This window comes from Esox lucius, chromosome 5, assembly GCF_011004845.1.
Source record: "Esox lucius isolate fEsoLuc1 chromosome 5, fEsoLuc1.pri, whole genome shotgun sequence".
NCBI classification, from domain to species: domain Eukaryota; kingdom Metazoa; phylum Chordata; class Actinopteri; order Esociformes; family Esocidae; genus Esox; species Esox lucius.
The window spans coordinates 32,219,728-32,357,891 of NC_047573.1; the positions used below are offsets into that span (position 1 = coordinate 32,219,728).

General features: G+C 39.7%; 1 protein-coding gene across 1 annotated transcript; it reads left to right on the top strand.

The window, feature by feature from the left end:
* The first annotated feature begins 42,045 nt into the window (after window positions 1-42,045).
* Window positions 42,046-111,328, top strand: ngfrb (nerve growth factor receptor b). Its single transcript, XM_010864812.3, has 6 exons — window positions 42,046-42,509; window positions 67,199-67,340; window positions 81,230-81,592; window positions 97,767-98,016; window positions 103,338-103,504; window positions 106,386-111,328. The coding sequence occupies exons 1-6, from the start codon at window positions 42,474-42,476 to the stop codon at window positions 106,727-106,729; spliced, it is 1,302 nt and encodes a 433-aa protein (XP_010863114.1). The 5' UTR covers window positions 42,046-42,473; the 3' UTR covers window positions 106,730-111,328.
* Window positions 111,329-138,164: the final 26,836 nt, after the last annotated feature.

A 138,164-nucleotide genomic window follows, 5' to 3' on the forward strand; every position in this document is an offset into this window, starting at 1 on the left:
AGAATTTTCTCTGCTTATTTTACTGAAGATTAATATGTATTAGGCTAAATACGTATTCACAAAATGAAATTCCAATGATATCTCCTCTTTATCTAATAACTCCTATCGGTTTTTCTATAACTTATTCATGTCACCTATAGAAAAATATTATATGACAGTAATATATGAGACTAGAGCTATGCAATGGCACTCGATAGCCCCACTACAACCCGCGCAAGAAACCTGAACGTTCACAACCTATTAATTTTGGACCTCATCTTTTTCTAATAGCTCTTCTCGCTTTTTCAATAACTTGTTCTTGTCACTTATAGAGGACTCTTATATACCAATACTCTATAAAATTTGAGCTATGCTTTGGCATTGAAATAATTTCAGACCTTGTCTTTTTCTATGTATTCTTTTTTAAGTTGTTTTTAGTATGATACGAGACCTTCAATGCAAACACATTCTTGTGTTTTTCTAATTCATTGACCATTTAAAACAGACAAATTCTTTAATTCATAATTTTTTAGACTTTGTTTGATGAAAACCTAGTAGATGAACTGATGCTCTGGCTGGATGGTGATGCCGCGGAGGAGAATGTCCATGCTAATAGGGACGATTCTTATCCTAATGACGCCAAACGGCATTCGGCTCTGGCGGTTATAGGGAGTAAAAAAGGCCTTGCTGTTCTAGTGCTAACATGTGGCCTGTTTTCCGTTACTTTCATCGTGTAACCGCAAGGTCAGGTGGAGGACCAGGGAAGTGTGTGTGTGTCTTGAAATAGAGGGCCCAATAACCTTACCATTGGCCTGCTACATTTTGGCCTAGGCTATATATATTTGGCGGGGAGTCAGGAGTAATGGGTTATTATTAACTTTAGATCTGATTATAACAGGGAACTGGTGAACATGTTTTTTCCAGGCTTCCTGACCTGGCCCAACTCCCTCTGCTTAACACTTTGCCTCTATGTATTTTATCGGCAACTAAAGAAAACATGCTATGGAGAAATCTGTATCTTTTTGGAGCATCTCTAAGACATAACTTGCAAAGGCTTACGCCTACTATTGAACACTTCTCTGGTCCCCCACCTGATGGTGCAGTTACCGCAATGAAAGTAACTGAAAACAGGCCATATGCAAACTAAATAAATTCTCTGGTTAAAGAGTTCTCAAAGCGTCCCAATTGTGTATCCATAATGGACAAGGAAACAATGGAACTTGTGCTATTTGATTGACAGCGCTCACCGGATAGTTTGCACTCAAGTGTCCAATCACAGTGTTCCAACGCTGCAGTCCAATTAGGACACTTCTATCAAATGGTTTAGGTCCCGCCCCATTGCATTTGGACAATGTATAACTTCAGACCATACAAATTAAATGTCTATTGCATTTGGACAACACAATTTTACAGAATCTAAATTAAATGTCTATTGCATTTGGACTACGCAAAACTTTCACAGCATCCAAATAAAATGTCTATTTCATTTGGATGATGCATGAGCGTACAATGCAAATGCAATGTGTATATATTTCTTTATAGTTTTAATAATGTAATTATAATTACATTTTTTAATTATTATTTGCTTGAATGGTACATTCAGTATGATTGAGGTGTTCCCATTCCATTATGTTCACGCACACTGAAAACACTGTTAGTGGAAACTTGACACTCCACTCCTTGAACAACCTGTATTAACCCAGATAAATCTAGCAAGTATTTGCTGGTTAACAGATACGGGTCTTCTACATGTTTTAGGTACAATGTGTAGGCATCATAAACTTGTATGAAAATGTATTAAATACTGTTCAATTATATCCTACTCGATATTATGCCATGATACATTTGATTGATATAAAAAGTGTAAAGCAGTTTTCCAAAATCACAAAGCATCCATCCATCCATCTTCTTTCCGCTTATCCGGGGCCGGGTCACGGGGGCAGCAGCCTAAGCAGAGATGCTCAGACTTCCCTCTCCCTAGACACTTCCTCCGGCTCTTCCGGGGGGACACCGAGGCGTTCCCAGGCCAGCCGGGAAACATAGTCCCTCCAGCGTGTCCTAGGTCTTCCCCGGCGTTCCGGAGGCATCCGAAACAGATGCCCAAGCCACCTCAGCTGACCCCTCTCGATGTGGAGGAGCAGCGGCTCTACTCTGAGCTCCTCCCGGGTGACCAAGCTTCTCACCCTATCTCTAAGGGATCGCCCAGCCACCCTGCGGAGAAAGCTCATTTCGGCCACCTGTATCCGGGATCTTGTCCTTTCGGTCATGACCCAAAGCTCATGACCATATGTGAGAGTAGGAACGTAGATTGACTGGTAAATCAAGAGTTTCGCCTTGCGGCTCAGCTCTTTCTTCACCACAACAGACCGATACATCGACCGCATTACTGCAGAAGCTGCACCGATCCGTCTGTCAATCTCCCATTCCATCCTTCCCTCACTCGTGAACAACACCCCTAGATACTTAAACTCCTCCCCTTGAGGCAAGAACTCTCCACCAACCTGAAGTGGGCAAGCCACTCTTTTCCGACTGAGGACCATGGCCTCGAATTTGAAGGTACTGATTTTCATCCCCACCGCTTCACACTCGGCTGCAAACCCAGTGCAGGCTGAAGGTCCTAGTTTGAGGTGGCCAACACGACAACATCATCCGCAAAGAGCAGAGACGAAATCGTGTGGTCCCCAAACCTGACACCCTCCGGCCCCTGGCTGCGCCTAGAAATTCGGTCCATAAAATTTACGAACAGAACCGGCGACAAAGCATGACATGTTCTTTTTCTAAACAAATTGATGTTCTAAATTGGCCTAGTTTTGGTATTAAAATTTTTTTTACATTTGTAGTATTAAGTCCATTCAAATGTATTGTTTCTAGTAGGCTACACAAGTAGAGAAAGATATTGAGAAAACATTGACCACTGACCAACAGTAGCAACCAGGCAATAGATGTTAATGAACTTTCAGTTGCACTCAGTTGCACTCCAATGTGGACAGCTCTATCAAATGGGTGAGGTCCTGCTCCATTAGATTTGGATGACGCACAACATCACACCATCCAAATGAAAAGTCTATTTCATTTGGATGATGCATAAGTGTACACAATATATATTTAAGTATTTAATTATTTATATATTTAATTTATTATTTATATATTTATTAATTTCTTATTATGGCACATTTAGTCTATCATGATATTACCAATTCTCCAAGTGTATGCAATCTTTTCGAGCACATCTGTATATAAACTTCTGAACTGCTTCTACACAAAGACTACTAGTTCAGGATTATAAACACATACATTTTGAATGAAAATGATAGCACTTGGCCTATATCTTGTTTGGGGTCCATAGGACATTCATTGTTGATAAAAGCGTAAGTGCACTCCCCTGCTAGAACCTCCAAAGAAACTGAACGCCAAACATTGACTAATCAAATTCCAAGACATCAAACATCCATATGAGGCACTGCACGTTGAGGTGGAGGGATATATCAAAACGTATTAACTGGTTCTACACTATGACAAATGATTCAGGACTGTAAACATGTCTTAGTGACAATGTAGTTACATTTGCCCTAAAGCTTCCTTTGGGTTAATAGGACAAGCATCGTTGGTATAAGCATAGTTGCACTCCTCTGTTAGAACTTACAAAGAATCTGAAGGAAAACATTGATTAGACAAGCTCCGAGACTTAAAACACATCCTAATGAGGGACTACACATTGAGCCGGAGAGATATATCAAAACTTCTGAACTGGTTTTACACTATGACAAATTATTCAGGACAGTAAACACATTAAATATTAGTAGCAATATAGTTGCATTTGCCCTAAAGCTTGCTTGGGGTTCATAGGACAAGCATCGTTCATATAAGTGTAGCTGCACTCCCCTGCTAGAACCTCCAAAGAAACTGAAGGCCAAACATTGTCTAGTCAAGCTCCAAGACTTCAAACACGTCCATATGAGGCACTGCACGCTGAGCAGGAGGGATATACAGTTGAGCAAAACAGTATTTAGTATTTAGTCTTTGCCAATCTTTTCCAAGTCTTCAGCTCCCTCCACAGATTTTCTATGGGATTAACCCTAAGTGGTTGGTGGGAATTTCGGCCGGATTTCACTACATTTTGGGTCCTAGATTCATTTCTGTAAGAGATACAACCTATTATGATGTATCCTGTTAATCACAACCCCCTTGGCTACAATAAAAACACATAAAAACAGACTTCTGGGTGACCATTTAGAAAACTCATCTATTGGAAAGGCAAAAAAATATTTTTCGGAAAACATTTCTGCCATTCAGCATAATGATTAGAAAGAATTGTGTCAATGGTATTCCCTCATATTTTCATGCCTTTACTATCAAATTACACTGTATTGGGTTGAAAATAATGACAACATTTAATAATAGTAGGTAAAAAATATAGGCACCCCAAAAAAAATGTTTTCTTCTACCTAGACATAAAACACAATAAAATCAAAAAAAGCTCTAGATCGCTAGTTACGTTTGGACTTATATAATTTATAAATTCAGAAAAATGACCAACTTCTTCACAAAAACTCAAGAACACCCCCATACTATGTTGACAAAATATATTTTTTTATATCATATTTATTATACAAACTATTTATTTTGGTTCAAAACATCATTATAGTGATGTACACCCTTGTTACCCCTATTCTTGTCTACACATTAGCCTTTCTAAGATGCATGGTCAATGTTGTTGCCTGATGAAAAGTTCCCATAGCAACCCAAACTATACACAGACAACCCAAATTATACACGGAACGCTTTACGAAAGTGGCTACAAATAATATACTATTGAAACCGGACGATTATGGCGATTCTATTTTCATCAATATTTTTGCAAATGAGCACTGTCCGCGGATTTCGACCTGGGAGGGTTGTCTGGAGACTGGCTAGGTCACTCCTGGGCCTTAATGGGCTTCTTCTTGAGCCACTCCTTTGTTGCCTTGGCTGTGTGTTTTGGGTCATTGTCATGCTGGAATACCCATCCACGAACCATTTTCAATGCCCTGGCTGAGGGAAGGGAAGGTAGGAGGTTCTCACCCAAGATTTGACTGTACATGGCCCTGTCCATCGTCCCTTTGATGTGGTGAAGTTGTCCTGTCCCCTTAGCAGAAAAACACTCCCAAAGCATAATGTTTCCACCTCTATGTTTGACGGTGGGGATGGTGTTCTTGGGGTCATAGGCAGCATTTCTCCTCCTCCGGCCACGGCGAGTTGAGTTGATGCCAAATAGCTCAATTTTGGTCTCATCTGACCACAACACTTCCACCCAGTTCTCCTCTGAATCATTCCGATGTTCATTGACAAATTTCAGACGGGCCTGTACATGTGCTTTTTTGAGGAAGAGGACCTTGCGGGCGCTGCAGGATTTCAGTCCTTTATGGCGTAGTGTGTTACCAATTGTTTTCTTGGTGACTATGGTCCCAGCTGCCTTGAGAACATTGACAATATCCTCCCGTGTAGTTCTGGGCTGATTCCTCATCGTTCTCATGACCATTGGAACTCCACAAGGTGGAGGCATGGAGCCCCAGAATGAGGGAGATTGACAGTTCTTTTGTTTCTTCCATTTGCGAATTATCGCAAACTATTGTCAAAATTACAGACTGATAATTTCTTTGTCAGTGGGAAAATGTATAAAATCAGCAGGGGATCAAATACTTTTTACCCTCACTGTAACGTCCCAGAGGTTCTCAATTGCATTCAGGTCTGGGGAACGAGAGGGCTAGTCAATAGATGGGCTGCAGGTACTGCCTCATGTTACCAGTAGTGACAAGGACACTAGTAAAACCCAATACCAGAAAAGAACCAGTCAGGATGGATAGGGGGAGAGTTATTGTCTGTGGCAACCACCTGCAAAACCATTCCCTTTTTGAGGGTTGTCTTGCTGTTGCGTCTCCAGTTCACCTGTTGTTACTTTCATTTGCACCAAAACAGGTAACAGTGATTCACAATCGCTTATCCTTCCTGACTGGACAGATCAATATCCCTGAAATGGAATTGACTTGACGTTATACTGTGATGATTGTGTTTCCTAAATTTTTTGGAGCAGTATATATTTGTGATTCACAGTATTCATTTGTCACTCCCTATATGGAAGTAAAAAAAATCTCCATAGATTTGCACCAGCTTGTTCAGGTTGGTTAAACCTAAACAATGCCCTGCAGACTGGTTCTTTCGAATAGTGTCAAATATACCCAGTGGGATTGAGATCAGGACATTGGTCCACTGTAGGACATTCACCTTATTGTTCTTGACCTACTCCAATGTGGCTTTGGCCTTGTGCTAGGGTCAATTGTCCTGGTTCAAAGTACCTGTGTCCTTGTTTCTTTCATCTGTTGAACTCTATGAAAGCAACATGTGTCTTTTTTAATTTCACAAAAATATTTTCCAATATAGAATTATATTTTCCTTACAATTATTGACATAACATAACTAAGTAAATGTAAGATTTGTAATTCAAAAGGTCTGAATAATTCTGCAAGGCACTGTTTATTCTAACAGGCCAGGTTTACAAAAGGTTATTTACAAGACATTATTCTTCCTAACATAATGTTAATCACATAAATCACTTGTACTAAACTTAGATGTTGCAAAATATTTCAAGTGGTTTATGAGTGTGCTTAATTTAGTGCACAGAGGTGAGTAAGCATAAAGATTTAGAATTATGCATATAACACAGTTGACCTGGATTAACTGAATCTGTTTCTACATAACTTAATTTGCTGGCATGTATGCTTTTTATGGATTATGTATATCTCATATCCTGTGCTATTCTATTTTCTTTTCTATTTTCTATTAATATAGATTTTTTTTCTCTATCTTCATATGTTAGGTTTTATAACCAAACAAGGGGTAATTACATTTTTGCAATACAGATACATGATCTTAAAAAAATACAGCTCTGGAAAAAAGTAAGAGACCACTGCACCTTTTTCTTTCCTTTCCAAAAAAGTCAAAAAGGAAAGTTTTGAGTAAGGAACAGAAGAGTTTAAATTAAGAGACTACTTGAAATTGAACGCTTGTGTTCCTTACTCAAAACTTCCCTTTTCAACTTTTTTGGAAAGGAAAAAAAAAGGTGCAATGGTCTTTACATTTTTTCCGGAGCTATATCTATTACAACTTCATCAATGAAGAGAAACATATTGTGGAATGATGGGTAGTGATTTTTACTGAAGTTCTGAGGTGTCTGCACAAAATCAGTAACAAACAAAGGCCTCGCTTTCAGTAGAACCATGAGATTGGTTTGTTAGTTTTGGGTTGTTGAAACTCCTCTTACTTTGAGTTATTGTTGGAAAGAAAGGGTTGAGAGTTGGTAATAATTTAGACTGAGAGTTGAAGTTTTGAGTTCTTCAGGAGTTGTCTTCCTGTTTTCCTGACAACAGTCACTCTGGCAAATTATTTTCTTATAAATTTAAAGTTAGTTTGTCCGTCCACCAAATTGAAGAACGTGGGATCGAGACACTACCCTGCCAAAATCTACAAGTGTTTTATAGTGCCCTCCATAAGTATTGGGGCAGTCAAATGAGCTACTTTCACTGGACAATCAAGACACATGAAAGCACGATTAAATAATGAATGAGGCAAAAATACAGACTGTTATTTCTGTTTCAGCAGAGACACAGAGTAAATTATGTATTTCAGTAGTAAATGAGACTATAATGCCATCTTGTGGAAAACTAAAGTTAATCATCTTCAACCTGAAATTTGGCACATGCCTCCAGTAGCTAGCAAGCTGCATTGCAATGCAGATGTTGTTTGATGTGTATATGACAATCAATGAATAAGTTATTGATTTACAAATCTGTAATTGCACTATTACAAATTTCAGGAATTTCTACTAAATCCTCAGTAGAATCTTTACTGAAATCAAAGGTTTTAAAAGTATGGCAGTTATTTATAGAATAAATCAGACATTGTTTGATATTTTGTAATTTGGGCCAAAATGAGTGGTACTTTCCAGGAATAACATCTCTCCTTCAGTCTGGGATCTTTGGATTATATATTTCATTAGATGTTATTGGATTCCCACAATACTCAAAATTTTGGAATGTTTGAGGTCTAGGCCTACCTGGAATCCACCTGCAGGTGTACAGCTCTTAAAGGGAACAGAACAGTACTCTATAGGTTCTTCAAATGGTTCAGTGATTGCCAGATTTGTATTTTTCTGACATTTCACTGCAGATCTACAATAACAGTGGAATACTTGCTTCAATTTAAACCTGAACGAGGGACTTGCTCCTGCTGTTGGATTTTTGGATTATGTGCCCTAGTAGTACACTGACTGTCATAGCTGTGGAGGGTGGGTGAGGTAGAGTGACTGCGCTTTTTCTGGTCTGCAGATCAGCCTCCTTAACAAAACTGCATATAGGTTGGCATCAAATATTCCTGATGCTCATTCATTGCATTCCGGGATTAAATTAACTAAGTAGGCTCAACAGGAAAGTGAATACTTATTGTGCTTGTTATATTCCAGACAACTCGTAACTTCGACTATGAGAATGTATATGTCATATCATCAGTCAATCAGTCCACTTCATCAACTGAAGATTTACTTCTCTGAAGTGCAAGTAAACGAGATCTTGTAACTTCAGAATTTAATGCTGTTAACTGACTATTTTATGACAAATCAAAGAGGACTCCTTCTCACAGTCTGAAGCTAACGGTTGTTCAGACAAATCATCTGTCAAACTAAAATAGCAATTTGTGGTGATGCTTTTATAGATCATTTCTGGAAATGTTCATCCAAATCCTGGGCCTTCTACCTCTATGCATTGTTTACCCACTCCCTCAGATTTTAAAAGTAGAACATGCCTTGGTTTTATACATTTAAATCTTAGAGGTCTGGTTCCTAAAATGGATGTGATAAAAATTTGGGCAAATACGACAGACGCTGACATAATGGTTCTATCGGAAACCGGGCTTAGGAAATCGGTAACTGATTACTTAATTTTTTGTTGATGGTTACAAAGTATTTAGAACTGATCGGGTGTGTAAAGGAGGTGGGGTTGCCATATATGTAAAATCCAAGTTCATTAGCCCTGTAACCCACTCAATTACTAAAGCTAAAAAGTTTGAGGTTTTGTCAATAAAACTGGGTGTGTCAAAAGACTTCTATGTCACTGTGACTTGCTGCTACAGACCCCCATCTGTCACAAAGTGTGCTTTCAAATCTATTTCAGATATTCTACAGTGGGGCAAAAAAGTATTTAGTCAGCCACCAATTGTGCATGTTCTCCCACTTAAAAAGATGACAGAGGCCTGTAATTTTCATCATAGGTACACTTTAACTATGAGAGACAAAATGAGGAAAAAAAATCCAGAAAATCACATTGTAATTTATTGGTAAATTATGGTGGAAAATAAGTATTTGGTCAATAACAAAGGTTCATCTCAATACTTTGTTATATACCCTTTGTTGGCAATGACAGAGGTCAAATGTTTTCTGTAAGTCTTCACAAGGTTTTCACACACTGTTGCTGGTATTTTGTACCTTTCCTCCATGCAGATCTCCTCTAGAGCAGTGATGTTTTGGGGCCGTCGCTGGGCAACACAGACTTTCAACTCCCTCCAAAGATTTTCTATGGGGTTGAGATCTGGTGACTGGCTAGGCCACTCCAGGACCTTGAAATGCTTCTTACCAAGCCACTCCTTCATTGCCCGGGCAGTGTGTTTGGGATCATGGTCATGCTGAAAGACCCAGCCACGTTTCATCTTCAATGCCCTTGCTGATGGAAGGAGGTTTTCACTCCAAATCTCACGATACATGGTCCCCTTCATTCTTTCCTTTACATGGATCAGTCGTCCTGGTCCCTTTGCAGAAAAACAGCTCCAAAGCATGATGTTTCCACCCCCATGCTTCACAGTAGGTATTGTGTTTTTTGGATGGAACTCAGCATTCTTTCTCCTCCAAACACGACGAGTTGAGTTTTTAGTAAAAAGTTCTATTTTGGTTTCATCTGACTATATGACATTCTCCCAATCCTCTTCTTGACCATCCAAATGCTCTCTAGCAAACCTCAGACGGGCCTGGACATGTACTGGCTTTACTGGCTTAAGCAGGGCGACACGTCTGGCACTGCCTCTCTGCAGGTCATTCACTAGGTCCCTCCGTGTGGTTCTGGGATTTTTGCTCACCGTTCTTGTGATCATTTTGACGCCACAGAGTGAGATCTTGCGTGGAGCCCCGGATCGAGGTAGATTATCAGTGGTCTTGTATGTCTTCCATTTTCTTATAATTGCTCCCATATGATTTCTTCACACCAAGCTGCTTACCTATTGCAGATTCAGTCTTCCCAGCCTGGTGCAGGTCTACAATTTTGTTTCTGGTGTCTTTTGACAGCTCTTTGGTCTTGGCCATAGTGGAGTTTGAAGTGTGACTGTTTGAGGTTGTGGACAGGTGTCTTTTATACTGATAACAAGTTCAAACAGGTGCCATTAATACAGGTAACAAGTGGAGGACAGAGGAGCCTCTTAAAGAAGAAGTTACAGGTCTGTGAGAGCCAGAAATTTTGCTTGTTTGTAGGTGACCAAATACTTATTTTACTGAGTAATTTAACAATAAATTCATTAAAAATCCTACAATATGATTTTTTGGATTTTATTTTCTCATTTTGTCTCTCATAGTTGAAGTGTACCTATGATGAAAATTACAGGCCTCTGTCATCTTTTTAAGTAGGAGAACTTGCACAATTGGTGGCTGACTACATACTTTTTTACCCAAGTATCTGTTTTGTCCAGCCTGCCTGGACCTGGTCCCTATGTTTAATACCTTGCGTCTATTTATTCTATCGGCAACTAAAAACATTGCTAGGGTGAAATCTGTATTTTTCATACCTTGTAAAGGCTTACGCCTAGTATTGACCTATAGATAGGTGCTGGCAGCCTGGCACAAACAAGACACACCCACTTTACCAGTCCTCCACCTGATTACGCACATGCCACAATGAAAGTATCCGAACTGAAAACAGGCCACATGCTAACAACATAAATTCTATGGGTAAATAGTTTTCAAAGTGACCCAATTCTGTATCCATAATTACAAGGGCGCACTGAAACTCGTTCATGTGCTACATGATTGACAGCCTCATCTGATGTTTTCTTCTCAAGTGTCCAATCAGAGTGTTCCAAGCATAAAACACACAGTCCAGTGTGGACAGCTCTATCAAATGGGTGAGGTCCCGCCCCATTGCATTTGGATGACGCACAACTTCACACCATCCAAATAAAATTTCTATTTCATTTAGACAATGGATAAGTGTACACAATGCAAATGCAATGTGTATTTATTTATGTATTTATATATTTAAGTATTTCATTATTTATATATTTTTAATATATATACATGTATTTAATTGTTTATTTATTTATATATTTATAAACATTTATTCATTTATATATTTTTTTATTTCATATTATGGCACATCTAGTCCTCCATATATTTGAACAGTGAGAGTTTAAAAATTTATTGATTAACCCTCTGCAAAACATGACTTAAACAGGGTTTTGCCCCTCTGGCATTCACAGAGGTAAGACGTGCCTTTTAGTTGGCCACCAGGTTTGCACACATTTCAGGAGGGATTTTGTCCCACTCCTCTTTGCAGATCTTCTCCAAGTCATGAAGTTTTTGAAGCTGACGTTTGGCAATTCAAACCTTCAGCTCCTTCCACAAAATTTCTATGGGAATAAGGTCTGGAGACTGGCTAGGCCACTCCAGGATCTTAATGTGCTTCTTCTTGAGCCATTCCTTTGTTGCCTTGGCCGTGTGTTTTGGGTCATTGTCTTGCTGGAATACCCATCCACGAACCATTTTCAATGCCCTGGCTGAGGGAAGGAGGTTCTCACCCAAGATTTGACCGTACATGGCCCCGCCCATCGTCCTTTTGATGCAGTGAAGTTGTCCTGTCCCCTAAGCAGAAAAGCACCCCCAAAGCACAATGTTTCCACCTCCATGTTTAATGGTGAGGATGGTGTTCTTGGGGTCATAGGCAGCATTTCTCCTCTTCCAAACACAGCGGGTTGAATTGATGCCAAAGAGCTCGATTTTGGTCTCATCTGATCAGAACACTTTCACCCAGTTCTCCTCTGGATCTTTCAGATGTTCATTTGCAAACTGCAGACCGGCCTGTAGATGTGTTTTCTTGGGGACTATGGTCCCAGTTGCCTCGAGATCATTGACAAGATCCTCCTGTGTAGTTTTGGGCTGATTCCTCACTGTTCTCATGATCATTGCAACTCCATGAGGTGAGATCTTGCATGGAGCCCCAGACCAAGGGAGAATGACAGTTTTTTTATGTTTCTTCTATTTGCGAATAATCGCACTAACTGTTGTCAACTCTTCACCAAGCTGCTTGGCGATGGTCCTGTAGCCCATTCCAGCCTTGTGTAGGTCTACAATCTTGTCCCTGACATCCTTGGACAGCTCTTTGGTCTACAAAATCAGTAGGGGATCAAATACTTTTTTCCCTCGCTGTACCTCTCCTGACAAGGTCTTGATTGGATGACCCTGCTGGGTGCCTCCAGAATGTTTCGGAATCAGACAGATTTCTCCCTTGGGGGACTTGATGCAATGCTGATGCAGAAACACTCTAATGTTGAGAGCATTTCAAGAAGGATTAGGCTCTGTCTACACCCTTGGTCAAGACTGCTGCTCTTTGTTGGTGCTACAGTATATACTGTACTCATGCATACAGTACACCAATGAACCTACCTTGATTCTTGTCTTCCAGAGTACACAACAACCCACTTGATGTAAATCTCACTGTGTACAGAACATTGAATGTACATCCAGTTGTATATATACCAATCTGATGGCTTTGATCACTTGTTACTTCTTCAGTTGTCATTGTTTTTGGACATTTTACTGTGCTAAGGGAGCTGGCAATACAAACAATTTGCTATAATAACACCAATAATCTGTGTACAGTGTGCAACATGGGCCTCATTTATCAACTGTGTATAGACTTTACACACTCATTTGCTGTATGATGTGGATTTCTGATTATCCATGTTGAATGCTAGTAAACCAGATTATATATGCATTTACTGTATTTTAAAGGCATTTATTTTGGAAAGTAGGATTAAGTGAAGGGAGTCTGATGAGGAAACAGATCTGGACTAGAGATGGGTGTTGTTCATGGAAAGATGTTGTCATCAGAGACAGCGAGTGATGACACTGGCCTAGAGCGAATCATATGCAGCAGGTCCACCATCCATAGAATTGATGCACGTCATACCGACGAGGATGTTGACCACCCATTGGTGGTACTGACATACGTCTACATACAAACAAAGAGCACGCTTAAGTAGTTGTCAAACTATTAAAGAAATACATTCCTTCTAAAATGGCCAGGGTTGGCTCTAGCCTTTTTTGGGCCAAAGCAACATTTTATTTGTTATTTGCAATTTTTCGAATGTACAATAATTAACTTAACTAAGTGTACCTGGCCTTTAAAACAAGTACATTAATTTAAAATCTCTCCTCCATTGTTACTTTACATTGCTATTTTCGTTTTCTCTTGATTTTATATTTACATGAACATTATACAAAGGTTCTTGCTTTTTTAGTAATGAAGCACGTTGGAATGCAGTTTATTGTCAGAATTGTGTTATTTAAAGTTTGATCTTGACCTACATGACTGTAGGTGCTCAACATAGAAGTGGGTCATGGTTTAATCCATGACAAATTATGAAAATGAATTAACAGCAGAGGGCAGTGTTGTATTTCCAATAACCAGTACTTGACTAACTGCCAACTGAATTGGTGGTAGGCAATCCCCTGAACTGGACTCACTGAACTGATCAATATACTGTAAATCTCAGTGTGGTGCAGGGTCGTCTGCTTCAGAAATGAACAGAAACATACCTATGACACCTTCGTTGTTGTCATGACAGAAACAAAAAAGTAAGCCTCCATGTTACATGTTATCAGTTTTAGCCATAATTAAAAGTCGAACATGAAGGTATCACTTGTGTATTCCCTCCTTCTTTGTCATGCTGAACTCAGACTTCAGTTACATATAAAAAGTGTCTTGGACCATTCCATTAGACAAAACTCATATTGAATATTAAGAGAGCTCGAACTAGTTTTGATCGTTCTGGATGCTTCAGCGGAATAGCATTGGTTTACAAAGACAAATACTTACTGTATCTACAAATTAGAATTGGTCAGGGAGAGACTTCTTAAAAAAATATATTGGCCCTACTGTTTGTTCTGTGGTTCACAGTTGTTTGTTGTACTTCATGATTTGGTGTGTTTTGAAGCATCAACCCATTAAATTCCTATTTCCATTAGATATAAGAACAGATTGTTATTTGTGCACATTCATATTTTCTATTAACCTGTAATGTCCCCTTTGGAAGGGAAATGCCTAACTTACATTGTAACATATCACAGGTTCATCCCATATTTCACAGAAATTAATTAACAATCAAAATGTTGAAACAATAACAACAAAACGTTCTTTATAAAAGACAATTGTATTAAATGTGTCTTAGGAGGCATAGTAGGCAACGGCACTTTTTCTAACCACCACTCTGACTAGCACAGTTTAAGTTTGAGCCTTGACTGTGCTATTAGCTGGTGAATGTCTGGGATCACCCTAGTCACCATCCCTGCTCATGGAGCAAGAAGGCATCTTCAGATGATTTCCTGGTTTCATCATCCTCTAGTTACATCTCAGGTGGAAAAGCAAGTGATGACTCTGCAAAATGTAACTTTTTCAATGAAAATTGAAATATACATTTTCTTTATTATGAACAAAACATGAAAAGATTTTACTATAAGCAATTTTGTCTGTTTTAAACTTTAAGATGTCATATTTCCAAACACCCAGTGGCATAAATATAGATGGATGTTTGGAAGATCATGCTGTTTGTTGGACGTTTTTACATTTTTTATTTCCTCTCTTGCCTAAGGAAAAAAGAGATATTTACAGTTTATGTTCATGACTATGTTGACCTAAATTTCTATTGTGAAGCTTTCAGCAATCAAACACCAGCAGTAAGTTAAGAAGGAAGGAAGTGACTAATTTAAAAATAAGTAGATCTGCCCAAACAAAATGCTGCTGTTAGAATACATGATTGATTTTGAGAAAATTAATGGAAAGCTATTAGAAATAATGACATATATCTTTCCAGAATAATCTGTTTATGGTAAAACAGGGGTTTCCAACCACAGAGCCCTGGACTGGTTCTGGACCATGGAGATTTTTGCTACAGACTCATATGGCATTAACAAACACATGCTGATTACCTTGACTGAACAGCCATCCCAGTCAAAAGCCTTCTGCCCTCACCCAGACTCTGCAATGCACAAAAGTGTCTTGGAACCAGATGTTCTGAAAATCTGACAAAGAACAGTGAGAACTAAACAGCCCAAGTAACAATCTCACATAAACATCACTGAAATACAACAAGCAATTGTCTCACATTTACAAAACACAATTTGCATGAAAAGTGTAAACTGAGAAGTTAGAATTTAACAGTTAAAAACAAAAGCTAAATTTTTTTGCAAGTTAACCACAGGAAAACACATTTAGTGTTTTCCTAAGTAAATCTTGCTTGCCGGGAGCTTGGATATTACTTGGCAGGACATGTGAAAAGAAGTGTTTTTCAGTCCCTATTGTGCTGGATGCTGGACCGGTCCACACAAATATTTCTCAACCAGAAAGAAGTTGATAGTACATCCACACATACCACCGGAATAGGAAATGAAAAAAAAGAAAGCCAAGATTACATAGAATGAATATTGCCTAATGGAAGAAGGCTGGATAAAACAGTAGATGAAAAAGTAGAGAACAAAAATAGGTGGTTTGGGGAACTCCAAGTCCAAAATGAATGGGGGAACCGGAGGAAGCTGAAATGCAAATCTAACAATTTTTTTGTAGCTGCAGCCAAGTTTCCATTTTATTGTTTAATGTCAGGCGGGAAGAAACAGTTACACATTGCCTTGCAGCGCAACGGTCTTTCCTGTAAGAAGTGTGTGAAAATAATGAGGAGAAACACTGTTTAAGGACAGAATGTTAGTCTTCTGACAAGGGAAAAATACATTCAAACACAGCAATCAAAAGTGTTTTATTGTGTATACATATGAACATCATATACAAGTGTGTGTATAAATATTAATAGTAATATTTATATATATTTAATGGTTTGGTTTTGGAACAACACCGCATTAATAGCCCAGTGACGAATAAGGTTTTCAACTGACCAAAAGTTAAAATGAACTTAAAACTGAACATCAAAGTATTTTTTGCCTTTATGAGGATATTATTTCCTTATTTCTAAAATCCTATTTTCAGACAATGTATTTTAAGTGTTTTAAAACTTTTCAAATCCCCAGATCATCACCGATCCTACACCAAGTTTCACAGTAGGTGTGAGACACTGTGGCTTGTAGGCCTCTCCAGGTCTCCGTCTAACCATTAGACAACCAGGTGTTGGGCAAAATCTGGAAAGTTTGGCTCATCAGAGAAGATTCCATTTTCCATATTCCTCTACGGTCCAATCCTTATGGTCTTTTTCAAACTTCACCCTGGCTCTTCTTTGCTTCTCATTGATGAGATAGCTTTGCACGACTTCAGCCCTGCCCCTAGGAGCCTGTTTCAAATGTGCACTTCACCCCAGCTGCTGCGTTTTGTAGGTCACTTGATGTCATCCTACGGTTCTTGAGTGACATTTGAATGAGTTGATGGTCATCTTGGTCAGTGGACCGTCGTTTTCGTCCTCTGCCAGTCTGTAGCTTTGTTGTCCCCAATGTCTGTTGCTAGACCTTGTTCTTATGAACCGTCCATCTTTGAAATTTTCAGGAAGGAAGCAACCTGATGCTCACTGTATCCCCCTGACAGTAAAGCCAGAACTGAACCCTTCTTTTGCTCACTCAAAGCTTTTCTTTTCAACTCTTTTGTCATGGTGAATAGTTTTTATTTTTAATTCAAATTACCGTTGAGGTACTACTTGCACTGTTTTTGCCATCCAGGTTGTCCTATTGCAAAAGGATAGTGATGACCACAGCAGTGTTTTTTTATACTTTTCCTTGTTAAATTAGATTCGTTTCAGGTGAACACCTAATCAGTACCTCATTAAGCAAAATCTGGTATGATAAAACTCAGTTTGAACCTTAATCAGGCATTTGTTTTGGCTACCTAAAGAATTCTGCAACGTTGTCCTTCAACTTCCAAGTATGTAAATTCATATTAAATAAACATTTTGCATATAATCTAAATTATATGTTTTTGTAGCGTTAACACAAATGACACAGGATTTTACTTTATAATGTACCAGTGAGCAAAAAGCTAATTAAACACATTTTATGAGAGATACTAACATTTCACCATTGTTTGGGGGGTCCTTCAGGGTCTTCCTGTTTGTGTAACATCCTGTCTGATAACATGTCAAAATAAAATTCCACATAAAATTGCTCCAGATTGCTTGTTATCCCGGATTACATTTGGCTAACTGACAGTTTTGGGAGAGAATGCTACAAAGCATAACAATCAACTGGATGTCAGATTCTTTGTAATATTTAAATATATTGTTGTTAAGACTCATACGTATGCCTGTGGCAGAGATTTTAGTGTTTATTAGAATTTTGTTATTTATTTTTTTGCTTTTTTGCATTTCATCATGAGATCCGGACAATTATCCGGTATGACATTTTGTGACTATAATGTCTAATAATTCTTAAACTGTGTAATACCTTAAATCAGAGGTCTCCAACCGGTTCCACGGAGGGCCGAGTGTCTGCAGGTTTTCTCTCTCACCTTGTACCTAACTGACTAATTAGGTCACTAATTGGTTCGTTTCTACCCCCACCTGGTTGTGTAGGTCTGAACTGGGAACCAATTTAAAGGAAAACCCAAAAACCTGCAGACACATGGCCCTCAGTGGAACCGGTTTGAGACCTCTGCCTTAAAAAGATGTTCATATGTTCATATCTTTTAATAATAATAGAGTAATAGATTCAATAAAATCTTTTTTTTTTTACATTAAAATTGCATGTCACATAATTTGGCCAAATGTCAGGACTCAGCCCTCCTAAGCTGTTTGTCTGTCTGTTTGTCTGTCATTACATCTCCCCGAGTACCAGTCTCCTTGTTCCCGGCACTCCACGAAGGGACCCGTAATCACCACTGATCCTGAGCACCTGCACCAGTCTACACACCTGGGGGCTGCTTGCCACTCTCCCTATAAATAGGAGAGTTCTGCTTTCAGTCCCTGCCGTACAGCCACGTAATTATTACAGTGTTCTCTACCTAATTAAGCAAGCTATCCGAATACCCAGAGTATCCTGTTATCTTCTGCTCACCGTGTTTTTCCCCCCGTTCGTTTCCAGACCCGTCCTGTACCTCCCTCCCAACTACCTGGATCACCTATATGCCTTCCCGTTATCGACCTTCGCCTGGACTGACTCCCCGCTCTGTTGACCGAACGCTGCCGGACCTTCTGACCATTCTTGCCTCCCGGACTTCGTACCTCTGCTACCCACTATCCACCCTCCAACAATACATTCATACCCGCCTACGTAATTCTTACGTATATCCACTATCATCTCAGACTACTACAATAACCATCATCATTGTCCTTTTACCCTGGTGTCTGTATCTGCTTCTGGATGCTACCTCTGTCCTGAGTCCCGGAAATCGTGACACCAAATGCAATTTATTTTGGCTAAAATGGTATGAATGGTATCATATAGGCAATATTTAATATCTTTCCAGCCTTTTATATTGTTGGATTATAGGTAGGTCTTAACCCACAATTACACCTATTCTTTATATAGTGCATTACATAGTGTATAGATAAAACAAAATTGTCACACATGTATCACCTGTACAGTAAAGATAAATTATATTGTGTCCAGGCAGATTCACTTTTTTCAATATACTTTTCATAAATTTTCTTTGATTACCTATTATGGATGAAGAAGTTATCAGATTGATGTAATTCTTCACCATCTAATCATCTAAAATCAATAATCTGATATCTATTTATGCTGAAAATATAACTAGAAAGTGCAGGGTAGGTTCAAATATATAGTGTGCAATTTCAAATTTTAATAACTGAGAAGGTGCTTTTATTTAGTACTCCTAACAGTGCTGTTAAGAAATTCTTCCTTCCCCCATTATGACATCAGAAAACATCCCATCATAACCCCTTCCTCCCCCATTATGACATCACAAAACATCCCATCATAACCCCTTCCTCCCCCATTATGACATCCCAAAACATCCCATCATAAACCCTTCCTCCCCCATTATGACATCACAAAACATCCCATCATAAACCCTTCCTCCCCCATTATGACATCACAAAACATCCCATCATAAAACCTTCCTCCCCCATTGACATCCCAAAACATTCCATCATAAATTGCCATCGACGTATGTCAAGTAGACCTTTTTTGAAAGCTGGTTCTTTACTCCACCCATCCCAGTGACCACAATGTAACTCAATGGATATGAAATACATATTGCCCTGTACAGTAAAAACTATACACCACAGTGAATGTATTGTAGGAAATGTCAAGGACAGTCTATAGAGTGATTATATGCACACAAAAAATCAAGGGGCACTGTGTATTTGCAATTGTTGCTGGCATTTTACTCCGTCCATGTCCTGAACACATGCCGGCTGAGTCTCCAACCACTTACACCTGCTGCGATCTGCACACCCGGTCCTGATTACCATTTCCTGCACCATATAAGCCTCGGTCTACAGTTACTCACCTGGATTGTCACTCACATCTGCCTGGCTGTCTACTTCACTACAGCACATTTGGATCAGCACAAAAACCTCCAGTCTTCCAGCTTCACTCCCTGCCGACCAACTGGACCTAATCGTTTTCCACATTCAGATTCCAAATAAATACTCACCTTTTATTTCCTACTTACCTCGTCCTGGTCTGCTTTTGGGTTCCTGCACAAGACATATCGTGACAGTCCATCCCATTGGCCACAATGTAACACAGTGGTTATGAAATACATATTGCCCTTTACAGAAAAAAACTGTTCTATACGCATTGTAGGAAATGTTCAGGAGACTCTATAGAGTGATTATATGCAAAGAAATCAAGAGGCACTGTGTATTTGCAATTGTTGCTGGCATTTTACACCACCCATACCATTGTCCCCATTCCAAATTGCTGAATAGCCTTCAATTTATTCCTTTCGTTAATAGAGGTGATAATCACCACTTGGTGATTACTTAACAATTCAGCCAACGATCGAATGTAGTTGTCAGTTACTTATATTACCTGGTCATTAGCCTGTTGTACCACCTTTAGAGATGTGAGTCCAAAAGACCGTTTACAGTTTTATACCTTTTAGATTAGCAAAATAATGTTTACAACAAAATCACATCATAACCAATTTCCAACTAGTACATGCTAGAATCAGTTCAAGTTCATCAACTCAATTAGAAGGATATATTTTATTACAACTACATTCCAGCCAAATTTGAGAAAAAAAAAATATATTTGTCCTCATATGAAAAAAGATACATGTTTTAATTGAGACCTATGAAGACCTGTATTGTACAGTGAGGGAAGAAAATATTTGATCCTCTGCTGATTTTGTACATCTGTCCACAGAAGCAATCAATCAGATTCCAAACTCTCCACCATGGCCAAGACCAAAGAGCTGTCCAAGGATGTCAGGGACAAGATTGTAGACCTACACAAGGCTGGAATGGGCTACAAGACCATCGCCAAGCAGCTTGGTGAGAAGGTGACAACAGTTGGTGTGATTATTCGCAAATGGAAGAAACACAAAAGAACTGTCAATCTCCCTCGGTCTGGGGCTTCATGCAAGATCTCATCCCGTGGAGTTGCAATGATCATGAGAACGGTAAAGAATCAGCCCAGAACTACACAGGATGATCTTGTAAATGATCTCAAGGCAGCTGGGACAATAGTCACCAAGAAAACAATTGGTAACACACACTAAGTTTGCCAATGAACTTCTGAATGATTTAGAGGAGAACTGGGTGAAAGTGTTGTGGTCAGATGAGACCAAAAGCGAGCACTTTGGCATCAACTCAACTTGCCGTGTTTGGAGGAGGAATGCTGCCTATGACCCCAAGAACACCATCCCCACCGTCAAACATGGATGTGGAAACATTATGCTTTGGGGGTGTTTTTCTGCCAAGGGGACAGGACAAATTCACTGCATCAAAGGGACGATGGACAGGGCCATACACCATCAAATCTTGGGTGAGAACCTCCTTCCCCCAGCCAGGGCAAAGAATATGGGTTGTGGATGGGTTTTCCAGCATGACAATGACCCAAAACACACGGCCAAGGCAACAAAGGAATGGCTCAAGAACAAGCACTTAGAATGGTTAAGGTCCTGGGGTGGCCTAGCCAGTCTCCAGACCTTAATCCCATAGAAAATCTGTGGAGGGAGCTGAAGGTTCAAGTTGCCAAACGTCAGCCTCAAAACCGCAATGACTTGAAGAAGATCTGCAAAGAGGAGTGGGACAAAATCCCTCCTGAGATGTGTGCAAACCTGGTGGCCAACTATATGAAACGTCTGGCCTTTGTGATTGTCAACAAGAGTTTTGCCACCAAGTACTGAGTAATGTTTTGCAGAGGGGTCGAATACTTATTTCACTCATTAAAATGCAAATCAATTAATAACATTTTTGACATGTGTTTTTTTCTGGATGTTTTTGTTGTCTCTCACTGTTCAAATAAACCTACCATTAAAATGATAGATTGATAATTTCTTTCAGTGGGAAAACCAACTCTAATTTGGAAATGTTTCCATGTTGGCTTTTTTTCCTCTTTCTGTGATTTAGTTTATGCCCGAGAAAAAAAATCCTATTTCAGTCCAGGGTTCCTTTCAATCACTGTAGGTGTAATTGTGGGTGGCATTTTCAGGTGAGAGGACATGATGTTTGTGAGTCACAAAATAGTTCAGAGACCTGAAAATTCCTATGTATAATTACAAGGGAAGCTAGTACATTTGTAATCTAGTCAGAAAAACTCTTTCAATTGTATCATTATGCAACAGCCTAAGAAAATATGTAGAGAATCATCAAAGTGGTCCAGCAATCTAAGGCGCTGTCTCTGGTGCACATACACTCACCTTAAGGATTATTAGGAACACCTGTTCAATTTCTCATTAATGCAATTATCTAATCAACCAATCACGTGGCAGTTGCTTCAATGCATTTAGGGGTGTGGTCCTGGTCAAGACAATCTCCTGAACTCCAAACTGAATGTCAGAATGGGAAAGAAAGGTGATTTAAGCAATTTTGAGCGTGGCATGGTTGTTGGTGCCAGGCGGGCCGGTCTGAGTATTTCACAATCTGCTCAGTTACTGGGATTTTCACGCACAACCATTTCTAGGGTTTACAAAGAATGGTGTGGAAAAGGAAAATCATCCAGTATGCGGCAGTCCTGTGGGCAAAAATGCCTTGTTGATGCTAGAGGTCAGAGGAGAATGGGCCACTCGTTACAACCAAGGTATGCAGCAAAGCATTTGTGAAGCCACAACACGCACAACCTTGAGGCGGATGGGCTACAACAGCAGAATAACCCACTGGGTACCACTCATCTCCACTACAAATAGGAGGCTACAATTTGCACGAGCTCACCAAAATTGGACAGTTGAAGACTGGAAGAATGTTGCCTGGTCTGATGAGTCTCGATTTCTGTTGAGACATTCAGATGGCAGAGTCAGAATTTGGCGTAAACAGAATGAGAACATGGATACATCATGCCTTGTTACCACTGTGCAGGCTGGTGGTGGTGGTGTAATGGTGTGGGGGATGTTTTCTTGGCACACTTTAGGCCCCTTAGTGCCAATTGGGCATCGTTTAAATGCCACGGCCTACCTGAGCATTGTTTCTGACCATGTCCATCCCTTTACGACCACCATGTACCCATCCTCTGATGGCTACTTCCTGCAGGATAATGCACCATGTCACAAAGCTCGAATCATTTCAAATTGGTTTCTTGAACATGACAATGAGTTCACTGTACTGAAATGGCCCCCACAGTCACCAGATCTCAACCCAATAGAGCATCTTTGGGATGTGGTAGAACGGGAGCTTTGTGCCCTGGATGTGCATCCCACAAATCTCCATCAACTGCAAGATGCTATCCTATCAATATGGGCCAACATTTGTAAAGAATGCTTTCAGCACCTTGTTGAATCAATGCCACGTAGAATTAAGGCAGTTCTGAAGGCGAAAGGGGGTCAAACACAGTATTAGTATGGTGTTCCTAATAATCCTTTAGGTGAGTGTATACTGCTTTAGGTGAGTGTATACTGCTGTGATAACGTGATTCCGTTAAAACGATTGCATTTGTCTTTTGTTACGTGACCCTGCATTTTTCTCTCAATTAATTTTTTGCGGTTGTGAGTTTTTGACACAAATTTCACGGTGGGCATGATCAAGAGAGGAAATGCATCTCCATTGGTTAAGACAGACTGGGCAACATCATTAGCTCCAGTTCATTTACACTGTAGGCTTGTTACATTAATAAGTATATTGTTTATTGAACTTAATTTGGGTTTCCGCGAGTAAAGCAAACCCAATCGTGCTTTCTGATACAAATTGCTAGTCTGTTATTTGTTACTCTATGCATACTATGAAGTTGCTTTGTCAAATTCCATAAATAACGCAGGTCGAATCATCTCGTGCACCAATGTTAGATATCTAACAGGCTAAGGTGAAGCTGGCTAGAAAGCTGATAGACAAATGACAGAGTGTTATAATTTAACTAGTTAGCTGTGGAACAGAATTAACCCTAAATCATAATGTACAGTGGGGCAAAAAAGTATTTAGTCAGCCACCAATTGTGCAAGTTCTCCCACTTAAAAAGATGAGACAGATCTGTAACTTCTTCTTTAAGAGGCTCCTCTGTCCTCCACTCGTTACCTATATTAATGGCACCTGTTTGAACTTGTTATCAGTAACACACTACGCCGCCAGGGACTCAAATCCTGCAGTGCCAGACGTGTCCCCCTGCTTAAGCCAGTACATGTCCAGGCCTGTCTGAGATTTGCTAGAGAGCATTTGGATGGTCCAGAAGAGGATTGGGAGAATGTCATATGGTCAGATGAAACCAAAATAAAACTCTTGGGTAAAAACTCAACTTGATGTGTTTGGAGGAGAAAGAATGCTGAGTTGCATCCAAAAACACCATACCTACTGTGAAGCATGGGGGTGGAAACATCATGCTTTGGAGCAGTTTTTTTGCAAAGGGACCAGGACGACTGATCCGTGTAAAGGAAAGAATGAATGGGACCATGTATCGTGAGATTTTGAGTGAAAACCTCCTTCCATCAGCAAGGGCATTGAAGATGAAACATGGCTGGGTCTTTCAGCATGACAATGATCCCAAACACACCGCCCGGGCAACGAAGGAGTGGCTTGGTAAGAAGCATTTCAAGGTCCTGGAGTGGCCTATTCCAGGACAGACTTCTGGGTAACCATTTAGAAAACTCAGTTGGAAAGGCAAAATAATATATTTTGGAAAATATTTCTGCCATTCAGCATGATAAAATTTGATTGAAAGCATTATGAAGTTTTGTCTCAATGGTATTCCCTGATAGTTCCATGCCTTTACTGTCATATTACATTGCATTGGGTTGAAACTATTGAACAAAATAAATAACAGGTCAAAAATATAGGCACCCCAAAACAAATTTGTTCTTCTACCTAGAAATAAAACATTATAAAAGAAATTAGAAAGAAGATAAATAATTTCTGTTTTCTGAGTAATGACAAGATCGGTAGAGCAGTTTGGACTCCAACTTTTCCCCAAAAACCCCAAAACATCCTCATACTATGTGACAGAAAAACATTTTTGTATCATATTTATAATACAAACGATGTATTACGATTCAATACATCATTAACAGCGATGTACACCTTTGTAATCCCTATAGTCTTTACACATTAGCCTTTCTAAGATGCATGGTCAATGTCGTTGCCTGGTGACGTTTTCCTCCTGCAGGCTGTGGTCCCCATAGCAACCCAAACAATACATGGAATGCTTCAGGAAGGTGGCTACATACAATATGCATTGAAACCGGACGATTATAGCGATTAGATTTTCATTAATATTTATGCAAATGAGCACAGAGTGATGCATCCACGGATCCGCAGATTGAGACCTGGAGGGGTACAATGAAAGTGGAAACCTAAAACAGAGGGTCAATGTAAAACTAATACTGTTTCACTTTTCACATGAACAGTATGCCACAATTTGTAGTCATTTTGAGTAGTTGAATGTCATAACACAGGAACAGATGTCCATTTGCTGTCCATCAAAACGAGTCCACACGTTGACAGGGTGATGAATCAGGACACAACTCATAATCCTAAACCAAAGTATGCATTCATACAATCCCTCTCTGAATGTAGTAATACAGACCATTTGAAAAAGGGGGCTCAGGGCAACACATATTTGTTTTTGCCATTTTTTTGCAAATCTAGCCCTCGCTTCTTCACATACGAGAGCATCTTCACCTGACTGATGGAGGGCAGCTTGTCCAGCAGCATCTCAAATACAGGAAGGTATCTGATGGAGAAATTGCTGGGGTTGCCTTCACATAGCAATGGCGTTATTTAGCTGTCCCACTCACCTCTGAGTGTTTGGATATCAAATAGATGCACAATGTCTGGTACGGATCAAATAATAAAATAAATGTGGTGTTTTTCCCCTCCCAAAATAACTACAGTTATTTCAGTCCATACTGTAGATCACCAACCCCCTAAGTAACTTGTGTCATTGGGGAAGGATATGAATAAATATAAATGTAATAGATGTTAACTCTACCATGCTGCTTGTACAGGTGCTGGTCATAAAATTAGAATATCATCAAAAAGTTGATTTATTTCAGTAATTCCATTCAAAGAGTGAAACTTGTATAATGTATACATTCATTCCGCACAGACTGATATATTTCAAGTGTTTATTTCTTTTATTTTGATGATTATAACTGACAACTAATGAAAAACCCAAATTCAATTTGAATATTGTGAAAAGGTTCAATATTGAAGACACCTGGTGCCACACTCTAATCAGCTAATTAACCCAAAACACCTGCAAAGGCCTTTACATGGTCTCTCAGTCTAGTTCTGTAGGCAACACAATCATGGGGAAGACTGCTGACTTGACAGCTGTCCAAAAGACAACCATTGACACCATGCACAAGGAGGGCAAGACACAAAAGGTCATAGCTAAAGAGGCCGGCTGTTCACAGAGCTATGTGTCCAAGCACATTAATAGAGAGGCGAAGGGAAGGAAAAGATGTGGTAGAAAAAAGTGTACAAGCAATAGGGATAACCACACCCTGGAGAGGATTGTGAAACAAAACCCATTCAAAAATGTGGGGGAAACCCATTGACAAAGAGTGGACTGCAGCTGGAGTCAGTGCTTCAAGAACCACCACGCACAGACGTATGCAAGACAGGGGTTTCAGCTGTCGCATTCCTTGTGTCAAGCCACTCTTGAACAAGACACAGCATCAGAAGCGTCTCGCCTGGGCTAAAGACAAAAAGGACTGGACTGCTGCTGAGTTACAGAATCCACGTTGCTTGAAGTCCAGTGTAAAATGTCCACTGTCAGTGATGGTTTGGGGTGCCATGTCATCTGCTGGTGTTGGTCCACAATGTTTTCTGAGGTCCAAGGTCAACCCAGCCGTCTACCAGGAAGTTTTAGAGCACTTCATGCTTCCTGCTGCTGACCAACTTTATGGAGATGCAGATTTCATTTTCCAACAGGACTTGGCACCTGCACACAGTGCCAAAGCTACCAGTACCATGGTATCCCTGTTCTTGGCCAGCAAACTCACCTGACCTTAACCCTATAGAAAATATATGGGGTATTGTGAAGAGAAGGATGCAATATGCCAGACCCAACAATGCAGACGAGCTGAAGGCCACTAGCAGAGCAACCTGGTCTCTCATAACACCTTTTTTTGTATTGGTCTTAAGTAATATTCAAATTTTCAGAGATACTGAATTTGGGATTGTCACTAGTTGTCAGTTATAATCATCACAATTAAAATAAATAAACATTTGAAATGTATCAGTCTGTGTGTAATGAATGAATATAAAAGTTTCACTTTTTGAATGGAATGACTGAAATAAATCAACTTTTTGATGATATTCAAATTTTATGACCAGCACCTGTATATCACTTTTGACTTTAACTACTGGGCTAGACATAGAGTTGGTTGAGAGAGCACAAATCCAATTTGGCTATTTCTTCTCCAAGGTGTGTTCCTGCAACCTCCTAATGTATAAAATGATATGTGTTTAAGCAGTGACAGGAGGGACTTCCTATTATATTGCAAAATGAATGCAAAGAAGTGTACAAGAGCAGTTTGTTTTGGAATAAGGGTGAAGAATTGGTACACAACAAACACATTAATATTACTTAATATTATGTTGCCTATGATAAACTAGACACAATCCACAATGATGCTGGCACCTCAACTTCCTACCTATCCAAGTAATTATAGGCTTAACTAATAGGAAATATCTAGGCCACTTGTATCATCTGTTTTAGATAAACTCAGTGAGGATGATATACATGTGGTATGTGAACATTACTTCCACTGTTGTCTGTCACCACTCTCCTCCACTCCAGCCACCTGTTTAGGTCACCTGGACCTCCTAAACAGGCAAACAGAAACCCTAAATAGCTAGTTACAACTGTTACAAGGAACAAAACAATTTACCATAGCTTTTTCTTCTTCTGTGAGATACTGCATCCGGGCTAAGTTGTTTAGTCAGCATACTGTTGCGCTTATTTCACGTAAGTCCACTCAAACATAGTTCCATGCATGATAGCCTGTCTACCTATTACTGTAGCAAGCCTACAACATAAACCGACTGGAGGTGTTGGTGTTGCCCAGTCTGGTTGACCAATGGAGATGCATTTCCTCTCTTAAACCCTCCCACCGTAAAATTTGTGTCAAAAACTCCCAACCGCAAATAAAGAAAACAAGAGGAAAATCCAGGGTAACGTAACCAAAGATAGAAAAAAACATGCAGCCAAAAACACATTTGTTTTAACCCAATCGCATTATCAAGAAAAAATATTCCCTCTCAAGGATTTATTTGCATTCATTTTCATTCAATTTGTTTTCACATTTCAAAAGATTTAATTTGCAATATATATATTTTTGATCTTAATACTTTTTAGTTGTTGTTTTACTTTCAATATTAATTATTTTGTTTGCAATACTAATACTTATTGAAACAAAAGTAACTCCATAGATGTCCCCTATTGGCTTTGAGCTAAGCCCCCATTTCCATATCAGCCATATCTAAGCTGGCTTGTGAGTGGCACAACAACTGTCTGGGACAGTCAGACTGTGGAGGAAGAGATCCTCGTTAAGAAGTGTGATGTCCATTACACGTGCACAAACACAAGCGCAGACACATATATTACCGTGATTAGCCACACCTGGAGAAAACCCCTGTTCACCGGCAACCAGATTCAAGGATAGTGGTTAACTCCAGGACCACCCCTCTGCTGTCCACTTACGTAAAACAGACAGATGGGATATCAGTGGGTGGCGGTTAGCTGCCACTTTGTCTTACTAAGTAAGATTACAGGGTATCCATTACAAGCCCACTGACCATTGAAACACAGTGGTCAACAAGGTTGACGGGTCAGGCAGCAGCAATTCTAGGATTACAAGCCACTCAAGGCTTAGCCCAGACTGGGACTGGATGTGGGGAAGGGGTGGAGCAAGATCAATGCGCAGTTGAAACAAAGCGCACACTATTAAAATGTTGTCTCCTGCTGAGCGCATTTGTTAACACCATTGCAGCTGTGTTAACATCACACACATCTTCATCTCCATTTTTTGGAATTGGATCAAAAACCCAGGGACTCTCAAAAGATCCCCAGAAACCCAGGCCTAACAACGCCACTGGGGTCAGATGGATTACATAGTGCAAGCTAGTGTTAGCCCATAGCTTAGCTTGGGCCTGTAGAATGAAGGAGAGGGCAGTCATTATCTCTCTCTCTGTTTCTGACTATCTCTCTTCCTCTTTCAGAATGTAAATCCATGCATCCTCAAAAAAAATAAAAATGAATCAAAACCTACATCAACATTCAGAAACCTTGGCAGAAGACAATTAGTGTGATGGGGGTGAGACCAAAATTATTTGGGCATCTTTGAGGCCCTTGCTTGCTAGCCAAACAGTGGAGTACTTGGATGCATGTGATGGAGCATTGTCCTGCATAAAGAACATGGCCTTCTTGAATGCTAAGGACTTCTTCCTGTACCACGGCTTGAAGATAGTATCTTCCAGAAACTGCCAGTAGGTATGGAAGTTGAGTTTCAGTCCATCTTCAACCTGAAAAGGTCCAACTATCTCATCCTTAATGATAGCAGCCAATATCAGTACCCCTCCTCCACCTTGCTGGTGCCTGACTCGAAGTGGTGCCCTGTGTCCATTAGTGATCCAGCCACTGGCCCATCCATCTGGTCCATCAAGAGTCACTCTCATTTCATCTGTCCATAAAATAATCATGAATAATCTGTCTACAGGTATTTCTTTGCCCAATCTATACGCTTCAACGGGTGAATCTTATTCAGTGGTGGTCTTCTTTCCGCCTCCTTGACCTAGGGCATGTTTCTGAGCACTTGACAGCTTGTACTTCTGGACACTCCAGGTAGGTTGCAGTTCTGGAATATGGTGGCACTGGAGGATAATGGCTTCCTGGTAGCTTCATGTTTAATTCTTAAGTCTTTTGCAGTTAATTTGCGTCTTTTCTTCTCAATGCATTTTTTGCGCCCCAGTTGACTGTCCGGTAGTCACGCCTCAATAGTTCATCTATTTCAGGAGTGTTGCATCCGTCTGAAAGGCATTTTACAATTCATGACTTTTCAGTGTCAGTTCAATCTCTTTTTTGGCCCATTTTACCTGAGGTCATGAACCTGCCTAATAATTATGCACACCTTGATATAAAGTGTTATTCACTGTTACCACACCCTCCCTCTCTCTGGTTTGGAGTTGGATAATGTGCATAGAAATAATAATACGATCAAAATACTCACTTGCCTAATAATTGTGTATACAGTGTAGCATGTGTGTGGTTTCTGGAATAGAAACAATACAGTATTATTATACTATTATTATTATATGCTTAGGCTGTTACTGAACATTCAACAGGTAACTGAAAGACATAACAAGAGGATTGGAGCAGGTGATCTCCTTTTCACTCCTATATGGTATATCACTCCAAAAGTGTGTCAAGCTGCCATAGTTTTTTCATATTGCGATGGAGCTCTTTAATCTGGGGTAGGAAGGTTCTGTGCAGACATGTACCCTCACCTGAAGGTTGCTAGAAGAAAGTTGTTGGTTCCTGCATGGCCCAGCCCAACTGTGTACACACAGCTACAGGGCCCCCTCTTGGTCCCATTCGAACTGAACGGGAAGGTGTTATCAGGTGAGGGTGGTCTGACCCTATGAGTAGCATCGGTTGTACTCTGCTCAAGGCTGGAGTGGATCTTCTCCTCCAGTCAAGAAATCCGCCATTGCGGAGCTGTTTGGAGAAACGTTCCACAGCTAGAGCAGGAACAAGCCCATACTAAAAGCCCCTTCCATTGGTTTTGAAATGTGATGCACAGACACAATGCAAATACAAATCAGAATATTTAATTATATGGCACGTTTGGTCCTCCATAATTTCTCATTGCTTTTACACACAAAGTTATTGCAAACAATTATTTTACCAAAATAATAATCAAAACTCTACAAAAAACACACAAAAACCCCTTGAATGTGAACTATTGTTTTAGATTAAATTCATGCCACAATTATTCACCATGTTGTCAGCCAACAAGACAACATGCTGGAAATCCTGGAATGCATGTTTAAGGTAGGAAACATGAGCCTCTAAAAATAACAAGCAGAAGTAAGATTTGGTTATTTCTCAACGTAATCCTTAATTTGCTTCTAGATACAGAGTATGCTGTGCGTAGTTATATTGTGATTAGACAGTGAATTCTCCAGACTGACAGAGAATCATCTGTAGAAAATGGATGGCAATGTTATTATAAGCCAGTTGGACATGATGGCACGAATGTTAGCTTAGTGCAGCAAACTGTAAATTACCTTTGATGACCTTTTGTCAGATGTGAATGACAGATAGAGAGTTGTATTTTATGGATCAGGGTTTTAAAAAGGTATCTCAGTTAAGGAGTAATGGCTCAGTTTTACAAATGACCATAAAACAGTGGATGTTGCAAAATAACAGTTTTGTAAATAAATAATTTAACCTAGCAGTTGCAGAAATGTTTGACAATAGTTAATGCCTTTTTGAGAATGTATATCAAAATCATCTTCTTTTAATGGCAAATGTATCATTGATAATTTAGAGTCCAGTGAAATGCAGCTGGGCAATTATACATTTTCCCAAAAAACTCCCCTAAATGTGCAATAGGCTAAAGAACGTGACCTTTTAATTTGACCACTCAGGAAACAACCTCTCAGGGTGCTGACCTTGTCTGAACCCCATCTTAGTGTCCCACTTCACTTGAGTTCCACATTGGCTATGTCATAGTAGGAGGGGGGTGAGATGAGCAGGATACCCAAGTATACGTATCAGATGAGAGAAGACCTCTTTCTTTCTCTCCTGTTGAAAACAATAGAGGACGTGTTGTTAACAATAGAGGACGTGTTGTTTTGAGCTTGTGGTGTCTACTGTCTTCACATGTGGGCCAAATGGCACTCTACTCCCTAGTGCATTTTTAATTTATCATTAACAGCATTTGGCCTAAAGGAGTGTGCGAAATAGGGAACAGATTGACATTTAGGAAGTAAAGTCTGCATAGTCAGAAGCTTTATGAGATTAGCAGGGTTCTTGACTTTTAGCCTTGTCAATGCGGGAACTTATTTGTGGTGTTTTGGGGGGACAGCCGCGAGCATGGATCAGATATCATTATCAGACACTGTGCAATTGAACACATTGCCCAACAATGACCCCTCAGGCTTCGGAGAAGGCTGCTGCAGAGTCAGAAAGTCAATGGAGCCCTTTATACAGAAGCAGTGACATAGACTGAATCACAAGGAGAATTCACACTCACACACACGTTCACACACATACAGACAAGGTCCAACATGTATGAGACACAATTATTGTGCAACTAGTATCACACCCCCAAAAACACGCATGTACAACACATACACACGGATGCACAAACACACAAACACTCACTTCTTATATGCACATACCCATGTCTTTATATAAAAAAATAGCATTACAGACTCCTGACCTCTTTAGTTGGAGTGAAATCCAGAAAGTTTTTAAGCTGACATTCCATTTATTGGGATTCATGTCATGCCCAACATGGAATAAAAAACAGACGTTGTACACATGCTACTGTTTCGTTGGTGGGTAATTTAACAGGAAGCCTTTAATGTTACATCCCTTTACAGGAAATAGAGCCAAATGGCACCAGGTGCTCTTTGCTTTATGACTCAACAAAAATACCTCTACTTCTCCTCTCAGTTCTTTAAAATCTTTAAAATTACAGGTGCTGAGTACAGTTGTCATTGTTACTGTAATTTTTTAAACCACACACATCCGTTTTGATACTCTGTATTTCATTTTTAATTTACAAACTTTTACAGGTACTCTTGTTCAGAGCAATTTACAGTAGAGAATGCATGCATGTTCATATGTTTTTATACTGATCCCATGTGGGAATTAAACCAAAAATTCTGGTATTTATTTTCATTTTGTTATTTCAGGCAGTTCAGTGATAAGGAATATCCATGATGTTTCACCATTTTTATTGATTTTACCTTGATTTTACCAGCCAAGTCAATTAAGAATTAATTCTTATTTACAATAACAGCCTTGTAAATTTGCTAAATTTAATGCTGCTTTTGTTGTGTGCTTTCCAGGTAGACAGATTTTTTGACAAGACACCAGTTGACCAAAATCCTAATAATAGAAAGTAAATCAAAGTTATAGACAGCATAAATTGTGACCATTAGACTGCTTCAGGTTTATAAGGACTGCAGTGATTGGCTTGTCAACGAAGTTAAAGGAACATCCACATATCCTAAACTGATTTACAATCGTTTACTCAGGATAGTAGGAATGTTGTTCACTTGTTTAAAACCTGAGCTTGGGAAAGGGAACCGTGTCATGCCAAGATTAAATAATTTGGCAATAAAATGTTCATCAAAAATAGCATTGGACATCTCCACCCTGTGATGAAGTAAAAATGGCCGGTTTTCTTGATGCCTAACATAACTTATGTTTCCAAATAGTTCATAAAAGACAATGTGAACCACTAGGTCTGCCATTTGCAACCTTACGCTGTTCTTGAAAACTCTGGGTTTTGCTCAGTGTGGCACACAGTGTATTAGATTTTTCATTTAATAAATAGTTATTTACATCGTTTGACTTTACAAATATGGTTTTATTATAATAACCTGCCGTTTGCTATTGCATGAGCGAAATGCTTGAACGTTGCAAGTTAATGTGATACATACTTTTTGCTACTTATCAATGTAATTGCCTCCATTTATGAGCTTGTGCTTGTGAGGTAGGCTATTGAACTACTGGTGGATCCTTCTGCATTAATTTCAACTGTCTGCTTCTCTACTATTTCCTAGGGTGTTTTTCTCTTTATATCGAACCCTGCCTCCATCCTCTCAATATTCAGATTTCTTTATGTTGACTATACAATCGATTAAGTTAGCTGTACTATAATATAGTTTTAACGTATTTTAACAGAGAAAAATAATATAAATGTAAGAATATTAGTAATTAGTAATCTTAGTAATATTAGTAATGTACAGAAAATTCCAATTACCAGTAACTAATTTACACAATTCCCGTTCAAAACGCTACAGTGCTCCGTAGCTGCTTTGCTGCACCTTTTACGGTCACTGCACGACTCCGTGTCTGTCTCCATTGCCTCAACTTCAATTACTTTTGATGTAAATAAGAACATACATTACAAATCACATACTGTAGACTATTTTATTTGACAAAATATGAATTAGAAAATAGTATAAAATGAAAGGTTGTTTTCTTTCATTATAGAAAGCAAGTTTATTTATATAGCATACATTTATAATTCATACATCAAAGCGATTCAATGTGCTTTACAAAGAAAAATATATGAAAGTACAATAACATAAAAACAAATCCTCAAATTAAAAAATCAAAACAAATGAATACATCATAATAAGATCGTCTAAGACCTTCTGGTAGTTTTGTACAGAATAAGTGCTAAACGCAGCTTCTCCATGTTTAGTTTGAACTCTGGGCTCTACTAGCTGACCTGTGTTCATGGATCTAAGAGCCCTACTCGGTTTATATTCTGCAACCATATCAGAAATAATTTCGGGTCCTAAACCATTCAGAGATTTATAAACTAAAAGCACCACTTTGAAATCTATTCTGTAACTGATTGGAAGCCAATGCAAAGATTTAAGAACCGGAGTGATGTGCTCTGTTCTCTTGGACCTGGTTAACATTCTAGCAGCAGCATTCTGAATGAGCTGCAGTTGTTTTACCGTCTTTTTCGGGAGTCCAGTTAAGAGGCCATTACAGCAGTCAACCCTACTAGAGATAAAAGCATGGATGAGCTTCTCTTGGTCTTTTTGGGACACCAAGCCTTTGATTCTGGCTATATTTTTTAGATGATTTTAGATGAATGCTGTTTTGGTGACTGCTTTGATATGACTGTTAAATGTGAGGTCTGAGTATATCAAAACACCAAGATTACGGACTTGATCCCTGGTTTTAAGGGCCAGAGAATCCAGCTCTTTACTAATACTTGTTCTTTTATTTTTGTTGCCAAACACAATAATCTCTTATCTTGGTTTAATTGTCATAGCCAGTATGCAAAATATTTGGCTAGACACCATTACGCAGTGTGTTAAACTGACTAACATTTCTTATTAAGTTTACCTCCACCAAAAATAGCATCTATGAACTGTATTGCTTTTGCCACTGGCCATTATAACAGCTAATTAGCCATCCGTGAATGACATTGATACAGTAACAACTGTATCAATATAGGTGACAATAATATACTTTTTCGTTGAGTGAAAAGACAAGAGAATCGTGTAGTAAGCTAAGTTTTGTCTATCCTGAACACATCACTGAAGACATCATTCGAAAATCCACCAGAAATAGTCGCAATATAACTGTAAACAGTTTAATTTTAGGCTTCCTATAACATAGCTACTGAAGGTTGTAGCCAAGAGGCCCATGATCACTCTGAATGAACTCAGAGATCTACAGCTGAGGTGGGAGACTCTGTCCATAGGACAACAATCAGTCGTATACTGCACAAATATGGCCTTTATGGAAGAGTGGCAAGAAGAAAGCCATTTCTTAAAGATATCCATAAAAAGTGTTGTTTAAAGTTTGCCACAAGCCACCTGGGAGACACACCAAACATGTGGAAGAAGGTGCTCTGGTCACATGAAACCAAAACCAAACTTTTTGGCAACAATGCAAAACCTTATGTTTGGCGTAAAAGCAACACAGCTCATCACCCTGAACACACCATCCCCACTGTCAAACATGGTGGTGGCAGCATCATGGTTTGGGCCTGCTTTTCTTTAGCAGGGACAGGGAAGATGGTTAAAATTGATGGGAAGATGGATGGAGCCAAATACAGGACCATTCTGGAAGAAAACCTGATGGAGTCTGCAAAAGACCTGAGACTGGGACGGAGATTTGTCTTCCAACAAGACAATGATCCAAAACATAAAGCAAAATCTACAATGGAATGGTTCACAAATAAACACATCCAGCTGTTAGAATGGCCAAGTCAAAGTCCAGACCTGAATCCAATTGAGAATCTGTGGAAAGAACTGAAAACTGCTGTTCACAAACGCTCTCCATCCAACCTCACTGAGTTCGAGCTGTTTTGCAAGGAGGCATGGGCAAAGATTTCAGTCTCTCGATGTGCAAAACTGATAGAGACCCCAAGCGACTTACAGCTGTAATCGCAGGAAAAGGTGGCGCTACAAAGAGGAGGAACAGTGTGGTTTTCGTCCGGGCCATGGAACACTGGACCAGTTCTATACCCTCTACGGGGTGTTGGAGGGTTCATGCGAGTTTGCCCAACCAATCCACAAATGTTTTGTGGATTTTGAGAAGACATTCGACTGTGTCCCTCGTGGCATCCTGTGGAGAGTGCTTCGGGAATATGGGGTCCTGGGTCCTTTGCTAAGGGCTGTCAGGTCCCTGTACAACCGAAGCAGGAGCTTGGTCCGCATTGCCGGCAGTAAGTCAGACTTGTTCCCAGTGCATGTTGGACTCCGGCAGGGCTGCCCTTTGTCGCCGGTTCTGTTCGTAATTTTTATGGACAGAATTTCTAGGCGCAGCCAGGGGCCGGAGGGTGTCAGGTTTGGGGACCAAACAATTTCGTCTCTGCTCTTTGCAGATGATGTTGTCGTGTTGGCCCCTTCTAACCAGTACCTTCAGCATGCACTGGGACGGTTTGCAGCCGAGTGTGAAGCGGTGGGGATGAAAATCAGTACCTCCAAATCCGAGGCCATGGTCCTCAGTCGGAAAAGGGTGGCTTGCCCACTTCAGGTTGGTGGAGAGTGCCTGCCTCAAGTGGAGGAGTTTAAGTATCTAGGGGTCTTGTTCACGAGTGAGGGAAGGATGGAACGGGAGATTGACAGATGGATCGGTGCAGCTTCTGCAGTAATGCGGTCGATGTATCGGTCTGTCGTGGTGAAGAAAGAGCTGAGCCGCAAGGCGAAGCTCTCGATTTACCGATCAATCTACGTTCCTGCTCTCACCAATGGTCATGAGCTTTGGGTCATGACCGAAAGGACAAGATCCCCGATACAGGGGGCCGAAATGAGCTTCTCCGCAGGGTGGCCGGGCGATCCCTTAGAGATAGGGTGAGAAGCTCGGTCACCCGGGAGGAGCTCAGAGTAGAGCCGCTGCTCCTCCACATCGAGAGGGGTCAGCTGAGGTGGCTTGGGCATCTGTTTCGGATGCCCCCGGAACGCCTTCCTGGGAAGGTGTTCCGGTCCTGTCCCACCGGGAGGAGACCCCGGGGAAGACCTAGGACACGCTGGAGGGACTATGTCTCCCGGCTGGCCTGGGAACTCCTCGGTGTCCCCCCGGAAGAGCTAGAGGAAGTGTCTGGGGAGAGGGAAGTCTGGGCACCCCTGCTTAGACTGCTGCCCCCGCGACCTGGCCCCGGATAAGCGGAAGATGATGGATGGATGGATGGATGTTTGAAGCCTGAAATGTGGCAAAAGGTCGAAATGTTCAAGGGGGCCGAATACTTTCGCAAGGCACTGTAGGTGACGAAAACAGACCTTTTCATTAAGTGAAAAGGCGAGAGAATCGTGTAGCCAGCAAAGTATTTGTCTATCCTAATATCCACCAGAACGGTTTTATTTTAAGCTTCCTATAACATGGCTACTGAAGGTTTTACTCAGCAAACTCTATGCCTGACCTGAACAAACCCTAAGGCATGAGGTTTTATGACTGTGACAGGAGTTGAACACAGGACCTATTGATCTGTAGGCGGCGTCTCTAACCACTATGCTATTTTACAAGGATAGTCAGACAGTCAGACAGTATAAGACATTGGGCCTAATTCACGTTCTTAAGAAGTAATGTGTTCTTAAACCCCACTTACGCACTGTTTACGGAGAATCTGACATTAACTAATGTTTTCTTATCTTGGATTTGTTCTTAGCCAAGAACAGAATCTATGCACACTCAAGAACACTCTTACGCGCATTTGAGTGATGACAGTTTGTTTCAAATATTTTTTATTTATTCTACAGTCGTTTGGAATGGTAGGATTTTACTGTAATGTATTTCTGATCATTTGTTGAAAAATAAATCTTAGTCAATCTTAATCTTATCACTCATTGTACAAGTCATCTGTGACTCCAACAACCAACTATTGAACGTGGTGTCCCGCTTCCCAGGAGGTGCACATGACTCTTATATTTTGCAGAACAGTTTTGTGGGAATGCCCCTGAAACAAGGAGCTGCTGGAGATGCATGGCTCATTGCTAAGCATCATTGAGTAATTTCTAATTCCAATTGTTGGTTTCAAATAGTAGGTTTCTTTATTAATGACTTGTTTCATTAGGAGATTGGGGGTATGCCCTTGCGCCCTGGCTAATGACACCACTAACAAACCCTCAGATGCACCAAGAGGCCTCTTATAACCAGAGGCACGCACGCACCCGCTCCACCATTGAGCGAACCATCAGTATTCTGAAGGGACGCTGGATGTGTTTGGACACAGCAGGTGGTAAGCTACTTTACAAGCCAGAGAAGGTGAGTAGGTCTACTTGTTTTATTCAGGTTTGAAAAATGGAGAACATGTTGTAGAATAATCTATTTCGAACAATTTATTTTATTTAGTTTTTCTACCTTTTGATCATCTTTACACCGTTTTTAGGTTTGCAGAATAATCATGGCCTGTTGTGTGTTACACAACATTGCTATGAAGTGTGGTGTTCCACTTCCACTTCAGCCACCACACCAGGATGTACGTCCTGACCCAATGCTGGGTCCAGACAACCGACTTGCCGTGGAAGTCAGACAACAAATAATTTCTCGTTTTTTATTTGTCCTTTAAATACCACAAATTAAACACATGAAATGACACAGGTTTCAGTGCGCATTCTTTATATTTTTAAATGTGTGTTTATGTCTTAAAGTGTTTCTGATATTGTGGCCAGTGCAGAAGCGATTTCACAGAGCCTTTGCGCAATCCGCTCCTGGTTATCCAAGACCGCATCGGAGATGACACGTACAGTTGGACGGGACCTGGGGGCACGTACAGAGGCAGGCCTACTGCAGGAAGGCCGAATGGTGTCAGGTTCCTCTTCACAGAGGGGTTGCCTGGATTGGAGATCTATAAAAAACCAAAACAATACTGAAAGTAAAACAGTCACAGTGCACTGATGTTTCAGTTTGTTCAATATAGGCCTACTGCAAAGGCAATAGGATTTCAAACTTAATAAACTAAGAATTCAGGTGAGGACTCATTCATAGTCACATAGGCCCACATTTGGTTTGACAAACTGGTGTAAAATTCCTTTCCAATGGTTTCACCGTTGCTTTCGGTTAAATTATGACATAAAATTGTAAAAATTCAGAAAGACTTGCTTATCGTCTGATTCACTGGTGGGAGATGGCCTTGGAGGATATGAAGCTGTTGGTCAGTGTCCAGTTGCTCCGCTGATGACACACCTGAGAGTGCCGTCTCACCAATAATGGCCCCGATGCGCTGGTCAATCTCAGATAACTCAGGGCCTGCATATTTGGTCAGCATATGTCTCTTATGTTTGGCAATGGATTTTTTGGACTTACATTGAGCGACGTTGTCCAGAAACATTGCCTCTGTTTTGTTGGTGGATATAGAACCACTGGAAAGACTACTAAATGTTATGCCTCGTTTGGCATTTACCTTTTGCAGAAGAAATCATATTTCAGAATTACTAAAGTTATTTTTTTCATTTGGTAATCGGTGGACCACCACCGTCTGTGTGTCTTTTGGACATTCTCCAACTTGTCTTGCACACAGCCCTGAAGTATCATATGGGAATTTGCAGGGCGTTTTCTAATGCTAATTAGGAACAACTGGCACACACTTTCACTTACGAAGACGTGGGATTCATCAATCCTAAGAACACAGGTGCAAACAATTCTGTTGTTTAAGAACATGTCATGAATCCAACGTAGACTTTTCTTAGGGAGTTTATTAAGAACAAGGTTAAGACATTTCTTAGGAAGATTTTGGTGAATGAGGCACATTCATTCTTCTAGGCCGGCTCCGCTTATGCAGTCCAGCAAAAACTTCGGCCCAGCCCACCGGGAAAGGTTCCCGAACCTCCCGATGGCCAGTTCGCCCCTGCACCCAACAGACAACCACGACAGTGCAACCAGTAATCGAGTCTGCATAAAAGCCCACAACACACAAGCAAATAATCCCAAGACACACATCACAAATGAATTGCCAACAGCACGCTACGACCACGCAACCTGTGCATATGTACATCGTATCCCAAACCCCAATGACAGTCACTCATCCACGAGCTGTGGAATGCACTCCACCACCACCACCAGCGAAAGATAACGCAAATGGAACGCACGTTCTAAGACAGATGTCGTAAAGCGAAGCAAGCACATGGGATTTACCGGGAGTTGCCCGCAGATTCCACAAAAAAATGCCCAAATGCTATTTTTGCTATACAACCCTATCTGTAAATTGACCCGCCCGAGCCTATGTTTGCCTGCAGGCTGTCATTAAAAATGTGCCCAACGTGCCAGCTAAGGAACACTAAATACATTGCATTGCAAGCCTCTCTCATTTACTCAAATTCAAAAAGCTGCAAACACTGGTTGGTATTACTGTAGCTTTCTAGCAAATGTCAGCTAACTGCTTACTAACATAAAGTGTGACCTGTAATTCAATGCAGCAAAAATGAAGGCTGATTACGGTTTGAAATGTGTTTTCATGTACTGAGTGGTGGAAGTAAAGAAATGTCTAACATATCCTTTGTTTGAACTACTACTAAGTGCTTTCACTGTGTCTTATTAATATTATTGAAATGACATGGTTAATTGTGTCCTCGTCTCCCCCGGCGTTTCCGCCTATGCTCTCCAGTGCACTTCTTATGCTTCCTAACTGAACAGATTTATATATCTGAATTTTAATTGACTTGGTGTTGTACTGTGATGATTACTTCTTCCTTTCATTTTTTTGAGCAGTGTATATTCCAATAGCTAACAAAAGATCAACAGAATCTTATTGTTAATAAATGGTATTGATCAGGAAAGGGATATGGAAGAACATTTACCATGAGACAATATGAAGACCATCATTAATAAGAAGTGAAAGCAGTATAGCACAACCAGGACAATGCATAGATCAGGACATACCTCCAAAATATATAACATAATATATAATATATAAAAGGAGAAAGACCATCAGGAATATTACCAAGAGGCCAACTCCAACCTTAAAGTAGCTGCAGGAATTAGCTAGGGTAATAAATGTCATTCATTGGATGTAACCTGCTGTGTGCAGTATTTGAAATGTAACATTGTACCTTGGGTGTACTGTAAATAATTTGAAATTGTGATGACTGTCTCTGGTGTTTTATTGACACCTTGCATATAGCAACCATTTTGCATATTCTCTTACCTGTGGGGAAGGATGGCAAGACAGAAGACTGTCTGACCTAAAAACATCCAAACCTGTATACATTTTGCAAGAAGACAAGTTGAATCTCTGAAGTCAATTTGGGAACGTTTCGTCCAATGAGAAACTTTTGGCCTTAATTCTAGAAGATATGTTTGTGCAAAGCCAACATGGCTCATCACCTAAAGTACAAAGTTGCTTCCTTCAAGCATGGTCAGCCTCATGCTATTGGACAGCCTTCATCAGCAAAGACAAGGGTCAGGATGGTGGGGACAATGAAGGGCCCCAAACATAAAGTTTTTTGGCACTATTTCCATATGAAATGTATATGGATAAAACACCCTGAAATTCAAGCTGACAGTCATGCACTTCCATCATTTTACTTCAAATCAATAAAATGTATCATTGGCCAAATACCTTTTCTAAAAAGTATGCCAAACAACCTCATATTTGGTTTAGTTTTGTTAGCCAAGTCGCAAATTCGAAACAAATGCCAGACCATAACAAGGCGATCATACTAAAAGCAGAAAAATAATGTTGAAACTGGTAAACCGACACTTCTGTATAACACAGATGCTACTGGGAATACCCTTTTATGTCAATTTTCCTATGATAAAGTTGTCTCTGCAGTCTGCACTGGACGGCCAACTGTTAATTTGTTAAGCAGTTGCATTGAATTATTCGGTAAACAGATCCCTTTTTGTCTGTATTTCATTCTGCTTATGGTCGGTAATGTAATCATAAAATGTATCAAATTAAAGTCCAAATGGTCTGACTGTCCGCAAAGATGCAGAGAGACCGTGGAAGGGAAAGGGGAGTAAAAAGTATAATATTTGTTTTGTAAAAGAAAAAAACAGAACATGAATGTTGGGAGTGGTGGGCGGTTGATCGTCTTCCGAGTCCACGAAAGAGACTCAGCTGTCATTTGAGTCGGAGCAGTGAAGCGAGAAAAGACTATCAGTGCATCTCTCATTCCGCGCTAGGCTGCTTTTCGCAAGTGCGCTCCATATTGTCCGTAACATAGGCTATATGAATAAATCTCTGCAGGTTGTTTCCCGAAGAGTTTAATGCAAGCTCAGACTGATTTCTGTTAGAGATGTTTAAGAGATTCTGTTGGAAAAATAAAAAATAATACGTCAGACAATCCGCATGAAGATTACAGAGAAGCCTACTTTATACGCGTGGGATAAGCAGAAGGGATCAAAAGCACCTATGCTTATTATTTGTCGCTATATTAACTTCGAAATAAGTTATGTTTTAAAGTTCTAGTGGTTTGTAATCAGAAAAAAAAAACGACTAAATCTGGAGTTGAGAATGGATACTCTGTTGATAACAATTCTACTCGGCGCGGTGAGTGTGAATACTTAAATATTTATTTGGTGTTTTGAATGTGTATTTTTGTTTTTAGATTAACTTGCTTGTGAATGGCTTCGAAGTTTTTTTCCGACCTTTTATGTGCAACAGTATTGTCACTTGCGCGTATATAGCCGGCTGTTTCGCCAAGTCGAGTCATTGGTTTTACTCTCTTATTTCGTTTAGAAATGTTACAATGTTTCTGTTCATTCTAAACTTTCTTCATTTTTTTTACGTTAGGAAAAACGTATCCACGTTCTGCCAAAGCTACAACTAAACAGTCTAATATTAGGCTGTTGGGGACAACACTCCTCTCCGTGCCTTTTGCGGGCACAACGCTCCAGTCCGTTCCAAAGCTTGCGTGAAGTAACCTGTATCAAATTATCTAAATGTTCTATATAACAGGTAGCAGCTCCGTCTATCCGCAGTTGAATATCTATATACAGGTTAATGCTGCATATATATTCATCCTTTGCATTTACGCACAAACTATAGCTGCACGCATGGATCCGCAATGAGCTACACCCTTCTCGATTACATTAGAGACATCAAGCCAATGTCAATAACAACGTCGCAGTGGGTCATAGAGTTCAAACAAATGCTACCAAGATTATCCCATCCTTGCCCAATTCTTTCCACAGACCAGATCTATTTCGTAAATAATTTGACCAAACCATCAATTTGAACAGGTGTCCCATCGTTAATTACCGTGTGCCTGGTATGCCTTCCTGTGCTCGTGCGGCTGTGTATCATCCTCTGCTATCTCAGCGCGTGATATTAATATTGAGCTCATATCCACTCCTCTTTACCCCTCTCTCCAAATCTTTCTCTTTTATGACTCAACATATCGGTTGGAAATTGCACGAACACTATCATCATGAATGGCATATTTTACATAAAAGTAAACTGAAAAGTATGTATTAGATAAAATCTTTAGCTCTCATGTAAATTGCAGATAAGGTGCAGCCCATACATAACCCGCACCAACATGTCCAAACCGCTCTGAAAACAAAGAAAGGATTTATCTGACTGTTAACGTTTCTTGGCTTTCTTCATTTTATGAAGACTATTGAGTACCGTAGCTAACCTTAAGAACGTAGTAGTACATTTTCAGAACTCTTATTGCAAAACCAAACATCAAGGAAACATATTTAAATTCCTGACTAATTCTCTACTCTTACTGAATTGCAGAAATGTCATTCTGTTTGATATGTTATATTGAAACACTAATACTGAAAAAAAAATGTGTCTGTTTTATTTTATGTTAGATAATATTTGTGCGGAAAAAAAACTGAAATATGTTGAAATACAGGCATAGATTACGAAAATGGTACAAAATAAATAAGCGTTTTGATATCTTAGTAAGGACCCCTGGATCAATCATCAGGAAGTGGAGGCTGTATCACATCATCTAGGCACTGCAAAGAACTGGAAAGAAAGTCCCAGAAAAGCCAACAATCTGTTTGGAGGAGCTACACAGTGACTGGGAATGTAGTTAAGGTGCCAGTTTTAAAGCACTGCATAAAAATGGCTTGTATTGGAGAATGGCATGAAATGAGCTGTTATGTAAAAAGTACCAATTGAAAGAAATACATTGACCTTGCTCTAATGTGGAAAATGGTTTAGTGATCAGATGTGCCATAGACAGAACTCAAAGTGATATGTGTGGCGTAATCCTAACACGGCCCATGCGTCAAGACAGACCATCCATACAGATATGTACAGTGCTGGCAGCATGCTGTGGGGATGCTTTTCATTTGCTTGTCAAAACAGAATACTGGGAAACCTACAGTCCACTAAAAAAAATAAGCCTGGGAGGAAATTCAGAATGCAACAGGTCAATTATCCGAAGTACTAGGCCAAAGCAACCATGGAGTGTCTTGAGAACAAAAAGTTATTGTCCTACAGTGGTTCAGTCAAAATCCAAATATCAATCCATTTGAGAATCTGTAGCATTTATTTTATTTTGTTACATACAGTGGGGAGAACAAGTATTTGATACACTGCCGAGGTCTGTAATTTTTTATCATAGGTACACTTCAACTGTGAGAGACGGAATCTAAAACAAAAATCCAGAAAATCACATTGTATGATTTTTAAATCATTAATTTCAATTTTATTTCATGACATAAGTATTTGATCACCTACCAACCACTAAGAATTCCAGCTCTCACAGACCTGTTAGTTTCTCTTTAATAAGCCCTCCTGTTCTCCACTCATTACCTGTATTAACTGCACCTGTTTGAACTCGTTACCTGTGTAAATGACACCTGTCCACACACTCAATCAAACAGACTCCAACCTCTCCACAATGGCCAAGACCAGAGAGCTGTGTAAGGACATCAGGGATAAAATTGTAGACCTGCACAAGGCTGGGATGGGCTACAGGACAATAGGCAAGCAGCTTGGTGAGAAGGCAACAACTGTTGGTGCAATTATTAGACAATGGAAGAAGTTCAAGATGAGGGGCAATCTCCCTTGGTCTGGGGCTCCATGCAATATCTCATCTCGTGGGGCATCAATGATCATGAGGAAGGTGAGGGATCAGCCCAGAACTACACGGCAGGACCTGGTCAATGACCTGAAGAGAGCTGGGACCACAGTCTCAAAGAAAACCATTAGTAACAGCATGATACTAATGGATTAAAATCCTGCAGCGCACGCAAGGTCCCCCTGCTCAAGCCAGCGCATATCCAGGCCCATCTGAAGTTTGCCAATGACCATCTGGATGATCCAGAGAAGGAATGGGAGAAGGCCATGTGGTCTGATGAGACAAAAATAGAGCTTTTTGATCTAAACTCCACTCGCCGTGTTTGGAGGAAGAAGAAGGATGAGTACAACCCCAAGAACACCATCCCAACCGTGAAGCATGGAGGTGGAAACATCATTCTTTGGGGATGCTTTTCTGCAAAGGGGACAGGACGACTGTACCATATTGAGGGGAGGATGAATGGGGCCATGTATCACGAGATCTTGGCCAACCTCCTTGCCTCAGTAAGTGAATTGAAGAAGGGTCGTGGCTGTGTCTTCCAGCATGACAATGACCCGGAACACACAGCCATGGCAACTAAGGAGTGGCTCCGTAAGAAGCATCTCAAGGTCCTGGAGTGGCCTAGCCAGTCTCCAGACCTGACCCCAATAGAAAATCTTTGGAAGGAGCTGAAAGTCCGTATTGCCCAGCGACAGACCCGAAACCTGAATGATCTGGAGAAGGTCTGTATGGAGGGGTGGGCCAAAATCCCTCCTGCAGTGTGTGCAAACCTGGTCAAGAACTACAGGAAACGTATGATCTCTGTAATGGCAAACAAAGGTTTCTGTACCAAATATTAAGTTCTGCTTTTCTGATGTATCAAATACTAATGTCATGCAATAAAATGCAAATTAATTACTTAAAAATCATACAGTGTGATCTTCTGGATTTTATTTTTAGATTCCATCACTCACAGTTGAAGAGTACCTATGATAAAAATTCCAGGTATTCTACATGCTTTATAAGTGGGAAAACCTGCAAAATCAGCAGTGTATCAAATACTTGTTCTCCCCACTGTATATTTTCCAGTATGAAACCAAAGTCACCTTAATAATTGGTTTAGTGTCAGCGTCAAACAGAACCAAATGTCAGTGTACCATTTGTTATTCAGTTCAGAAAGAGAACTGGTCAGGTTTCTGAATACTTTTGCAAGACACTTTGAAAAGTATTCAGACACCTTCACTTTTTCCACATTTTCTGAGTTAGTCTTAGTTTATAATTGATATTTTTAAACAAAATACAAAATAATGCATTATCAAAAAATATGTTATTAGAAATTGTTTGCAAAATCAAGATTACATTTCTCATTAACTTTATTCAATGGTTTGTGGAAACAAATTAGAAAGTGATTACAGCATCAAGTCTTGATTAGGTACACCTGCTTTGCGCACCTGGATTTGGGAAGTTTCTCCTGTTCTCCTATTCAAGGATGATCAGAGGACTTAGAATGTATTCAAGCATAATTCGAAGGGGCATAAGAAATGGCCCTTGAAGTTTTTCACATTTTATCATGCTGTCATGAATGCATGGACAAGGGAGTGGATCAAAGCACAGAGTGCTATGTTTTAATAAAAACCCAAATCCAGAATCCAAAATCCAGAAAAACAGGGAAAGCAAAAGGTTGGTACACAGGCAGGTCAGATCAGGTAGAGGTCCAGGTACAGAAGGACTGAAGTAAAATCAAGGTAAACATACAAAACGGACAGGCATTGATCTGGTACACTGGTTAACACTGGAATCGACAAGAAAAGAAAGGCTCAGTAGAGTGGCAAAAAACCCAATACCTCACAAAGAAGCTCCAAATACAGTGAGAGAAACAAATATTTTATCCCCTGCTGTTATAAATTGATTTGCATTTTAATGAATGAAATAAGTATTTGACCCCTCTGTTTTCTTGGTGACTATGGTCCCAGCTGCCTTGAAATCATTGACAAGATCCTCACGTGTAATTCTGGGCTGATTCCTCATCGTTCTCATGATCATTGCACCTCCACGAGGTGAGATCTTGTATGGGGCCCCAGACCCAGGGAGATTGACAGTTATTTTGTGTTTCTTCCATTTGCGAATAATCACACCAACTGTTGTCACCTTCTCACCAAGCTGCTTGGCGATGTTCTTGTAGCCCATTCCAGCCTTGTGTCTACAATCTTGTTCCTGACATCCGTGGACAGCTCTTTGGTCTTGGCCATGGTGGAGAGTTTGGAATCTGATTGATTGATTGTGGACAGGTGTCTTTTTATACAGGTAACAAGCTGAAATTAGGAGCACTCCCTTTACGAATGTGCTCCTAATCTCAGCTCGTTACCTGTATAAAAGACACCTGGGTGCCAGAAATCCTTCTGATTGATAGGCGATCAATTATGAGCGTGTCATGGTTGTTGGTGCCAGACGGGCCGGTCTGAGTATTTCACAATCTGCTCAGTTACTGGGATTTTCACGCACAACCATTTCTAGGGTTTACAAAGAATGGTGTGAAAAGGGAAAAACATCCAGTATGCGGCAGTCCTGTGGGCAAAAATGCCTTGTTGATGCTAGAGGTCAGAGGAGAATGGACTGACTGATTCAAGCTGATAGAAGAGCAACTTTGACTGAAATAACCACTTGTTACAACCGAGGTATTCAGCAAAGCATTTGTGAAGCCACAACACGCACAACCTTGAGGCGGATGGGCTACAACAGCAGAATACCCCACTGGGTACCACTCATCTCCACTACAAATAGGAGGCTACAATTTGCATGAGTTCACCAAAATTGGACAGTTGAAGACTGGAAGAATGTTGCCTGGTCTGATGAGTCTCGATTTCTGTTGAGACATTCAGATGGCAGAGTCAGAATTTGGTGTAAACAGAATGAGAACATGGATCCATCATGCCTTGTTACCACTGTGCAGGCTGGTGGTGGTGGTGTAATGGTGTGGGGAATGTTTTCTTAGCACACTTTAGGCACCTTAGTGCCAATTGGGCATCGTTTAAATGCCACGGCCTACCTGAGCATTGTTTCTGACCATGTTCATCCCTTTATGACCACCATGTACCCATCCTCTGATGGCTACCTCCAGCAGGACAATGCATCATGTCACAAAGCTCGAATCATTTCAAATTGGTTTCTTGAACATGACAATGAGTTCACTGTACTGAAATGGCCCCCACAGTCACCAGATCTCAACCCAATAGAGCGTCTTTGGGATGTGGTGGAACGGGAGCTTTGTGCCCTGGATGTGCATCCCACAAATCTCCATCAACTGCAAGATGCTATCCTATCAATATGGGCCAACATTTGTAAAGAATGCTTTCAGCACCTTGTTGAATCAATGCCACGTAGAATTAAGGCCGTTCTGAAGGCGAAAGGGGGTCAAACACAGTATTAGAATGGTGTTCCTAATAATAAGTGAGTGTATAGAGGAACTGATAGAGAGCAGGTGAACAGAGACACAGGTGAAACTCATTAGGACTAATACAGGGAAGAAGGCTACATTTAAAACAATACTGAAACAACGTTACAAAATAAAAATCAAAACCACATAGGCAAACCCAGCCCTCACACATGTTACTCATGACATGATTAAATCAGGGGTTTTGCAACTGATCTACACAACAAGTTAAAAAGTCAAACTGAAAAATAAAATCAGGAAATTGTTATAAATCAATTTTGAATCTAAAACAGAAAGTCATTAATTACATTTGTATTCATCCCCTTTCTTCGTCTTTTAATAAAGAAGAAGAAACATTAAAGTAAACCTCCAATAAAGTTATTTATAGCACAAGCGAGATAGGCACTGTCACGGTCAAAGGCAGGTAGGACACAATGCGCAGAGTGAGTAACGGGAAACATCCTTTTATTACTTCTTCTCATAAAGACAAATAACAAAATCAGAGGCATACTGCGAGGTACAAGACAACTGACACAAACAATGATCTACAAAACATGGAGAAACAACAGAACTTAAATAGGGTCCCCAATTAGAGGCAATGGAGTGCAGCTGCCTCTAATTGGGGAAAACCAAAACTCAAACATATAGATGCCTAGAGGCATCCCCACACTCAGGCCCTGGCTGTGGCCCCCTAGTGAGTAGAGATGCCTAACAACACCCCAGCAAGGACCTGACAAGCACTAGTCAGGGAGGCCAACAAAAGGCCTACAGCTACTCTAAAGGAATTACAGACTTCCACAGCTGAGCTGGCATATTGCAACAATAGGCTGGGTGCTTCACAAAGCATGTGTGAGACTCTGAGACAAATTCAATTGTCTGATGACACCAAAATAAAGCTTTTCAGGAATGATTTGCTAAACACTGTTTGGCACATGCCTACCACCGCAATTCATCTTCAGAACCCCATTCCTACCCTGAAGCATGGTGGTGGCAGCATCATGCTATGGGCATGCTTCTCTGTGTCAGGGCCTGGACAGCTAGTGTAGATAGAGGGCAAAAGAAAATGCAGCAGATTACGGAGAACTCCTGGAAAGAAAAAACTGTGAGAGACCTGGGAATTCCTGCCAGAAAATGACCCCAAAGCCCCACTGGAGTGGCTTAAAACAAGAAGTCTAAATGAGAGTATGTGGAAAAAGTTTAACAATTAGCAAAGAAGAGTGGGCAAACAATGAAGAAACAAGTGTCCATATTTCTAAAGCAGGTAGAAACGTATCCAATTAGACTCTTGGCTGCAAATGCTGCCAAAGGATACCTCCACCAAATTTTTACTAAAGGGAGTAAATATTTATGCAATTAATTATTTTCTGTGTGGCATTTGTAATTCATTTAATTTGTAGATTTTCCACATTGACATTATAGATTTTTTTTCAATCAGTGGCAAATCCATATAATTTCAGTGTGGAAAACTCCACCGAGGGTAAAGATCTTTAAGAGCCACTGAGCCATTGACATATTTCCATACATTTCCCAAATTGTGTTTTCATTCTTTCATTATGGGGTAGTGTGCACAGACGTCAACTAATTGTAGTGTGGCAGCTTCACTAAATAGTACCCGCAAAACACCAGTCTCAACATCAACAGTGAAGAGGCTACTCTGGGATGCTGGCCTTCTAAGCAGAGTCATATCTTAGATATATAAAGAAAAGATTAGGATGGGCAAAAGAACACAGACAGTATACCAAGGAAGAACTCTGCCTCTTTAAACAGCACAACAATTTTCAGCAGTGCTAACATAATCGCAAACAGGTTTTCTAGAGATCAATTAGCCTTCTAAAATGATTAAATTATTAAAACTCACAGCGTGCCATTTGAACACAGGAGTGATGGTTGTTCATAATGGGCCTCTGTACGCCTATGTCGATATTCCATTGAAAATCATCGGTTTCCAGCTACTGAATTAGCTACCAGCTAATTTAAAACATTAACAATGTCTACACTGCATTTCGGATGAATTAGATGTTATTTTAATGGACAAAGAATTTGACAAATACAAGGAAATTTCTAAGTGACCCTAAACCTTTAAATGGTAGTGTAGGTAGAAAGATCGGACCATATTACATTTCTTCATTTCTCTATTTCCTTACACAATGTCTTTGTGTGTTGGCCCGGAATATAAGTGATTTCCGAATGGTCATTTTGTTCTTATTTCAGGCTTTGTGAAGCTTACGATGTACAGTTTTTGAGACTTGGTCACATAGGTGCTGATTCAATTTTGTAGCAATTTTTTAGTCTGTATATTTGGGGTATTGAGAAACTATCCTGTTAAGGATCTATCCCTGTTTGTCAGCTTCAATCTGTGAACACTGTTCCTGTGAATAATTTAGCAGTTTTTGTGAACGAAACACCTGCAGGTTTTCAGCGACTATTTATTCTCTTTGGAACTCCATTAGTTGCCTCATGTTGCTTTGAAAATGCAAATATTATAAAGGCTAATTGTTAGACGTCTTTTATAGCTGACACAAGTGTGCTGCTAATTGGCAATTAACCTAATGTGACATCTGCTGCTGCATTTGTAATTGGTTGTTCAATAGCTTAGTGGTTGGAGACACAGACTGCCATGTAGGTTCGATCCTCACCACGGACAAAACAAATTATGTCTTAAGATTTGTTCACGCAGCCAACTTTGCTGGCTACATGCTTCAGTAGCTATGTTATAGTAAGCCTAAAATAAAACTGTTTATGGATATATTGCGATGGACAAGCTGCACCGACAACCAGAACATATTGGCTGAATCGCATAGTTGCATACTATATAGTATGCGAGAAGATTAGTATGTTGAAACAAGTAGGCCAAAAGTTCCCAAATGTTCTACTATTTCTGGTGGATTTTCGAAGTACGCATCTGTGCATGCTTTTTGGGTTAATATACAACACAACCCCTTGCATAGTAAAAAAGGAGGGATGTCCATGATTGTCTTGTTTTTTAACACAACGAAAAAGTCAGTTATCATCACCTATATTGATAGTTATTGAATCAATGTCATTCACGAATGAAAGAAAAACTAACATTGTTGTGCAATGAAATGAAATAACTTTGGCAGTGTAAAGTTCATCTTCAGTCACTAATAAGCTGTTAAAACGGACAATGGCAAAAGCTATACAGCTCATAGATGCTATTTGTTGTGGAAGTAAACTTAATAAGAAACGTTAGTCAGTTCAACACAATGCTTAATTTTGTCTAGCTAAATATTCGAACTTGGCGTGATGTTAACCCATGACAAAATGATCTAATGTCGAGACGCAATTTTATGATGATGTAGTATGTCCCAACCTGCCCCAATATTGGCATACTAGCTTACTATATACAAAACAGTACATACTTCACCATCATCCGCAAAAGGAGATGCTTGTAGTACGTAGTATGCAATTTGAGATTCAGCTATTCCTTTTGATTTACATAGTAGTTCACGTAGCGTAGTGGTTGGCTACTCAACTGTCTTTGTTTTCTAGGGAAATTAAACAGCCATGGAGTGATTGGTGTCATTGTTTTCATTACAGGTACTGTATAGCTTGACTAAAACTTTGCTGGCTAGAAGCTTCAGTAGTTACATTATAGTACGCCTAAAGTAAAACTGTTTAAGGTTATATTGTGATGGATGAACTGCACCAACAACAAACACATTCCTCTTGATTATAGTTTACATAGTGTAGTTCACATAGTGTAGTGGAACCAGCCATGGAGTGATTGGAGTGATTGATTTAATTACTGTATAGCTATTAGCTAGTCATCTACAGTAATTTCTTTTTAATTTAACACGTTGAATGTAATCTAGTGACCCTGTTATACCTGCTGTTGGTTTGAATGTTAGCTAATGTAGATAATTAGTTTCAAGATCTGTGGAGTTTTGACTATTTGGTTTAACAATGCAGAAGTAAACAGATACCACATCTCTACACATGTTTCACATGCAACAACACCCACTGTTTAAATAGCGTAATGGTTAAAGACACAGTCTGCAACATAAGAAACCGTAGATCGAATCCAGCCAGGGGTATCAACATTCATCCCTACTAATGGTGGGCCGGCAGACCTAGGCTTGCCTGGTTCTTGTTTCATCTAGTGTTTCTGTCCACCCCATGTAAATTAAGTCTATTACACAACAAAAGCACTGTGTGTGTGTATGGTTGGTTATTTGTGTATGGTTAACAGGCTTTGCTGGGCATCAGCGTGCATGCTTGTGTTTGCTTGCATGCATCTGTGCGTCTGTTAAAGAGAGATAGAAAACAACCATGTGTCCACACTTCCCCTTATGATCAACCTATGCTCTTCAGTCATGCCCCAGGGATAAAATACTTGATATGAATCAAAACTATTTAATATAGACCAATAGGAGTACATCACATGTGAAACAATAACTTGCTTGTGTCAAGGACCAGGTAAAGAAGTCGTCATGAACCATAATAATGTTATCAAAATGATTGTATTATCTCTGACCGCAATAGCTCTATCCTCTATCTTTTCAATCAATGTAATACCTGACAATACGCATATTTGCATCATAACAATGTCTTAAATGGAATAACATGCAAAATTCTATAGTTATCAAATTATGTTTTTTTCTTCAAGAAACTTAACCTAGTCTAACTATCATTTGGTCTACTTCAAAAGTCCTCCCATAATTTCTGTACTGTACATTCTTGAAATCTGTAGAACATAAACTTGAGATGGGCTTAAATGGGACTAGCTTAGACTTGGACAATGTAGTAGAGTAGAAACCAGGGCAAAAGGGAAAGCAATGATGGGAAGAAGGTGTGTCAGACAACCTTTTTGCAAAAGGGGGAAGTTAGGGGGTATGTTAATTGATGTGGACGCAGCACCACCTGACAGCTGACATAGAGACCCTGAAGGGACATTTGCTGTCTGCGTGGAGCAGCTCTTGTCAGTTACATTCCACATCTGAGTATGCTGGATTTATGTTGACTGCACTCCACACCCACCCCAGCATAATGTAGTGTCCAGGCCAGTTTAGCATTTCTAGCTTAACATGGTTAAAGAGAGTCCATCATAAAACACTATTTTGGAAGTTTTTTCAGTCTGCCGACATAATTGTGATTGAATGTGTTCCTGATATAATTAGGCACCATTACAGTATTCTAAATCACATGGCTGGGAAATCTCAGCCAATGATGTCGTTGATTGATTGAGCCTGTTGTCTGATCTAAATGAATGCAGTCATGTTTTGTGGCAATTTCTGTGTCCTTTATGCTTCGCAGATTGCTCGATCACACTAGGGGGGGTTAAAAATGTTGTCCTAATTTCAACAGAGCAGTGTTCTTTTTAGCCGAACAATTTGAGGAAGTTGAAAATTTTCTCTGCCTTCACGGAAGCCTTAATCCCATCCGTGAAGGCAGAGCCACCAGCAAATATGTGTCGAGCTAGCATTCACCCCAGTACTTTCCAAAGTGGTGTTGCGCCGGTCATTTCCACTGACCTTTTAACAAAGTCAGTGGAAATGTTATTAGTAAAAAAACAAGGTATATGTCAAACTGCTATTGTTACATTTAGTAGGCTGCATTTGAAGCAACTACATGTTAACTAGAGAGCTAGCTTATATTACATTATTAGTTATTATTTACTTATTACATTTGTTTGCCACAGGAAAAAGACAAGTACAAATGAAACGACCTCCTGCTGCTACCCAAAGCCAAGGGACAATAATTAAATTCCTTAAAAGGATAGCTTGCTGGTCAATTTCTTAAATTAAGACTGATGACGTGGTGTTGTTACGTAGACATTTGTAAAACTTTTCAAAAGCTAGCTAGCTAAAAGTTCCAGTAATCTACATGGAAAATATAAATAGTTTTGTCCATAACAAATAGCTAATGAATTCTAGCGCCAACAAAACTTTCTTTCGCAGACAGCAATCGTGGTGTAATTGCATGGTGACACCTAACGATAGAAACTGGTATAGAGTAAGAGTGCAAGACATTATGACATGATTCAATAGAATTTTGATGTATGGAATGGGAATATGATTTTATAAACAACTTTTTTTAAATTGTTACATGCCTTGTCCATCTGGATAAGTGTCTACTAAGTTACTCAAATATATGTGAATATTTTCAATTATCTTTTATCAACAAAGCATACAAGTAACTCACAGAAGTTTACCTCACAAGTCCAGGAAAAGTTCAGACTGGTCCCCAAGATAAGCCCCTGATGTATCCCGTATTTTGCCCCACAACTTTTGGACCTGTGGTGCAAACTCTGCTCGAAGGTAAGCTTTTCAAAAGAGGTGGGACTAGTTTTTAGAGATTCTCAGGAGCTTGCTACACAGTCTTTTTGAAATGATGAAACAATGCCTGCTTCTGATGATTCATCATCACAAAAAAAGCTAGAGGAAGCCATTAATTCAGTTTTTTATGATTTGCTTACAACTATATTAGGGCACAGTTAATCAAATTAATTAATCAGTTAATTAAATTCGATATCCGTTAATCAGTTAAAACGGAGGTTTGCGATAAAAGTTAACATTCATTTGTATTATTATATATTTTTTGCTCTGAACACTTAAAAACATCCATTGGATTTTTTCCTGTGGATTCCTGACTTCCTGACTAAGTCAAACATTACATTCGTCCTTTTCCGTCAAGGCGAGGCAAAGTGAAGTGACATTGAAGTTACTCCATTTTTGGAAGGATGAAGCCCCACCTAGAGTGATTTGCAGTAATCCAGACATGAGATGACAAGTGCCTTGACAAGTACCAGTGCTGGTTCCTTAGTTAGTTAAAGGAAAGGTTTGTTGTTTTTTATCCTGGAGCATTTTTTTCAGATTATCTATCCTAATCCTGGACTGTGGAGATATAATTTTTTTAAATTAATACAGTTTTGAGAGTTTACATTATTTTAAAGGAAGCCTTTCCTGGATACAATGAAAGTAAATGGGGCAACGGATATAGTGTGCAAATGGGAAGGCCACAGTGTATTGATATAGGTACCCATATATTCTCCTGACAAAATTGAAAGTTTAACATGTTCTGGTGACTGCAGTTAGACAGGGGTAATCATCATTTGCTCTAAAGACTAGGGGCTTAGAAACATCACAGCAAATAAATCCAATGAATGTATTGCATTTGAATTTAGTTATTTTTGCCCCGATAAGAACATTTTTCACGTTAAGAACAACTGTATATTAAATGAGCATCGATGGTACTTAAGTAGTTAAAGAAACCATAGTACACACTAGACTGTGCGCTGATATGTCTGAAAAGCCGTGAGTCTGCCTTGTTTTTATGTACTCCTGTTACCCTGGTCACCCTTAACCTGGGTGGAGATTTTGTTAAATGGAGTACATAGTGCCGCCCTAAGCAGAACATGTTATACTTTCATCAATATCTGTGACCATGGCAGCGGTGCAACCTGGGAATAACTGTTTGTTATTCTGCAAAAATGTACACATTGAGCCTAGCTTATGCAATTCTTAAACTTCTCTCCACATGTTGCAATGGGAAAGCAGGGCATGGAAAGGCTAATATCGATAATAAAATGCCCTGATAAAGCCCCGCCTCCACGCAAATAGAGGCTCAAAACTTGGTTTTGAGAAAAGATGATTCGAGCGAAGGTGGGAAGAAATTGTAATTACAAGAGGAGAACATGAGGAAAAAACGTGAAGAAATGTTAAGATGAGATGTGAAAATATATTTAATGAGTAAAGCATACACTTTTACTACGTTTAAATCTATTTTCTTCATACGATTGAAATATTTTTGTTAACCTCTATTTTTCTTTTCTTTTCTTACAAACAATAAATTTGAGCTCAATTTGGCTCCATAGGATTTGGACATATACAGGTGCTGGTCATATAATTAGAATATCATCAAAAAGTTGATTTATTTCACTAATTCCTTTCAAAAAGTGAAACTTGTATATTATATTCATTCATTACACACAGACTGATATACACTCACCTAAAGGATTATTAGGAACACCTGTTCAATTTCTCATTAATTCAATTATCTAATCAATCACATGGCAGTTGCTTCAATGCATTTAGGGGTGTGGTCCTGGTCAAGACAATCTCCTGAACTCCAAACTGAATGTCAGAATGGGAAAGAAAAGTGATTTAAGCAATTTTGAGCGTGGCATGGTTGTTGGTGCCAGAAGGGCTGGTCTGAGTCTTTCACAATCTGCTCAGTTACTTGGATTTTCACGCACAACCATTTCTAGGGTTTACAAAGAATGGTGTGAAAAGGGAAAAACATCCAGTATGTCCTGTGGGCAAAAATGCCTTGTTGATGCTAGAGGTCCGAGGAGAATGGGCCGACTGATTCAAGCTGATAGAAGAGCAACTTTGACTGAAATAACCACTCGTTACCACCGAGGTATGCAGCAAAGCATTTGTGAAGCCACAACACGCACAACCTTGAGGCGGATGGGCTACAACAGCAGAAGACCCCACTGGGTACCACTCATCTCCACTACAAATAGGAAAAAGAGGCTACAATTTGCACGAGCTCACCAAAATTGGACAGTTGAAGACTGGAAGAATGTTGCCTGGTCTGATGAGTCTCGATTTCTGTTGAGACATTCAGATGGTAGAGTCAGAATTTGGCGTAAACAGAATGAGAACATGGATCCATCATGCCTTGTTACCACTGTGCCGGCTGGTGGTGGTGGTGTAATGGTGTGGGGGATGTTTTCTTAGCACACTTTAGGCCCCTTAGTGCCAATAGGGGCATCGTTTTACGGCCTACCTGAGCATTGTTTCTGACCATGTCCATCTTTTTATGACCACCATGTACCCATAATCTGATGGCTACTTCCAGCAGGACAATGCATCAAGTCACAAAGCTCGAATCATTTCAAATTGGTTTCTTGAACATGACAATGAGTTCACTGTACTGAAATGGCCCCCACAGTCACCAGATCTCAACCCAATAGAGCATCTTTGGGATGTGGTGGAACGGGAGCTTTGTGCCCTGGATGTGCATCCCATCAACTGCAAGATGCTATCCTATCAATATGGGCCAACATTTCTAAAGAATGCTTTCAGCACCTTGTTGAATCAATGCCACGTAGAATTAAGGCAGTTCTGAGGGCGAAAGGGGGTCAAACACAGTATTAGTACAGTGTTCCTAATAATCCTTTAGGTGAGTGTATTTCAATTGTTTATTTCTTTTATAAACACAAGGCTACACAATCATGGGGAAGACTGCTGACTTGACAGCTGTCCAAAAGACGACCATTGACACCTTGCACAAGGAGGAGAAGACACAAAAGGTCATTGCTAAAGAGGCTGGCTGTTCACAGAGCTCTGTGTCCAAGCACATTAATAGAGAGGTGAAGGGAAGGAAAAGATGTGGTAGAAAAAAGTGTACTAGCAATAGGGATAACCGCACCCTGGAGAGGATTGTGAAACAAAACCCATTCAAAAATGTGAGGGAGATTCACAAAGAGTGGACTGCAGCTGGAGTCACGGCTTAAAGTACCACCACGCACAGATGTATGCAATACATGGGTTTCAGCTGTCGCATTCCTTGTGTCAAGCCACTCCTGAACAAGACACAGCGTCAGAAGCTTCTCGCTAAAGACAAAAAGGACTGGACTGCTGCTGAGTGGTCCAAAGTTATGTTCTCTGATGAAAGTAAATTTTGCATTTCCTTTGGAAATCAAGGTCCCAGAATCTGGAGGAAGAGAGGAGAGGCACAGAATCCACATTGCTTGAAGTCCAGTGTAAAGTGTCCACAGTAAGTGATGGTTTGGGGTGCCATGTCATCTGCTGGTGTTGGTCCACTGTGTTTTCTGAGGTCCAAGGTCAACGCAGCCGTTTACCAGGAAGTTTTAGAGCACTTCATGCTTCCTGCTGCTGACCAACTTTATGGGGATGCAGATTTCATTTTCCAACAGGACTTGGCACCTGCACACAGTGCCAAAGCTACCAGTACCTGGTTTAAGGACCATGGTATCCCTGTTCTTAATTGGCCAGCAAACTCGCCTGACCTTAACTCTATAGAAAATATGTGGGGTATTGTGAAGAGGAACATGCAATATGCCAGACCCAACAATGCAGATGAGCCTGAAGGCCACTATCAGAGCAACCTGGGCTCTCATAACACCTGAGCAGTGGCACAGACTGATCGACTCCATGCCACGCCGCATTACTGCTGTAATTCAGGCAAAAGGAGCCCCAACTATGTATTGAGTGCTGTACATGCTCATGCTTTTCATGTTCATACTTTTCAGTTGGCCAAAATTTCTACAAATATTTTTTTTGTATTGGTCTTAAGTAATTTTCAGAATTTTCAGAGATACTGAATTTGGGATTTTCATTAGTAGGTAGTTATAATCATCACAATTAAAAGAAATAAACATTTGAAATATATCAGTCTGTGTGTAATGAATGAATATAATATACAAGTTTCACTTTTTGAATGGAATTACTGACATACATCAACTTTTTGATAATATTCTAATTATATGACCAGCACCTGTACAGTGGGTAGAACAAGTATTTGATACACTGCCGATTTTTCAGGTTTTCCTACTTACAAACATGTAGAAGTCTGTATTTTTTATCATAGGTACACTTCAACTGTGAGAGACGGAATCTAAAACAAAAATCCAGAAAATCACATTCTATGATTTTTAAATAATTAATTTCAATTTTATTGCATGACATAAGTACTTGATCACCTACCAACCAGTAAGAATTCTGGCTCCGGTTGCATCCTTTGGGTAAAAGAGGAGAGGGACCATCTGGCTTGTTAACAACTTAAAAAGCCAGCATCCGTGATGTGAGGGGGTGCATTAGTGCACATGGCATGGGTGACATGCACATCTGTGATGGCACCATTACAGGCACCATTAATGCTAAACAGTAGATACAGGTTTTGGAGCAACTGCAATAACTGATATCTGAAAAGAAAATAATCTATTGCTAACCAATATTGCAACACATCCCCGGTTGTCAGAAATGTCTGCTATGATATATGTATGATATAGGTCTGTCTGATGCATTTTCCTCCTCCCTTCTTTTTTGTTGCAGCTCAGAGTTCTCTTTCTCATGGGTTTTCATAATTTTAAACAAATTGGTGGTTTTGCCACAGTAGCCAACAACCTTTCAACATACATTGCAGTTTGCGTTGTTCTCATTTACAGCAGTAAAGTAGTTCCACACGGTGCTCCTCTTTCATTCAGCCATGGCATTCATGCATACAATGAATGTAGGCCTTCAGGTCGGATTTGCCGTTGGCGCTGGTAGTCAGATTGCGTTGTTTGAGTACACAGTCACAAGCAACACCAGTGGAGCTGGAGAAGTTCTTCGCTTTGATGAAATGGGTACAACCTAGAAGAGAGAAACTGAAACTAATATCGTTCCTATTGACGCTAAAATCTATCTTCAGAAACAAGACGTATAATCTGTAGTATCGATATTTTGGGATCAATCAATCAATCAAATGCATTTATAAAGCCCTTTTTACATCAGCAGTTGTCACAAAATTGCTTTTACAAAACACCCGGCTTTAAATCCCAATGAGAAAACAACAATAGTGTTACATTTCATTGGCTAGGAAAAACTCCCTAAGAATGCAGAAATGTAGAAAGAAACCTAGAGAGGAACCCGGCTCAGAGGGGTGACCAGTCCTCTTCTGGCTGTGCCGGGTGAACATATTAAGAGAACAAATTGTAATAATTAATAAATGCATGCGGGCTGAGTCCATTTATAGTGAAAGAGAACTTACCCTACTCCCCCAGCACAGTAATATAGCAGCGTGAGACCTTGGGGCTGAGACAGGGGGGTCAATTCGCCCACCTCTACTCTACATGTATACTAAATACAGCTCCAGAAAAAATTAAGAGACCACTGCACTTTTTCCTTTCCTTTCCCAAAAAGTCGAAAAGGAAGGTTTTGAGTGAGGAACAGAAGGGTTTATTAAGAGACCACTGCAAATTGAATGCTTCTGTTCTTCACTCAAAATGTTCCTTTTCAACTTTTTTGGAAAGGAAAAAAAAAAGGTGCAGTGGTCTCTTAATTGTTTCCAGAGCTGTATATGATCCAGAATGTTATAATCTTGCATTAGCAGCAACCATTTATTATACATTTATTATAGTTAAGATATGTCTGGTATGTCTACTACCTAATGCAATGCTATCGTCAATACTGTTGGTTAAGTTAGCTAGCTAGCAAATTTGCAGATGAAGTAGCTTGTAGCTAGCTGCTATCATTGTCATGTAATGCTTGTCCTGATAGCTAGCTTGCAAAGGTGCATTGGACAATGGGGAGGTAGTTTGCTATGGATAAATTGAATTGATAATTTTATCTGTGGAGAAAGTTAATGTTTATCTATTGTAATTCGTAATTGATATCTCTGGACATCTCTAAGACATCAACAAAATGTGATGTGTGTTCATACAACTCTGGAAAAGACACCACTGCACCTTTTTCCAGCACAAGCCATCAGCATCAGTGCAAAGTGAAAAATGTGCCAGCATGATGAGACCACGGAGAGACGACAGCAGGTAGCAAATGGCAGAAAGACAAGAAGACACAAAAACAGACACAAAAAAACATGAAAACAGAGTAAACACATTCATACACACCAACCTTGCCACACCAATCCATAGTCTCCTTCCAGTGTGGAGACAGCAGATCCACAGATTATACAACTTTGGTGCATATTAGCAGAGATCCTCCAGCTCAAATGTGAGGAGGCTCCCTTACACAGACAAACACATTTAATTTAAAGGCATTCAAAAACAACATAATAACCAGCCGATAAACCAAAACAGATTCAGCTTGGAAACTGCAATATAACAGGGGAAACTATGCCAAATAGTTCTTCAGAAACAGCCCAGTCAGGCAGCTTCACAAGTAAAACAGAAGGACAGAAACAACAGTACAAAAACTGTCAACAAATAAATCATCCAATTCAGCACACCCTAGCAGGTTGAAGTAATTAGATAAATAAGCTATCAATTGAGAGCCACATGAGGCCGCCTACATCAGCTCTGGTCGCATAGACTACCAAAAAAAGTCTAGCAGTGGGATTAATGCGGCAATATCATAGCTAATTAGTCAAATCACAAACAGGCTAAACATCCAGCATGATGAGCACCTGAGTCCCACAGGAGTCATAAACAGATAGAATGAGTGAGAAAGCCTACTTGGCAAAATAACAAAAAAGTGTTGATCTTGCCGTGACTGCATTCAATGCTAGTGTGACTCTGTGAGAGAAATAATTCAGAAGTGGCGCTCATACCACGCCTACGCCTCCTTTTGAGAGTCAAACAAATGTCCTTCACTGGCAGGGTCAACTTGAAGACGTGTTGGATACTTCAGGGGGAATCAGAACTTTTTCTTGGACAGTTTGTGCTTCACTTCAAGACATGACGCCCATTTCTCAGCAACTGCAGATGTGAAATCTGGGAAGATGAACACCTTACTACCACGGAAGAGTAACTGATCTCTGTTGGTCCTGCAAAGGATTTTTTCCTTATTCTGGTAATTAGGAAAACGGGCTATGAAAGCTCTGGGTCTGGGATCACTGGTCCAGGGGGCGATAATGTTGAAAATGTAATAGACAATCCATAATCCTGAGGATAAGGACTCCACAGTGGTCTTCAAGTCATTCCACTGTTCTTCACATCAAGCCCTTCCACAATGACAATTTTAGTTTTAGTTTCCAGTGGCAGTGTCCACATTTACACAGTATATGGCAGATATGTCATTAAGTCACAAAACCTTGAGTCTGAGTTGAATCACGAGTGCCTGTGGTTAAATCTGACCTGAGTCTGGGTCTGGTCACCAATGGTCAACTCATGTGTCATGTCACAAGTCCAAGGCCAAAGTCTAAGACCTGGTGCTTGATTCCTGGTCCTAGGGTTCACGTCTGAAACAGTAGTTGTACGAAGACAGTTGTGTAATGCTCAAAAACTAAACTGGAATATCACTTAACTAATTAGGACAATTGGTAACAGGTCAGTAACATAATTGGGTATTATTATGGGTTTGTCAGCAGTGAGGATGGAGAGGGGTTCACTACTCTGTGAAAGACAAATAGTGCAACAATTTAAGAATAATGTTTTTCAACGTAAAATTGCAAAGATCTCATGATCTATAGTACATAATATCATTAAAAGATTCTGAGAATCCGGAGAAATCTCTGTATGCAAGGGACAAAGCCAAAAAACTATATTGGATGGTTGTGACCTTCGGGCCCTCAGGCAGCACTACATTATAAATAGACACGATTCTGTAGTGGACATCACTGCATGGGCTCAGGAACACTTCCGAAAACCATTGTCTGTGAACACAGTACGTCGCAGCATCCACAAATGCAAGTTAATACTCTACCATGCAAAGTAGAAACCATACATAAACAAGATCCACAACCGCCGGCACCTTCTCTTGGCCTGAGCTCATTTCAGATGGACTGAGGTGAAGTAGAAAACTGTCCTGTGGTCTGATGAATCAACATTTAAGATTATTTTTGGGAATTATGGACCATCCGGCTTATCAGTGCACAGTTCAAATGCCAGCATCCATTATGATATGCTAAATGTAGTTAGGGGTGTGAGAGAGTGTTTCAAAAGGTTTCCCGAGGACAGCGAGGGAATGAGTGCAAGGGAATGTAACCTTAGTGATGAATAAATATAAATATATAATCTGACTCCATATTTTTAGCAGAGGTGTAAAAAGTAAAAAGTATAAGTACTCAACTGAGTTTAGCTGTGTTCAGCATTTTAGGGAAGCATCTAATTAAGATCTAAGTAACCAGGTAAAAGGAGTTCAAAACTAACCAGCGATCAATTCAATAAAAGGAAGAGTGTAAGTGATCAATTAAGATCACTGGTAAGATATGTACTCTGTTTACCTGATCATTAACTTTTCCTTAGGAACTTCCCAAAACTGATGAACACAGACAAATACTCTTTGTACTTTTTACAACTCTGATTGCTAGTAAATAAATGTTATGGTAAATGACCATATGCTTTGTAAAGGTTAGCTACTCCTAACATTAAAATAACATGTGTTTCTGGGTCCACCCAGACTGGACAGAGACCCAGAACTCAGGGATGTCCACAATGGCATGTGACCCTGGGACCACCCAGACCTTTCAGAGACCCAGAACTCAGGGAGGTCAAGTCTGGTCACTTCGACTTACTTATGTGTGTGCCTATATCAGTTATCATAAGCGCCCATATGGTGTAGGTCATTTAACACAAACCTTACAGTAAAATGGTATGTGCTCCAGGGACTACATAGAATGTTACAAAACCCATGACTCAGGGATGACTAGTCAATGTCATGTGTTCCTGGGCTTAACCTAGGGGTTCCCAAACGTTTTTGTCCGACAACCCCATTTCGATATCTAACTCCAACCATGTGAAGTAAAATTATATAATCGTAATTTTTTTATTTGCAGCTATGAGAGTCAATTGTAAAACATTCTCGCCGACCCCATTTTCATATCAGGTGACCCCACATGGGGTAGCGACCCCTAATTTGGAAAACTCTGGCCTAACCAGACTGCTTCGAAATCCAGGACTCAGGGATGCCAAGTCTGGTCGCATAGACTTACTAATGTATGTGTGATTATCAGTAGCCCTAAGAGTTTGAGTGTGAAGATGAATGAGGAATGTTGTAGTAATCTATATTCCAAAGTAATACAATTCATTCCAATCAAGTAATAAAGTTACAATACAAAACACAGTTAAATACCAACATGATTCAACATCCTCCCAACAAGTCTAAAAGTTTACTAAGTAAACCAAAAGTATCTAGGACACTATAGCATGAAGGTGTGTTAGGAGGTTCCATTAACAATAGACTCCTAAATATGACGACAACACAACATGTTGGGAGGTCTTTTCAAACAATGACAAACTCCTAAATATGACGACAACACAACATGTTGGGAGGTCTTTTTAACAATGACAAACTCCTAAATATGACTACAACACAACATATTGGGAGGTCTTTTTAACAATGACAAACTCCTAAATATGACTACAACACAACATGTTGGGAGGTCTTTTTAACAATGACAATCTCCTAAATATGACTACAACACAACATGTTGGGAGGTCTTTTTAACAATGACAATCTCCCAAATATGACTACAACACAACATGTTGGGAGGTCTTTTTAACAATGACAAACTCCTAAATATGACTACAACACAACATATTGGGAGGTCTTTTTAACAATGACAAACTCCTAAATATGACTACAACACAACATGTTGGGAGGCCTTTTTAACAACGACAAACTCCTAAATATGACTACAACACAACATGTTGGGAGGTCTTTTTAACAATTAAATACTCCTAAATATGACTACAACACAACACGTTGGGAGGTCTTTTTAACAATTAAATACTCCTAAATATGACTACAACACAACGTGTTGGGAGGTCTCTTTAACGGTGACAAACTCAAATACCTTTTTGGAGACATGGCTATTTATTCTAAAATCAGATATATCTAAAACACTCCCCCAAATAGTAATTAGCATTACTTTACATTGGTAAACACACTGAACACAATGAACAATGACAAAGTCTTACTTAATCAATGCAACATTATCGAATGGACAGGGCGTTGCCGTCAGTTGTTGTCAGACATGCAACAAAGACAAACATTTCTACAATGATCTATAACCTATACAGTACAGTAAAGCATATCAGATTATACTGCCCTTTGTGGGGAACTGGAGAAATCCAAACACTGTAGACAAATGTCCACATTATCATGCATTTAGTTACATTCCAGTAACTAAATGCATGATTTACTCAGAGCTACACACCACTCCAGGTGAGCTCAGCAAGGTGGAACTGATTGGTCCCCTCAGTTCCCAAATGCTTACAGAGTATTGTTAAAAGAGGTGATGCAACACAGTGGATGCAACATGCCCCTGTCACAACTTTTTTGAACCGTGTTGAATGTATTTTTCCCAAAACAATAAAATATCAGTCTCAACATTTGATATGTTGTCTTTGAACGCATTTTGAAAACTTTAAGTTGATAAATGTTTTGACAAATTGAACAAAACTATAAGGAACATTAAATTTGCCCACTAGACACTCTATTTTGCAAATAAAATCTTTTTTTCATTAGAATAAATACACCAACAAACCCAGTAACTGACTGAAAACAAGCTGGTTCCTAAACATATTATTATTATTGTTCATGTCCACAAGTAGAATAGCCTGCTGAGAACTGCCTGAACAATATGCTTTATACCTTTATAAGGTGTCCCACCAATCTACTGTTAACAGAGTTGAAAAGTAACATATCACTTGAACGGCATGGGCTGGAAAGGAGACGTTTTTGCTGACTAAAAGAGTGAATGACCTAACACAGAGTGTGAGAAGTGGGAAGGTCTAATGAAATAAAATCAAGGACTCACAAATTTCCCAGAGGCTGACTATCTTCAGCTTCCTCTTTTCTCTCATCTATTCATCCAGTTTTGCCAATGTCCTAGGTAGGCTGCGGTCATACTATTAAACTCAACTCAGTGTTACTTGTTTACATTTTGTAGATCAGTTCTGTTCTTTAACACACAAGCTTTGTCCCAAAGCAACTCCAGCATTGTCCAGTCTTTGTTCTTGAGTAGCTTTTCTGCTGGAAGATTAATATTTTCACCAGTCCGAGGTCCCATGTTCTTTGGATCTTCAAGGACTTTTATATATTGCTCGGTTCATCCTTCTCTCAATCTTGACAAGTCTCTCAATCCCTAGCACTCAGAAACATTCCCATGGCATGATACTCCTACTAACATGCTTCACTATAGGGATAGTATTAGCCAAGTGATAAGCGGTATCTTGTTTGAAGCAGACGCAGCACTTAGCATTCAGGCCTAATATTTCGATTTTGATCTCTTTAGATTTTCCTCATGCTTTTAAAGTCTCGCAGGCGGCTTGTCATATGTTTTTCACTCTAGAGTGGCCATAAAGGCCTGACTAATGGAATGCTGCAGAGATGTTGGTCCTTCTCGTGGGTTTTTTCATCTCTGCTGAGAAACCATTAAGCTCAGTTACAGTGGCTATTGGGTTCTTGGTCACCACCCTTTTCTGTGGTTCTGATCTAGGAGTCTAGGTGATTCCAAACTTCTTACATTTTACAATGATTCAGCTCATGTTACTCCTAGGAACTTTTAATGTCTTAGCAATTTTCTTCTAATCTTGCCCAGATCTACAGTGGGTACAGAAAGTAACCACCACCAAATCTGAGTACTTTCTGAGAGCACATTTTATTATAATAGCAGTGTTGACAAATGAATTGAGAATCTTAATATCTTTCATCTTACATTCAGTTCAGGGCTAAAGACTAACATTCACTTAACAAAGATTGAGAGAGAATGAATGACAGATTTGCCTCCCTTCATTTTGTGATCGGCATCAGTGTCAAAACACATTTGTATCTCATTTCAAAGACTCACTTTAGAGACATAAAAGTAATATGATGCTGAATTCTCAGTGTTAGGAGGATTAAATGTTTGAAAGGTATGAAGATTCAGACATACATGCTAATTGCCACATGCACACATGCCTGCTTTGAACACACATGCTTCCAATCCTGTTAGCATATGCAACCACCAGGAAAACACAAATATTGATCAAAGAGTTTTTTTGCCTTTGTGTGCTGTTTCTGTTGCTTTAACAGGGTCTACATTGAGTTATCACTATCAGTTCTGTGTTCCATGTGTCAGTTTTTGCTTGGGTTGTTTTTTGTAGCCAGTTGTCTGAGTCATTCTTATTTCTGTCTCTTTGTTGATTAACAGGTTGGAGCTCTGGCCAATAAGGAAGATTGTAAATCAGGAAAGTTCACCACCACTGGGGAGTGCTGCAAGCAGTGCCAGCCAGGGGAAGGAGTCCTCAAACCATGTGGAGCTACACAGACCGTCTGTACACAATGCCTTGACAGTCAGTACAAATGAACACATAATTACATCAGTATTATTTTCAGCATTATTTTGACTGATCTTCTTGTATACATTAGCTGGCAACATTGACAGTCTGTCAAATTCAAACTTATGGCCACCATAATTAACACTAGAACTGCCAAGCCTTTCAAACAAACAGTAACAGCTACAGCCCAACCCCGTCATTAGCATATGAATCAGCCCTGTTAGCGAACACATTCTTTTCCGCATAGTCTAAATAGTCTAAAAAGAAATGAGTTACAGAATTTGTTTTGTTTTAAATGGTTAGTGAATTTGAAAAAATACAAGAATGTGTTTGTATTGAAGGTCTTATCATACAAAAAAAAACGACAAAAAAAAGAATACATAGAACGATTATTTCCACAGGCTGTAGTATTTTCATTTGTTTATTAGGCCCTAAAAAATATACACAATGAAAATGACACAGCCAATCTATACGTGACATTAATTGTCTATAGGTGACATAAATAAATTACGGAATAACCTGGAGGAGTTATTAAAAAAAGATGAGGTCCAATAGGAATAGGCTATGTGAATGGCGCTTCTTTACAGGTCTCTCCCGGGGATTTCTAGTGGGGCTATTGCATAGCTCTAGTCTCCTAGATTACTGATATATAAGGTTTGTTTATATGTGACATGAATAAGTTATCGAATAACCGAGAGGTGTTATTAGAAGAATATTAGGTCCAATATGAATAGGCTGTGAATGTTGTGTCTTTGCAGGTCTCTCCAGGTTTAAATTGAGTTTATTTCAATGCCAATGCATAGCTCTAGTGGTAAAGAATCAGTGGTATTTTATTTCGTGATAATTTAGCCTAATACATTTTTTGAATATTAATCTTCAGTAAAATAAGCAGAGAAAATTCTAAGAGAAATTATAGGATTTACGTGCAATTTAGTGTTTCTTTCTCTCCTTATATAAAAACAGTAACATGTAATACCTTTGTTGAATTGGTAATTGGTGATTGGTAAACAATATCCTTGGTATTTCATTTTGTTAATAATTATTTAACATAATACGTTTGCAGATTTACTTTTTGGATTAACATTTGATGAATTAGCCTACACAATAATCTGAATCACCCATTGAAAAACGGTGATGTGTGATTAGTAGCCTATATCATTTGTATTATGTTTCAATAATTGCCTAATTACACTTTTGAATGGTCTTGGAAGTCTTGTATTTAATTTGTAAGTTCCATTCAAATTGGTCTACGGCTCTGATCATTTATCTGTGAGAATCACAGACTCATCCGTTGACCTCACGCATTCAGTGAGGGGTGATTAGTGCCTGGGTACCATTTGGGTATCAACGCTAAATGCCGTGGGCTATTGGCAGATTAAGTCAGAAAACAGGGTAAAAAAACTGATGAATTGTCTCTAAATAGTTTTCTGTTTGTCAGTTTAGAATTCTGACAACAAAACTATGTAATTAATATATGAAGATTTATGAAAAGTCATGGAAGGAGGAGGGTGTAGCATTTAAAATGTCATTTTTATTTTAAATACAAACTAAAACGCCAATTTGCATAGCCATTTGGCGGCTCTAGTGTTAACTATATATGGACATATTTTAAAGGCACCCACCAGCAGGCAATTCTCCCCTTATTTTGATGTATTTCTTGTCCTAGATTTAATTTTGGATAACATTTTCATCTCAAAGACAGGTTGAAAATTATGAAGGGCAGGAATGTCAGTTGAAAATATTCACATTTTAACGCTTTCAGATATCGTCATTGAAAAGGTACAGTGAGGGAACACATTTTTTGTGTTTTTGTAAAAGCACTTTGTGACTACTGCTGTTGTAAAAAGGGCGTTATAAATAAATTTGATTGATTGATTTGACCCCTGCTGATTTTGTACGTTTGCCACTCCTTTGTTGCCTTGGCCATGTGTTTTGGGTCATTGTCATGCTGGAAAACCCATCCACGACAAATCAGTGTTCTCACCAAAGATTTGACGGTACATGGCCCTGTCCATCGTCCCTCGATGCCGTGAAGTTGTCCTGTCCTCTTAGCATAAAAACACCCCCAAAGCATAATGTTTGACAGTGGGGGGCCTCCATGTTTGACGGTGGGGATGGTGTTCTTGGGGTCATAGGCAGCATTCCTCCTCCAAACACAGCAAGTTGAGTTGATGCCAAAGAGCTTGATTTTGATTCTGACCTCAACACTTTCACCCAGTTCTCCTCTGAATCATTCAGATGTTCACTGGCAAACTTCCGATGGGCCTGTACATGTGATTTCTTGAGCAGGGTGACCTTGCAGGATTTCAGTCCTTCACGGCGTAGTGTGTTACTAATTGTTTTCTTGGTGACTATGGTCCCAGCTGCCTTGAGATCATTTAAAGATCCTCCTGTGTGGTTCTAGGCTGATTCCTCACCGTTCTCATGATCATTGCAACTCCACGAGGTGAAATCTTGCATGGAGCCTCAGACCGAGAGAGACAGTTATTTTGTGTTTCTTCCATTTGCGAATAATCGCACCAACTGTTGTTACCTTCTCACCAAGCTGCTTGGCGATGTTCTAGTAGCCCATTCCAGCCTTGTGTAGGTCTACAATCTTGTCCCTGACATCCTTGGACAGCTCTTTGGTCTTGGCCATGGTGGAGAGTTTGGAATCTGATTGATTGCTTCTGTGGACAGGTGTCTTTTATACAGGAAACAAGCTGATATTAGGAGCACTCTCTTTAAGAGTGTGCTCCTAATCTCAGCTCGTTACCTGTATAAAAGACACCTGGGAGCCAGAAATCCGTCTGATTGAGAGGCAATCAAATACTTATTTCACTCATTAAAATGCAAATCAATTTCTAACATTTTTGACCTGCGTTTTTCTGGATTTTTGTTGTTGTTATTCTGTCTCACTTTTCAAATAAACCTACCATAAAAATTATAGACTGATAATTTCTTTGTCAGTGGGCAAACAGACAAAATCAGCAGGGGATAAAAATATAAATAAATCCCTCACTGTATATACTTTCCAGTATGCTGCAAAATGTATATAATTTCTTCTGCTATATTAAATATTTCTGTCTTTTTGTGCAGATATTAAGTTATTTAATTTAAAATGTAATCTGAATCTGGCAAACCTGCTCTACTTTCAGATGTGCATGTTACGTTGCCACAGCTACCTGATAAACAGAGTTTTGAGCTAGAAAAGTGACCTCCCTTAAGTTAACTTCATAATTCACAAATACACAAATACTTCACCAATATTTAACCACCGCACATGCTTATATTGACTTTGTTATGTTAGGTATGTTTTCTAGCAACCAAGCCGCTGAGGTAAATTTACCTAGCCAGCCATCCTGTCTGTCTAGAATGTCTGCAGTATGTGTTTTGTAGCTGACATAAGTCTTAACAGATGTATTCAGTACATTTCACTTGTAGGTTGCTAAATGGTTATAACTGCAAAAATGCAAAAAAGACACATTACAAACATGATATTAGCATTATATACAAACATTTATTGTTATTATGTAATTGCATTATTTATTAACAATCCTTTTCATAGAAATGTGTGTTTTTGCATGGACAACCGCTTTAAATTATGATAAGGCATTTGTACACACCCTGATACTCACAGTCCTTGACACCCCCCCACCCAACCCACCCCACACTCCCACTCCCACACACACAAACCCTTAAAGAAACACACATATTCAAATTTGTTCATGGTGTGAATGCATGCAGACTTGCAAACACGTATGAACAGAATTCACAGAAAATGTGTTTAATGACCCTACACTTTAATGAGTATTCATTGGGATTTACCGATTAAACAACATTTAGCCATAAATGTCTGGACAATCATTACAATGTAATGTGGCGTACAGAATGGTTATAACCACATCACAGCAACACCCCCCTGTCTTGTTGTCCATATAACATGAGAAAAGTATTGGCAAACATTTATGAATTGTTTTTAGATTGCAATAATATCAGTTATAAACTGTTTTTACATTAGAATAACACGTATTTGGCCCGAGAGGATTCAGACACTTGATCTTTTTGATGATGACCAACTATTAGTCTTGGATTAATTTCTCCCCACATTGAGAAATAAATACTATTCACAACATACTTTGGAGTGAAAATATAAGAATGAGTGCCAAAGCAAGTTTCCGCTCTGTTAAGTGATAGCAGTTTTAATGGACTCTGTAAGGAGTCATGATTTAGCAGATAAGATGCTGGCCTTATTTCAAATCTTTCTGTCCAGTGTTTGTGTTCTTTTGCTCATTTTAATCTTTTCTTTATATTGGCAAGTCTGAGATTTGTCGTTTTCTTCACAACTCTACCTAGAAGGCTTGTCTACTGTTGCCTCTCACATGGAATAACTTAATTTCTCAGAACAGGAATAGAATGAAAAGATTCAGAAGAAAGTTCTTTATTCCTGGACAGTTTGTGCCTGTAATTAAATCCACAAATGCTGATGCTGAAGGTACTCAACTAGTCAAAAGGACTCCTTCTTTAATAAGCACAACAGATTCCATCTGTGCTAACTTAATCGCAAAAGGATCAATTAGCCTTTTACATGATAAACCTGGATTACCAAACACAATGTGCCATTGGAACACAGGAGTGATGGTTGCTGATAATGGGCCTCTGCACAGCTATGCAGATATTCCATTGAAATTCAGAGCTTCTCCATCTGTGTAATTGTTTTTCATTCAGACTTTATTCATTATTTATTCACAAGTTTGGCATTGATTACAACTAAAGAATATAAAAAGGAATCAACTAATGGTCAAAGCAGGAACTGAACTCATATAAACAACCGCTAGAAATTATCAATCCATCTCTGTTGATTGTGCAGCTCTGGAAAAATTTAGGAGACCACTGCACTTTTTGTTTCCTTTCCCAAAAAGTCGAAAAGGAAGGTTTTGAATTTGGAAGAGAAGGGTTCAAATTTAGACCACTGCAAACTGAGCGCTTCTGTTCCTCACTCAAAACTTTCCTTTAGAAATTCTTTGGAAAGGAAAGAAAAAGGTGCAGTGGTCTCTTAATTGTTTCCAGAGCTGTATATGTTTTCATAAATCAATGATTCGGGATATGATTTATCTCATAAAGAACCATTGCTGTCACCTCAAGAACCATCCATTCACTTGAAAGATTCTTTACCAATCAATCAATTAGTCAAATTTATTTATAAAGCAGTTATAAATAAATACATCAGCAGTTATCACAAAGTGGTTTTACAAAACATCCAGCCTGAAACACCAAGGCGCAAGCAACAACAGTTCTAATGCACAGTGGCTAGGAAAAACTGTCCTAAAAGGGTCAAAAACCTAGAGAGGAACCAGAGTCAGTGGGTGCCCAGTCCTCTTCTGGCTCTGTCGGGTGAACATTTTAAGAGTACTAGTTGTAGTAATTAATAAATGCGAGTGGGCTGTGTCCGGAGTCTATAAAACATAATTCATGTCAGAAGCATGACCAGATGGGCAAGGACAGGGACAAACCTGGGGGGGGGGGGCAGCAGAGTGGCAGCTGGAATCGTCAGGTGTCGTCTTGATCTGCAACACAACCAGGAGAGCTTTGGACAGGGACAGCTATGAGTCTTTCGAGCCTGTACTCCAGAGGTATGATCCAAGACCTCATGTCCACAAGTTTAAACCGAGAAGGAAACAAGGAACATTTCGAGAGCCCATTCCTTAGATTAACAAGGATTTACAATAGAGAAGGAAAACTGACCCTACACCCCCGGCACAATAATATAGCAGAATGAAACCTTGGGGCTGAGACAGGGGAGTACAGTGACACTGTGGCCCTAACCGAGGGTAATTCTGGACAGGGCCCAACAGACAGGAAGTCAATCCACCCACAACGCCAAGCATCATCCAAAGGAAAATCAACCAACCAGAACCATCCTGAAAGAGAGCGGAGTATCGCCCACAGAGTTCATTTCAATTGCACAAGGACAGCAATGGAGAAACATCACTATGCCAGTGACCCTGTCCCCAAATGACTTTGGAGAGAGGGCATCCCAGTGGAGAAGAGAGCCCATCTGGCAGCATGGGTGGACCTGATGATAGTTTTACCTGGGATCCTCAGAGAAGAACCTTTGGATAACTTTTTTTTTACATCAACAATCATCTCCCATGTAGGATGATCCCATATTTAAAAGTACATTGTAAAATACAAGAACGTGTCATGGTTATAAAAGATTCCTTACTTTATGGTTGGACTGTCAATCTAAATTGCACCCATCTCACTGATATAGCAAGTAAGGTTTACTTTGAAAGGACATACTCCAATCCTACTAAAGCATTTGTTAGAATTTGTGGAATAGCAAGAAATCTACAAAGTAACATTCTGTCTTCTGATTGAAGCCCAAATGATTGTCACTTGTCATGTTATTTGAGTTGCAGTTTTATAATCTGACCATGCATAATCTCTCCCAAGACAGAATATAGCACCCCAATGGGATTGCTGCGCATCTGAGCAATATAGTATGTATGAGCAGATCTACTAATGAGAGACAGCCTCATTCATAATTTAAATTGCAGAGGAGGTACTTTATCAAAACACGGAGCGCCTGAGATGACAAAAACACACAACATTATTGTTTAATAATATCAAGCATAGTTTGACCACAAACACATTTTGAAAACACATTTTCAATATTTTCTGGTATTCCCTTTTAACAGAAATATAATTAAAACCAAGGAATTTAATCAGAAACAGAAATGTGCATTGTGAGCTACAGTGTAACTGGTATTGAGGAAGGATGTACTTTTCCCCTGAAATGTTGCATGTCAAACACGTTTCAGTTCAATTCCGAGTTGAGCTGCAGTTGAGCTGCAGTTGTGCTGCAGAGGCTCGGGTTACAGTCCAGTTCCAGAGTTCCCAGATTCCTCTCTGGCCGCTAGTGTGTGTGAATCCCACGATTGATGAGCTGTCCTGTCAAGTCAGCGATACTCCAGCCAGTATGTGTGAGCTTGTGTGTATGTATTAGTCGGTATCTCTATGTGTGTGGGAGTCAAAGATATTCTGTACCATCTACAGGGCAGAAAGTCCCCAGACAGGGTCGTGAGAGTGTTGAGAGGCTTTAATGATAGGGAACATATTAGTCTACACTGTACACTACAGTTCAGTCTGTAAATGCAACTCATGATGTGAGTTTGGCTATTTCAAGTGGTTGTGTAGTTTTTTCAGAGAAATAACATGACATATTGAGTGTCAAATGGCACCTTATTTCCAACAGTGCACTATTTGGGACCAGAACTGTCTGGGCCCTAACTAATGGAGTAGGGTTCGAAATACAGCCCAGCAATGAGAGCTTCTCCAGTTCATCGTCTGAAGTGTTTTTAGGACATATAAAGTTAACACATTTCAGTTAACACCACTCATTTCCAATAAAAACAAAATGTTTTATTTTAAACTTCTTGCTTGTTGTTTTCTTATCTGGTTCCACATGAAGTCTGAAATGTATTATGTATCATTGGCTGCTTTCAGGTCTGTGACAAAGTTAAGGGACTGTTTTCCACAGTCAGCATGTCTCTGACTCTCAGCTGGCATGTAACTTGCTACTTTGTAACAGTTGGCCTGCATGCTAATGTTGTAGCTATGGTAGGATGTTGTGGTTTAACTCCAAACAGCCACAAAGTAATGTAGTTTCATCTACTGCCAGTTTCAAATTTAAGTGTGTTGTGCCTGTACTGACTTGAAAGGCATTGAGTTCTGGATAAATTCGAAATAATCACAGGACCGCACATGCTTAGGACAAATACAAAAAATTAAACAAGAAAGAAAAACAAGGCAAACCTAATTTTGGCACAAGTAAAAGTGATTGTGGGGAACAAGGGAAGGTGATTGAAGAGCAGCTATTTATGGGCCAATGCCAGCTTTGTTGTGAGAAGTGACCAATACTCTGTTCATGCGCTAATCCCCAACCTGGTGTATGGAACGCCATTTGCATATCAAAAATGTACATTTAACGTTGCATTACGCTACATTACAAACCAATTACCGCAGATGGCTAGCAAAAGCTACACAGTATTTATAATGAAAACAATGTCTACAGTCAACTAGTTATTTTCAAGATTTGTAATGATTTGGTTTCAGGTAACTATATTCACTTGTCCTATTAAAACAGTTTAACTTAAAGATAGACAGAAGAGGAACAGAAACAAAATAACTAATGGTCTGTATACAACTCTAAGATGGTGAAAAATATGTATGCTTTTTGTTTGTCAATCAACATAATATATTTTTTGTTCCTTTTTGGCGTAATGTATACTGCTCAAAATAATTAAGGGAACACAATCATCACAGTATAACACCAAGTCAATTCAACTTCTGAGATATCAATCTGTCCTGTTAGGAAGAATAAGTGATTGTGAATCAATGTCACCTGTTTTGGTGGAAATGAAAGTAACAACAGGTTCACTGGAGAGGCAACAACAAGACAACCCCCAAAAAGGGAATGGTTTTGCAGGTGGTGGCCAGAGACAATTGCTCTCTCCTCATCCTTCTTGACTGATTCTTCTCTAGTTTTGCGTTTTGCTAGTGTCCTTGTCAGTACTGGTAGCATGAGGCGGTACATGCAGCCCATTCAGGTTGCACAGGTAGTCCAGCTCCTCCAGGACGGCACATCCATATGTGCCGTCGCAAGAAGCTTTGCTGTGTCTGCCAGTATAGTCTCAAGAGCATGGAGGAGATACCAGGAAATGAGAGGAGAACTGGTCAGGTTACAAGAGGAGAACTGGTCAGGGCCATAGCAGGGCATCAATCCAGCAGGACCGGTATCTGCTTCTTTGTGTGAGGAGGAACAGGAGGAGCACTGCCAGAGCCCTACACAATGACCTCCAGCAGGCTATTGGTGTGCATGTTTCTGACCAAACTGTCAGAAACAGACTTCATGAAGGTGGCATGATGGCCGGTCATTCTCACCCACTTGTGCTCACAGTCCAGCATAGTGCAGCTCGACTGGCATTCACCAGAGAACACCAGAATTGGCAGGTCTGCCACTGGTGCAGGTAAGAGCAGATTCACACTGAACACATGTGACAGACGTGAAAGAGTCTGGAAACGCCCTGGTGAACATTATGCTGCCAGCAATAACAACCAGCAAGATGGGTTTGGCAGTGGGTCAGTGATGGTCTGGGAGGCATATCCTTGGAGGATTGCACAGATCTAGCCAACGGTACCCTGACTGCTGTTAGGTACTGGGATGAAATCCTCAGACCCATCGTCAGTTTTTACACTGGTGCAGTGGGTCCTGGGTTCCTCTTGGTACAGAATAATGCACGGCCTCATGTGGCCAGTGTGTGTAGGCAGTTCCTGGTTGATGAAGGCGTTGATGCCTTTGACTGGCCCTCACGTTTCCCCCGACCTGAATCCAATTGAAAACCTCTGGGACTTTATGTATCGTGTATCCAATGCCACCAGATAACACCACAGACTGTCCAGGGGCTCACTGATGCTTTGATTCAGGTCTGGGAGGAGATCCCCCAGGACACCATCCACCTTCTCATCAGGAGCATACCCAGACATTGTTCAGAAGTGCATACAGGCTCATGGGGGCCATACACACTACTGAGTCACATTATGAGTTGGAACAGCCTGTGATTTTAATAGTTTACTTAGATTTTCGGTTTGAATCCAGCCCTCAATCGGTTGGTGATTTTGATTTCCATTGACCATTGTACGTCATTTTGTTCTCAACGAATTACACAATGTACATTCAAGATATTGATATTTTATTAATTTCCTTCATCAAGACCCAATTTTTTATTGTGTTCCCTTAATGTTTTTTGTGCAGTGTATTTCTTCACAAAGTTCTATCAAGTACATTTATTGAGAGATAGCAATATGTTTCATTGCCTTCACTCTAACATGCTCTTCCTAAGTGAGAGAGCAGCATTGCAAGACACACAGTCCAAGAGTTCAAGAGATTTATCATGTTAGACATATCCGTTGCATCTCTTCCAATTTCAACTTAACCACAAACTGTTTTACTTTTTGTTTTACTATATGCACCTACAGAGGGCTTGTAGGCAGTGATGTTTTAGTTTATTCTCAACTAATCCTAATTTGTTTTGTCCCTGGCCGGTTTCGATACTCGATCTCCTGTGTTGCAGACTTCGTCTCCAAACACTACGCAATTTAACAATGGTCGCTTGGTCACTCAATCTGTCCGGGAAAAATAATGTAAATAAATTTGATGCCTATCAGATTAATGATTAAATCATATAAATGTCTGACACTTGCTCATTTATTAAATGTTGCAATTCAAACCATATTTGTTTATATTCATCTAACGTTAGACTTGTATCAGACAGACATGATACTATATACTATAAATATGTATCTGCTAGTCAAGCAATGAAAATAATTATTTTACAAATAATTGTATGATCTTCTGTAGTTAATCGCAAGTAATTGCAATTTTAGAATTTGGTCAAATGTGCCCCTAAATAAACAATTGTCTGTTTAAAAAAACTATTAATTATCTGAACATTGTGCTTTATTGTAAGGCAAAGAAAAACACAAAACAATCTAGCAGAATATTTCGAAAGCATATATTCACTGTATTTAAAGCTTGGGCTGCAGCTTAAATGGCAACCCTTATGGCAACCCTTATATGCCAACAGATACAACTCCCTTATACGTCCTCAAGGTAACTGGAACAGACACAAAAAAGTTGATGGATGCAAAACACATCAATTGACATACTCTGTTTAAGTTGTCATGTCATCAACTTGATACTCCTAATGTATTACACAATTTACTGCTTCCACCCTCACTGTGGCATGAGTTAGCTATGAGATGACAGCGAAAGAATGTAGAAATATTTCCAAGGCTCAATAAAATAATGCAGTAAACCACTTTAAATTAATCACACACAATAACCTTTTCAGTACTAGTACAGAGAAATGAGTATTAATTTAATGTGCTACACATGGATTTTCCTTCTGTTTTTTTTGCACTTTGATTGCAGAAAATGCCTATGATATATTTTTATTAATATTAGAATAACTTGGCACCAATGTTGGAATTGGCTACGATATTCACCTATGCCAATCCTACCACAGTTTTTACCTTGTTGATGAATACAAAAAAATCATTGTGCAGAAAATGTGTTTTGAATGTAGCACAAAGGTCTTGCAAATGCCAGGACAAATCCCATGTTAAACAACTGTTTTATATGAACAAAACCAAGAACTATAAGGGGTTTGGGGCACAGTGTGGCACCCAAGACAATATTTAACTTAATAATGATCAAGTTGAATTAGATGGGATAAACTGATTGTAGGCTTAAGGGGAACACTTTCATCACCACTCTAAAATCCATTCGTTCCTCCACCTGCCACTCACAGAAGACTCAAAGCATTCCCTTTCCTCTGACATATTTAGCCCTTGCTCTTGGTAGGAACTCTCCCCAAAGGCCCATATGGATCAAGGATCGTTTTCTTGCCCACAAAGCCTAAAGTTCAGCATAATGAGCCCAAACAAAGAAGACTGGCCTCAGAACAGTTGTTTTTTTCTGTCAAAACCATTTAAAAACCATTCAAAAACCATTCAAAATATACCAGACTGCATAAAATCTGCTTGAACAAAATAGCTGAGGATTATGTTTTTTTCACCCACATATGCCTTCAGTTAAGACCCCAATTGCACTGAATACTATGTAGCTTGGTGTGTTGTAGCCATATGTAGGAATTCATTGAAGGATTTGAACTCTGACTTGAATGGGAACTGCAATTAACCATATTTATATGGTTGGCGGCAGCTGTTTTGCATATTTCAAAATACAATCCTGTGGAAAACTGTTTGGGAAGCAAATGCCTATTGCTGTAAAGAGAAGACTAATCTCTTTGTGGATCCAAACCCTTTTTTGCTCAACCACCCCCAATATGTGGAAGCAAACCATAGCTCCGTTAGTATTAATCTTGAGACGCTACAAGCACATCTGCCCGCACCATTCAGTAGACAATTTTTCATCTTCATCACTGGAACATTTACTATATTTGGTAGCGGAGGGTTTCTCTATCAGTAAGTCCCAGAACAGTATCGGGTCATAAACATTTTATTACCAGGACACTGAGCCTTGACATGTCAATGTTACGTCTACATTGACTTAATGTGTGGAAATACCCAACATTTCTCTGCTGAACTGCATGTCACTACACAAAGTCAGTAATGTATTTTTTATGATGAGGATTTTTTTTTATGTAGTAGTTTATCACTCCAAACATATGTCCTGCAGCTATGTACTTCAGAAGAAAGCCACATATCATTCTTCCATTCCAAGTCTTGGATAGAACAGTGCTGCTCAGCGCCAACAGAAACATGCATAGGAATGATTTGGGATGAAACGTTACAATATAAGATACAACTCAGCTAAGACAGCTGTGTGAATACTTCAAGAAGAGTCACAAATCTTCCCAGACATAATCATGCAGACACACAAACACACACACACACACGCACACTTACTTTATGCTTGAAAACACTTCATGCCGACACACACATACACCATGCTCAGCTTTCACAGGCTGGTCAAAGCCATGAGTTATTTTATGGGAGTTCAAAACAAAGAAATGGGATGAATCTCCAGGCTCCAGGCTAAAGTACCACTGTTATATTCATATAATGCTGAGTCAGGCAAAAGCAACCTGTGCTCTCTCCACTCCAGCTCAGCTGCAGGCAAGCTTTATTAATGTATTGACTACTTGAATTATTGATGTGTGACATTATGATAATAGGTTTGAAAGCACTGATGGGGCGAGAGGGTTGGGGGTAGGGGAGGTCACTGAGAGGCTGAACAGACACGTCTACTGGCAGGCACACCCGCACACACGCATGCACCAACACGGCCCAAATACAGTAGACAGCCTCACTGTAGACTCAAAGATGTCTTAACACTGTACATTATTTATCTGTTGAAACATAAGACAATAAAGGATGGTCACTCCAGTTGCTTGTAGAGCAATTAAGAGACAGAGAGTGAGGTATTGTATTCTTAAGAAAGATCACACAAACTCAAAGTATATCATGATAAGTTATTTTCTTGTAAAATGTAATCTTCACACTATAAGGAAAATGACAGTTTTTGTGGCCAGTGTCATCTCTTACTCCCAATTTGTCATTATCATTCTTTAGCACACTGCCTTTCTCTGGAATTCTGGTTGGTGGTGCCAATGATGTAAAAACAAAATTTGATATTCCAAGGGAAGTTGAGCACACAGACCAACGCAGAACTGTTCTTTGTCTACACCCCTACAAACACAGACACACACACATGCATGCACACAAACCCACACACTCAGACACAAGAAGAACAATCATATCAGAACTGTTCCGACAAATTGGTGTGCATTATTTAGTGCTTCCCAGTACTTTATCCAGTACAAATACATCCCTGAGAAACATGCAATATTGATGTATTTTGCATAGAACTCCTTCCTTTAAAAAGATATAGATTCATAATGCCATATACAGTCGCTCGAACCTTCTGAATAGACCTCATACCCTACAACATTTCATTTTTATTAAAACAATTAGGATTATTTATTTTAGTAAAACAGATTTCCATTTGTGCAGCTGCACGTCCACCCACTTCAGTTAGATAGGAGCAATTGCCTCAAAGGGCACAGCACCTGGGAATTGTCCCACTAACCACTGCATCTCCAGTTTGTATGCCTTAGTAATGTCCTACAGTCTCCCCGACATCTAAATTAAGTTTTTCCAGAAATCCCACTTAGAAGATGTTCAGACTTAGGAGGGATTTAGAAAAACATGCAGATTGCTCCAAACAATGATTTCTGAAAAAAAAAAAAACATTTAGAAAAAGTTGTATGTATGTTTTGAACTATATCTTTTTTATCTTATTTATATTTTGAACTCTATTCTTCATTTTCTTCAAGGTGAGACGTTCTCAGAAAACTTTAGCCACACTGAGACTTGCCAGCCATGCACTCGCTGCGTGGGTCTTCTCCGCATGCAGTCACCCTGCACCGACTCCAACGACGCTGTCTGCATCTGTGACTACGGCTACTACCTCAATGATATCTCCAATCGATGCGAGAGCTGCACCAAGTGCCCCGTGGGCCAGGGCATGTTGATTGGCTGTGAGCACGAACGCGACACAGTCTGCGAGGAGTGCACCAGGGATACATTTTCGGACCAGGAGAGTTCACGGGAGCCCTGCCTGCCCTGCTCCATCTGTGACGAGGACGGCGAGTTGGAGATCCAGGCCTGCAACCCCTCCAAAGACACCGTCTGCCAAGGTAGGAGAGATTGTGAGCACCATCATTACTGGTGCTCAGTCGCTACAGCATTACAGGTTGGAAAAAACATCATGGTAGCCCAAAAACCCAGGCGTTGCATGCAAAATACGCTTACCGAGTGACCTACACGGGACCACTAACACTGCTGCACGTCTGCTACTGTTCTACCCAGAAGCATTGTAATATAGGGAACTCATAGTAAAAGACTGAACCAGTAGTGAAAAACCCAATCAAAGACCAACACACAGACGCACCAACCCACTGTTCTTGTAGCACATCCTTTTCTTGACATTTAAGAGATGAGTCGAAGCCATTGTACTGTATTGTCAGTCAATGATACGTATTGTATTAAAACCGCCAGCACAGCGCTAGCTCTGACCCTGCACCAATTACAGACCTATGACTCTGTCAACTACTATCTCTGGCTCACCACGGTACAGAAATTATTGGGCTAGAGATGTAAATGCCAGTCCCTACCCGTCTCAGTGTCCACATATACTCATCTCATACAAAGACCACAAAGACTGCCCTCTCTGACTCCTGAGGCCACTTGAAAGGTCATGATCACCAGTGGCTCTGAATTGCTTTTATATCATGTTGCCCTGTGGCCATCTCAGTGCTCCAAACTGTGAATACCCCATGATCTGCGTCACCGCAGATTCCTATATCCTTATGCCTCCTCCCTGGGTTAAATCAAGGCTTTATAGGAAGTCCTTATAAAGGGAGTCTATTGAACAGTCATGGACCGGCCTTTGGGGGTAGCTGTTGGAAGGCAGAGTGTTATCTCTGCAGATGAAGGGAGACCAAGTCTAAAAGGAGTATTTTGTGCTCTTCCGTGATCTCCTTTTGTGCAACAGACTCTTCGATGGCCCAAGGGGCATTCTGGATTATTATTTAAATGTCTTTGTAATATACAGTATTGCTCATATAACTGCTAAAATGTTCAGGAGAGTCAAAGCTCAAGAAATGTCCTCCAATTCACATCTCGCCAAGCAGTTGTGCTTATAACACTGCTCAACCAACAGCATAGTATCCTGTAGGCATCTGACCCGCCAAAATGAGTATGTACAGGGCAAAAACCATATCTGACATTCTGTCTATCCACCCTGGGAGATGCAGAGTCAATTTGCACGTCCCTTTGTGGCACCCCAAGGCACTGTCTGATCCCTGTACATGTTGTGTTATTTAGCAGACAGAAAAAAGAGGCTGATGTCTTTGATAAGTCTGATGTTTTTATCAAAGCTATATTTGTTCGTGTTTGTGTACTGCTCTTGACTGGCATAGTTTCATGTCAGCTTAGTGCTATGATCTTTTCAGATGCCACAAAAACCTTCAGAGATTTTGTATGTTTGAACACACCCTAAATATCTACTCAAATTTACCATCAACTTCCCCTCTAAAATACCATGCAGGTTTATAAAAAAGATGAGTACCAGAGATTTAAATACAGTGGATATAAAAAGTCTAAAATGCCAGGTTTTTGTGACAAAAATAAATCATGTCAGAACTTTTTCACTTTTAATGTGACCTATAAAGTGAACAATTCAATAAAAAAAAGACAAACTGAAATCTTTGAGAGAAAAAATTAAAACCTTACAATAACCTGGTTGCACAAGTGTGCTCACCCTCTTATAACTGGAGATGTGTTCAGAATTAACCAATCACATTCAAACTCATGTTAAATAGAAGTCATTCTGCCATCATTTAAAGTCACTCTGATTAATCACAAATACATTTCAACTATTCTAGTAGGATTTTCCTGACATTTTCTTTGTTGCATCTCAAAGCAAAAGCCATGGTCCACAGAGAGCTTCCAAAGCATCAGAGGGATCTCATTGTTGAAAGATATCAGTCAGGAGAAGGGTACAACATTTCCAAAGCACTAGATATACCATGGAACACAGTGAAGACAGTCATCATCAAGTGGAGAAAATATGGCACAACAGAGACATTACCAAAAACTGGACATCCCTCCAAAATTGATGAATAGACGAGAAGAAAACTGGTCAGGGAGGCTTCCAAGAGGCCTATAGCAACATTAAAGGAACTGCAGGAATTTCTGGCAAGTACTGGCTGTGTGCTACATGCGACAGCAATCCCCTGTATTCTTCATACAAATGGGCTATGGGGTAGTGTGGCAAGACGGAAGCCTTTTTTTTTATACAAGGAAAACCATCAAAGCCCAGCTGAAGTTTGCAAAAACAAACATCAAGTCCCCCACAAGAATGTGGGAAAATGTGTTATGGTCTGATGTAACCATGGTTTCACTTTTTGGACATAATTCCAAAAGGTATGTTTGGCCAAAAAACAACATTGCACATCACCCAAAGAACACCATAGGCACAGTGAAGCATGGTGGTGGCAGCATCATGCTTTGGGGATGTTTTTCTTCAGCTGGAACAACGGCCTTAGTCAGGGTGGAGGGAATTATGAACAGTTCCAAATAACAGGAAATGTTGCCACAAAACCTTCAGGCATCTGGTAGAAAGCTGAAGATGAAGAGTACGTTCACCTTTCAGCACGACAATGACCCAAAGCACACATCCAAATCCACAAAAGCATGCCTTCACCAGAAGATTAATATTTTGGAATGGCTCAGCCAGAGCCCAGACCTAAATCCAATTGAACATCTGTGGGGTGATCTGAAGAGGGCGGTGCACAGGATATGTCCTCGCAATCTGACATATTTTGAGCACTTTTGCAAAGAAGAGTGGGCAAATATTGCCACGTCACGATGTGCCATGCTAATAGACTCCTACCCAAAGAGACTGATTGCTGTAATGAAATCAGAAGTTGCTTCAACAAAGTATTAGTTTAAGGGTGTGCACATTTATGCAACCAGGTTATTGTGAGTTTTAATTTTTTAATTTTTCCTCCTCAAAGATTTCAGTTTGTTTTTCAATTGAATTGTTCACGTTATAGGTCACATTAAAGGTGAAATAAGTTCTGACATGATTTATCTTTTTCTCATTCTTTTACATCACAATAACCTGGGATTCTAACAGGGGTGTGTAGACTTTTTATATCCACTGTAATATTTATTTCAAATGCTCAAGATTTACTTATATTATCTCACCTTGCACAATGACACCAGTTCAAGCTAGCTCAACCAAACATTCATTATTTGAAAGAAAAAAACATACTTTTTGAATCCCGGTCCAATATGATCACAGACATGCTTCAAGGCCTGGTGTAATTCTAAATTGGCAGATGGTTAATAATACATTTACCGACAACATCTTAATCTTGATTGTTTTCCCAGGCATGACGTTTCACAGACCACCTTTTAGTGTTGTATTCTCATCATCATCTTTTACTCTTCACTCTAACCCAATCAAGTGCTTTTACAATCAGATCTAATTGTTTTAGGGAGCAGGTGATTTATCAGTACTTCTCAATCTGTATCCCTGCCAGATGTCCTCATCCATTAGTGATGTGAGTGAGTCAACTCGGCCTTAAGGCTGTACACTGCCAGACTCTAATCAGCAATTGGGTGTGGGGCGGAGTCAGGCCTCTGGATAGGACATGGGGTGGTGCCTGACACTGCCAAGCAATACAGAGGAAAATTACTTTACCTGGTATGCTGGTATGGAATGTTAAGGTAAAAGAGACACAATCAGACTAGGATCAACTATGCATATTTACACTCATATACCAGTGTTTTTCTTCTGTCTGGTATTGCGTACCTTTAATGAACATAACTATAAATTTGATTGATCAATAAAATCTGAATGATTTCAATGTGTTCATTGTATTAATAGTTAATGATATGAAATTATAGTTCATTTCATTAACCATGAATGAAATCTTATGGCATTGCTTAAAGCCTGATTTTATTAATCCGTCAAAGTTATAGTTATTGTCATTACAGTTATCACAATACCAGACAGAAAAAAACCCTGGTATTAAACTAGTCAACTGGTTAATAAACGCAAATCAAATGTATTTACATTGTTCCTCATTGTAGACCGCAATCCTATAATGACTGATGAGACCAATATCTTTAAGGCCTGAATGTAAAGCGCTTAATCTGACAAAAACAAGGTACCACTCATCACCTACATAATACAATCCTTACATTGAAGAATGGTGATGGGAGCATCTTGCCATAAGGATGGTTCTTAGGGACTGGGAGACTGGACAGGATCGAGGGACTGGACACATTTTCGTTTTTGCTTAGTGATCATAGGGTAACTATGTATAAGTTAGGTAGGTTTCTCCATAAATGAAAGTGGGGTCTGAATAGTTTCCAAAGTCACTGTAAGGGGGAGAAGAGGGAGAGGAGAGAGTGAATGGTGAGGGAGGGAGCCTAATAGGCATGGATGATTATCTTGCTTGTAACTCAAGACTCAAGAGAAATCATTTCAGAAATGTTTGTGTTTACATTTGTTCCGGCAATATCTGCCGTGAAAATCCAATTTCCCCATTACGACCAAAAGGATTAGTGCTCGATTTAGAAGAAATGCTCTCTCACCACTCAACTATTCTGCTTAAAATGAGGGACTGATAATTTATAACAGACTCTGGGTGTATTCTAAATGGTGCCCTAGTCCCTACTTAGTATGAACGTATGAACTGTGCCTCTCTGGGGACACGCTCTGTGAGACTAGCCCCTTGTAATCAGAACTGACGACCAGGAGGGTCTGAAGTAAAATGATGATGCTTATCTAAAGCAAAGTGCAATACGCTATCCACTCTGATCCATGCCACTAAGGCCAACTTGTAGGGTCAAAGGTGGTTTGCCACAGGAGACTCCATGTCATGTGACAAGGATCTGTTTTGGGAGAGTGTATTGGTTCAGAAACCCCAAGAGACATGGCCGAGAAGGCAGAAACATCAAGGGGTTAATCCGAACCATCCCTGCTGCTTCCAAATCACTCCAACCCTGAGAGTTGTTGAAAAAAAACAGACCAGTTAACCATTTCCAATCCTTAGTCAGAGAGAAGCGTCTTCCGGGGTGATTGTACATCCAAAGTGACGTTCAAGGTGATGTTACAGTGTATGTATTTACATACGTTACAGTGTATGTATTTATATACGTTACAGTGTATGCATTTACATATGTTACAGTGTATGTATTTATATACGTTACAGTGTATGTATTTATATACGTTACAGTGTATGTATTTACATACATTACAGTGTATGTATTTATATACGTTACAGTGTATGTATTTATATACGTTACAGTGTATGTATTTATATACGTTACAGTGTATGTATTTACATATGTTACAGTGTATGTATTTATATACGTTACAGTGTATGTATTTATATACGTTACAGTGTATGTATTTACATACGTTACAGTGTATGTATTTATATACGTTACAGTGTATGTATTTATATATGTTACAGTGTATGTATTTATATACGTTACAGTGTATGTATTTATATACGTTACAGTGTATGTATTTAGCACTTGACGGGAGGCCAGGGCCGTACAAAGCTCCAGCTACAATTCTAGGATTTGCATCCCCTTCTGCCCAATCCTAAATGGAACCATTATTGGCATAGATGCCAAACGGACCTAGAGGCGAATTCACTATACGTAGGAAGGGGCCAGGAGATTACTGTCTAATATGGCTAATAACAGGATCAGTTTACAGGTTGACAGATGTGTTTAATGTGTGTTGAGCCCAGAGGGTTGGTGTGTGAGCATCAATGTGTGTGTGTGTTCTGGTGAGCTAGCCATTTTATAATGGCTGTCTCTTGAGTCACGACTGGTGTTAAATAAGTAAGCCTAAAGTTCCAGTTATCACTTAGAAGCGCTGGCTCAGTGCCTGAAGGACAGTGAAAAATACATTTACGTTTGCTTAAAACATATTTTATTTGGCAGATGTTGTAGTTTCTTTTAATTATTTGGGCAGGAGCACATTATCCATAACCTCCCTTCCACTTTCGGGTTGTACCCCTGACACGCTGAACACGATCTGAGCTGGACCATAAGCCTGGGGTTCCTGAATGCAGGACATTAGGGTCAAGTATAGCGAAGTGACTAACAACAAACACATACACAGGTTTGAAAACACATTAATGCAGACACACACCTGTGCATGCACTTTAATTCACATATGCACACTGTGAGGTTGATGGTTAGGGGTTGACTTATTGGTCATGACAGTACATGGGTCCAACCTCCAAAATGTCTGTGGGGTCAGATAACTTGGGTTGGATGGAGGGGGTTAAGATCATCGGGCCAAGTGTGTTCTGATATTCAGTGGGTAGGTAGGAAAATTGTCTTGGGGGAGTAGTGTGGTCAGCGGAAACGACTGTTTCTTTCCTGTGATTCTTTAACCATATCAACTGATATACTGCCCTCATGAAATCGGAAACAGGAGTTTGATCAGCTTACGGGCACCATTGACTGAGTTGGAAAGTATTTAAGGTTCATGAACAAATGAGAGAGCTGAGGCAACTGACAATACCCTTCCTGAGGCTTTATTACTTGAGATGATACGTACTGCAAGGAGGTTAATGGGAGGCACACTATAGTGGGTAGCACAAGTAATTAGTGGCAATTAAAGAAATCTTATCAAATTAAGTGGATTTGTGCGCTAAATGCTTGGTAGGAGCTTAAGCTGGTAGCATAACTACTAAAAAAATGCAGAAGCCATTTTAAGGTGCTATACAGCTGATTAGGGATGATGATATGATAACTTTTATTATAGTTAAGATACAACTATTGTATTTCAGGTATACTGTTTTTACTCAGACATGCTGTGATTGTTTCTGTTAATGTAGACAAATGTTGAGGTTCAGAAATAAGGGGCTTCTGGATCCATCCGCAACAATTTTTTTTACACATTTTTTTCTGTCTGCTCCAACTTCTGTCTGAACTCTTATCTGTCTGTCCCTCCATCTGTCTTCAAACAGGGTGTCATTGTATGCTCATATCGTTGTATAGCCATGGGTACCCTCTGACTTAACTTCAGTGTTCTGTGGCCTTCCATCAATTCTATTGGCTTATATCACTTCATATGACCTTTTATCGTTAACCCATTGCTTTCTGTTCAATACAATGCAAGCCTTGTAGCAATGAAGTGTTAAAGTCTAATGTCTTCAAATGTCCCCCCATGTAGAGAATTGGCTCCTTGTGTTGAGGAATCAACATAACGTATGGAGAAATGTGTCAATTGTCTGGAATGTTGTAAAATTCTGTCCTTCAATATTCTAAGAAGAATTGTTGGGAGGGGCCGTTGTGGGCCAGTCCAGGGGTGATCACAACACTTGTGGCGGGGCTCGTGTCACTTCCATTCATAGACGATTTTGTAGTTGGTAATGAGCCAAGCGATGGATAGTGTGTTGAAGTCTTGTTTGTAGGCTTGCTTGTAGCACGGCCAACTTTTCCCAGATTCTTATCAGCTATGTGACATAGCTATTAGATATCTGAAGTGGAGCATGGCATTTAGAAAGAATTTCATTGCCATTTTTTTCATGCTAAATGTAGTTTTGTCCTAAAAGGGTTTATTGTAAGGTCATGCATTCTCCAAATCCTCTTGAAAATATACATTAAAGTTCTGTTAACTCTTGACTCTTTGCTATTTGTAGTTTCGGTATTTATCAAGAATGAATATTTGTCCTTGGTCCTCAGAATATTCTCCATCAGTCTAAATCTCATGAAGAGAGAATAAGCTGTTTTCTTCTCTTTTCCTCAATCAATAAAGGCTATTTAACAAAATGTATAGATGTAATGATGTATACCATTACCACTGTTTCATTTCCTTAATGCCCAACTGTTTGACTATAATGAGGAATAGATGTTATTGGTGAATACAGCCTTGGAAAATAAATCGTAAAGAAGGGATGGACAGGAGAGTGACGGAGAGGGGGTAGTGCAGAAGCAAAAAGGAGTGAGGCTAAAACAGGAAAGAGGTAGGAAATGGGAGGAGAGACGGGAACAGATGCTCAGAAGAGCGTCCTGGTCAATAAAAGCGATGAAGTTACTCATCTACAGTCTCAGGTTTCCCTGGGTGACCTCTACCAGGGCTGATCACTTTTCTGCTGCAGAGCATACACACACGCACACACTAACACACCCAAACAGTAACATCCACACATAGATACACACAGGACCATGAGCAAAATGAGAGCAAGGGAAGGTAAGAAGTAGATGGCAAAAGACAGGATAAGATACACAAGCAATCTACAGTATTCAAAATCCAAATCACCCTGATTTGCAAAGTAAATGAAACATAAGCAGACATACCTAGTCTTTTAGAAGTGTTGAGGTGCTGCTAAGGGTAAGCTACTGTTATACAACTGTTCATTAACATTTTTATCATTTTACAGAGGATTGAAAGGCAGGCCTGGGCTTATAGGGGGCAGTGACAGTTTAAACCCTGCTCAAGCTCAAGGACATGTAAGAAAACATGCTTGGAAAACCCTGTTTTGTCAAAGGCTATAGAACCCCTGTTGATTTAGAAGTACAATGTGTAAGAGTTGGAATGCAGAATGGTCAGTGCTTTGCTCAGATTTGGTCAGTGACAGAAGTAGACACACACAAACATTAAGTATATAGTTTGCTCAACAACAATATACTATCAGACCGATAAGCACAGAAATATGCCTGTGTAGATACTTCAAATATCTATGTGACATAATTGAGTGCATAATTTCAGCAGGTGCTTGTGAGTTATGGTAATATGACAAAAATATCAACAGACAAAACCTATCAGCACTCAGGAGACTCAGACAGGAAACCTTATAAACAACACATTATTGTTCAGGGGAAACGCAGGGGTAGATCCAGGGCAGGCAGGGGTTCGGTACATGGTGGTGTGGATTGCAAGACAGACAGATGGTGGGCAGGCTCGTGGTCGTGGACAGGCAGGGGTTTGGTATGCTGCAAATCTAGGAATAGTCAATGGGAGTAAACTGGAGACAGGAAAAATGCAAGAACTCTTGATATAAGACATAAGACAAACTGGCAGAGGAACAAGGGATGGGATCAGGGCATGACAGTACCCACCCCCCATGGAGCGCATACCAGGTCGACCATGGTAGCGACAGCAAAAATCAGCGATGAAATCTGAGTCCAGCATGTGTCTAGTAATGTTCTAGTAACGTTACTTAGGGCCGTACCCTGTCGACAAGGTACTGCAAACCCCGGCCCCAAGGTGGGACCGCACTGTGTAGGCAGGGTGGCTGTCAACCAGACAGAGATGAGGGACCAGAACAGGAGCAGGAGCTAGAACACAAGAGGAAATTAGTTTTACACAGGAGACATGGAAAGTGGGATGCACGCTGAAGGTGGAAGGAAGACGGGAATGTGGAGCGACTACGGGAGATAGGGAAAGAGCAGATGAACTGGGGGTAGAGCTTCAAGGAGTCAACTCTGAGTGGAAGGTGGGTAGAAAGCCACACCATCTGTCCATCGTGGTGATGAAGTGCAGGGACCCTGTGGCAGTCCGTCTGTCACCAGTACCTGGAGGACGTCCAGAGGGAAAAGTGGGCCAGGCACGTTGACAGCGGCGAACAAACATCTGGGCTGAGGGGACAGCAATGTAAGCCTTCCGGTCCAGGAAGAGGTGTGGCTGGTAGCCCAGAAAACATTACAGTCCAGTCCAGTGGCAAGGAATTATGAGTGTACTCAACCCAGACTAAGTAGCAGCTCTAGGTGGTGGGGTTTGAGGAGGGTTGTCTCAAGGTCTTGTTTGGCCCATTCCGATTGTCCATTGGACTGTGGATGTAATCCCAAGGATAGGCTGGTGGTGGCACCAATTTGGGTGCAGAACACTTTCTAGAACCGGGCAGCAAACTGGGGCCCACAGTCTCTAACCATATAACGAAGATCGTGCTGCACCACCAACTGGGCAGTCTCATTGGCTAAGGGAAGTTTGGGTAAAGGGATGAAATGGGCTGCTATGGAGAACCGGTTGACCTCCGTTCGGGTGGTGGTATTGCCGTCAGAAGGGCGAAGATCGGTGCCAAAATTGGGCTTAGGTGAAGCAGTTTTTGAGGTTGGAGAATGCCAGGGAAGCTTCAGCGTACCAGGAAAAAGGGACCTTTGTAGCTGTGAGTGCTGTAAAGTGTTATGCAATCGTGCTATAGCCATGAATGGAGCTGCAGTAGAAATTCACAAAGCCCTGGAATCTCTGGGGCTTGACTCTGGAGGTGGGTTGTAGCCATTCAGCAATGGCCTGTACCTTCTTGGGGTCCATCTGGACACTCCAAGAAGGATACAGTGAAAAAAATCTTTAGAGGACTTGATGGACATGGGCGACATGTTCTTGGGGGGTCAGAGCGAAAATCAATATGTCATCATGGTGAACTAATTCATATTAGTGAGGGGCAAGGAGCATGACGAGAGTTTCCTAATACCCACTTGCGGTGTTGAAAGTTGTCTTCCATTCGTGCCCCTCACAGATGCAGACTACATGGTAGGCATTATGAAGGTCCAGCTTAGTGAAGATCGTCACCCCCTGGAGGACCTTGAATGTGGAGGAGATGACTGAAAGAGGTCCTTATATTGTTAATTCCACAATAATCAATGCAAGGGCAAAGGGTCTTATCCTTCTCAATGAAGAAGAACCCTGCACCAGCGGGAAAGTCAGAGGGCCGGATGAAGCCGCTTGCCAGAGACTTCTCGATGTCGGTATTCATGGCCTTTGTCTCAGGCCCAGACAGCAGGGAAAACAGTCTACCACTAGGGGGGGTGACGTTCTGGGGAGGAGCTTATTGCAATCGTAGGGTCAATGTGGGGCTTCAGTAAAACTCAGGTGGACTTGACGAATTATTCAGGCCAAAATGGGAAGTAGGGAATGCAGCGGGATGGTTATTGGAGGCAAGCAGCTTTATATTTGTTCTGTACCCTAATGCAATCATCGGTGGGAATTGAAAGTGTGACAAGAGAATCCAAGTCCAGGGGTAACTCTTGAGCTGCAAGCTTGTCTTTCAAGGAGTCTGACAGACCATGTAAGAAGGCATCAATGAGAGAGTTAGAGTCCTAACCACTCCCAGCAGCGAGGGTCCGCAAATCAATGGTGCAATTCTGCTACGGTATGAGTGGCTTGGCGTAGCGACAGGAGTTTCCAAGCGGCTTCCCTCCTGGACACCCTTCTGACCTTGGATGTAAAGTCCTCAAACTGGTGGAAGTCGGGGATTGTAGTTCTCATGCCTCGGTGATCAGGTAAGCGATTCTGGAGCACTTTTAGGGAGAAATGAGGAGGGTTGTAGCTCGAACACAAGTGAGTACTGGGAAAGGAATGATCGGCAGATGTCCGGGGATTTCATCGTAATGCTCAGGAAGGGCCAACCAGGGCTCTCGGGGGGGACAGCCCGCAAAGGCTATGTTGCTTCCAGGTGTAGGGACTTCACATCTGGGGTGCTGGCCGGTGGACATTTCGAGGAACTGATCCAGCAGGGTGTAAGAAAACTGCTGTCCTGACGCTTGGTCATGTCCCACAGACCATTGATGATGTCCTGGAGCAGTTCTTCATTAGCATAGCCAGTTCAGCCAGGAAACCCAAGTGGTAATTGGTCAACTATGCCTCAGCTAATGCAGGATCGCTCTTATCACAAGTCAGATTGCAAAGCTGTTTATATAATAACACCTGGGTACTCACTCAGTCGGTTGTTGAGCTCGTACTAACATGGGGTGCACGTCCACCCCTGCCTACACCTGTTCGATTCTGTGTTCCTTGTGGGGGGGATCGGTACTGCGTACCTTGCTCATTGCCATGGGTATTGCATAAATAATATTAAAGGTATGTTATTGTGGTAGTATCATATACACAGTCATGTGATGGCAATTAGGAGCAGAACGTAATGCCAAGACTTAAAGGGCTGTACATACGTTCTCTAATAAATTGTTAAACTCATATGTGGTGTTTTCTGTCTGAAATATCTACCAATAGCAAGTCCTTTGAGGTGTACAGTGTGGCGAAACGTATCTGAATCTGCTGGGTCTGTCATGGCCAGTTCGTACTATGAGGATTCAGGAATTAGACCCAAATGCAGACTTTGTCACAGGAAAAACTTATCAACAACAATTTATTTTACAGGGGAAAGGCAGGGGTAGATCCGGGTCAGGCAGGGGTTTGGTACACAGCGGTATTGATTGCAGGACAGGGTGTAATCACTGGGAGTAAACTGGTGATGTGAGAAACGTGAGGTCCCTTGGCACAAGACACAAGACAAACTGGCACAGGAACAAGGGAAGGGTACAGGTTAAATACACAGGGGAGAATGGGGGAGATGAGAGACACTTGGTGGGGGTGGACCACAAAGGCAACACAGGTGAAAGCAAGAGGGCGTGACAAAGCCATTTTTAAAAAAAAATTCCAATAATAATTGGAGAATACATTGAACTGGCTAATAGTATTTTGGGTAGATATTTTGATGTGACTTCTCTGAGCATGTGCATCCCTTTAAGTGCTTGATGGAAAGATATATAAAAACAGATGGAGCTTTAAAGTAATCACTAAGGGCTGTATTCAAACTTTTTACACAATGTCCTTAAGATCTGAACCAGTACCAGTGCAAAACTCAATTGTGAAAATATACAAAAGAAAATGTCTAATGTTGTCAATGTCTTAGATGGGTGATTCTTTTTTGGGTTAAGTGCTTGGTAGACAATGTCATCACATCCCAAACGGCACCATATTCCTATATAGTGTAATACTCTTTATTACGTTCTAGCTCTGGTCAAAAGACGTGCACTATATATGGAACAAACCAGTGACCACTTCCCCTGATACTGTAGGAGCTGAAATCTGCAGAATGCTCTAGAAAAGCTGGGTATGGTCACTCCCAGTGTGGCCATCATTGCTTTGTGGGCAGCACTCAGCCACGCTAGTAAATGGCATATTAGTGTACAGATTAATGTCTTACATATTGAACCAATGGTCAGACAATGAGAGAAAAAGTGAGAAAGAGACGGAGTGAGACATAACAACAGTCAAAGAGATAAACCATCTAGAAGAGAGTAAGAGACAGAGAAAGATAGAGTGAGAGGAAAAGGAGAGAGACTCCGTGAGGTCCGAGTTAGTTGGGGAAAGAGACAAAGAAAAGGGCATATGGCCTGATAGAGAGGAAGATAAGGAATGGAGTAGGGGAATAGTAAGAGACATGGCAAATTCTCCTAGGAAGAGAATGAGACTGAAAGAAAGAAAGGGAACATTTGTGCCCGACAAAGGGAATCTCTGTCAGTGTAGGGTGTCTGATGTCCTTTCCTGTTCCAAGGGGGGGAAATGGGTGCCGTGGGGGAGGGGTTGTAGTCACAGCCATCATAATGATGAGAGGAGGAAATCTCATGAATAAGCGGATGAGCGACTAAGAGCAAATAGCAAAAGGAGTGAGAATGAAATTGGCAGAAAGTTAACATACATCCCTATCATAATTGTCAGTTAGTCGACAAATCTATCCTAAACCTTTGCGATTTGTCCTTTAAAATGTGTTTTCTCCCCTTTAATTGCACTTCAAATTTACCAGTGAGACTTACCAGTGAAAATAGTGGCTGGATAAATTAGACTATTTTCACTGATAAACACCGGCATTCAAATATGCAGCAATAGGACTCAGACAAAACAAAACATTTCAACAAACAGTGAATGAATTCAGTTAGGCCACATTTATTAAATTGTGTTACAAAAAATTGCTGTAATATTCATGGCCACAACTGCTACAGTACAGTATTTCTAGGATCCCAGTAACCAATCTGGTCTCGGGAGGATGTAAAATAAAGTAAATAGTAGAAGTAAATTCAAAATACTTATGATATAACATTAGGGTATTACATTATTTTACTAAAATATATTTGTAATATATATATTACGAATTAGCAAACATCATTATAGTAAGCCTGTACATTTATGGTCAATGTATTTATAGCAGTTTTGAAATTCTGTGCTATTCAAACCATTAATAACTATGATGTTCTTATTAAGCAAAACCACAGTAATTGGACATTTCCTGATTGATTTTGATCACCCAAAGAAGAATGAACCCTCTCTCTTTCTGTTGTTGCCCGTACTGGACACTCACCACAACAGGATCTCAGTAGGCTTTTTTAACCACACTGAGTTAGGCACTAGAGAGTGTTTCCTCCATGGGCTGTGCGTGGAGGAAACACTTAATTTGGTAATGACTCATTGCAAGTATGGAAAACTATCAAGCATTTCGGGATAGAAAGTACAAGACAGTGTGCATCAATAAGTGTGTTCACTTGTTAATTAAGGAGTTAGGCCAACAGAACAGCACCCTGTATCCAACTGCTAGCTTGCTGCTGAAGCTAAGCAGGGTCACTCCTGGTTGGACCCTAGATGGGAAAACAGATGCCCTTGGTCTAATGTTCAAATCCTAGGACAGTAAAAGGGACATTTCCTTATGTATCTTGCCATCTTTTGGATTGGACAGATGTCCTGACCCTCTGTGGTCACTCAAAATCCCATGTCACTTATTGAAAAAGTGGGGCTGTATACCCAGGTGTCCTGGCTAAAGTTCCAATCATCATGGCCACCTGATTATCCATATCTTACAACTTGCTCATTTATCACTTCTCTTCCCCTTGTAAGACATTTTCTAAGGAAGGTATTATAGGTATTAAATGTATGCAATCAATAATGTATGTAAGTTGTTCTGGACAAGAGCATCAGCTTAATGACTAAAGTATAAGGAGATCCACCCTCTCCTGGTGCTACCTGGTCTACACTGTCAGTCTGATGGCTATTGGAACTATATACAACGGCTGTAGGCTTACATGCCTTATTTACACCAATTGGGCTATTACAGAACCCAGTGTTAGACTCATAACTCGTAATATCCAATAGTATCCAATAGTGACAAGGGAACAGTCTCTATCTATCAATAGATATGTTCTGTCTGAATCCTAATCTTAATGCATTATTGCCTGAATGTTCAAGTGTCATACATATGTTCAAAACTGAATTTGGCCAAAACTGATAGTGATGTTTATTGTATTGTGGGATAAAATTAGAAAAGACTTACAGTGAGGGATTTTGTTTTTTTTATCACCTGCTGAAATGAACACTAATTTTAATGGTAGGTTTATTTGAACAGTGAGACAACAAAAACATCTAGAAAAAAACGCATGTCAAAAATGTTATAAATTGATTTGCATTTTTATGATTAAAATAAATATTTGACCCCTCTGCAAAACATGACTCAGTACTTGGTGGCGAAACCCTTGTTGGCAATCACAGAGGTCAGACGTTTCTTGTACTTGGCCACCAGGTTTACACACATCTCAGGAGGGATTTTGTCCCACTCCTCTTTGCAGATCTTCTTCAAGTCATTGCGGTTTTGAGGCTGACATTTGGCAACTTGAACCTTCAGCTCCCTCCACAGATTTTCTATGGAATTAAGGTCTGCAGACCAGCTAGGCCCTTCCAGGACCTTAATGTGCTTCTTCTTGAGCCACTCCTTTGTTGCCTTGGCAGCATTCCTCCTCTAAACACGGCAAGTTGAGTTGATGCCAAAGAGCTCGCTTTTGGTCTCATCTGAGCACAACACTTTCACCCAGTTATCCTCTGAATCATTCAGATGTTCATTGGCAAACTTCAGACAGGCCTGTACATGTGCTTTCTTGAGCAGGGGGATTGAGCTTGAGCTCTGCAGGATTTCAGTCCTTCACAGGGTAGTGTGTTACCAATTGTCCAATTCTGTGGACATGTGTCTTTTATCCCTTTAAGTGTGTGCTCCTAATCTCAATCTAAGCTCGTTACCTGTATAAAAGACACCTGGGATCTTTCTGATTGAGAGGGGTCAAATACTTATTTCACTCATTAAAATGCAAATCAATTTATAAAATTTTTGACATGCATGTTTCTGGATTTTTTTGTTGTTATTCTGTCTCCCACTATTTAAATAAACCTACCATTAAAATTATAGACTAATTATTTCTTTGTCAGTGGGCAAACGTACAAAGTCAGCAGGGAATCAAATATTTTTTTCCCTCAATGTATTAACTAAGTTAACAAAATGTACTTCTGTGATATCTCACCTGTATAAAGTAGTAGGAAGAAGTCATTGTAAAGTAAGTCTAACAATAAGTATTAATTTGAATACAGTATTCCATAGCATACCTAAATTATACATACTCAAGGTTGTCATATGAAGTTTTACATTAATGTACATCTGTCAGTTACACTCATTGCAACCCATTCCCACGTATTATTCTTAACTGTCACCCACTTCTTTATTTCTTCTGCAGATCTGAACCCATCTGAAATGTTCCCCGTCTTGCCAACTCTATCCTCTGACTCCTCCCAGCCTTCTTTCACCAATGATGACCGTTTACGCTATATCCCCACGGAGATCACCACTACCACCACCACCGCACCTATCACCACCAGTACCATAACGTTCATAGGTCCCGGCCTGAACGAGAACCTCATCCCCATCTACTGCTCCATACTGGCAGCTGTGGTGGTGGGCCTTGTGGCCTTCATCATTTTTAAGAGGTGAGGAAAAGGAGCAGATGTGATGTTGCCTCAATGTACAGTTTATTACAAGTCTAAATCTAGAGTTGCTAAATACATTATTTATCCATTGTTTTCCAATAATACACCTGGGACATGTATAAACACTAGATGTACAGTTCCACAAAGGAAGGTTTTTAGTGAGGAATAGAAGGGTTAAAATTAAGAGACCATTGCCAATTCAACTTTTCTGTTCCTCACTCAAAACCTTTTTGGAAAGGAAAGAAAAAGGTGCAGTGGTCTCTTCTTTTTTTCCAGTGCTGTATGTGAAGTGATTGCTCCATGGTTCATGAGCTGAAATCCATAGATTAAGGCCTAAGTCATTTATTTCAACTGACTGATTTCTTTATGAACATTTTCTGTATTTCATTTATAATCTTGTTTAAACAGTAGACCTCATATGCTTTATTTAACTGTTGGACCCAATCAAAATCCAACATATCAGCTTGTTTTAAGCATTATTATACATCTATAAAATATTGTTCAAACTTTAATGTTCATATTATAGATGGTAAGTCCTTATATCCATAGATCTAGTAATTTTTGAGTGGTTACATTTCTCTACAATTCATCAGCTTTACTAAAACAGGAGCAGGGATTTATCTGCTGATTCTGGCTTTGCTTTGGCATTAGCTCAAGCAAATTAAGGGAAATGGGACAAATTAACCACTACAAGTAACAAAAATGTATATTCATCAGTTGCAATAAACCAGTGTTCAAGACGAAATATTTTGAAGACGCAGCCTGATAAAGTTTACTTATCACATATTTTTTTGTCATCCGTCACTTTTCTGGGTGAGGGAACAAGTCCCTGCCATATAGCCTGGGGATCCCTTCAGGGTAAAAGGCCTGTTTTCTTTCTGCCACATTTTAAGTCAGTGTTGTATGGAACCTATTACACATACTTTCCACCGATCCCTAATTAAAACTGAATGCTTGTTTATTCAGTTCTACACTTTCTAGCGGGCTGTGAGCTTTTAGCTTTCGTGTGACGTCCTGAAATGCTTCAAAACAAACATATCAGAACCTGGTTGGATGAGCATCAATGCTGGTGGCAGTCTGCACAGGGGGCAGATGGGAGCTGCAATATTCAGAAACCCCTTCAAATAGTGTCACTTTGACCCACTTGCACTTCATGAAAAAGAACAGCAGGTTATGGACATGTGAAAAGTGTAAAGACACACTTTGTAAGCAGTTAGGAACTGAGGAGACCAATTGCTGTAGTTTTGAAAGTGAAATTTATTTCAGCTGCTCAACAGTTCGGGACTCCTTTGTCGTATTTTTCATTTCATAATGGGCCAAATCTTTTCAATGGGTGACAGGTCTGGACTGCAGGCCTGTCAGTTTCTTTTTTATCTTAGAATTGGCAATCCCTTTAATGTTTATTTAAACCTTTATTGATCTATGCTAGTGATATTGAGATAAAATCGTGTTGCCAAGAGAGACCTGAGCGGTATTATACACAACAGGATCAATGAATAAGTCTGCTAACTTTCATTTTCAGATTATTATCATTTTTTTAATAAAATTTTCAAGGCCTTTTTTCAAGCAGATTATCACCAGTTATTAAAAGCATAGTTTGTCCTAAATTTATATTTGGGTGAAATCACTTTTGTTTTTGAATGGCCATGGAGTCATTTATCATGACAAGCCATTATTCATCTCTGGCCCGGACTGGAATTAGCATTATTAGCGTTGTCCAATTTTATGAATTGAAACTGCATACCAAGAAACAAAAACTGCATTGCAAACAGAAACAAACTTTCACTTTAAAAATAAGACTAGTGGTGCTTTTAACATCAAAGAACCTGTCAATGTTGTATTCCTCTAAATAATGTTTTCATTGATATAATTTCATGATATTTACACAGCAACAATTAAATCATTATTTCGAGGAGTAGGTTTCCACTTGCAATGAAGCTTTTGAAGCTTGGAATGCACAGTTTCAAATCATGAATTTGAATAATGCTAATAATGCTAATTCCTGGCTGGGACAGAGTTGAATAATGGCTTGTTGTGAAAAGTACTCCTTGGGCATTCATGAACAACTCAATGTAAGTGTGATTTCACCCAAATATGAGAAATTATTCCAGCTGGCTAACTTTGCAGTATGTTATCTGGTTTTGAGAGCAGTTCCTGTAGAAACCAGTATTTGAAAATGACAGATCCATAATTAACACTGTCTAAAGAGTCAGTGACAAAAGGGTCAAACACTCAAAAGGTTTTGTTTTCTGTTGGCACACTTCAAACCTTGCCAAGATTTGTATGAAATTATAAAAGAAGTTGCAGTTGTTTTGTTTACTCATCCAAGTAACTGACAGGTATTGACTTAATAAAATAATTGCTGGATTAAATGTATTTTCAAAGGGTGTCAAAAGAGCAGGTTGAACATTTTTGCCAAAAGCCTTGACATACTACTTTTGAATTATTTGCTATTAGTTCAAACAAACAGGAATAGCATGATATTGTCCTCTGATGAGCCTTAATGGTGATTAAGTTATTATCATAAAGCTAATGAGTCATTACACCAATTGTCACACAGTAATTGTTTTTTTTGCTTTATGATGTTTTGCGAGTTAACAACATGAACTTAAAGATTAGTCCTCATGTAATAATTGGATGTCTTAATAAGCTGAACATCCGCATACAAGAACAATCTAAATAAAAACTTAAGAAAACATTTTTTAATACTTCACTATTTGTTTTTGCAATTTTTACCACCCCGTTTCCAAACAATTTGGGAAGTTGCCTAAAATCAAAATAAAAGCAGAATGCAATTATGTGCAAATCGTAATCCCTATAGTAAATAGAAAATAGTACAAAGACCACATGTCAAATGTTGAAACTAAGACATTTTATTGTTTCTTGAAAAATATATGCCCACATTGAATTTGATGCCAGCAACACGTTTCAAAAAAGTTGGGGCAGAGGCAACAAAAGACTGGAAAAGTTGTGTAATGCTGAAAATAAAACCTGGAATATCACACAACTAATAAGGTTAATAGCGCAACAATTTAAAAATAACATTTCTCAACATAAAAGTGTTTGTGGATCTCATCATCTACGGAACATAATACCATTAAAACATTCAGAGAATCTGGAGAATTCTCTGTATGCAATGGACAAGGCTGAATATTGGATGGATGTGATTTTCGGGCCCTCATGCGGCACTGCTAGAAAAACAGACACAATTCTATAGTGGAAATCACTGAATTGGCTCAGGGACACTTCCAAAAACTTATGTGAAGTACATTGCTGCATCCACAAATGCAAGTTCAAAGTCTAACATTAAAAGAAGGACCATACATCAACAAGATCCAGAACCGCTGCCGACTCCTCTGGGCCCGAGCTAATTTAAGATGGACTGAGGCAAGGTGGAAAACTGTAATGTGGTCTGATAAATAAATACATTTAATTATTTTTGGGAATCATGTACACCGCATCCTCTAGACTAAAGAGGAAAGGGACCATCCAGCTTCTTATTAGCGCACTGTTCAAAAGTCAGCATCTGTGATAGTATGGGGGTTACATTAGTGAACATGGGTGACTTGCACATCTGTGAAGGCACCATTAATGCTGAACAATATATACAGGTTTTGGAGCAAGCAAGCAAGTTTATTTATACAGCACAATTCATACACCGATGCAATACAATGTGCTTTACAATGAAAAGATAGATATACAAATGTATAAATTAAAAAATGTATAAATAATATCTAGATAAAAAACTGTGAGATTGTTAAAATGCTCTAAGCACCCTCCAGGGGGACTCTCCACCCTGGTATCTCAATCCTTGCACTCCAATGCAAGGATGAAACCCTCAGTCCCTTTGTTAAATAATCTCTGCAGCGATGTCTTACCCGTCTGTATCCAGGGGGACATGTATACCATGTCTGTATGTGCACTTTATATTCATCCTCAATGAATTACAATTCCAAGAACTGGTAACTGAACCACCCCAGTATCTCAATCATAGTGCTTCAGTGCTTGGATAAACTCGTCAGTCCTTTTGTGAGTTAATATTCTACATCGATGTCTAAACAGCAGCACAAGATCTTGCATTACCCGTCATCAGCAGATTGTAACATTTACACAGAGGTTATTCCTCTGATAGCACCAGAACTTGCATTACAGATTATTAAACGATTAGTAAAACTTAGTAAAACATAGCAAAATATAAATAGAATAACAATGAAATAATAAAATATTCAATCAAAGAAAGAGAAAAACAGTGTGTAAAAGTTCAGCGCTCATAGGCGCGTGAAAAGAAGTGCTTTTAACCTGGATTTAGAAATGCATACATTTGGGGGATGTCTAAGATCTTCTGGTAATTTATTCCAATTGTGTGCAGCATAACTGCTAAACGCAGCATCGCCATGGGATTTACTATCTGGCCTGAGAGCCCTGCTCGGTTTATACTCTTCAAACATATCAGAAATGTATTTGGGGCTATAACCATTTAGTAATTTATATTCTAAAAGCACCACTTTAAAATCTATTCATTAACTGACTGGAAGCCAGTAAAAAGATTTAATGTTCTCCGTTCTCTTGGTCCTGGTTAACATCCTAGCTGTTTTATAGTATTTTTGGGAAGTCCAGTTAAGTGCAATATATACTGCCATGCAGTGAACTGGCCTGCCTGTAAACTGGCCAGTAAACTGGCCTGCCCTGCCTGCAGTCCAGACCTGTCACCCATTGAAAAGATTTGGCCCATTATGAAATGAAAAATACGACAAAGTAGTCCCGAACTGTTGAGCAGCTGAAATAAATTTCACTTTCAAAACTACAGCAATTGGTATCCTCAGTTCCTAACTGCTTACAGAGTATTGTTAAAAGACGAGGTGATGCAACACAGTGGCAAACATGGCCCTGTCCCAACTTTTTTAAAATTTGTTGCTGGCATCAAATTCAAAATGGGCTTATATTTTTCCAAAAACAACACAATTTCTCAGTTTCAACATTTGGTATGTGGTCTTTGTACTATTTTCAATAAAATACCAGGATAAATGAGGATTGCATTCGGTTTCTATTTGCATTTTACGCAGCACCAACTCATTTGGAAACAGGGTTCTGAATGATGCTCAGTCAGTTCACATATTTACAAAGAATCTCAGAGTAATTGCATTGTTGTAGGATCACTTTGACCATAAAAAGGAAGGAAATGGGGGATGAAGGTGGACCAGATTCTATATCAGCACTCCTATTCTGAGCCATAATATAAATAATATAAATACTGGCCATGAGTTCATTTAATTAACTGAATAATCCATTTTAATTTAATGAGAGCTTTTTTATCTCTCAAGGTGGAACAGCTGTAAACAGAACAAGCAGGGCGCCAACAACTGTACAGCCAATCAGAACCAGACCCCATCGCCGGAGGCGGAAAAGCTGCACAGCGACAGTGGCATATCAGTGGACAGTCAAAGTCTACAGGAGCAGCAAGGCCTAGGGCAGACTCAGGCACAGACAGGTAGACCGGGACAAAGACAAATTCACACAGACACACGTCGAGCTTGTGCTGTGACAAAGTGTAGACTGGTTTAAAGGATTTGTTTTGTTTAGAACATTCATTATGGCACACCCAAACAAGGGATCCAACTCTCCACAATCCAAAGAAACAATATACAAAGTAAAATATTTAGTTATGAATTCACATTTGGTCAATGTGCCACACAACACTGCAACTCCATAGAGTGTTGGATGGCCACATGCTGTATGCCAGGAATTTAGGTTGTTTTGCTGTATTTTTCAGACATTCGAAGTACGTAATAATGTTACTTAGGTTGAACCTTGATACCACTTAACTGAACATTATCTCACATAGTTTTGAGCATGAAAGGACATTTCAAGATGCCATGCTTGTTAGCAGCCTAAGGGGCTTCACTCAGCAACACAAGTGGAAAGGAATTTCCCCTGGGGAGTGAAGCGTCTGGTGGCCTCGTAAGCTTTAAACACAACCGAGCCCATGTGTAGCAAATCAACAACAACAATAACAACCCTTTGACATCAGTGGCATGCACTCTTGGCGTTTTTTTAATCATGCTTTGAGGAACCGGTTTGGGAGAATTCAGATATTTTGAAACACTCAGCCCAAGCTTGACCTGACACCTGGTTTGACTGCGTGATTCAGTCGTGTGATTCCCTTTTAGTTACATGATATTTGGAAAGACTTAGTAGATCTCAGAAGTACTATATTAAGCAACTGTACTTTTTAGAGGACATAATAACACATTTTTGGTTACAGTGGGGCGAACAAGTATTTGATACACTGCCGATTTTGCAGGTTTTCCGACTTACAAAGCATGTAGAAGTCTGTAATTTTTATCATAGGTACTCTTCAACTGTGAGTGACGGACTCTAAAACAAAAATCCAGAAAATCACATTGTATGATTTATAACTAATTAATTAGCATTTTATTGCATTTTATTGCATGACATAAGTATTTGATACATCAGAAAAGCAGAACTTAATATTTGGTACAGAAACCTTTGTTTCTGTAGTTCTTGACCAGGTTTGCACACACTGCAACAGGGATTTTGGCCCACTCCTCCATACAGACCTTCTCCAGATCATTCAGGTTTCGGGGCAGTCGCTGGGCAATACGGACTTTCAGCTCCCTCCAAAGATTTTCTACTGGCTAGGCCACTCCAGGACCTTGAGATGCTTCTTACGGAGCCACTCATTAGTTGCCCTGGCTGTGTATTTTGGGTCGTTGTCATGCTGGAACACCCAGCCACGGCCCATCTTCTATGCTCTTACTGAGGGAAGGAGGTTGTTGGCCAAGATCTCGCGATACATGGCCCCATCCATCCTCCCCTCAATACGGTGCAGTCGTCCTGTCCCCTTTGCAGAAAAGCATCCCCAAAGAATGATGTTTCCACCTCCATGCTTCACGGTTGGGGTTCTTGGGGTTGTACTCATCCTTCTTCTTCCTCCAAACACGGCGAGTGGAGTTCATTTTTTTTGTCAGACAACATGACCTTCTCCCATTCCTCCTCTGGATCATCCAGATGGTCATTGGCAAACTTGAGACGGGCCTGGACATGCGCTGGCTTGAGCAGGGCGACCTTGGGTGTGCTGCAGGATTTTAATCCATGACGGCGTAGTGTGTTACTAATGGTTTTCTTTGAGGCTGTGGTCCCAGCTCTTTTCAGGTCATTGACCAGGTCCTGACCAGGTCCTGCTGTGTAGTTCTGGGCTGATCCCTCACCTTCCTCATGATCATTGATGCACCACGAGGTGAGCTCTTGCATGGAGCCCCAGACCGAGGGAGATTGACTGTCACCTTGAACTTCTTCCATTTTCTAATAATTGCGCCAACAGTTGTTGCCTTCTCACCAAGCTGCTTGCCTATTGTCCTGTAGCCCATCCCAGCCTTGTGCAGGTCTACAATATTATACCTGATGTCCTTACACACCTCTCTGGTCTTGGCCATTGTGGAGAAGTTGGAGTCTGTTTGATTGAGTGTGTGGACAGGTGTCTTTTATACAGGTAACGAGTTCAAACAGGTGCAGTTAATACAGGTAATGAGTGGAGAACAGGAGGGCTTCTTAAAGAAAAACTAACAGGTCTGTGAGAGCCGGAATTCTTACTGGTTAGTAGGTGATCAAATACTTATGTCATGCAAATGAAAATTAAAATTAATTATCTAAAAATCTTACAATGTGATTTCCTGGATTTTGATTTTAGATTGCGTCTCTTACAGTTGAACTGTATATATGATAAAAAATGAGAGACTTCTACATGCTTTGTAAGTAGGAAAACCTGCTAAATCGGCAGTGTATCAAATACTTGTTCTCCCCACTGTATAGTGCTTCCAGATGTTGAGTAGGTATATAACTATCTTTGTGGTATTAATTCAAAAGATAGCAATCATAACAAAAAAAAAGCACTGTAAGGAGATGGTGATTGTATTGTTTTTGCACTTTTTCATAATACACAAAAATAAAAACAACAATAAAACAATAAAATTAGCCTTTGAAAATTATGTCCCACTACTGAGTTTTATGTACATATTTAACATTTGTTAGCACAATAACCAGAACTGTTATTAAAAAGGCTATGATAAAAAATTAGTGGCAGTATCATTTCCCAAACCATTGAGGGGGGCGGAATGTGTGAGCCCTATAAATGTAGTTGATCGATATTATTGGCTGATGTCTATTTCTGTTTAACGATTCCCTCTGGCAACAAAGTCAAATTCAAAGGCATTGTGACGATGCCTTGGGGAAATAAGGGAATACGGATCTCTATTAGCACTCTGCCCTAACTGACCATTGTTATTTCAAACATTACTTTAACATAATTGAAAATACACTCAGACTAATGCTCACATACTCTCATCCTACAGTGGTCACTGTGGATGAGGAGCCTTGTCTGCTTCTTCCTCTTCACACCCGAGAGGAGGTGGAGAAACTCCTGTTCAGAGGTAGAGACACCGAGGGCTGCAACCACACCACTGACAGCGATTGGTGTAGCCTGGCGGGGCTGCTGGGGTACCAGGAAGAGCGCATTGCCACTTTCCGTCAGGAGGAGCATCCAGTGCGTGCACTGCTCTCTGACTGGGCAAACCAGGACTGCGCCAGCGTGGACACGCTCTGCACAGCGCTTCGTAAGATCAACCGCGAAGACATAGCCCAGACCCTCGCCCTCAGCCCCACTGCTGTCAAGCCCACTGCCACTTCCACAGTGTGACCATCTTACCCTCATGTTCAATGCACATCCATGTTATTGCAACACCTTAGCTAAACCCCACCTCCCTGCCACAGCCACTGTCTGCCTGAAGTGTGACTATAACTGACCACACCTACCAGATAAAGCCATCTTAGCAATTACGCCAATGCTAAACCATTCAGATGCCCAAACGAACGGCAAACCAAAGTCTTTTAACCCACACGTTATGCCAAATCTACTGTTATCAATCCATCATGACCAAAACTCAGCTAAGCCCTAAATCGAACAGCCCCTGCATCTATTACCACCCTGACATTCATTTCCCACTGTGCATTGTGTAAAACCAATTGCTTTTCTATCCACTTGTACACCCATGTCGAACTCTGTTATGTACTTTGGTGACACATAAACTCATGTGACGAACAAGACATAATCCAGGTCAGTGTCTCTGCATAGATTTTTCCCACAAGTCAAATGAGGCCTTGTAACCGTATTACTGATATTACTGGATGCTCAGGTGTCTTTCGTGTGCCCAAAGCAGTCAAGTCAGATGCCATTTTGTTATGCTCTGTCACTAACCCTGAAGTAACGAAGGGCTCCCAAACTCTATGGATTGCACTTCCTTCTTTTTCCCATTTTCCTCCATTCCTCAGTCACAATATAGAATTGTCAGTCGCAATTGTGGAAATCTAGAGAAACTGCACTTAACATTCAAAACTTCCTGCACTACAATTCATTAGTTTCATTTTTCTTTTCTGTATTACTGAAGACTTCGCCAAACATGCAAGAGTTTGCATATTATGCCGCTGATTGTGTCCTTTTATGCTGTTTGTAACTGCTGAATGTCAATTGTCCACTGAGGTCAATAAATGAAAATGATTAGTATGAAATGAATGACAAGGCGAGCACTCGATCCAAACCAATTATTATGTGGAGAAAATATGCCAGCTCACTCATCATCACCTCTTTCATTCTCAACACACTGAAATTGGAAAAGCTTAATAATCTGAGCCATTCCATCAACATTCATGGAAAGTCTTTCAGACCTGACTGGACTTGTCTTTTCGTCTTTGAGTTTATATAATGAGCAGCACCTGGTGCTGCTGTACACTACTGGTTTAATGTCAGGGTAGTTGACTGACTGGACTGTGTTGCCTAACATGGTGGTCTGTCAGGAGGCAACCTGACTCCAGCCTCTATCCAACCAGGTCCATTTGCATAACAGTGAGGCTCTCACACAAGGCCTATAGTCTAAGGGCCTATACTTTGACCTAGATAAAATGGACTAGCAATTTAAATCTCTTTCAAAATATAGGCCTATGTACACACACAAACATAAATCTAATGGGAACACACACATATTTTCATGTAGTATATCTACACACCAACAAATGCACACGTATGCATGCACGCAAGTATTCACGTGTATGCAAATGCGCTTACGAAACTTAAGCCTGCTGTCTACTCATGTCAATCGAGGGTTGTGTCAGTAAGCATGCACACCAGGACCAAACACACTTTTCAGGAACCACATAATGTCAAATTCAGGATATATTGGACATGATGGATATACCTTTTAGCTGAGGTCATCTGCTGCTTTATCAAGAGGAACAGCATGTACAACAAACTAATTATTCATATAAGCGATAGACATAATTTTAAACCGTGATACACAATATATTCAACATACACGTATATATGTATAGTGTACGTAAAGGAACTGAAAATGCAATTGAACAAATAGCAAATAATTATACAGGGTTTTCAACTCCGTCATTTGAGTCTAATGTGTGGCGTGGCATTTAACTTCACACTGTCTGGGTGCTGTTTTTGTAATCAAAGCTCAGACTCTGTTATGTTTAACTTGAGAAAGCGAAGGCTTTTTGGGGGTATTGATTCAACACTAGTTTCAGTAATGGCACTTGGTGACTTACTCCGGCAGTGATATAAAAGGCATGTCTGGCTGTTTTTTTAATAAAACCGCCCAGCACAGATCTCACATTGCCTGGAGAAGTGTTTAACAGTCTTAAGTCACAAGAACCATATTAATAAAAGATAGGCGACAGCCAAAAAAAACAACCTGGAACGCAGCCATTGCGACTGACAATCGTTAAGAAAAGGGATGGAAGCTGGTCAGAGGAAAAGCAGGGGTGTCTTGTTTCCCCATTGTTCACAAACAACAACCTTTGAATAAAAGGCTAGACATCAGAGATTAGAGATGAGCGATACGAGAGGAATTCCCACCACTGCGAGGTAAACTTGGTTAAAAAAAAAAATCCATTTAGAGGTTTGAGAAAGCTAAAATAACTGCCCAGAGAAAATGTCATGTTAAGAAATACATTTTCTGATATGTTTTACTTTTAGTATTCTCATATCTAAATGTTTTATTTGTATTAAAAAAAACTTGCTTCCAAAACGCAGCCTTTAAATTCTGTCGCTGGGGGGTTTTAACTGGCCAGAGATCTAGAGAATGATGAACTGACCAATCAACAATTGATGTTGTTCTGGTAAACACACACACATGGGATCCCTACATAAAGATGTATCTTCATAATTATTATCGGAAACTATATTATTCACGTATTAAGTAATTGAAGGTCATATTAATTTGGAAACAACGGGCAGATACTTAAATGCTAACAAGTAAAATGCATTAAAATGTGCATTTATGGAACACCTATACTGTATAGTCTTATTGTAAGGTCAGTACATACATACTGTATTAAAAGCCTTATAATAACAAACCAAAAAGGCTAATAAGTCTGTCAGCTCAAAGGAAGGTGTCATCTATTTTATTGTTTAGCCTTAATTTGTCTTAAATGCAATCAAGTCAATCAAAAACCCTTGATGAATCATGTGTCAAAAACATACTCCCAGCTAGGAATTATGAACTGAAGCCCTTATTAATTCTGTGCTTTTTGACATAATATTTTCTAGCAAATGTTTGGGTTACAATGCCTATGCATGCTTTTAACATGGTAGGTGGTACATTATTTGTATGACATTTTAATAGTACATAATACTGCAAAAATATAGTTTACTCCTCCTTTTTCCCCAAAGTCAAATAAATTTTGTTCTTTTTTTCAATTCCAATTTGTCACAGGGGGTGGTAACATGGCTCTGGCTCTGGCACTTTCTTTTTGATTGCAGAGTGAACTGTTAGCACTTGTTAGGTTACTGACATGCCTGACATGAACAGAGAAAAGCCTATTTGAATACATTTATATGTCACAGAATGATTGAACGTTTGGTTTAGCAAGCTGAAGCTAGATTTACTTCTCATACAAGACTTGGTACACGATGCCTATTGTAAGTACTGTACAGAATGGTTAATCTACAGTTTACTGAACATACTGGCTTTACTATGAATGAAGGTATTCCCACTCTACAAGTTTTTTTTCATGCGTTACTAATAACAGTAATAAACTGTATTATCTTTTGGTTTCTATTTTTCTACAAGACTAGATTGTTGCACTTAAATGTGTATACTGTTTGTATTCAGCATCAAAAGTGCCTGGGAACAGTTTCAGGTCTCCGGTGATGATGTTGTGTTTGATTTATATGTATTTGTTGTTATTTTTTAAAATATTCTTTATATTATTGTATGACTGAAGTGTTGAGCCCTAAAGGCTTATACGGTATCAGGGTCCTATATGAATTTGGAAATTGATACGCTCAATGTCTATTGACAGTGATTCAATTTCACTTTGCCTTAGATGCCTAACCCATAGAAAGACTGTATTTGAAGAATACCCAAGCCATAGTTAGAAGATATTTCTGATTCCTAGTTTAGACTGTACATTAGGGTATGATTTTCCAGACAGAAATTAAGCCTAGTCCCGGACTAAAAATCATTTTCACTTTAGATTTTAGTCCAGGATTAGGCTTAATCCTTCTCTAGGAAATCAGCCCCAGACGTTTAATTGTCACCAGCTTCCAAAGCCACAAAAATCATAATTACAGCTTAACCCACCTATTTGTACAATTTAGATTCTTGAAATGTTATTTCTCATCACATGCTAAGCCTAAGTTAAATGAATACCAAAAAAGCTAATGTTTGATTTTGCAATATAACCATTATTCATTTGTGGCTGTGGAATCTGTCTGATATGGTGGGCTTACTGTACATTCTGCCCTGGACTAAATGTACTGTAGTGTCATATGTATCCATCACTTTAACCAGAAGGTTGATTTCCCAGGAATGAACTGATATGAAAACTGGCATAGGACTGACCTGTTTCCTCCAGAACAGTATTCACATAATTTTTTGGTTCTTTAATTGGAGAGGACACGAATTGAGAATACAACAAGCCGAGTGAATAGGCGTAATGTGAAACATCTATATAGTCTTCAACTTTTCACGTTGCACTTGGCATCTTGGTTTTTGGTCAGTAGGAGAAGTGATGCATCCAGTGAAGGGATTGTTGAAAATGGGGGGAAGGATGGAGATGCATCACTCAGCCTTGGTGTCCAAAGTGAAACAAGAAAAACTCTTGAAAATGTACAGAACTGAGAAAAATACCTGAATGTTCCTTATTTACTTATATGTGTACTGTATAATACAAATGTGAATTTGTTAAATTCCTACCGCAGATGAGCAGGACAATAGTCAAAATAAAAAAAAATCATGAATTGGTCTTCCTGTGTCAAAAGTAAATTAAACATTTTCAATTCTAGACATAAAAGTGAAAAGTGTGTGTTTCTACATCTCTCTCGGACATGCATGAAGCACGCACACACAGAAACACACACGCAGCTTGTTGTAGCCTGCATGAATTCATAAATGCTTTATTTGGCTGCAGGACACTGGCTATTCCACCATAAAGCCAGTCCAAAGTCCTGACATGTAACTCAAGGCAAGTTAGACAGATTGATTACCGGGGGCTTCAAACGTGAAGACAGAAAGAAGTAGTAGTAAGCTAGGCTCTCTGTTACAATTTCCGCCATATTGGGTGCTTTGCAATGATTGATCAGGGAACTTATTTTAAAATGTTAATGTTATGGTCACATCAACTAAATTTGGTCATTGCCTAATTGCCCCTGTTACTTTAAATGATCGTGATCTAACGGCTGCTAAGCTTAGATTACATTTTTAGTGGCTGTTCAAAGAAAACGGAAATATTGATTACATTTTCTGACTACTTTTGGGGTGGAAACCTTAAAATCACATGGGGAGTGTAGACGCAAAACATGTGTAATTAACTGCAATGTAAATATGTTCACAGCTGTTTACTGATGATTTCCTTGGAAAAGGGGTGTAACTAAGAATGTAACTGTTAGTCTACGCCTGTTGTTAAAAGAGACAAATAACGTTTGATTTGAAACATGAGCATTGCCCTAAGGTAGGGAAGGTCAGTTCCCATTGCTGCTCAGTAGGCAAGCCCCGTGGTCTTATCGTGTATGCAAGCTTCAACTGGAAGCCAGTGGAGAATGCGGAGGAGTGGGCTGACTTGGGAGAACTATAGCGTTCTTGTGAGTAGTAAGTGTTTGATGGCACAAGCAGAGGTGACAGGGAACTTACGCCGAGTTCCATTTACCTCGGAAGTCGGGATCCGGAACTGGGAATGACATCACACCCAATATAACCCAAGTTGATCGCATTCCAAAAGACCAAGTCGGATAACAAGATGGACGCCCCCAGGAAAGCCTTTGTTGCGGTTGCCCTATCTTTTGATAAAAACAAATTTAAGTGGTATTTCATGCATATAAGACTGTAGCAACATATCCACAGACAGCAATTGGACAGTACTAAAAGTGTATGACAATTTTAATGAGAAACAAATAAACACAATTGCTAAAAAAAACTGTAAAACTACAGCTTTCACTTACTGTTGATACAAGGTTCTGCCATCTTGGATTATGAACTTGGGGCTAGTGGGGTCGTCCCCACTTTCCGAGCACGAATTCCATCTTGAGGGGGCGTTCCATTTGAAACTTCCGACTTGGACCTCGGAAAATCAGACCTCAGAAAACACCATTAGTGATCAGAGCATTTGGCCAGTAGCCAAAAGTATGATTTGAATCCCAGAGGGTGAACAAGAAAATGTTATCTCAGTCTACTAACCACTAAAATGTAAATGCAGGGACACCTACCAACACTGAATGACAGTAATCCAGATGTAAGATACGAAGTGCCTGAATAACAACCTGTGCCACTTCCTGTAAGATAAGATGTACTCCATTAATGTTGTAGAGCATCAACCTACAGTAATGACATTCTTTGGACGTCAGTGGCGTCAGGTTTTACATCAAGTGTTGGTGTCTTGAGCAGGGGTCGACAATGGGTAATCAGAGAAAAGGATTTGATGAGGAAAGTGAGGAATGGGTCTCCAGAGATGGTGAAGCAGGGCATTACGCACCACAAAAATCTGAGGGGGCACATTTTGATGAATGGTGGTCTGGACATTAAGTCTTGGTCTAAGCTTGACTGATTGTTCCTGTTTTAAGTAAGTATGCTATTCCTATGCTCCTTTTAGAAACTTCTGAGTTGCCTATTGACTGTATAGAAGCTAACTGACTAAAGCCAACTTCATAAAATTCCTTCCAAGCTAGCTAGACAGCTAGCTAACATCCCCCTATTATTGGTTACACCATATTAACATCTCCCTAGTATCGGCTGTTTCTAGCGGTTGGAGAACTAAATCCTCTCAAGTTCTGGAACACAACGGTGAGTTTTGCTATTAAATATACCCTTTCAGCTAGCACACCACCATTTTTATTGTGATGTATGTTAAAGAATTTTTTTGTGATTTCATAATGTCATATAATGAAATGGTTTTAGAACATTTTAGAGGTGGCAAATCGCGAAATTCTACTTCTGTGTCAGATCTGTCATTTGCAACCCAAATAAAAAGGAAACATAATGTAATTGAACAAAATAGATAAGGTGTAAGGTGGCTGATAATTCGGGATGGTGGCTGATAATATGGGGTCATATTTTTTAGCTATGTCACTAACCAACTAGCTGAAAATAATATTTCAGCAATCCTAATTAATGACATGCTAACTAAGAATTTCATGTCACTTATAATTACTAAACATTGATGACTTGATCAAATGATTACTCGGCACAAGAACATACATTTCAAAACTGTTATAATAGGATGTTCTACCAATAATATGGTGTTCTACGCTAGTATAACAACAAAACTAATCAAAATGTTTGTTTTCATTATTCATCAAGAAGGAATCAGCAAGCTACATAATTTGATCAAACTAATTTAAAGCATATCCTCTAGGACAGTGTTTCTAAGCTGTTAAATTTGTAGTTGCAGTCAAAGCTGCTTCTGCTGCTGTGCACAGCTGAATGAAAGTAGCATCAAACACAGAGACATTGACCTGCAGACTAATTTCCAAGAACATATTTACGCACAGCTGGTGCGTAACCAGGTAAGCTGCTCTATGGCCGATGGAACAAGGACTTTTTCGCTGGAGAACACCCCGCTCAGGTCCATGTACTCAGGTGGGATCGACTGGGAGGGCGCCCTCTGGAATTGCCACTGATGTAGCTCCACACGTGATGGCCAGGCAGGCTTTCCGGCACCTCATCGACCATCCCAGAACCTTCCGCTTACTCCAGGTGATGGTTGGGTCATGTTGTTGAAGCCACAGAAGGCCCAGGATGAGAAGATGTATGGAGGACGACAGTACCAGTAGTTCCAGTCTCTCTCGATGGCAGCCGTTGATGGTAATAGTGACAGGGCGAGTCACGTGGGTTATTGAGCCGGACCCCACAGGACGACCATCCAGTCCTTGTATGGGCATCAAAGACTTCAAACGGGCCAATGGCAACCGTAGCACAATAACAGGGACTGGTCTATGAAGCTCCCCGTCAATCAGGATTGTGGTGGCGTTTGACAAAGAACCACCAGACAGAATAATTGGGTAACATAATTATTGCTTAAACGCAAGGCACTGTGCCAAATTGCTCCAACAGGGTACTCACCCCTTTCCTGCTCCGCGACGGGGGCAAGGCGCGTCCCTTCTGGAAAACCCCATTGAGTCTGTTTTTGAATAGAGACATGCTCAATAAGACATATACAATCAGTCATACATTTAAAAAATGGAAATTGAAATACTATCCACAACATAGAATATGGGGTTGATGCTGAACTAAACACTTTCTTCGGCATCTAAGAACCTATCATACATTCCATATTTTTTATGCCATCTTTATTGAATAAATTTGTAATCTGCAAATGCTCGTTGTTTGAGCTACAAAATAAATAAGGAAATCATGGAGCCAAATGAAGGCTTCCTTTCAAGCATTACACTTAACAGACTTCCTTTCAATCATGGTTAAATTAATTCAAAATGAAATATAAAGATTGCCCAAACTAGCAAACATCAGACAACAATAGATTATTATAAATATATTCATATCAATACTCTACCTGTAGACAGAAGCACTACCAGGCCAGTATGGCTTCTGTATCTGACTATGAGTTAAGGTGACATGTGGGCTGGTGTTGTATAGGGAACATAATGCTATAATAACAATGGCATATAGCCTGTCAAAACAACTAACTTCATGTTAGCAAGTGACATTACTCGGTAATGGAGTGCTAAACGGCACATGCTTGAACATAGCCCAGTTTTACTGTTAACAGATTCACTGAATTTATAATAAGTAATGGGACTGTTGTCATATTCTGTCAGGAATCCATTATACCAGATGCAACATAGTTCATGTAGCAGTAGCAACCAAGGTTAGCAATTTGCCAGATGTCCAACAGCGTATACAGTATTAAAATGACTTTAAAGTTGGCTATATCCTGTCACAAGAAAGATAAACTTTCCCATAAAAAACAACACACTTTTGAACAACTGTAAGAAACTGCAATTCTGTGATTCAGTTAAGTGTCATTGATACTGTAAAGTCACTGAAGACAAATTCTGGTGTAGAAGAAACTTTAAGGAAAAACTACCTCTGAAGTTACCTCTGAAGATGATTGATGCATTATGAGTTGCAACAGGACTTGCCTTGACCTCTGTATCTGACCTCACCCACACAAAGACCCTCCCCCTCCTTCTCAGCTTGCCATGTTTAGTCATGTTCATTAGGGACCTTACGGTTGGAATTTTGGGCCAATGTGGCTCCAATCTAGAAACTGACAAAAGAAAACTGTTACTGTGTCCTTAAACAAGGCATTTAATCTGAATTGTTCCCATAAATTGCTATGGATAAGAGGTTCTCCTAATCAATCAAAATAAAAAAGGCAAATAATTGTCCTTTTTTAAGGGAAACCAACAGCATTTTTGTTGTGGACAAGAGAACTCTATTCCCTCCATTGATGACATATCCAGTCCATGACAAAATCAATTTTAGAAAATCTGTTTCTGTGCATGCAAGAGTTTGGTCTGCTGTTCATTTCAAAGTATTTTGAGTGACTGAGTCGAATGTTTTGGACTATTATTGGAACATTTGAAAATGGATGTTTAGCTGAGTGTCAGTTTTTCTACCAGGACCAGTAGAAAAGTATTTTGCAAAGGCAAACAGAAGTTATTCCCTCAGAAATTTTCCCATTTCGGGAACCTGCTCTAACCATTCCCACTTGTCTCAACCAATGGTAATTGGTTAAACAGACATTGTGCTGATGCTACCCTGAGACCACACATAGGAGAGTGATGATTTTTAGCCATGTGTTAATTGATTAACCGTAACATGACCATACATTTTTTCACACCAATAGAGAAGTGAAAGGACCACCTTTCATTTGGGAGAATAGTTTTACCTACCCTTTTATGAGCAATTAAGGACACAGCTTCATTCAGGTTAGCATGAGAGTAGTCAAGTCAATTTATTTATAAAGCACATTTAAAACGACCAATGCTGTACAAAGTGCTGTACAAAGTTATACAATCAGACAACACATACAACAATGAATAGAAACAAGAAATAAGCAAGACAGTTAAGCATGAATGTCCCTAAACTGACGCGAAATGCCAAAGAATAAAAATATATTTTAAGACGATACGGTGGTGGGGGATGACCTGATAATAATGGGCCATTTGTTTTCATCCGAGACTGTGTGATGGTTGAAAGGAACTGGTTTGATGATCATGTAATGCCTTAAAACCAAGTAACAGCACCTTAAAATCTATTCTATTTTTGACTGTTAACCAGTGAAGAGAGGCCAATATCAGGGAGATACGGTCCCTTATCCTGGTACTAGTCAACAATCTACCAGCCACATTCTGGACAAGCTGCAAGTGTGATAATGATAAAAAATAATCACTTCTGTGTGTTTCAAATCTTTTTCCTGCAACTTGCCAAAACATATTAGGATTGGGAATATGTTTTCTATGAAGTCACAGACTGATTTTTCCTGGTATGATCTTGTATGGATGAGTGTTATTGGATGTAAGTTACAGTAAATGGTATGATGGATGAGTGTTATTGGATGTAAGTTACAGTAAATGGTATGATGGATGAGTGTTATTGGATGTAAGTTACGGTAAATGGTATGATGGATGAGTGTTATTGGATGTAAGTTACGGTAAATGGTATGATGAATGAGTATTATTGGATGTAAGTTACGGTAAATGGTATGATGGATGAGTGTTATTGGATGTAAGTTACGGTAAAAGGTATGAAGAAACCCACTCTTAAAAGTCCCTCATTCTCAATGACCTAGAGTTACAAAATACTATAAATGTTACAATAGCAGGATTTGATTAATGTTTTATGACACCAGGATGCTTCATTAAGACATCTAGGTTTTATTTAAATTTGGTTGAGATTTCAACTGTATACATTTGAGTTTTCCCCCTTTTTCTCAAATCAACTTAAGTTAGACTCGCAAAACTTATTTTTAGTTTTTTTGCACCTCTTCTCTGACAACATGATGCAAACAATCACAAAGCAAGCTCAGCTCCTTTACTTTGATTGTTCAATCATGTTGCTTTCTCTGCATCATTGTATATGACCAACCCATGAAAACCATGTGACTTGATTAGAAAAACATACACACAGCTCCGGAAAAAATTAAGAGACCACTGCACCTTTTTCTTTCCTTTCCAAAAAAGTTGAAAAGGAAGGTTTTGAGTGAGGAACAGAAGGGTTAAAATTAAGAGATCACTGCAAATTAAACGCTTCTGTTCCTCACTCAAAACATTCCTTTTCAACTTTTTTGGAAAGGAAAGAAAAGGGTGCAGTGGTCTCTTAATTGTTTCCGGAGCTGTATTTAAAAATGTTCAACATACTGCCCATTTGGAAAATATTCAGACCATAGGCAGAAATCCCGGGGGGGACACAACCCCCCCATTCAGGGGAAAACTATGATTTGCACCCCCCCAATATATTACTGTAAGCATAACTTTGTAATTTTAATAATATTAATGATGCAATGAAAGCACCTGTTCTGATTATCGACACTTAATAGCGTGTTTTTAATTTTCAAAAGATTGCGACTCCCTGCCCTTTGCCTCACAATGGTTTGATCCACTGCCCCCCAGCCCTCAGTAGTGGCACATCCTACAGGTACAGTGGATGTGTGGGAATCTGACAGTCTGTCGTAGTAGTTCAAACAAAGGATATGTTAGGATATGTTAGAGATTTCTTTACTCCCACCACTCAATGGAATAAAATACAATGATAACCTTCACCAGCCTTCATTTTTATGGGGTGCCATTAGTAAAATGTTGCACGTTCTATAATCCTGCTCAGTTTTTGCACATTTAGCATTGCGAAATGTACAAAAAAGGCACAACAATTCTAAACTGCACCTTTTTCAAACATTTAATGAGAAATTAATGTAAATTCATGCCATAACTTTTCCAAGAGTAGTGTTCTGCAGTAACTCATAATTATAAAACAACATCTTAAATGTAAATGTTAAATCTAAATGTAAATGTTGAATCTAAATCTAAATGTAAAATCTAAATGTAGATGTTAAATGTAAATGTTAAGATTAAATGTTAAATGTTAAATGTAAATGTTAAATATAAATGTAAATGTTAAATCTTCAAAACGGAATATTACTGCCATTATGGTAATAGGCCATATTGGGCTGTTGCCTCAAAATGGCAAATCCAGGTGATTGAAAGAGCGGTTGCAGCTAGCATTAGGGCGGCTCTTCGGGATTGAATTACACCAGGCACAACAATGAAACACCCACTACACCATTGCCTTTGGTAAGTTCTTAAGTTATGAGTATTTTTTTTTTTTATTAACATAGCTACCGGTAGCGATGTGTAATTTATAGCTAGTATCATTTGCAGTTTTAGCTACAAAATATAAAAATATATAAAAATATATTTTTTCCGAAGGTTTCTGTCATTTACTGTAGTTTGTATCACGCTAATGTAAATTCAAGAGTTTGTTTTTAAAATAAGTTTGTTTTTAGTTAGTTATTTAATGCTCTAAAAACGGTGGTGTGACGTCGTGATTCACAGCTGTGATTGACAGCTATCTGAGTCGAGGAGCCACTGAATCTTCGGAGGACTGAGGAGATTGGAACTTTACATTTAATCTCTAAATTTCTATAATTGATATAATTTCACACGGACATAATGGGTTGTTCTGCAGTACATTGTGCTAACCGATCTGGCATTTCCAATCGATCTTTGAATTTTTTTCCGTAAGTTACATTTATAAGCTATTTAATTAGTAAATAAATGTAATGGGCTAGCTAACGTTAGCTAAAAGACAACAAGCCTCGTTAATAGCCATGTTAATAGCTAGCAGGTGATCGTTAGCTAGAAGTTACCAATTATTTTTGTATTAGGCCTATTCTAAATTAAGGTTAAACATGATGTAAGTTAGGCTATAACATATCGTCTAGGTTTAACAAGCAAAGGTTGTACTGTACTTGGACTTGCGATTGATTAGGGTATGCGCATTCTGCGAGGGAGAGTGAGGGCGGGGCACAGGGGTGGCGCCGTTGATTTCGCGGCTTTACGGCTTTACTTCCTTCTCGCTACTGCGCATAACTACTGCGCAGAACTGGTCCCAAGATCGCTATCTGCGCAGACGCAAGTCCAAGATGTCAGCGCCGTATCAGGACACTGGTGGCTTCATTTTTCACCAATGGAAAAGAGCGAAAGGGCGTCGTCCATTATATATACAGTCTATGATTACGGCAGATCATGCCATCATGGTCACAAGTCAAATCTGTATTGTGTCGTAAGTGTCCACTGTATTAGATTAGTGTAACCTAAAATCTCTCAATTGTGTTATTCTAGGATGGACACCAGAATTACATTTCTAAAGAAGACATGGAAAATGTGCTGTCATTAAAGACTACGTTGCTTCCATCCTCTGCATTTCCAGACCAACTCTGTGCAAACTCATGAGTGAGCACAACATCTCAAGAACAAAGCTTGTACAATTGGGTGATGAGGAATTGGATTTTGCAGTATCTGAGATCATAGCAGAACATCCTCATGTGGGAGAGGTGATGCTTATTGGACATCTGTGTTCCAGAGACATTCTGGTGCAGTGAAATCGGTTAAGAGAGTCAATCAAAAGGGTTGGTTCTGGTGGTGTTGAGACTAGGAGAACAACAATATTTATATGTGTTTATTCTGTGCCCTGTACAAATTTCAACTGGCATGTGGATGGTAATCAAAACGATAAGATACAGTAGGATGGTAATTTTTCTCCAGTGCTCTAACAACAATCAGGCTGAAACTGTTAAACTGAATGTGCCCCTCTTTAAGATGTAAATCACATTACAGGCCTAGTGGGAAGGAGTGTTGTTCTGACTCAGTTTTCAGCTTTTTTGTAAAAAAAAAAAAGAAGAGAAACAGTCTTTCATCCTTAATAAGGGCAAACTGTATTTAATGGTAAACGCATGGCAATTTAAACAGTTCACCTTGATTTAGCCAAATCACATTTCTCCTAATTGGGATAACTGATACCCACACATTTTAAATGGAGAGAAATATTTGAAGGCCAAAGCTTAACATGATATAATGTCTTAAAGAAAATAAAGACTGCAGTGTCTTTCTAGCTGTCATTCTGAGAGCATCCAGTTTTGATGTTTGGTTTTCTGTGAACAAGCCTGAGTTGTCTCAGCCAATGTGACTGAGCCATGTGGAGTCCCTTTTGGCCTCATTTCACTTTCACATCACAGTACTACTCTGCCACAATAACAAGGTCCAGTGTTGGCCAGATTTAGCTGATCACTCCTGTCTTTGTAGTCCATGTGGAAAAGTAACCGTAGCTGCCTGGATGAAGCAGGTGATCTGGTACTAGTTGGATACTTTTTAACACAATATGTGGAGCCCACTTTGTTTTCATTTCATCCCTGGCAATCATTCCCACCCAGTCCTCCCTGACCTTTAACAGGTCCCATGGGGCTCATGGGTACATCCAGGAAGCACCAGTCTGCAGGAGTCTGTTGACAGTAACTATATATCCAATCTGCAAAGGACAGTAATAGTATGCTTTTTGTCCAAATACAGTATGATTCTAGTCATGCTGCAACTAACCAGCCACCCTCATCTTGATTCTGATGTTTACCAATACACTTGCTTATACATTTTTGTAATATTTGTTTTGTTCACAGTTGGTTTCAGAGAGAATAGTTTTTGCTGTAATTCATCTGTCTTTCACATGGAGAGAATATCCTACATACATCACCTTTCAATGTAATCCTTTACAGAAATGATGTTTTGATATAGTCTCTGCAGTTCAGTTTCTGAGTTAATGTATAAGCACACACAGTGATCAATAATAAAGCAACACTGAATTGTTTCCGCATATTTTATAATTTTAGAATTATTTCGTATTATTGTTAATTCGCCCAGACATGCCGTTTTGAGGCTACAGCCTGATGTGGCCAATTACCGCAATGGCAGTTAATCCAGTCAGTTTGTTTTATTTTGGTAGGGTTCACACACACAATAGCTGCATTTTCAGAGCTACAGTAGTGAACAAACCAATTGCGCTAAATAAAACAGTATTGCAGCACTACTTTTGGTGTCTCCCTCAATAATTGCTCTTGAGAAAATGTTATGTAATTGTTCCCTCCAAAGTTGATGTCTGATTTTCACCCCTGATTCAGACCCCTATAGTTTTTTTACATTGTCAGATTTATTCTAAAATTAACTATGTTTATTTTTTCCCTAATCAAATCTACACACAATCCCTGATAATGACAAAGGAGGAACAGATTTTGTGAAATGTTTGGAAATGTATTTAAAATGTATCCTAATTTTAACATTTGCCCAACTAGTCAGACCCATTACCTTGTTGAATCATATTAGGCAGTGATTACTACCTTTTAGAAGGTTATCCCATCTCCACACAACAGCTGAAATTCTGTCAGTGTGAACATCTTTGGTCACATTCCTGATGCCTGGTTTATGGTAAACATTCTATGGGAGATTTAATTAAGCAGCGGTCAGTAGTCTAGTTGTAGAGACAGCTAATCTGATGATGCACATTTGGCAAGCTCTTTTCTCCAACTCTTTTCTTGGATGAAAAATGTGATGTGCTTTTGAAAGTGGTCACATAAGTTAAATTGTGGCTTTTGGTAACGTCTCTTGCTCTACAGGCACCTGCCGAATCCCCCATCATGCTTTGTTACTGTCATTCAGAGAGGGGCAGATGCACAGAGGCTGTGGGAGTGATGCACATTATTTAGCTGCTGAGTGATGTAATAATGATTCCAGCCCCAGCAGATGGAGGGATGTAAGGAGGAGGGATGGAGAAGAGTCCATTCTACCATCCTCTGGGACCAGAGGAAATTCTATTAGGCACCATAATAAGGTCATTTTTCACCTCCTTCCTTCAGTCTCTTGCTCCCTGTCTATCTTAACTTCCTTTTTTTCTCTGACGCTCCCTCTGGCTCTCCCACTTATATCTTACATCTTTTCTGGCTGGGTCTACAGTGCTTTCTCTTTATTTGACTCTTCCGCCTCCATTTCCTTTCCACCCAGCATCAGTCCTCCTGTGTCACATGTTTGTTTGCAATAATAGCAAAGGCAAAAGAGAGAAAGAGTGAGGTTCAGAAGAGGGAGAGATGATAGGTAATTTAGGCACTTTGGTGGTTTTAACCTAGAATGTTGTTCTGTCACACAACAGACACATAGCCTATGATCACATGCAAAACAGATTTCTGGGCACCTGATAATGATTTTACTTTCTGTATCCTTTAACAACATCAAATTAAGTCTAATAAGGCAATACGATCAAGCCACATCGTAATTGGTTGAATGTGAAAAGTCTGAAAGCAGCAATTAATGATGTTGATCTCCTTAAAGAATGCCTGCATGCTTTTATAGTCCACATTTTGTTTATTTTCAAGCAAGATAATAAACATTTGTAGTTCAAAAGGGTGAAAATTGAATCACTGCTGAGATTCACTAAAGATTTAGTTGTATATAAGACAATGTCTCCTTGGTGGCATTTCATTTACATCTGATTTTATAGCTATCTGTAAATAGTCTATATTAGCATAATTTCAACTCTGATTATTTAAATAATTTCAACACACACACTCACATCCTCCTCATACAGACACACACCCGCAATCAAACCAAAAAATATAATGGATAGAGGGCTGACCACAGCACTGTGATCTGCAGTAAGCACGAACGCCACAACCCAGGACAAATAATAGGCTGCAAATTGGTGGTAAGACAGATTCAAGGTGGAACACTAGACCGCAAAAAATAAGCATGTCCCCTAATTCCCTCAGCCGTCACAGGCTGAGAGCTTGATTCAAAAAAATCGTAATAATCTTAGCTACCTGCTAAAGGGCTTTGTTTGCTGGCTATCGCAGGCTTTTGCAAAAGTATTCAAACACCTCTCATCTTAACGCATTGTAAGACACTGCCCAAAAAAGGGAGCACAAAATCATCACAGTATAACACCAAGTCAATTAAGCGTCTGGGATATCAGTCTGTCCAGTTAGGAAGCATAAGCATTTGTGAATCAATGTCACCAGTTTTGGTGCAAATGAAAGTGACAACAGGTGCACTGGAGAGGCAATAGCAAGACAACCCCAAAATGAGAATGGTTTTGCAGGTGGTTGCCACAGACAATTGCTCTATCCTTATCCTTCCTGTCTGATTCTTCTCTAGTTTTGTATTTTGTTAGCGTCCTTGTCTCTACTGGTAGCATATGGCGGTATCTTCAAACCATTCAGGTTGCACAGATAGTCCATCTCCTCCAGGATGGCACATCCATAAATACTGCCACAAGAAGATTTGCTGTGTCTCCCAGTACAGTCTCAAGAGCAGGGAGGAGATACCAGGAGATGGGCTGTTACACATGGAGAGCTGGACAGGACCATAGAAGGGCATCAACCCAGCAGCAGCACTGGTAAATACATGAAGAACACTGCCTGTGCCCTACAAAATGACCTCCAGCAGGCTACTGGTGTGCATCGTCAGACCTCACACTGGTTCAGTGGGCTCTGGGTTCCTCCTGGTGCAGGACAATGCCAGGCCTCATGTGGCCAGAGTGTGTAGGCAGTTCCTGGATGACGAAGCCATTGATGCCATTGACTGGCCCTCACGTTTCCCAGACCTGAATCCAATTGAGAACCTCTGGGACATTATGTACCGGTGTCTCCAACAGAAGTTGTTGGGAGGGCATACAGGCATGTGGGGTCCATACACACTCCTGACTCACATTATGATGTGTGATTTAAGTGTTCCCTTATTTTTTTTTGCTGTGTATTATATTGAAATATTGTTCAGTTTGATATTTTATCTACAAACCACGACACTCAAATTCAATTCCTTAATGAGGACATTGGTTTGTTAGGAAATATTGCATTCTGTAATTGCAAATATTTAAATACATAGCTTGATAAGCAATGTGCTACCATACTTTACCTAAAGGAGGTGTGTCTTGAGGCATGGTCAGTGTTAGTTTTGCACCACACATAACACTTAGAAAAAGAACTGCCATGGTCTGACCGCAAAACCTCTTTTCACATTGCAATGGGGTACTTTTGCAGTATTAGCTTTTTTTTCTGCCACACTCCAATGTAGGCCAGTTTTATGATTGATTGTTGTCGCATGAAAATATATCATCAAATATTAGCAAAAATGTGAGGGGTGTACTCACTTTTGTTAGATACTGTGTATGCAGAAATATGGATCATTCTACAGGGTTCACAAACTTTCAAGCACCACTGTGCCTTTAGAGACATTCTGAACTCAACTATACTGCTAAACACCATTCAAACATTGTCGGAGGATATCCATTTGTGTTAGAAATTGTCAAATACATGCACTTTCACATCATTCATATCCCTTCACATCATTCATATCCCTTCACATCATTCATATACTTACTTCACATCCTTCGGTATGCTGCAACTGATACAATACAACACCTGGAATTTCAATGCAAGCAACTGACCTGTGGTGAATTGATACAGGAATAGAATGATGCACATTATGTCATTGATATCATGGCTATACTGTATAAAAGGACTGATGTAATGTAGACTACCATTGCCTCATTGAACAGAAAGGGGACTGGGATATTGTATTCTCAAAAACTGCAGCTCTCTTGACAAATACTTGGATTAGAGTTAGCTACATGCCATCCGTTCTTCAAAAATGGGCATTTGACATACATAAAGTGCCTTTGGAAAGGTTTCAGACCCCTTCATTTTCTCCACATTTTGTGGTGTTATAGACTCTGCCACTGACGAGCATCCCCACCACTAGGATTCATAGAGATGGTATTAACCAGGTGACGAGCATCCCCACCACTAGAATTCATAGAGATGGTATTAACCAGGTGATGAGCATCCCCACCACTAGGATTCATAGAGATGGTATAAGCCAGGTGATGAGCATCCCCACCACTAGGATTCATAGAGATGGTATTAACCAGGTGACGAGCATCCCCACCACTAGAATTCATAGAGATGGTATTAACTAGGTGATGAGCATCCCCACCACTAGGATTCATAGAGATGGTATAAGCCAGGTGATGAGCATCCCCACCACTAGGATTCATAGAGATGGTATTAGCCAGGTGACGAGCATCCCCACCCCTAGGATTCATAGAGATGGTATAAGCCAGGTGACGAGCATTCCCACCCCTAGGATTCATAGAGATGGTATAAGCCAGGTGATGAGCATCCCCACCACTAGGATGCATAGAGATGGAATTAGCCAGTTGATGAGCATCCCCACCACTAGGATTCATAGAGATTGTATTAACCAGGTGACGAGCATCCCCAGCACGATGATTAATAGAGATGGTATTAGCCAGGTGATGAGCATCCCCACCACTAGGATTCATAGAGATGGTATTAGCCAGATGATGAGCATCCCCACCACAATGATTAATAGAGATGGTATTAACCAGGTGATGAGCATCCCCACCACTATGATTCATAGAAATGGTATTAGACAGGTGATGAGCATCCCCACCACTATGATTCATAGAAATGGTATTAGCCAGGTGATGAGCATCACATTAGCCAGGTGTGAGCATCACCTTGTTTTCGTCAGCGCTTGGCATTCTTGTTTCTCATGGTCTCTACCATTAAGTCCTAACTGATGGTGCTGCATATATGGTTGTCCTTTTGGTGGGTTCTTCCATTTCTGCAAAGACACTACAGATTTCTGTTTGAGTAGGCATTATGTTCTCTGTAACCTCCCTGACCACGTCCTTCTTGCACGGTTATTTATTTTATATTTTTATATTTATATATTTTTGTTATTAAGCTAACAATCTAGAGCAAATTAAAGTTACCTACATACTGTACATACATAATACATTCATTCACACCATTCACTTTCCTGTTGCAAAGAATCTAGCTGTTCACATCAACCCAAGAGAGATTTCCAAAGGAGCGTCCAATGGGTCAACATCAGTGACCTTGCTATCCTGAGGCAATGTATGCGTTGAGGCTTGCCTTTTTATAATGTAGGCAAACCGCAGTGGGTAGCCAGTCAATCAAAGGGTAGGGGCTGTTCGTCTTGGTGAATTGTATTTGCTTGGATCTTGACAACCTACTGGTACTGTTCAACATGAGGGACAAGTTAACTTTTTTTGCTTGGACAAGGACAAGGCATGTTCTTTAGAGTGAGCTTGCTCTTAAGCTAACACTTTTTGGAAAATGTTTTTGGGGGAAATCAATCACCCTCTAGGCCAAACGTGTCAAACATATTCCACAGAAGGCAGAGTGTCTGTGAAAATGTGCTCCTCCCTTGTACTTGATTGATGAAGTAATGTCACTTCTTCCTAAGGAACTCTGCTGACCTGGTTATCTAGTTCTGAAAGTATACATAAATTGTAAGGAGAAACTAACACTAGCAGCCACCCTAACTTCATTAAAAAAGTTGGACTCCCCAGACTCCACCTGCTCCATTGAATGTAATTTACTAATACTTGAAAAAGACACAACCAACGTTCTAATATGAAAGCTTGTTAATTGCACACACCTGGAGTCCCAGGTCTAAATAATGCACCATTAGCAAACAGTCTGAGAGGCCCATCATTGGTACATATGGCAGCTGTGACTGCCCTCCATTGTGCAGTTTCCTCAATTGACTATTATTTCTTGAAGAAAATAACCTACTCAGGACAATTAAATCAACATGACTTAATGATACATTTTGGATATCTGTCTGTTTGGCAGAGTTTTTCTAATGCTACTTTATTTTGACCTGTAGGTCTTTACACCCACCTGATGGAAATGAAAGCATTGCATTGATGTGTATATGCTTAAGTAAAACAAACTGAAAAAGTTGTCAAAATGCCAGTTAGAGTAAATATTGCCAAGCCCAATTTACATAAGAGTATGTGCAAGGAAAGTTACTTTTCATGTTTGTGCATATCACTGATGTTAACTTGCATATTTGCATATCTTACATTTGTAACAGTATGAACCTACTATAGCAACAAAATAAAAAACAGAAAACAAACAGGATAATAGTTTTTGACCTACTGAATGGAATTTTTTTCAAAGTTGTTGGACCTCTCTGGCTTAAATAGAAGTTCATTAGTTCCAACTATCAACACCAGAAAGAGAGAAACAGAATCTCAGCAACCAACCCTATCCCATTCTCTTCTTTCCATTCTGTAATTCTGCTGAAGTAGAAAACAGTGTCCAATTCTGCCAAAGTATCAGCTAACAGGGACTGGAGTCGGATCAAAGGGGAACGGTGAAAAGAAGGAAGATCCACACCCTGGCTCATCTCTATACAAAGCTGCCCTGCAAAGGCCTTCTCCTCTGGGGGTTGTAATGAGAGTGATTATCCCGTAGACCATGGCCATGGGCCAGCCATGTGAACCTGGCAGAGCTAAGGGTGTCATGCCGTGGTCGAGTTTGTGTCCTAATAGAAGAATATTCCCTGTTGAACACTTAATTTGACCAAAGCCTCGTCAGATAGGTCCCGTGTCTAGTGAATCTGGGTGCCAGAAAAGAGTTGATGAAGCTCTCAGGAGACACTGGTACACATAGTCATAAGTTATTTTAAAAAATCAAGTAGTTCCGCCAAACTTGATTGAGTGCAACTGCTGCAAGAAGACCAATCAAAAGCCCAGCTATCGATAACCAATCGAAAGCCCAGCTATTGATAACCAATCAAAAGCCCAGCTAGCACTCAATCATAGCTTAAAAGTATGTCCAAGGATATTATTTGAACCTAGCTCTCTTAATATAACTTACAATTTATTCATGTATGCATGAGCACAAAGTACTGTAAAGGAGTGGGTAGAAACTTAAACACAAAAAAATCTACTAGTAATTTTGCACGTTTTTCATAAAAGTAAAATGTTGAATTAAACAACTATAGCAAAATGATGAATTAAACAAGGTTTTGTTTCTAGAATGCTTGCTCCAATATGACCTGTTTTGTATGTAATTGGCAGGTCCTGGCTGGGGGCCTCTGGGCATCTCTATTTGCCTCTGGGTCACAGCCAGGGCCTGCCCACAGAGGTGCCTCTAGACATCTCTATGTGCCTCGCGGTCACAGTTAGGGCCTGCCACAGAGGTGCCTCTAGACATCTCTGCGCTAATATTTTTGATTGTTACAAATTAGAGGCAGCTGCCCTTCGTTGTGTCTAATTGGGGACCCTATTTAAGTTGCCCTGGTTTGCCTTCTGTTTTGTCGTTCATTGTATGCTGTTTTGCTTCAGTTCATGTTTGCAGCGGTTTATTTCTATCAGTTGATAGTAGAAAAAAAAATAAAGGAAGTTTCCATGTTCGCTCTGCTCCAAGGGTCCTGGCTTCCCTGAAATGTGACAGTAATATATAAATTGTCTCAAACTATTATCAGTAATTCCTGACCCACTGATATCACCCCAGCTATATTCACCGATATCACCCCAGCTATATTCACCAACATCACCCCAGCCATCTTCTTATGACTTTACAGCCATCTCTTCTGTCGTACTACAGGAATGGAGCCTTCAATTCAACCCACTTAAAAAAACATTCCGCTAATCAATATATACGTTAATCATTGCATGTTGTTTCACTCAAATTATTTTCATAAATAAATTGTGCTTGGTGTGCTGCTTTTTAATACACCTGGGATTAAACCCAAGATTTAACCAATTCAAATCTGGGTCGCGGATGAGTAGCCAGAGACTGAAGATAAACTTTTCCATGCCAGAAACAGTCGCAATATAACCGTATATAGTTTTAGTTAAGGCTCCCTGCAACGTAACTACTATGTTGTAGCCAGCAAATGTGTTTGTCTATCCTGACCCAAGATGCATGCACAGTTGCATACTTCCACAAGAAACAGAAACAGTCGCAAGATAACCATAAACAATTTTATTTCAGGCTTACTATAATGTAGATACTGAAGGTTTTAGCTAACAAAGTTTTCGTCAATACAGAATAATTCATAATGCGTACTTCTCTTCGCCTGCAAGGAGATACAAAGTCGGGATCTATAGTTCACACGTCCACTTCTCTAACCACTCCGCTACTTAACAAAGGGCGGGCGGGTGGTCAGTCAGTCAGTCACTCAGTAAGAGACATTCACTCTTCTTGGCCGGCTCTACTTACGCGGTCCGGCAAAAATGGGTAAAAAGAGAAAATAAATCCTGGCCATTGTCTCTTTTAAGTATCTATGCCCAGAATACTTGTCCATGGAAATGCAGCAGGAGAGAAAAGAAGGGGAATAGAATTGGCCAGTGAGTCCCAGGGATGACCCATACATAGTCCCTGCTGGATGAGTTGTATTTTAACCACTAAAACCAGATGGAGCTAGAGGAAGCCCTCTGGTGCCCTGTGATCTAATATTTCTAACAGTGGCCTGATGGAAAAAGTAAAGCTGTCTAGGAAAGCTAGAGATGTAACGATAAAACATTAATGTGATTTCTTGGTTTTACTACTCTTTAAGATATCCTTGTTCATCTGAATGGGTAAGTGTATCCTACCTTTTCACTGGTACTCTATATTCAACTCTTTTTTTAAATCAAACCTGTTGTTAATTGTTTCGGTTGAAATTTTGTATAGGATTTTATTATGCAATACATGCCATTTAGCAAAACCTTTTTTCCAAAGCAATTTACAGGAAAGCCTGCTTATCGTCTGTTTGTGGCACCAGTAATCAAAACCACTACTCTGCTATTAAGTGCCATGCTTAACCAACAGAACCCTAGAGCACCACCTTTATATCTAATAGGTCGTGTTTACAACCAATTGAATATTCCTTACTTTATGATGGCTACAGCCAGCTGGAAAACATCATGCTTTGGTTATTGTTTGGTCAAGACCAGATTGCAACCATATCAATAAGTTTTTGACATTGCTTGATTGCTAAAATATCATCTTAAACAAGTTTAAAAGCTCACCACAATGGTGCAAAAAAAAACATTTTGATAGCAAGAAGTTCTGTCAACCAGTTGTGAGCAGGATCCTTTCCTGCATCAACGTTGGACCAACACCCAAGGGAGAACCACCGGGCCTGGGGCTGCAAAGTGGGGCCCTGAAATGCAGCAAAACCCTTGACAAGGCACACATGCCCCCAATCAGGCCTCATCGACGGAGGATTACAGGGCCCCAGGAAAGCAGCTACAGGCAACAGGAGTGGAGAAGAGAGAGGGTGGGAGAGTAACAGCACTGTCAGAGGTCCATTCCTCCATTATGTGTAAGAATAAGTACTGGGACATTTGGATTGTGAATGTTTGTAATTAATCAGGTGTGAACCTGCGCTCTCATCCTTATTGGTGATGTAACAAACAATGGAAAATGTATTCAGAACAGTCCAGAAGCATCTTGAACCTTGGACGGCGCTTTATAACAGGACACTGACACAAAATATCATGTCAATCCAAATGTCAACGCAACCAAGGAAAAAGAAAAAGTTGAACGTTTTAGACTAGCCTAGTCTATTTAGATCTGATTGAACATGCATTATACTAACTGAAGAGGAGCCTGGAGTCAGGATTTCCCCAAAACAAGCAACAGTTCAAAACAGCTGCAGTAAAGACTTTGCAAACCATCAAACAAGTTTAAAGTAATATGAATAATAATTAAAATACTTGTTTTTTTTACTTTTTACATTTGTTTGAAGTTGAATTGTCCGAAAATACATGCTTGCATGAAATAAGGGGGATGGAACTCTGTGTCTCTGCTGAAACAGACAGAAATAATAGTCTTTATTTTTGCCTCATTCATCATTTAATCATGCTTTCATGTGTCTTGATTGTCCAGTGAAAGTAGCTCTTTTGACCTAACTATCCCAATACTTATGGAGAGCACTATAAAACACTTGTAGATTTTGGCAGGGTAGTGTCTCGATCCCACGGTCTTAAATTTGGTGGCCGGACAAACTAACTGTAAATTTGTAAGAACATTTTATATTTAACAACTATTTTGCTAACTGTTGTCAGGAAAACAGGAAGATAACTCCTGAAGAACTCAAAACTTCAACGCTCAGTATATATTATTACCAACTCTCAACACTCTCTTTGTAACAACCAACCAACAATAACTCAAAGTAAGAGGAGTTTCAACAACTTAAAACCAACAGACCAATCTCATGGTTCTACTGAAAGCGAGGCCTCGTTTGTTATTGATTTTGTGAAGACTCCTCAGAGCTTCAGTAAATCATTACCCATTACTCAACAATATGTTTCTCTTCATTGATATAGCTCTGGAAAATATTAAGAGACCATTGCACCTTTTCATTCCTTTCCAAAATGTTTGAAAAGGAATGTTTTGAATGAGGCTCATTAGTGCATTTTGTACTGTGTTTTGAGAAATCATGATTGTATCCATGTTTTGCAACCAGTTACATTTTTGGTTCACTTAAAGGACTTTTATACAACGTGGTCTCAGGGGAATTTGTTACATATGATATGTAAAAGTGATTGATGAAGTAATGTCACTTCTTCATAAGGAAGAACTGACCTGGTTATTTAGTTCTGAAATTATACATACATTTTAAGGAGAAATTTAACGTATCCTATGTTACGATCGCTATTATAACCATAAATTAAAATTGTGAATTTACCCAAATGTAGTATATGTTATGAATTAAGTTAAAGTTAGGTATCACAGCACTGGGTTTAAGGTTTGGGTTAAGGTTAAAAAACTAAAAAAGTTAGGTTAAAGTTTGGCTAACGTTAGGTATGACAGTACCTAAAGTTTGAGCTGTGGTTAGAAAAAAAATCACCTGAGGTTGAATTTGAACTTGCAACCATTGGAGTGAAGGTCTGGGATGTTTCTACCCATCCACCATCCCCAATCACAACACTCTACCAAAAATCTTCTCTATTTAACTCTTACAGCACTCAACAATGCCTCTAATGGCTGGTCTTTACACTAATGTTACTTGACATAACGCAACATATTTTATGTATTTGGCTGTCAAAGATTTATGTAAAATAGTCTATGTGAGACCACTCAATCAATCAATCAAATTTATTTATAAAGCCCTTTTTACAACAGCAGTTGTCACAAAGTGCTTTACAGAGACACCTGGCCTTAAACCCCAAGGAGCAAACAACAGTAGTGTTGAATTTCAGTGGCTAGGAAAAACTCCCTAAGGTTGAATTTTAGGAAGAAACCTAGAGAGGACCCAGGCTCAGAGGGGTGACCAGTCCTCTTCTGGCTGTGCCGGGTGTGATATTAAGAGTCCAATTGGAATAATAAATACATTTCTCTGGGCTAAATCCAGAGTCTATTTGATTTTAGACTAGGTCAGAAGTATGACCAGGTGTACAAGGACAGGGACAGCAACGGGCCCCCAAACCAGGTAATCCGCAGGTGTGGACCAGGACCTCGTCTCCTTCTAAAATTTAAAACTGGAGGAAACTGAGAAAAGTTAGTAGTACATCCCTCATATCCCCCAGCACAATAATATAGCAGTGTAACACCTAGAAGAACCACTGGGTTCTTTAAGTTCTTTATGTTCTCAGGAGTGTAATATACACCCAGGTATTCCAATTATTCAAGACAGAAAGAATCAATGACCAGGGACAGTACATCTTTATCAAGAAATGCTCATCAAGACCTTAAGCTTTGCTAACAAGGAAGGATAATGGCCGAAAAAAGTTCTCAGGATTTTCTATTAGCGCAGCAGGAAACGTGAGAGGTTCCTTAATCCACTTTGAGATGTCCACGTAATTGCTCTGGGATTGTTCAAACAAAACTCTCATCAATGTTCCTTTGAAAACAGGTGTGACCTATAGTGTTTTGCAAACAGTATGTTGTATCTTTGCTTTCATAGATGTGTTTATATGGTTTTGTCTTCACTGGCAACCTAGTATTTACAACGTACACCAACACGGTAGGACAGATCTCCGATATCCAGTTCAAACCTAGATCTAACGTGTCCTTTGCCCTGATCTTGTTCACATTCTGCCTGTGCCAAAGTTTGTCAACAGATGTAGATGTAAGGAGTTTCGTAAAGTAGATATTTGAGCCACTAGGGGCACTCAGGTGAAGTCTAGGTTTTTATTTGTAAAATAGAGAGAGGAATTTAGTTGGCTGGAAGAAAAGTTTTATTCCTTGCACTGAAGTGAATAAAAAGTAACATAGATGATTAAAAGTCCTTATGATCTTATTGTAATCAGATCTTATACAACAGATGTAAACAAACATGCTCTGGAACAGATCAGGACAAATTCAGGATGAGGGACGGGGCCAAGAAAAGGAAAAAGATTAAAGAAATGCCAGATAATGGATGGAGGTAACAAAGAGAACAATTTTAAAGCTATAGCTGAGAAACTGACGAAAGACTGACAAAATGTTGTCCTCACATTGTGTTTAAAGTTTTCAATGTAGAACCATTAGCCTTATCACTTTGAACAGTAAAATTGTGTTTGTTTTGTACAGTTTTTACAATTGGTCCACCATTTCCATTCACATCAACTTAATTCTACCCAATGAACAACTTACATGCTGAAGTTAAAACAAAAAGGGCCCAATTGGTTAATTTTCATATGCACTAAGCAATGTTCTGTAATGGATACTGGTCAGTGTTGATAGTCACAGAGGAGATTGGGAATATGGTAGGTCAAAGGTCAAACGAGAACCTTGCTGAACCCTGGGACACACCACCCCAGGGACAGGGCCATTCAATTCAATTTTTGAGGATCTCTTCAACCTGTCAACTCTACCTAACCCCATCATCTCCTCCTTCCTCCACCTGCTTCTTTCTTAATGTCTGAGGCCGCATTTTCCAAACACAGCTTAAGATGAAAGGTCACCGCCGAGTAGATTCCAAGGCGATGTTCATTTCAGATACAGATTGCATTTGCCTCCCCCTACCTTTAGATTGTGGAGAAAATGCTGAACGTAGCCAATCAAAATCTGCATTGTGGGGAAAATTTTACTGTGCTCTCAGGAGCAGTTGAAAATCAGAAGAAACTGGTATTTCAGATGAATGTTTAAGGGTTAAATGACTGAAGTGTTGCTGACTTAAGAAATGCGGGGGAGTGAAAGCTCTGTCTGACACACCTCGTTAGGAAATCCCTCCCCAAGGAGAAGAGTGAAAGGATTTCAACAGACGGGGACCTTGTGTGAAAAGAGAGATTTAAAAACAACAGCATTCTCACGGGTGAATCAACTATTGATCCCCAGCAATGTTGTGAATGGAATTAAGTCAGGGATAAGGATATGTATGCAGTGAAAACATACCATTATTACTTGCCTGGTTTTCCTTTTTGATTGCAGTTGAAAAGACGATTCCATTGACATTGGTAAACATGGTATGTTTCATTGTAAACAAGAGAATGTACGCACAAGATGTACTGGTACGTGACACACCTCCTTTGCTGTTGCCAAGGAGTAGTTGAATCGGTTGTTAATTGGTTGTTCAATGTTTCATTGGGTCCAAGACCTCACCGGTCAATAGCTTTATTTTGCTATAGTGCACTTTTGGGACTATTTTATTGGTTCAGTTGTACAGGACAAAGTGCAACAAGTGGAGAACAATATATTGACGCAATTTGACCCAGGTTGAAAAATACTAAATATCGATAGCCTTTTGAAATTATTTTACTGCAAACACAGCAGTTCTTTTGCTGAGAAAGTACTTGCAATATCAAGCGAAGAACATGAAGTGCATTTGACAACTGTTTACATCCCAAAGGCAACCCACTGCCTGCAAACCACATGTGGATTCTGTTTAGGTCTGAAGTGATTGGAAGATTAGAGGGAAAGGCACATTCAATATGTGGGCCCTTGGGAAGTGCATTAGAAAATGTGATTAAGAGACATGGCAGATGAGAGAGGAGAGTGGGATTTGAAAAGGGGTTGGACTGGAAGGGAGGGGGCAGAGGAAAACTGTCCTGTTCCTCTTGCTTTCTATACTGTCTGTTCCTGTCTGTCTATTTTCCATTTTAAATTAAATAGAATCAAACACTAAAACCTTTTCTTAAGTGTGTTAAATGTACTGCGATATGTACAAATAGGGTGGAGGTTTGCACAATGAAAGATTTTTAAGGATTCTTCAGGACAAATAAATACTGTAAATATATGTCTGGTTAAAGCCCCATCCAATAATAAAAAAGGTAAATAGATGGTGTGAGTCATAGCTGTTAGACCATGGCACATTTAACACCCCAGAAAAGTAGCTTGATTTCCACTAGGGCCACCAATATGTATATATAAAAGCACATCCTACTGTAGCTTTAAAAAAGCCTCTGCTAAATATCCATAAATCTGTACAGTATAGACAATTAAATTCCTAAGATCCCCTACTGATTTATCTTACTGATTGGTCTTCTCATTTTTGCCACACCTACCAGACTGTCCTAATCTGAGACTGTATGTGACCATGACAACTTTTTCCCACTTGTTGTCATGCCAAACAATTGTTTGGTTATGTGACATGTGCCTCCCAAACTTTCGCTCAGCAACACCAGTCAACAAGCTGCCACCATCCCAATGCCCTTCATTATCCACACCTGGACTCATCAACCAAATTATGTACACCTGGTTCCCATTCCCATAATTACTGCCTGTATATGTACCCCTCAGTTTCCATTGTTCATTGTCACTAGTTATCTAATGGTATGTTTAGAGGCTCTGTCTTACGCCAAGTGTTAGTTGTACTAGTTATTGCTTTTGTATTATGTGTACTCTGTACCTGGGTCTAACTGACCATTGCATTATATCACTTCCTCAAATTCGGTAAGAACATCCATTTGTAAAAAAATAAAGTTGTATTTAGTAGTTAAACATTGTGGTCCTTAGATATACAACATTTTTTTAGATTAATTTGTTTACCTATTTCTCAAACACCCCCTTTGTTTGACACATAAACGTATTTGGATTTAGGTTTTGGTTATATTTAGGTTTTGGTTCGGAATTTGTTTTAATTTAGTCAAATTTGTTCAAAATGTATCATAAAAATATGAAATAGATAAGAATAGATTATAATGCCATGGATCCAAGAGACAATTCTGTGAAAATGTACACTTTCTGAGGAGTTACAATCAAATCTGAGGAGTTACAATCTTTTTCAACTATCCTAGGCTGATTTCACAAGGAGGCCTTTCACACATTTTCTCTGTTTGAAGCCTTTATACACATAGATGACAAATCACATGCTATGGGTGTGTTACAACTGCTGTTATGTCTAGTGTCACACCTTCAAACGGAAAAGCACACATCAGTGATGATAAAGAATAAAGAATTCCACCAACACCAAAAAGACACTAGCCAATATTGTCTCCCCATTCCTGGCCCTTCCCCAACAAAAAGGTTTCGAACAAAGAAGGGAAATTCTACCCCACAACTTTTATCCAACTAGGTCTTTCAACTTCGATATGAAGTCTAGATTGATGCTTTTAGGATGTTTCTTTGTCTAGTCCCGTAGATTCTGGGCCAATTCGAAATGTATGTTTATTTCTATATTACTCTGTAAAATGTAATATTTCTTAAAAGTTCTGAGGGGTATTAAATAGTATAACGTTTATATTATATGGGAAGACAATATATTATAGATATTCTATTGTAGGCCTACTAAAATCTGAGTACCTGTGAAATTACTTTCTAGAAGTAAAAAATATAATCCATGTAAATTGTGGACGAAAACACATTTTAATTTTAAATTCACAGCAACAAAGTATGAAAGCGGCAAATAGGAAATGTGTAAAATCATTGTAATAAAGTATCAGCAAGCCATTTGGGCATCGTTCCACACTTCGATGGGTAAGAGTAGTATTGATGGAAAGAAAGCTGATCCTAGATCTCTGTCCTGGAGAAATGTACCTTACCTACAGTTTTTTATTGTTGCTTTGATACTGTTTAAGTATGTGGTAAAAGGTATTTTATCAATAGAGAAGAAAACCTTATCCTTGTGGATAATTACTTAAAATTGATTTACTTTGTATTTCATGTGAAGCGTCTTTTTAGATGGAACACATTATTTGAGTGTGTCGTACTCATTCAATGTAAAATATAAGTAATTGATCATCAGCTAACCATTTGGTGAATATATTATATATATTCTACATTGTTTTACCTTCTATGTTTAGATTCAAAAGTTAATAATTATCACAGATTTGTTTTGTGGCCTCAGTCAGGTTCATACCCACAACCTTGATGTTGGTAGTGTTGTGCTCAATCAACTGAACCACAGAAAGACTGCTGTATGGCCGATGTACAATACATTACTGTCATTTATTTCACATGGTAGTAACCACTAATGGTAACTATAAGATGGGTGTGAAAACTGGCAATGGAGCTGAATACCTAGCAAGGTATAGGAATCAGATCAGAGGGTCAAAACCCCAAACTGAGCTGTTGTGAACCATCACAATTACATATTTGTTGATAAAGCAGGCCTCTACCTGATAAAGCAGGCCTCTACCTGATAAAGCAGGCCTCTACCTGATAAAGCAGGCCTCTACCTGATAAAGCAGGCCTCTACCTGATAAAGCAGGCCTCTATCTGATAAAGCAGGCCTCTACCTGATAAAGCAGGCCTCTACCTGGGCAAAACCTGCCTGTGTGGGCTCAATATCATTGGCCAATTAGCAACTTTCCAAGTGCTTGGACATAACGGGGAACACATAAGCCTCTTAATCAATGTACTCAATGTATATTTTCCCA

Excerpts from the sequence above, each read along its gene's own strand:
- ngfrb (XM_010864812.3), top strand. The coding sequence starts at position 42,474 with ATGGATACTCTGTTGATAACAATTCTACTCGGCGCG. Across the intron at positions 98,017-103,337 it reads GCCTTCATCATTTTTAAGAG|GTGGAACAGCTGTAAACAGA; the intron begins GTGAGGAAAAGG and ends TTATCTCTCAAG. Across the intron at positions 103,505-106,385 it reads GCAGACTCAGGCACAGACAG|TGGTCACTGTGGATGAGGAG; the intron begins GTAGACCGGGAC and ends CTCATCCTACAG.